The 144,179-nt window shown below is 44.4% G+C and overlaps 1 protein-coding gene across 1 annotated transcript; it reads right to left on the reverse strand.

Annotated features, from left to right (window-relative positions):
• Positions 1 to 764: 764 nt before the first annotated feature.
• C1QTNF7 (C1q and TNF related 7) lies at positions 765 to 105,631 on the reverse strand. The gene is made up of 3 exons (XM_075545024.1): positions 105,422 to 105,631; positions 9,478 to 9,723; positions 765 to 1,942 (listed from the first exon to the last, which is right to left on the reverse strand). The coding sequence occupies exons 1-3, from the start codon at positions 105,492 to 105,494 to the stop codon at positions 1,311 to 1,313; spliced, it is 951 nt and encodes a 316-aa protein (XP_075401139.1). The 5' UTR covers positions 105,495 to 105,631; the 3' UTR covers positions 765 to 1,310.
• Positions 105,632 to 144,179: the final 38,548 nt, after the last annotated feature.

Below are 144,179 nucleotides of genomic sequence, written 5' to 3' on the forward strand. Positions count from 1 at the left end.
CTCTACTGGTTTGCTTCAGTAACTTTTCCCTCTTAATTTCCATCTTTACTTAGGAATAAAGACACCTGGATTCACTTAAAAACTTAGTATCTTAAATGCCCCAAAGAGATTTCTACTGCTACTGCTCCCAACCCTTGTACCTTTAGACTTTTTACTCATTCCCAACTGGAAAAGGTAAAAAGTGCACTGAGGGTGGGGTCAGGTGAGAGTGAAGCTGCTGAATTACCTTGCTGCCTGTCCATCACCTCCAGCTACACACACACACACACACACACACACACACACACACACAGTCTCTCTCAAACTCACTCACTCCTTATTTGGTCTCGTCTTTCCTCATATGGTGAGCCAACTCTGCCCTTCCCCATACAGATAGGAAGAGCAGGTGCCCTGGGCCCTCTGATCACATTGGATGGTGTGACATCAGACCCTCGGCAGGAAGCTCTTAAAGGTAGGGGTTTCCACTGATTACTAAATCTGCCCCAATGTGCACTGCCTCAGACACCCTAGCTCATTAACATGTGGTTGAATGAAGCAGGTAGGGCTAAATAGTAGGATGTCATCACCTCACTTTAGATCGCTTAAAAACACTCATTGCTCTTACCCTTCATGGCTGAGATTTATCAGACATCATCTGAGATTTTATAAGTCTCTTAAAGAACAGGCCAAATGCAATGTTATGAAGGTTTAATGAGACAAGACCACTGCCAGCTGGTTTTATTACTCACGGTATTTAATGGAACATTTATTTACATTGTCCTTAGTTTGCTTAAATATTTATGAGCATCACTTTAAAAAGAATGCATATCTGGGATTATTGTTGTATACATTTCATTTTGGTGTACAGTAAATCACCAGCATTACAAACATCCAAATGACAGATAATTCATACTGTCTTTTAAAGTTGGATAAAATTTGCCCTCACTTTGAAATGATTGAGCCAATTCTTACTTGAAACAAATTCTTTATTGCATTCACCTTCCCTTGCTGTATTTATAGCTTTTAAATCCTGCTTCAAGCCCGTTCATGCACTAAGAGAAGCTAAATAAGAATTGTATGCACCTGCACCAATTTACCTACAGATTTGACTTAGCCAACTACTCAGGAAATGACTTTGTTCATAACCATGTCCCCCCTGTTTGGCTGTGCATCTTGTTTTCATTGCTTGTGCTATAAATCTCTGATGATGTTCAAGAAGCCCACTGGGACTGTCTTTGAGCCTCACTGCTACTGGTTCCTCCATGTAGGGCCTCGGATTGAATCAAGTGTTTGCCACCAGGAACTTGGAATGTTTAGACCAGTCGCCCTGGTCACAGTTCATCATCTTCTGATATGGAATCTAGATAATCCGTGTCCACATATAAGAGAAATCCAGAGAACAAGCTGTCTGCCCAACCTGGGTCTGAGAAGAGGCCATTCTGGTCTCTGAAGAAGATCTCCAGCCAGACCTCATCCTCTGGTTGAAGGTAGATGACTGTAGACCCGGAAGCCACATCATGATTCCCCGTGTTGGCGTCGAAGGTCCTTATCCTGTATTGCCCGTTGTGCACCAGCCCAATCGCCAGGTGCTTGTTCGCCAACGTGATATCATAAGAAAAGTAATAGATCCCTGGGAAGGCACAGATGAACTTGCCAGTGGCAGGGTTGTAGTGCTCACCCTCATTGAAGAGAACCTTGTTAAATATAATTGGTAGCCTTTCTTCCGGGTAACTGGTCGTGATGCCAACAGAAAAGGCCGATTTGAGCACGATGCTTCCGCACCTGCAGACTCCACGTGGGCCTGGGTCCCCTTGGTCACCTCTGTCTCCCTTTGGTCCAGGAGACCCAACGGGACCTATTTCTCCTTTCTCTCCCTCCGGCCCCAGGGGTCCTTTCTTCCCAGTCTCTCCTTGGTCCCCTTTCTCTCCAGCAAGGCCTAGGGGTCCAGTCTTCCCTTTCAAACCTTTAAAAAGAGTTCAGAGTTAATTGAGAGTTCCTCTAAGTATGGAGTCATCCGCGGGGGACCCACGCAATCCCAGCCAGCCCTCAGCGTGCCTTGTCCGTATACTTTCAACAGTATGCCCTCCCATGAAAGAGCTTTCAAAAATCAATCTATTTATTAAAAATGGAAATGTAATTTGTAATGATGGCGCAGATCTCCAAGTACATTTCCCTGAGTTGGTGCTACATCATTTAAATCCTGGTTAATCTAAAGCGAGTGGCTATCATTCTGATGATGAACCATCTAGTACTACATCCATCGCCAACAAGTGCTCAGTGATGAAGGTGGAACTCAGTGAGCGTAGGGACATCATTCCCCAGTGCTCTGGTCATGAGGACAGACAGAACCAGGTGAATCCTCAGCCATCTATGTCTTCTATCCCATTCTGCTTTTATTAGTATTGATAATTGAATAATTAATAAAAAATAGATGAGCTGTGTTTATTGTGGAGTCTTGGCAGCATAGGCTTGAGCTGCTACCTGGGAGAAACGTGAAGCTCCCTGACTGATGGTCTCGGCAATCTATGGGGCAGTTCTACTCTGTCCTATGTGGTTGGTATGAGTTGGAATTAACTCTATGGCAGTGAGTGAGGAGTGTACTTATTAAGCCTGTATGTACCAGGGAGTGCATAATTTATTTGCATTATCTGATTTAAGCCCCACAACAAAATTTTGTATTAGGAATTACAACAGCCATCTTTTGGTGTCATAGGCGGATTGGTTGAAAATGATAGGCAAACACTACTTAAAAATTTACACCAATATATCACAACAATACATTAGTACTGTTATAGCATTCAATGCATCCAATGTTATTGCCAACACACTCCCTAAACAGTGCTGGTGAGAACAACGTTCTTTGGATTATTAATAATCTATACTGCACGTTTGTCATTAGGGAAAATGCATTGCCTATGTATTCTGTATTTTCAGCCTAAATATCTATCTGTCCCTAAAGTTGGACATGTGCAGCAACACTCCATTGTTAAATGGGAGTGGTATATATGAGATCGGGCCAAAGCAGGACTTGAAGGTACAAGGAAGCTGCATGAAGAAGTGGCCCAAATGCCCACAGTCCCCACTCCTGTCACAGTGCCGTCTTTCTCCCAGTCTGCACCTATGGCCTTCTGGAGTTCCTAATGATAGGTTAACTGAAGAATGAAAAAGTCATGCTTGGTTTACGGATGGCTCTGCATGATATGCAGGTACCACTCATAAGTGGACAGCAGCAGCATCACAGCCCCTTTCTGGGATTTCCCTAAAGGGCAGTGGTGAAGGGAAATCCTCCTAATGGGCAGAACTTCGAGCAGTGTATCTGGCCATTCAGTTTGCCTGCAAGGGAAAATGGACAGATGTGAGACTAGTGGCAGCAACTTGCGGGGCTGGGGCAATGCTCTCCAGGACGCTGTGTGCGCTCTAAACCAGTGGCCAATATATGGTGTTGTGTCTCCAATAGCCAGAATTCATGGGTCCAGGAACCAAGGGGTGGAAACTGGTGTCGCACCACTCACTATTACTCCTATTGATCCACTTGCAGTATTTTTGCTTCCTGTCCCAGCAACCCTGTGTGCTTCAGACGTGGAGGTTCTGGTCCCGAAGGAAGGAACTCTCCCACCTGGAAACACAGCACGGATTCCACTGAACTGGTAGCTGAGAATGACCCCTGTCCATTTTGGGATTCACATGCCTTTGGATCAACAGGTCAGGAAGGGTGTCACAGTACTGAGTGGTGGATTGATCCTGATTACCAAGGAGAAATTTGCCTGGTGCTACACAATGGAGGTAAAGAAGAATATGTTTAGAATCCAGGAGATCCCATAGGCCGACTCTTAGTGCTACCATGTCCTGTGGTTAAAGTAAATGGTAAGTTACAGCAAGCCAATCCTGACAGGATGTCTAATAACCCAGATCCCTCAGGAATGAAGGCCTGGGTCACCCCACAAGGAAAAAGAACACTGTCAGCTAAGGGTGCTTGCTGAGGACAAAGGTAATACAGAATGTAGAAGAAGGTAGTTCTATCAGTTACGACCACATGATCAATTGCAGAAGTGAGGTTTGTGATTGTCAGTTTGTTTTCTTTATATGTGCTTATTGAATCTTTCCTTTGTTCATGTAGGATGTATCAGATACAATTGGACTCAGTGTGTTTTCATTTATATGTATGATAGATGTTTGATGTTAAGTATATGTGTGATTTCATTAATGTCTGGAAATTACATATGGCTTAAGAATTGTGTACAGGTGCCAAGTTGGCAAGGGATTGATTGTGATAGGTAGGGTTTTTGTGCCAGCCTGGCTAATGAACACATGTGGGATTAATTGAAGGGTGGAGAGATAAATGGCTCTGCGAGCTTCGCCTTTCTTGTCTCTTACTCTTTGATGAGTGGACCTTAGCTTGTTCTCTGCCTCAGTTTGCATTACCTGTGGGACACCTAACCCATCAACTGTGTTGCTGTAGTTTGAGGCTCCTTCAAGACCTGCTTTGCCAGGCTACTAGAGTGTACATCGCTTGAGCTGGGGACTGTCAGATCCTGTCATCTGGCTGACTGTTGCTGACCCACCTTGCTGTTTGCTGCCTGTGGCTGCATAGCTTGAATTGCTCTACAGAGGACTACCTGGCAGCCCTCAAGGATTGAAGGACTGCCAGTGTATTAGCTGTCTCATGAAAGTGAGTTGCACTGAGCCATTTGTACTGCTCTATAGATTGTTTATTTTCTTATGTTATATCTACCTAGCTATCAAATATATATAAAACCATAAGTGTCCTGGTTTTGTTTCTCTAGAGAACCCTGTCTAACATACGTTTATTGAGCTGAGGTTTTTAAAAGTGCAGAACACGCTATGATGTTATTTATTGGAGCATCACACATGTATATGCTGGATGATTTCATCATTCCTCAACTGTTTGGTGAAGTTAGTCATGGAGAGTTCTGGGCAATGTAACTTTGAAGAGAATGGAGGCTTTTCTCTTAATGTATCAAGATGTTTGTTTTAATACTTTGGGGAAAGGCTGCTCAAAAATTATGCTGCTGAGAAGAGGCTGATGGTGCCTGTGGCCTTTTCTGGTGACTGTCCATGCTTTTGAGGGCTGTGCTGGCCTCTCACTGTCCATGGGGTACATGGTGATTAGCCCCAGCCAGAAAAGATTCTGTTCTTGAGCTCTTGAAGTAAGGCCATCAGAGTCTGATTTTTTCTATTTTCACCTTTTGGGGCATTAGAAACCGAGTACAGAGACAATCTTGCTGCTGAATTTGCTTTTTAGTTAATGACTTGAGTCTCCAGACTTCTTTTGATTTTTCTTTGCAATCTTCAGCAGAAGCCGAATGTTTACTGGCTTAACAAAGCAACAGTGTCAATCATTCTGCTTCACTGTGTACTCACATTATCCTACCTCTAACTCTAGTACTCTGGGCAAGTCAGCTCACCTCTCTGGGTTCCCATTGGCCCATTTGTAACAGGGGAAACAAATTAGATTTAAATGGGATAAGGGAAACTACCCATGCCCATTGGGACTTTACATTGTGTTGATAGGAAAAGTCATAAACCATGACTCAGCAGATGTGGGATCAAGCTCCCAGCTCAGCTCTTGTGAGCTGGGTGAAGAAGGGCCTTGATCTCATTGGTGTTAGTTCTCAGGCCTATCAAAGAAAGGGGTGGGCTAGATTGCTTGAGATCTCAGCCACTTGAAACTTCTCAGAGACCAAACCATAAATAATTGTTATTGTAAGCTGTTGAGTTGGTCCCAGCTCTTCGTGACCCTACAGGTCAGGGGAGAACTGCCCCATGTGGGTCCCTAGTCTGTCCTCTCACGTGTCTGAAGCTGGAGGATAAACGGAAGCCAAGTGGTCCCATCTCTGAAGTCATGCGAGAAGTATTCGAAGACATGGCCATGGCCACACATTCGGAGAGGTGCAAGTCGTCAGTGTTTGGCTCTGTTGTGCATAAGGAAACTGAGTCAGAGCGCAACCCCTGGCCTTACGCAGCAGCAACAATCTGCTACCATGCTACTGTGCTTCAGAGTCAGAAGGTCAGTGAGGGAGACAGACATCTTTACTGAAGATTCAGAATTCTGAATAATAAGACCTATATTTTCAACCTAGGCTAGGGAATTGGAAAAAGAGATGTGTTTGTGCCTGAACTTGTTGCATGCACTAGGGTGTTTGTAGTGAGGATTTGTAACAGGGCACATGGCTGACAAAATGCTGGGGTTTCCTGCCCAGTGACACATCCCCCAAACCCCAGGGCCTTGGTTCTCTCATTTGTAAGTGAGGGCTGTTTCTTTTCATTGATCTTACAAGGACGCTGACCTCTCCTTTCTTACCTTTGAATATCCCTAGGTGTACTGGATTTAAATGATCTCAGGCTGGAAGTGTAATTTTCTTTGGTCAAATTTCATTTCTTTTTTCATGTGTAAGTCTCTTTCTATTGCTGACTCTGATTATTGACCAGAGAATTGTGGAGGGCATTCAACACTGACTGCAAAGTGCCTGACATGTAAGATCACCTTCATCCCACTGCCATTGAGGTGACATGCACTCATAGCAACCCTATAGGGCAAGGTAGAACTGCCCCTGTGAGTTTCCAAGGCTGTAACCCATTACCGGAGCAGAAAGCCCCATCTTTCTCCCACAGGTGGTTTTGAAGTGCTGACCTTTCGGTTAGCACCCCACTGTATAACAGCTACTCCAGAACGGCTCTCAGTCTTCATAAGTGGTCCTTATTAGTATATTCGGAGGCGACGTAATTATGCGTGTACAGATTGGCCTCTCCCACTCAAAGGTCTTCCTATTCAGCACTCACCACTAGAGTTGCCCACCTACACCACTCACTAGGGATGCCAAAGCTTGTGTGGGGGCACTACTGGCCTCTAGTGGGATGGTGTTAAATATCCCTTACTGTTCAGGACCGTCCTCCACAGCAAAGAATGGCCAACCTAAGACATCATGAACACCACGATGGGAAACCCTGGTCTTGACGAGCACAGCTTGCTGGTAGGTGCTCAAAGGGGCTGAGGGATGAATAACATATGGGCAACGTCATGAACTAGACTGAGGAATGTGGGAGTTTAGTTACTATTGTATAGAGGGACGGGGCCAGAGGAGGGACTATCCAAAGTTCATGGAAACATTCTACCATCTTTTCATGTCATTTTTTCCCTTAAGCTTTTTGATGTCCCCTTGTAGGGTAAAAATGGCAGCAATTAGGAACATTTAATTTCATCTGAATGCATATACATACAAACACCGTCAGAGAACACCAGAATGACCTCATGAGACAGATCATTCATCTCCACTTCACTCAATGATGTGTGGATCCTCCTCAAATGAGTGATGAGCCACATTTGTAAATCCCAATGTAATAAGTATTAATTAACATCATTGTTGTAAAGCATAGTGTAATAAACAGTAACAGCTCATATTTATGAGTGCTTATTCTTTTGAGGGCTTAGGCTATATTACTGGCCTTCATCCGTACAATCACCTTTACTTAAAACAAAAACAAAACCCAAAGATAACTATCAAGGCAATTCTGGCTCATAGCAACCCTTTGGGCAGAGGAAAGCTTTCCCTTGGGGTTTCCAAGGCTGAAAGCCTTTACAGGAGCAGAAAGCCTCATCTTTCTTCCTGAGATTATCTGGTGGGGTTCGAACTGCCAACCTTGCAGTTGCAGCCCAGTGTGTAATGCACTGTACCACCAGGGAACCACAGGAAACTTAGGCTCAAATGGGCTATTTTCCCAAGGAAATTGTTGTTAAGTGCCACCATGTACAACTGAGAGAACTGCCAACTCACAGCACAGGGTAGAACTGCCCCCCGTGAGTTTCTGAGATCACAACTCTTTACAGAAGTAGAAAGCTCCATCTTTCTCCTAAGGAGTGATTGGTGGCATTCAACTGCTGACCTTGCAGATTGCTGCCCAAATTATAGCCACTACGCCACCAGAGCTCAAGAATACAAAGTTTTTAATTGAAAATGTCAGGGTTGGGACCTAACACCTCTCTGATTCAAAAGCAGGTGTGCATCACTACTACATCATTGCCTCTAGACAAAGTAAGCGAAAAGGGCCACTGGTACAAATTCTGACCCTGGTGTTACTACTGAAGTTCAAAAATATCCATGGCCAAGGCAAAGCAATCACATGTGTCCACAGGTGTGAGGGTGCAACCACCTTTGAAAAATATGGTCCTCGCTCCAAATGCAAGGTTCTTTATTTGATGAGATACCTGTATCTGAAGGGTCTTTGTCTTATGTCGAGCAATTCACCAGGAGGTGATAGCTACTGATGTGATAGACAAAGTGTCTTTGCATCCAGAAGAATAATGAGCTAACACTTTGAGTGCCTCTTAAGTAGCACGAGAGAACACTATGCATCAGATGCAACCACCAGAGAAAGACACAGTGCCCAGATCTAGGGATTCACCCCCCACCCCCGCCCCTGCCCTCCTCCTTATCTTTGGTCCCAGCTTTCACACTCAGGCATTGCTTTCCAAGATTGATTCCAAACCATTTCCTCTTTGAGCACTTCCACAACCTCTGTAGAATTTAACATTCTGTTTACTTGGAATCGGCCAAGGTTCCTGGGCCAATTGATTTGTGGCCAAAAACAAAGGTGGAAATGACCGAAGAACTCAGGGACAGTGTGATGCCGAGAAGGGCTGGGGTATTATATCAGCAGCCACAGGAGGGATGGGATGGCGAGGAGCTAGCAGAGGGAGCCTACTGAGGAATCTCGTCACGGCATGTGCCAAGAATCAGACCCCGGAGGCCTTTCTCTTCTTGATTTGGGAGATTTGTACAAGGGCAGGGATGGCACCTGTACTTCCAGATCCCTGCCTCTGAGCATTGTGTACACCTCCAATCGCATCCGTCTGTCTGTCCACCCATGCACACCTCCCCACACCTGGCCAAGGCCTGCTCTTGTGACCAGGATCACACTCTGGTAATGGGTTAAAAGGAGGCCCACTGGTTCCAGGCATCAGATGTTTGGATCCAGCTCTGCCATTACTAGCAACACTATCTCATCTCTAGTGATTCAATTAACCTCCCCCACCCCATGGACCAGCACTTGTTTGGTGTGATTCGTCTTGTTTGTGTGTAATTGTTTGTTTACCTATCAAATGTGATAACCTTCACCTGGAAGGTGCAATGAAATGAGGACATGCATTTGGGGCTGTTCCTGAAACCTAGTTCTAGCTGTTCGTTGCTGCCAAGGTGAGTCAGCTGGATGGCAACCCCTTGTGTGCCCAGGTAGGGTTCAGGGACTGATTTTTCACATTGTCAAGCCTTTCTTCCGCAGTTCTGCTGGGCAACCTGGAGCTTCCATCCTAACTCTCTCGTACTACCCAGGGACTCTGAAGCATCTTAGATGTCAATAAATTATTATTATCATCAGCGAAGATGAAATAGAGAAGGAGCTGAAGGGACTGCTCTCGTGAGAAAATGCCGCACAGGAAGGGGAAGGGGAAGGAGAGGATTTGCACAACTTCAGTATCATTACCTGGAGCTCCCTTTTCGCCCTTCTCTCCTTTCCTGCCATCTCGCCCATCCCTTCCGGGAAGGCCGATCCGACCGTGGTGCCCAGGGGAACCATTTGCTCCTGTGGGACCTGGCGGTCCAGGTAAGCCGGGGATGCTGCAGATATATCTCGGGGAGTAGTTCTCTCCTTTGAACTGGTTACCCCGAGGCTGGCCGCTTGCACAGATGGCAAAACTTGTGACATAGAGCAAGACAAACATCTTCGGTTCTGGAAGAGAAACACAGGGGCGTAAGTGTCCCTTTCAGATGGGCCTTCTGGCAAGATTGAGTCTGCGTGGAGGTGAGAAGGGCGTTGGCAGCAACTGACTTTGCTGCTTGTCTCTGAGCACATTCATCCCAAACCATGTCAATCCTCAGGATCTCCTGGTAGCAGCGAACAAGGTCAACACAGGGGTTGGGAGGATGAGGATTGATTTTTAAAATTTCTAAATCCATTACTGTTGCACCTACTCTACAGGAAACAAAGATAAAAATGGACATGTATACACACACACACACACATATATATACACTTATTTGGAAAAACAAAATGCAAAACTCAGTGCCATTGAGGCAATGCTGACTCATAGCGACTATAGGACAGGGTAGAACTGCCCCTGTGGGTTTCTGAGACTGTAAATGTTTACGGGAACACAGAGGCCTGTCTTTATCCCAAGGAGTGGCTGGTGGTTTCCAACTGCTGACCTTGGAGTTCGAAGCCTACAAGTAACCACTACACCACCAGGACTTCTCTGCAAAAAGTATGTATGAAAAAGAACAGGCAATTAGGAGGCAAATGAATACGGATCTCTGGTAGCTCTCTTGTTCTTCCCATTTTGGTTGGCATCCTAGCTACTCTATGCTCTAGAGAAAAGTGATATCAGGTCATTATTATAATTCTTTAACGCCTTTCCCTTCACCTGTCCTGAACATCTCTCCACAGCAAAAAAACAATCGCATCAAATAATTTCACTCTTGACCTCACAGCTCTTTACCTACGTGCTCGCTCATTACAGACATCTACACTGCTACCAGGTGAATGCTTTGTACACACCATGCTATCGCTGTTGCTGTTCTTAGGTGCTGTCCAGTTGACCCCATCTCACAATGACCTTGACCTCGAGGCCAGCAGAATGAAACTCTACCCAGCTCTGTGCCATTGTCACCATGGTTGTAATGGTCGAGCCCCTTGTTGGAATTACCATGACAGCTCACCTTCTTCAAGATCTTGCTCTTTTTCACTGCCCCTCTGCTTTATCAAACAAGACGTCCTTCTCCAGGAACTGGTCTCTCATGACAACATGTCCAAAGTCTTGCCACCCTCCCTTCTAAGGAGTAATCGGACTGTACTTTTTCCAACCACATTGGTGGTTCCCTTCGCCTTTATGGGAATTCAAAACCTGGAGCAAGGCAGTGCCACTTTTGGGACAATCCTGCTTTTCATGGGAAAACCACGTGCAGGACCAGTTCATTAGAGTGCTCTGCTCATCCTGATGGGAGGGGGGCTCAAACATTAATTTAAAATCTGCAGAAAACAAGACAGTGGTGCCCCAAGACGCCATTAGCCCGAGGGTCTCAATGAAAGAGCTGAGTGAATTTAAGCCAGGCCTTACACCATGTGATCCAGAAGCGTGTCTCTTCTGCGCAGATCTAATAGCACTCGGGTTTCCCTCCCAGAGCTGGTGGCTGAGAATCATGGCTCCCGATGAGTAAGACATCCTGGTGTGTATGCATAAGCACATGTACATGTTTGTGTATGCATATGTGCATGTACATACCTATGTACAAGAAGGAATGAATTGAAACAACTGACACGATCAAATTCATCCACTGAACAAATTAATTGTCTTTTACTCATAAATGCACGACATACTGTCCATATAGGAGTCTAACTGCTGTGATTGGTGCCACTGAGCCGGTTGTGACCCCTTAACAAGTCTTTGCATTGGAATGAACTTGGTTATTTTTAATGGAACAGAGCCACGTAGGTCATGGATTTAAAAACATGACAATATCTCTCATTAGTCTTATGGAGATATAGTTTACATACCATAGGATTACTCCATTTATGAGCTAATCTGTTTAAAGTACACAATTCAATGCATGCCACCATCTAACTTCAGAACATTTTCATTACCCCAGTAAGAAACCTGGTGCCCATTCCTAGCCGCTCCTCAGACAATAGGCTTCAAAGGATTGGATGGAAATATGCAAATCTATGTAGACTATGTGCTAACATGTGTTTTTCCCACTGGACGCTTCTTTGGAAGGAGCCCTTGTGGGATAAGTACTAGGCTCTCAATCACAAGTCGGTGTTTCAGACCGACCAGCTGCCCCAGGGGAGAAGATGAAACTGTTTGTTCCAGCCTGCAGTGCCCCAGAAGAATGCACTTCAGAGGACAGCACTGAAGCTACAGCTCAGGGAGAGGGATATGTCTGATCAGAGCACACAGGAGAGAATGAAGGGAGAGGGGAGAGAGTGGAACAACACATCCTGGCCCATTAAACCTTGAGAATGATATTCCTGCTCTGAGCAGCCAATGCACAGAGGACCATATAGCCAACCCCACCACGAGACACAACATCCTTCACTGATCCATAGCAATACCATGGACAACACTGGAGACACAGTACAGGTATTGTGCCCAATCTGACCCCACCACACCAAGGCGAAACACTAAGGGTGTGTAACAGAACAGCAAGGGAAGCAGAGCAATGAAGTCCCTGGGGAATACCAAAAATAGACTTTGGGGCCAGGGCATGGCACCCCATCAGACTTGACCAGAAAACACTTCTAAAGGTCAACAAACAGACCTGGAACTATTTATAAGCTGTTCTTTCTTTCTTGTTATTGTTTTGTTTTCTTTTGTTGCTTTGTTTTACTCTGTCTTGTTTAGTGTGGATTATTGTCTCTGCATGTTTATCTAGATAAGATAGGTGGGATAAACTATCAGAGGAGAAAACATTGGGACCATCTGTTCCAGGGGGACATAGGAGAGGGGGAGGCGGGGGAAAGGAAGTGGGTGTTAACAAACCCAGAGACAAGGTAACAATAAATGATCTAAAATTGATGGTTAGGAGGGTGTAGGATGCCTGGTAGGGCATGCTCAAGAGCAATGTAACCAGGTAACTGAATTACTGAAACCCAAATGAAGGCTGAACATGATAGTGGGACAAGAGGAAAGTAAAAATAAGTAGAGGAAAGAACTAGCAAGCAAAAAGGCACTTAGAGTTCTAAATACAGGCATGTGCATATGTAAATATATTTATATATGATGATGGGGAATAGATCTATGTGCATATATGTGTAGGTTTAGTATTAAGGTAGCAGATGGATATTGGGCCTCCACTCAAGTACTCCCTCAATGCAAGAACACTTTGTTCTATTAACCTGGCATTCCATGATGCTCACCTTCCCGACACAATTGCTGATGACAAAGTGGGTGCATAAGCCAATGTGGTGAAGAAAGCTGATAGTACCCGGCTATCAAAAGACATAGTATCTGGGGCCTTAAAGGTTTGAGGGTAAACAAGCGGCCATCTAGCCAAGAAGCAATAAAGCCCACATGGAATAAGCACACCAGCTGTGTGATCATGAGTTGTCAATAGGATCAGGTATCAGGCATCAAAGACCCAGAACAAAAAAAAATCATATTATGAATGAGGGAGATTGTGGAGTGAAGACCCAAAGCCCATCTGTAGGCAACTGGACATCCCCTTACAGAATGGTCACAGGGAGGAAATGGTCACAGGGAGGAGACGAGCCAGTCAGGGTGCAGTGCAGTAATGATGAAACATACAACTTTCCTCTAGTTCTTTAATGCTTCCCCCGCACTATCATGATCTCAATTTTACCTTACAAATCTGGCTAGACCAGAGCATGTACATGGGTACATATAAGAGCTGGAAACATAGGAAATCTAGGACAGATAAACCCCTTAGGACCAATATTGAGAATAACCATACCAGGAGGGGAAGGGGAAAGTGGGCCGAGAAAAGGGGAACTGATCACAATGATCTACATATAACCCCCACCCAGGGGGATGGACAACAGAAAATGGGTGAAGAGAGACATCAGTCAGTGTAAGACATGGAAAAATAGTAATAATTTATAAATTATCAAGGGTTCATGAGGGAGGGAAGTTGGGGGTGGGAGGGGAAAAATGAGGAGCTGATACCAAGGACTCAAGTAGAAAGAAAATGTTTTGAGAGTGATGATAGCAACAAATGTACAAATGTGCTTGACACAATGGATTGATGTATGGATTGTGATAAGAATTGTATGAGCCCCTAATGAAATGATTTATAAAATAATAATAGACATAATAATAAATACATTATAGGCATTTAACATGAATAAAATTTGATATATATTATTTATCAAAGGTGTACCACCAACAAAGAACTAGGTTAAACAATTAAAAAAAAAGAAAATGATGATGGCAACAAATGGAGAAGTGCGCTGGGCACATGGATGTAAGTATGGATGTGATAAGAGTTATACAAACCCCCAATAAAATGACTTAAAAATACAAAAAGAGACTGTTCACATCAAGATTTTCAGTGTCTGAGACCCTAAGGAGCCAGTTACTGTGCTTCATGTAGGTCACAGTGTGGGGAATTGTGGGTTGGGGTTGCTCCTTTGGAGTGGGAAAATGAAAGCTCTGGAAATAGTACTGTTCTTGAACAAATCCATTCTGAGCATTGTAAATGATCTACTGTATGCACTTTTTAAAATGTCTGCAGCCACTACAAAGCAGCAGGTTCTTTAAACACTTAAACGTTGATTTATACGACTGTATATGGCAGAGCCTTCAGGTTATTGTGTATCTTGGATTTGTATAGTGTCTTGTAACTCTTTAAATTCACATCACCCATTGTTCTTGCTAAACTAGCAATGGAAACTGCTTGGAGAAATTCTGATGACATCAGTTTACAGACTCAATTTCTAGAAATTTGGTTCAGAGTTTTATACACACACGCGCGCGTGCGTATGTAAGGAATATCTAATTGAGAAGGGCTAACATACTATAGTCTTTGCCTCTGTGCCAGGTGTATCAGAGACATCATCTATTTCATTCCCACCACACTTTCGTGACGTCATTATCTTCACAAATAATAAGACTGGACTGTGATGACTCAAGTCTACACAGCCATAAGATGACACAGCCAAGACTTTATCCAGGTTCCAGTCGTGTCAAAATGCTCATGTTTTCACCTACATCATGCGAAGGAAACTGTGACATAATTACTTCACGACAGAGGGCTGGACTTGATTATTCATGCAAGTTGGCAACTGCGCTCTGCCTGGAAGTCATTAGGAAGAAGGTAGGTAAACAGGGACGGCCAAAAGAAGACATATCCTTGGCCTACAAAGTACAGATTTCACAATAGCCGCATTTATCCTGTCCTAGCTGCCTTAGGAGTGGCACCGTGCATGAGCAAATGTGAGAACTTCTGTGTTGTGGTTTCTCAGCTCTTTGCCTTTGGCGTTCCAATCCCCCCTCTTAATTTCCTGATTACTTGTGCTTTGAATTGCTTCCACCTCCCCCGCCACTACTCACCCTGCAGGACAGCACAGTCACAGTGTCTCATTGCGACGAGACAAGTCCCTTTCCTCAGCACAGTGCGATCACCGAGTCACTGAACTCTTGGGCAAAGGCTCGTCTAGACTCAACTCAGGTTGCAGCAAGAGAAGCGTAGTCGTGTATACAGACTTCTTATTATCAAGAGTTTATGAATTAGAGAGCCTTGGCTGCTTGACATGAACTGCTAGCTGGCACAGAAGTCCCATGCTGACATCTGCAAAGCATTTTCTAGCCTACAAGGGGATGTCGGGCTCATATCGTCCTCCCACAGACCCTCTGATGGTAGACCAGACAGATGGCTGAGGGCCAGAGAAGCCTGCTCATGGGTCCATCGTTAGAAGTCCAGCATCAGAACCGAGACTGGGACTCAGGTTTTCTTTTCCCTGAACCCTCTCTAGAGGGCCAGTTGTCTAATCAACTCGCAAACTCTAGTCATGAACACAAGCTCTCACATCTCCGTTTGCTAAAATTCTAAAGAAAAAAGAAAGATAGTGAAGAGGAAGCAAAATAAAAATAAACACTTTACCTTCCGCTGGGAATGGGTCGCCGTAGGATACTGGTGTCTGGGTGTCTTTTATGAGAACACCGAGGGAAAACTTTCTTTGGTACCAGGCGGAATAACAGATCTGAGTTCTCAAAGATTTCCAAATAGCTGTGCTAAAAATACTTTTCTCCATGTGTCCCAAAGAGCCAGAGGCCCTGGAAGCCATTCATCGGGTGACGCTCAACCCTGGGGCCAGTTAAAATTACTGTTGTGTTTGGGATAAAACGGAAGAGCCTGCTTTTCTTGTTGCGAAGCTCCTGCATCTCTGCGTGTCGTGGACTGCCTGGCAAAAGCACTGACATGTGTCCATTTTCCTTTGTGTTCCACTGAGGGGAGGTCGCGGGGGGGGGGCCTGGGGGTGGGGAAGGACTCACCAAGTAGAATGCGTGGCTACCTTAGGGGAGTCATTTCTCATGTGAGGATTTTCAGCGCAGAACTTGTAGGTTCTGGACATGAGCTGGTGTTTCATGAGCTCACGGGGCAAGGCAGCCCTGATTCTTAGTAAATCGGCGTTTGGCAAGAAAAGGGCCCTCCTTCTGCGTGCTGCTGAGAGGATGAGTCCCTTCGTGTGCGGGTGTTTACTTCGCCCTCCGCTGAATGCGTGAATGATGGGGCAGCTTTAGAAGACCGACATGCCTGTGTTCCTGTCGATACCTAAACATTACAGCTCAAAAGGCTGACTTGGCCTCTAAGACCTATGACTTGTTATCTTCGAGGCAATCAGATATTTTTGTTTCCTTCTGATCAGTAGTTCTTACAGCTCCTTAGCAACAGCAGGGTATAATTCATGCCATTTTCTATGGAATTGAAGTCACTGGAAAGCTTGCTTTCTGTCTCATTCATCTCAAGCCATGAGAACTCTAAAGGAAAGTACTGTGTGCAGAGTTGGAGAGGTGGCCATGGCCAGCTCTTCATCCCAGTCAGTTGCATTTTACTTTCGGGATCCACACCCCTTTGCACCAGTCTGTCAGGATGGCATGCCATGATGCCACGTGCATTACTGTGACTCTGAAAGCTAGGCTGTGGGGATGTCAAATACCACCAGGGTCCCCCGTGGTGGACAGGCTTGAGCAGAATTTCCAGATTAGGATGGATGAGGAAGAAAAGCTTGACAATAAACTTTCAGTAATTAGCCCATGAAAAACCTGCGGATGGAAAACCCTCCACGAGGTCTGATATAGTCGTGGGAGATGAGCCCCGAGCTTGGAAGGCACGTGCTAGGCCAGGTTGACTAGAGAAACAAATACAGAGACATTCCTCTGTTGCAGCGAGAACTTTATACCAGGAAGTTATCAAGCATCACTAAAACCTCCCAGCCCAGTCCAGATCAAGTCCAGAAGTCTGATAATAGCCCACGAATTCCTCTTCAGACTCACGCAGTACATGCAATGATGCTGAACGCAGGAAGATCACAGGCCGGTGGGTGGCAAGTCCTGCTGGTCCAATGGCAGTGGATGCCTCTCCAGGGCTCTGGCTACCATCAGCATGGCTCCTTGTGGCTTGTCAACAGGAATGTGTAGCAGAGAGAGTGTGTCCAGCCTCCAGGGAGGAAGAGAGACATTCCCCAGAATCCACAGAGAAGGCCACACCTACCAGAAGGCACAACCATGCTGTGACCTGATTGACAGGCTAAACTCCACCCCTTCACTCCATCAAGTTGACGTGAAATTATGTAACTACCACAGACACTGAAGGCCCACAGAAACAGTAGTCATGGAGATGATCATGAGGGTGGTGAAGGCCTGGGGCATGTTGTCCTCTGCTCTCCATGGGATTCCCACATGTAGGACTTAACTTGTTGACAGCTAACAACAACGTCTACCATTCCAATGAGAGGAAACAGTCTTTCAATCTCCAGAACCTGATCGGCATCAAGAAGTCCTGGAACAGTGTCTTGAGTGTAGAAGTAAGTGCACTTTTCGCCCCACCCACCCGCCTTCTTAACCTGGAGTATAACTTTAATCTAATATAGTTCCAGGGTTTGTCTTTTCTTTCTGTTTCTTTTTTTTTGAAAATAAAATTTTATTGTGCTTTCAGTGAAAGTTTATACAGCAGATTAGGTTTTCATTGAACAATGTCCATACAACTTGTTCAATGACATGGGTTACATTTTTTTTTCAATCCAAAAGGAAGCAAAAAACAAAAACAGAACAAATTAAGAATAGTTTAAAGGGAAAACAAATATTAAGTTGTTAAATTTTACCCTAGCTATATGTGCAATAATTCTCTTCCTTCCTTCCTTCCTTCCTTCCTTCCTTCCTTCCTTCCTTCCTTCCTTCCTTCCTTCCTTCCTTCAACCCCATGCTCCAAGATGTGAATGCAACATACCGGCATTAAGCAGGGAACCAGTGGAGAGATCTGAGGGGCTGGCCCCAATCCTAACTATGTGGACAGCCATCCCCCAGAAGAATTTACTTCAGAGGACAGCACTGAAGTTGCAGCTCAGGGAGAGAGACAGATCTGATCAGAGCACACAGGAGCAAATGAATAGAGAGTAGAGCACATCCTGGCCCACCAAGCCTTGAGGACGATATCCCTGCTCATAGCAGCCAATGCAAAGAGAGGCTCATATGGCTGGTCCCACTATGAGACATGACATCTCTCACTGACTCATAGCCCTACTTGGGACAACACTGGAAATAGCCTGATCTGACCCCACCACACCGAGGCAAAACACTAAGGTGTGCAAAAGAACAGTAAGGGGAACAGAGCAAAGAATTCCCAAGAGAATACAAAAAATAGACTTTGGGGCCAGGGCATGGCACCCGATCAGACTCCACCATAAAACACTCCTAAAGGTCAAGAAACAGACTTGGAACTATTTACAGCCTTTTCTATTTTTTTGTCATTGGTTTTTTTTTATTGTTTTGTTTTCTTTTGTTGCTTTGCTCTGTCTTGTTTTTGTGCATATTATTATCTCTGCAGTTCTATCTAAATAAAATAGGCAGGATAAACAATTGGAGGAGAAAACAATGGGACTGATGGTTCCAAGGGGACATGGGAGGGGGAGGTGGGGAAAAGGAAGTGGGTGTTAATAAACCCAGGTTCAAGGGAACAAATCTTTCAAAATTGGTGGTGAGGAGTGTTTAGGAGACCTGGTAGGGCTTGATCAAGGGGGTGCACATGATAGTAGGACAAGAGAAAAGTAAAAGGAAATAAAGGCAAGAACTAGGAGGCAAAGGGCATTTATAGATGTCTGAATACAGCCATGTACATATTTAAATATGTTTATAGACGATGATGGGGAAATAGATCTATGTGAATATATGTATAGGGTTACTATTAAAGTAGCTGGTGGACATTAGACCTCCACTCAAGTACTTCCTCAAGGCAAGAACACTTTGTTCTAATAACTTGGCATTTTGTGATGCTCACCTTCCCGACACAATCTCTGAATTCAAAGCGGGCGCATAAAAAAATGTGGTGAAGAAAGCTGATGGTGCCCAGCTATCAAAAGATATAGCATCTGGGGTCTTAAGACTTGAAGATAAACATGCGGCCATCTAGGTGAGAAGCAACAAAGCCCACGTGGATAAAGCACACCAACCTGTGTGATAATGGGTGTCAATGGGATCAAGTGTCAGGCATCAAAGAACAAAAAATCATATCATTGTGAATGAGGGGTAGCCCAGAGTGGAGGCCCAAAGCCCATCCCCTTACAGAAGGGTCATGAGTTGTACGAGACCCAATAAAATGATTTTTTTTAAAGTGCTAGTTCCTGGTAAAGTAAAAGTAAACAAAACAAAACAACTTTTCCACTCCATTTATCTATGTAGAGGTCCCTGTGATCTAGCAGCTGCTATTCATTCTAATGGCGAGAAGTAGTTCCCTTAGAGCTAAATGTATAGGGAGCATTAAGTGTTGGCTGAGCCGAAATCCACCCTTCTGGGACCTTTGGCTGGAAGTGGGTTGAGATTTTTTGTAAAAAGCACCCAGAACCTTCTGGAAAGGACAGAAGCAAGAGTCCAACATCTTGCCATGTTGAAAAGTTAGGAAAACCAGTCTGGTGTTGAAGGAACCCTAGTGGCATAGTGGTTATGTGTTAGACTGCTAACCCCAAGGCCAGCAGTTTGAAACCACCTGCTGCTCCTCTGGAGAAACACTGTGCTTTCTCCTCCCAACAGGAGTCTCAGAAATTCACAGGGGCATTTCTAGCCTGTTCTGTAGGGTTGCTACGAGTTCTCGATGGCAGTGAGGTTTCCATTTTGTGAGTCTTGTGCTATAGAGCTAGCCCGATCCAAAGCCTACTGTTAAGAACAGACACTTGACCACATACTGGGAGGTTGTAAGTGGGCGTGGAGGGCAGTGGTGGCATTCTCACCTCCTGTGTGGGAGACCTGGGTTTGATGCCCAGCCAATGCTCGTTGGGTACAGCCACCACCTGTCAGGCAATGGAGGCTGCTGTGTTCCCGTAGAGCAGACCAGAGCTTTCAGACTAGGAAGAAAGTCTGGGCAATCTAGTTCTGAAAATCAGCCAATGCAAAATGGACGGATCCCAGAAGACAATCATGGGCATGGCACAGCACCAGGCATCATTGCATTCAACTATGCTGGGGCTTTCCATGAGCCAGGGACTGATTTAATGACATCTGGCTATGATTTGGGCTGTGATCTGAATGTTCGGCAGTTCAAAATAGCCAACAGCTTTTCGGGAGAAAGACTGGCCTTCCTACTCTTGTAAACAGTTACAGTCTTGGAAACCCATAGGGGTCGGTGTGAGTCAGCACTGACTCGGTGGCAGTGAATTTGGTTGGAGAACGACAACATGACAAATGGGGATATGGATGAAAAGCCCTGAAGATTGTTGGAATGTTTTTTTCCTAGAATAGTTCTTCAGGGGAATGTGGTGAAATGAAATTACTTGATATGGCTCTTCTACCCAAAGTCTTTGTAACTCCCACCAAATGACATGTCATTAAGGGGTAGAGGACTCCAAACTAGGGGATTGATTAGTCTTTCCATTCTACTGGGTACAAAGTGAGCCATGTCAGAGCAGGAACAGAGACTCTCATGGCCTGGAAGAAATAAGAGTCAGAATGAAAGAATGCATATTGCATTCAACATACCTACCATGTATCCCACGATGCTCACCTTCCCAACACAATTGCTGAAGACCAAGTGGGTGCATAAGCAAATGTGGTGAAGAAAGCTGATGGTGGCCAGCTATCAAAAGATGTAGCATCAGGCATCTGGGGTCTTAAAGGCTTGAAGATAAACATGCAGCCATCTAGCCGAGAAACAACAAAGCCCACATGGAAGAAGCACACTAGCCTGTGTGATTACAAGGTGTGGATGGGATCAAGTATCAGGAATCAAAGAACAAAAAATAATATCATTGTGAATAAGAGGGGTGTGCATTGGAAATCACAAAGTCCATCTGTAGGCAACTGGAAATCTCCTTACAGAAGGGTCGCGGCAAGGAAATGAGCCAGTCAGGGTGCAATGTAGCAATGATGAAACATACAACTTTCCTCTGGTTCTTTAATGCTTCCTCCCCCTGCACACTATCATGACCCCAATTCTACCTTACAAATCTGGCTAGACTAGAGAATGTGCCCTGGTACAGATAAGAAGTGGAAACACAGGGAATACAGGACAGATAAACCCCTCAAGACCAATAATGAGAGTGGTGATACCGGGAGGGTGCAGGGAAGCTGGGGTAGTAAGGGGCAACCGATTACAAGGACCTATATATAACCCCCTCCCAGGGGAATGGACAACAGACAAGTGGATTAAGGGAGACGTTAGACAGTGTAAGACATGACAAAATAATAACAATTGATAAATTATCAAGGGTTTGTGAGGGCAGAGGCGGGGAGGGAGGGGGAAAATGAGGAGCTGATACCAAGAGCTCAAGTAGAAAGCAAATGTTTTGATAATGATGATGGCAACAAATGTACAAATGTGCTTGACACAATGGATATATGTATGGATTGTGATAAGAGTTGTACAAGCCCCCAATAAAATGATTAAAAATAAAAGAAAATATACTTGACATGATAGACTAGGAAACAGAACTCTAGGTTTCCTGGCTCATGGAACGAGTGGGGTTTGGGGCAGGAGGCAGGTGTGTGGAGTGGGATGCCCTTTGAGCATTTATCAGTACTAAAGAACTTTGTCAGTTTGTCATACTGCCGTGGCTTGTGTGTGTTGCTGTGATTCTGGAAGCTATGTTACCGGTATTTTAAACACTAACTGGGTTACTGAAAATGAACAGTTTAAGCAAAGCTTCCAACTAAAAGCAAACTATGAAGAAGCAATAGGCTGTACATTTCAGAGAAATTAGCGGTTGAAAGTCTTATGGAAAAAAATTTCAGATACTAAAGACATAATGAAGAGAAGCAGAGCATTGTCAGACGTAGCTCCACAAGATGAGCCCCTCAGGTCTGAAGGCACTCACAGTATGACTGAGGAAGTACTGCCTTCTCAAATTGGACTGGGCCATAGTGACATGGATGGAGTAAAGCCTGTGCTAACACAGCCTTCAGGACCTTCATTTGCTGATGATGGAGCACACCTCAAAATGAGCAGAAATGACTGCAAAAATCCACCAATAATTGAAATTTGGAACAAGCGAGGTAAAAATCTAGGAATATTGGAAGTCATCAAAAATAAAATGGAACACAAAAAGATTGATATCCAGGCATTAGTGAGCTGAAATGGAATGGTGTTCACCATTTTGAATTCTGGGAATGGCACACTCAAGAGTAATGGTGTCATACTCATTGTAGAGCAGTGCGACTTCGGGACTGGAGGAAGGTGTCTTAACAACCTGCAGTGTGCAGATGCCGCACTCTTGCTTGCTAAAAGTGAAAAGGAATTGAAGCACTTGCTGATGGCGGTCATGGATGGAAGCCTTTTGTACGGATTACAACTCAAAGTAAGGAAGACCAAAATGCGCACAACTGGACCAATTCCTAGATAACATCATGGTAACAGAGAGAAGATTTACATCATCAAGGATTTAATCTTGTTTGGATCCACAATCAATGCTCCTGGAAACAGCACTCAAGAGATCAAAGGATGCATTGCATTGAGTGAATGTGCTGCACAAGACCTCTTTAGAGTTTTGGAAAGCAAGGTTGTTACTTTGAGGACTAAGGTGCCCTTCAGCCAAACCACGATAGTTTCTTTTGCCTCATATGCAGGCAAAAGTTGGGCATTGAGTAGGGCTAACTGAAAATGAATCAAAGTGTTTGAATTATGGTTCTGGCAAAGAATCTTGAAAGGACAGTGCACTGACAAAAGAACCAAGAAATCTCTCTTGAAGAAGTACAGCCAGAATGCTCGGTAGAGGCAAGGATAGAGAGACTTTGTCTCATACACTCTGGACATGTTGTCAGAAGAGACTAGTCTCTGGTGAAGGACATTATGTTTGGTAAAGTGGCGGGGAATTGAAAGAGAGGCGGGCCCTCAAGGAAATAGATTGACACAGTAGCTGCAACAATGTGGTCAGCCTTATGAACAGTTGTGTGGGTGATGCAGGATGAGGCAGTGTTTCATTTTGTTGTACATAAGGCCACCATGAGTCTAAACTGACTCCATGGTACCTAAAAACAACAACAACAACAAAAGGAGCTTTGTAATACTTAATTGCGTAAGGCAGAGACCAATGGACCAATCTGTGGGTAATTGAAGTTAGGTTCTCCTGTCACTTTGTTTAGGTGGAATAGGTCTGACACGGCTCCCACACCATTGCCTTGGACCTACAGTGATGAATCAAAAGCATTGTTTTATTGCAACACAGTAAGAAAGCAACTCAGGAGTCAACAAGCACATCCCTAGAAGTGGACAATCATGGACTAAAATGTGGACAAGTTTTATTCATCAGGTGAACCATGTGGTGGCAGCTAAAGCAACTGGGTGAGTGGACCAACCAAACAAACCCACTGCCATCAAGTCAATTCCAACTTAGAGCAACCCTATAGATAAGTGGTTCTCAACTGGCGACATCCCTTTGGGGGTTGAACGACACTTTTACAGGGGTCTCCTAAGGTCATTGGAAAATACACATTTCCAATGGTCTTAGGAACTGAGACACCGCTCCTCTGTCTCCAGGCAGGTACACCCACATGCAGATATGCTCACATACAAGTACCCAGTGTGAGGACATCATCGTGCCAATCCAATCACATTCACCCCATACAAATACAGGTGTATGTGACAGGGTTGGCGCCATAATGTACTTATGCAGACCAGTCACACATGTGTAGAGAGCAGCTACTGTGTAGCGAGCAGCTACTCTGTTAAAAGCAGCTACTGTGTTGAAAGTATCAGTATTGGAGGTAAAATGACACTTCATGAATTATAATTACTGGGTAAATGTAAAGTCATATACTGTGACATCATCAACTATTGCAAAAAAGAACCTGTACCATGGGAACTTAATCTGGATGCTGATCGGTCTTTTTATATTCAGTTGAGGTTGATGTGAATACTGCCCCATTGTGATAATAACAGGTATGTAAAAAAACACAGAATGTAAATCATAGGAAACTTTAATGAACTATATTGACTGAACTATGCCATGTATCATCTTTTGTATTATTAAAGCTATTGTTATATGTTATTTTCATTAGCAAACAATCCCTGACAACTGATTGTGTAGAGAAGAATGTAAGAAAAGAAAATTTAGTGAGGATTTCTTACAATGTGGTTTTACCTCAATAATGACAGCAGGAATTGAGAAAATGCAGCGTGTTATTCGTTGTGAAGTTCTATCAGCCGAATCCATGAAGCTGAACAAACTAAGCACTATTTTGATAGCAAGCATCCAAACTTTGCTGGCAAGGATACCAACTATTTTAGAAGCAAAACTGACAGACTCAAGAAAGCCAGACTTGACACTGGTAGAAATACTACAAACAAAAGAGCAGCCATTGAAGCTTCCTTCATATTTGGTGGCACTCAGAATCGCCAGAGCTATGAAACCTCACCCCATTGCTGGGGATTTACTGCTGCCAGTGGCCAAAGACATTGTTTGAGCTATGATCAGAGATGAATTTGTTACGAATTGAGTGCAATTTCCTTATCTAACAACACTGTCTACAGAAGAATAGATGACATGCCTGTCAATATTCTTTTTTTTTCTTTTAAAAATGATTTTATTGAGGGTTTATACAACTCCATCCATCCATCCATCCATCCATTGTGTCAAGTACATTTGTACATTTGTTGCCATCACCATTCTCAAAACATTTTCTTTCTACTTGAGCCTTTAGCATCAGCTCCTCATTTTCCCCCTCCCTCCCTGCCCCCCTCCCTCACAAACCATTGATCATTTATAAATTATTATTATTTTGTCATGTCTTACACTCTCCGATGTCTCCCTTCAACCACTATTCTGTTGTCTGTCCATTATATGCAGATTCTTGTGCTCAGTCCCCCCCCCCAATTCTACCCCACCTTTCCCTTACCCTCCTGGTATTGCTACTCTCATAATTGGTCCTGAGGGTTTTTTCTGTCCTGTATTCCCTGTGTTTCCAGTTCTTATCTGTGCAAGTGTACACCCTCTAGTTTAGCCAGATTTGTAAGGGAGAATTGGGATCATGATAGTGGGGGCGGGAGGGGGTAGGAAGCAGTAAAGGATTATAGGAAAGTTGTATGTTTCATTGGTGCTATACTGCACCCTGACTGGCTCATCATCTCCCTGTGACCCTTCTATAAGGGGTTGTCCAGTTTCCTACAGATGTGCATTGGGTCTCCACTCGGCACTCCCCCGCATTCACAATGATGTGATTTTTTTGCTCTGCTGAATATTCTTGATGAGGTAATCCAGGAAATTAAATCTGCTCCACTTCCCATATTTAGCATCCAGCTTGATGACTCTACATACGTGGCAAACTGTTCATAGTTACTGGTTTATGTGAAGTATATTAATGATGGTGACTTTAAAGTTGTTTCTTTTTTGAAAACCTCTTGAAACAACAGCCTACTGCACGTGATTTTTTGACACAGTTGGTTCATTTCTGAAAGAGCATAAGATCTCTTGGGAAAAGGTTTGTGGTGTTTGCACAGAGGGTGCTCTAGCTATGTTAGGATTTTTATCTGGATTTCAATGTTTGGTACTGAATGAGTCACCAAAAGTCATCGGAACTGACTGTATGATTCATCAGCAAGTAGTAGCAATGAAAACACTGCCACAAGAGTTTAAGAAGTAATGAAATGTGTCATAAGTTCCATCAATTTTGTAAACGCGTGCACTTTAAACAGCCGACTGTTTTTGCAACTGTGCAACGAGTTGGATGCTCCGAATAATGCTCTGCTATTTCACACAAGTGAAATTGTTGTCGAGAGGAAAAGTTTTAAAACATGTTTTTGAGCTTCATGATGAACTCAAAATATTTTAAAATAAGAAAGCAAGACCGCAGTTTGAAGCACTTTTCAGCGATAAAAGCTAACTGCAGAAAATAGCTTACTTGGTTGACATCTTGGGCATCTTGAATAAGTTAAATTTATCATGGCAAGGACCAAATACAACATTCCTCGATTCATCTGAAAAGATCTAATCACTCCAAATGAAACCTCAGCTTTGGCAAAAAAAAAAAAAGGATGAAAATAAAATTTACATGTTGCCTATCTTATCTTCTTTCTTTGAGGAACATGACATTGAACTAGACAAAAGGATTATGATGACACTTGACCATGCTTGCAGATAAAATTTCATCGTACTTTCCAAATCTACCTGAAACCCCATTTACACTTCCCAGAAGCCCATTCACAGTCAAAGTTGAAGATGTTCCTGAGACAGCACAAGATTTCATTGAACTTATTGACAAGGATGCAGCAAGAACTGATTTCACTACAATGCCAGTTATAAAATTCTGGATCAAGTGTTTGCAGTCATGTCCTTTTCTGTCTGAGACTGTATTGCGCCGTCTTCTTCCATTTCTAACAATATGTCTTTGTGAAACAGGGTTTTCCTGCTTGTTTGGTTATCAAGTCTAAATACAGAAGTAGACTTGTGGAAGATGATCTTTGTTGTGCTCTTGCGAAGACTGCCCTGAGAATTCTGATCTGGTGAGAAAGAAACGATCGCAACCTTCACACTGACGTTGGCTTTTTATGCACACCATTGTAAAATGTAGCAATGTAGTTTACTGTTGTTTATTAAGACTGTTACCCATGCTGCACCAGACTTCAAGACAAAATTTAATTTACTTGTAATTATAAGTAAATATTTCACAATAAACAATTATAGATTGTTTTTGTGATTGATCATGATGCTTTAATTATGTTCAATTTGTAACAATGAAAATACATCCTGCACATCAGATATTTATATTAAAATTCATGCCAGTAGCAAAATTACAGTTGTGAAGTAGCAATGAAAATAATTTTATGGTTGGGGGTCACCACAACATGAGGAACTGTGTTAAAGGGTCGTGGCATTAGGAAGGTTGAGAACCACTGCTCTAGACCACAGATGGAGTAGAGAGACTACAGAGTAGCATTTCCTCATAAGGTTTCCACAGCTATAAGCTATAGGGATGCAGACAGCCACTTCTTTCTCTCACAGAGAGGTTGGTGGGTTGCAGCAGCTTGATGTTAAGTTAGCAACGAAGAGATTAAACTTTGCACTACCAGGGATTCAAAGGACAAGCAAAAGTTTTGCTTTCACTTCCTGCTTTGTTTACTTGAGTGTGTGGATCATGACAAACTATGGGTAGTCTTGAGAAGAATGGGAATTCCAGAACATTTCACTGTGCTCACACTGAATTCTTACACGAACCTAGAAGTAGTCATTTAATCAGAACAAGGAAATAATTTTGAGTGATTTTGGACGATGAAAGGTATGCATCTGGATGGCATTATTTCGCTCTATATATTCGGTCTATGTGCTGAGCAGATAATCTGAGAAGCTAGACTGAAGAAGAATGCGGCGTCAGGGTTGTAGGAAGACTTATCAACAACCTTCAGTATGCGGATGCCAGCAAGGACGACGAGCATTTGCTGATGAAAATCAAGGGCAGCCTTCAGTGTGGATTACAGTTCAATGTCAAGAAAACGGAAATCCTCACAATGGACCAGCAAATCATGTCAAGATAAATGGATAAAAAATAGAAGTTATCAAGGATCTCATCTTGCTTGGATCCACCATCAATGCTCATGGAAAGAGCAGTCAAGAAATCAAAGGACCTATTGGATTGGGCGAATCTGTGGCACAAAATCACTTGCAAGTCTTTAGGAGCAAGGCTGTTTCTTAGAAGATAAAGAGCTTCTGACCCAAGCCAAGGTACTTTCAATCTCCTCATACGCATATGAAAGCTGGACAGTGAAAAAGGAAGGGTGAAGAAGAATTGCTGCATTTGAAATATGATGCTGGTGAGAAACTTGAAAGTACTATGGACTGCCTGGAGAACAACCAGATCTTTCCTGGAAGAAGTATAACCAGCAAGCTCCCTGGAAGGGAGGATGGTGATCCTTAATCTCACCTACTTTGGACATGTTAATAGGAGAGACCAGTTCCTTAAAAGGATGAGATGTATTGACACAGTGGCTGTAACAGTGGGCTCAGTCTGGACTGGGTGGTGTTTTATTCTGCTGTACAGAGGGATGTTATGTGTCAGAAAGGACTGGATGGCACCTCACAACAGCACCTGTGTATAAACCAGGAAGCTTCTTTGAGATCTTAGATCACTCATGAAAGGAAAACTCAGATCTTGATTAATCTTGCAGATGAAAGAATTTAAAGGAAGAATAAAAATGGTGTGACAGTATTGGTGAAGACTGCCAGAGGAGCTACATTAGTTTGCTGCATCCATATTATCATGGAGAAATCTGTTCCCATTTTTAAGGAAAACCAAACCATTGTTTGATTGCGCTCAGTTGATTGTGACTCAGGGTGAGCCCACGCATGTCAGAGTGAAAGTGCCTTCCATGGGGTTCTCGATAGCTGCATTATTTCAGAAATAGATGAACACGGTTTTCTTTTGATATCAACCTTCAATCTTTCCGTTAGTAGCTTTAACTCCGTGTACTATCCAGAGATATCCTAACCAGTTGCCATTCAGTAGATTCTGACTCATGGGAATCTTAAGGGTGTTGAAGTAGAACTGTGCTCCATGGGAATTTCAATGACTGTGATCTTTTGGAAGTGGAAGATCTCCAGGTCTTTCTTCTAGGGTGCATCTAGGTGAATTCAAATCTCTAACATTTTGGTAGTTGAGTGCTTAACCATTGTGCCATCCGGCAGCTCCATGGATAATTGTCTTGACTCTAAGAGACGTCTCCATGGGCTTCACCAAAGTCTTCCCAAAGGTTGGAATAAAAAACTAGTCCTAGAACTTGTCCAGGGTGCAGTATAGCACATTTCTCTAGTTCTTTAATGCTTCCTCCCCCCACTACCATGGCCCCAGTTCAACCCCAAAAATCCTGCTGGACTGGCATATGTACATTAGTACAGATAAGAGCTTTTGACATGCAGAAACCAGGATAGATAAACCCCTCAGAAACAATAATGGGAGTAAGGATTCCATGAAGATATGGGAAGGATAGGAGGAAAGGGGGACCAGATAACATTGATGGATGCACCCACCCCCCCCAAGGGTATTAATAACAGAACTGCGGGTGAATGGTGTGGTAGTTACATAATCTGGTGTCAATTTGGGACTTAAGGGGATTAAGAGTGCAAGGGTGGAGTCTAGTCTGTCAAGTGGGTAATTGCTAATGAGGGTCTCTATGTGGGCATGGCCTCCTCCTGAGAATCCTGGGAACTTCTATATTTTCCTCCTTGGAGGTGGGAGACACTCTCTCAGCTCACTTTCTTGGAGACACTCTACTAACAAGGTTGACTCCCTGTGAGATATGCCTGAGGAAAAGCCACATGGACCTAGCCTGATGCAACCAGACCCCCTGGATCAGGAGACGCCATATGGAGACCCCGGCCAGCGCTGAGATGCTTACAATACCACTCTATCTCCACGACTTCCCACCCACTGGTCTGTGATCTTCCTGCATTAGGCATCATTGCATGTGTTTCATAAGTCTGAAGAGGCCTTTATAGATTGGTTTCGGATATAAGGGCTAATATTGGACGTGACTGGGTTGGGATGCTTTCTTCATGTACAATTACCCTTTATATAAAACTCTTTTCTACACATATGTGTCTATGAGTTTGTTTCTCTAATCTATCTGGACTAACACAAAAGGATATGTCAGATGGTGTAAAATTTGAAAAAATATAATTTATTAAGGGTTCACATAGAAAGAAAATATTTTGAAAATGATGATGACACCATCTGTACAAGTTAACTTGATATAATTGATTTATGGATTGTTATAATGTCTGTAAGAGCCCTCAATAAAATGATCATTGAAACAAACAATCAAAAAGAACACTTACCATGTTAAAAAAAAAGTAAAGAAAAGTAGTCCCAAAGAGATTCACTTTAGTTCCTCCAGCCTTCAATGTGTTCACTCATCTGTTTACAAGTGATGACCTTTCTTAATGGGATTTTCTCATTCACTCTTCTTGGAAATAGCACAATCGCTGCCAAAGAGCTTAGAAATGGATCAATTGGCTAACCTCTAAAAGATGTAGATGTGTTAGTTCACTGCCTTCCCTGGTCCAAGTGTTGATGCAATTTATGAGAATTCCTACTTGCTTATCTGTGTCATTTATAGCTTCCCTAATTCCCCTTTACTGTTTATTGACCACACTTGGGATGATGAGGCATAGTGTATTGTTCAAAGTATCACATTGTTGTCTTTGTCCACCCCACCCCCCATTCTTCAGTATTGGATTGTTTTCGTGTTTCATTATTTTTTTAAAAAAAACTCTTGGATAATTAACTATAATCTATATTTCTCTGAATTTATTCCTCCATGAGAGGATACGCTTTAAAATGAATTTTGGAATTCTCTCAAAGCACTCAGAACTCAGTGTGGCTAAAGCAATTGAGTTTCCTGTTATTTCGCTTGGTTTATTTGAACATGTGTTTTAGAGAGAGAGCTCCAGAGTGATGGGAAAGAAAAAAGGCTGAGTGAGGACGGGCTTAGAGGGAAAAATCAGATTCTATCTGTACCTCTGCTCACCCCAAAGCCAGCCCCTTACTCTGTTTTAAGACAGGAATTTTCTTTCTCTGTTTGTGCTTTTGTTTTCCTATAGCCCTTCTTCACTTTTTGCTTGGATCTAGTCCGATATAATGTTCACAGTGAATCGGAGAGTGTCTCTACCTCTGTCTTTGTTTCCCTCTTTCACTTTCTCTCTCTCTCTCTCTCTCTCTCTCTCTCTCTCTCTCTCTCTCTCTCTCTCACACACACACACACACACACACACACACACAGCTCTGAGTCTGTAGGGTTTGTTAGTCTCCTTGTCGTGAACATTCCCATTATGGCCATCCTGACCCTCGGTGAATGAAACATTGGGACTATGTGCACATAGTTGCTTCTCATTACTTAGACTGAAGGTGTTCGGCACACACTGATTATATATGTGATTATATTTATGCACACTTCTCTCTATATATTTTTATACATTTGTGTATTGTTGTTAGAAGGATCCCTGGGGGCTTACAACTCAATGTATAGAAGACCTAAATCCTCACAATTGGACCAAAAGGTAACATCATGATAAATGAAGAAAAGAATAATGGTGTCAAGGATTTCGTCTTGCTTGGATCCACAGTAAATGCTCATGGAAGCAGCAGCAAGAGATCAAATGAAGCATTATATTGGAAAAATCTTCTGCACAAGCCATCTTTCAAATGTTGAAAAGCAAGGAGGTTACTTTGGAGAATAAGGTGTGCTTGACCCAAGCAGGGGCATTTTCACCACTTCATATACATCTGAAACTTGGACATTGAATAAAGAAGACGGAAGAATTGATGCATTTGAATTCCAGTACTGGTGAAGAATCTTAAAAAGTAACAGTCTGCTGAGAGAACCAACTTATCCTCCTTGGAGGAAGCACAGCCAGAATATTTCTTAGAGGCAAGGTTGGTGAGACTTTGTTGCACTTACTTCGGACCTGTGGTCAAGAGAGACCAGCCTTTGGAGAAGGACACCATGCTCAGTAAAGCAGAGGGGCAGCAAACAGAAGAAAGCTCTCAACAAGGTAGGTTGACATGGTGGCTGCAACCTTGGGCTCAAACATAGGAACAATTGTGCGGATGGAACAGGACCGGGTAGTGTTTTACTCTGATGTCCACTGGGTCACTATGAGTAAGGACCAACGTGATGGCACCTGACAGCCCCAACATACTGTTACTGTTGCCATCCAGTTGGCTCTGACTTCCCAGGTATGACAGAAGGAACTGCTGCCTCGTGCTTCAAAATCATCATGATATTTGATGTACTTGAGTCCTTGGTTACAGTTAGTGAGTGAATGTATTTCACTGAGGGCTTCCTTCATTTTAGAGGGCCCTTTAAGATGACCCAGATATGTTGTGCTTTTCTAGGTAATGGCTTTACCTGATGACATCTCCAAATCCAGACAAGGTCTCTACCACTTTGTTTCTCAGGCATATTTTAGTTTTGAGACTGCTTTGCTCATTCTTCCGGTATATTCAATATTCTCTCCCAACATCACAGTTTAATTAAATGCATCAATTCTTTTGCTTCCTTTTTCAGTATCCAAATCTCACATGCACAAGGCAACTGAAAATACTCTGGCCTGAGTCAGGTGCATTGTAATCCTCAAAAGTGACATCTTTGCTCCTTATCACTTCCGAGAGTGTTGTGCACCAGATTTCCCTAGTGCAGGATGCTGGTAGATTTTCTGCCTGCTGTGTCCTTAGACACTGATTGTTGATCTAAGTTGAATAAAACCAGTGTCTAGGTCAGTTTCTTCCATCTGCATTATGCTGTTGTTTATCAGCCCAGTTATGAAGATTTTTGTGTTATTTCCTGTGGCAGTTAGATGATTTTATGTCAACTTAAATATGTAAGAAAGTATAAAGATAGAATTAAATCTGTCAATCAGGTCACAGCCTGATGATGTCTTCTTAGGGGTGTGGCCTGATAAGAGGCCTTATGGCCCAAACATCACTTTTTAAAATCTTAAAACACAAAGAGTTGGAAATATGAAATAAAAATTAAATGTAGGGAAACATAGACATCAAGTAGATATTTACCTACTACACAGCTTCAACAAATACCATAACCCTATTGGGGTAAATAGCGAAGGCATTCCATTGCTAACCAAAAGACTGGCAGTTCAAGTTCACCCCGAGAATCCTTGGAACCCAGACTTGGTAATCAACTTCTGGAAAACATCTGCCCCTGAGAATCCCATGAAGCGCAGCTCTACCCTGACACACACGGACAGAATTACTGTGAGTCAGCAACAACGCTTTTATTCCTCACCCTCCCGCTCCCTCCTGCCCGCAGCTCTGCTTGTTTTATGGGTTGAAGACAACTCCAACACCATATCCTTTAGCCCATAACTCTTTCTGTAAAACCCAGGAATTTTTATTCTCTTGGACAGTAACAGAATGATTGACACCATGTAACTTCATAGGTCCTTGGGGCCTGGTAATGAAAAACTGGCATATTTTAAGTCAAAACAAAACCAACAGTCTTAAAATCACATTACTCACAAGCTGCTAGTTTGTGTACTGAAAATTCTAAACTGTAATTTTACATAGCTGTCAAAATGTTTGTTGTTTTATTTTTTAGCAGCTGTGGTGGTGCATCGATTTAAGTGCTCGCCTATTAACTGAAAGGTTGACAACTGGAATCTATGAGTCATTTCTCAAGAGAAAGAGCCAATCATCTGCTTTCATAAAGCTAACTGCCCTGGAAGCCCTTTGGGGAAATTTTATTTTGTCTTCGATGGCTGTGATGCAGGAGAAAGACGAGGCTTTCTACTCCCTTAACATTCTGAAGTTTAATTGTATTCATTTAGAGTCGGCTGACTGTAAATGTTATTCAGATCTACAAGGTACCTTCCTGTCAACATCTGTACTTGTGTTTGTTCAAACAACTGGTCAATGTTCCCTAGCCAAGCTAGCCAGAAAGTGAACTGTTACAACTATATAAATGGAACCAGAAAATGGAATTATATAATATGTAGCCTCTTGAGTCTTGCTTCTTTCACTTGGTATAGAGCTTTTGAAAGTCAGTTATGTTGCATATTTCTTTTCGTTGCTGAATATGAAGTGGTTAGGTGCCGTTGAGTCAATTTCAAGCCATAGTATTCCCAAGTGATAGAACAGATTGCTAGGTCTGCTGGGTGAGTCGAACTGTCAACTTTTCAGTGATCACTTACATACTTAACTTGCACAATCAGGGTTCCTCGTTTTACTGTGTGGGTGCACCATAATTTGGTTATCTGTTTATCAATGGAAGGACATTGGGCTTGTTTCCAGTTGAGGCTGTTATGGATTAACGCTGCTTGAGTAGTCCTGTGCAGGTTTTTGAGTGAACATATATTTCCATTTTTCTTGAGTAAATACTTAGAAGTAGTGTTGCTGAATGGAGTGTTAAGTATATATTTTAACTTTATAGAAAACTACTAAACTGTTTTTTATAGCTTTGACTTAAGATTCACAAATCATAGAGTTCAATAGTCTAACAACAGTAAAAAGAGCTGTTCAATCATTGCTATAATTATTGCTAGAACACATTTTTCTTCCTTGTACTCATTATTATTATTTCCCTCCTATGATCAGCAGAGTTTATGTAAGATAGACACTCCTAGGGGAAGGTAAGGGTGGAGAGCCAAATTTATCACTCAGCCTGACAACATCTCATTGGGGTGTGGCCTGTTGTATAAGAGATCCTAAGCAGAGCCTAGGTCTCTCATGGTCTTTCACCTTTTGCTGGAGCTGGATCCTGCAACTGGTTTGTTGACTTCCTGTTGTGTACCGTGCTGGTCCCAGGAATCTGTAGTAGACTGCCGTCCTTGGATTCATTGGGCTGAACTCTGGATTCATTTAGTTCTGCGTCTACCAGTCTGTGGCCCTCCTGCTTTGTCATCCTACTTCCTGTCAGCTCCACATGTCAGAGAGGCCTTCAGCTCATACCTGGCCAACAGACTTGAACCAGACTGAGCTTATCTACTTCTACAACTGTGCAAGTCATTTCTTGATATGATTCTCTTTCTATATATCTATACATATGAGCCTCAATGGTTTTTCTTCTCTAGAGAACCCAACAAACTTCCCAACTCCCTGCCATATCCCCAAGAAGCTATTAATTAAGTTACTGTTTCTGTAGATTTACCTATCCCATATTTTATATAGCGAGACATATACAAAAACAAAGAACAAAACAACAACAGCAATAACAAAAATCCCAATAACAAAATAAAACAGAGAACCCTCAATTGAAGAAAAACAAACAAAAAACAAAAAAGCCAGCAACATCTGGAATGCAGTTTTTATGGGCAACTTAACTGGGTAACATCTGGAACACAGATGTAGTTAGGTTAAATTTTAACACCTTATCATTCCTTCTCCCCTTTGACCAATATTAAATTTATTCTACATTTTATAATTTTCTGTTTGCATTTATATTGAGATTTTCCTGCATTTTGTTTTGTTATTGTTTTTGCTACATCCAGAGTGTTCCTTAGAGACAAGGATGGCAAGACTTCAGCTCACATATTTTGGACATGTTAGGAGGGATGAATACCTGGAGGAAGGCATCATCTTTGATGTGTTAGTCCAGGTAGACCAGAGAAACAAAATTCATAGACTCTCATATGTGAGTAAGAGAGAACTTTATATCAAAGAGCAATTGTACATTAAGAAAATATCCCAGTCTAATCCAGATGATGTCCATAAGTCCAATATTAGCTATATGTCTGATACCAGTCTATAAACTCCTCTTCAGACTAACACAACACATGCAATGATCCTGAATGCAGGAAGATGATTGGCCAGTGGGTGGAGTCTTGTGGATCCAGTAGTGGTGGAAACATTTAAGCACTGATGGAGGTCTTCACGTGACTCCTTCAGCTCCAGGGCTCTGGAGCCATCAGTATAGCTCCTTGTGGCTTGTCAGCAAGAAGACCAAGGAGAAAGAGAATCTGGCCTGCTGTGAGGTATTTTCTCTGAAGTACCTCCAAATGAGGTCATCAAGCTGTGACCTAATTGACAGGCTAAACTCTACCCCTTAATTCTTTTAAAAAATTATTTTAATGGGAGCTGGTACAATTGTTATCAAAATCCATACATCCATCCATTGTGTCCATCACATATGTACGTATCAAGCATAAAGGAACAAAAAATCATATCATTGTAAATGTGGGTGAGTGCAGAGTGGAGACTCAAAGCCCATCGGTAGCCAACCAGACACCCCCTTACTGGGGAGGAGATGAACCAGGCAGGGTGCAGGGTAGCAACAATGAAACATATAACTTTCCTCTAGTTCTTTAATACTTTCTTCCCCCCTCAACTATCATGATCCCAATTCTATCTTACAAATCTGGCTAGACTAGAGGATGTACATAGGCACAGATAGCAACTGGAAACACTGGGAATCCAGGACAGATGACTCCTCTAGGACCAGTGGTGAGAGTGGCAGTGCCTGGAGGGTGGAGAGAATGTAGGGTAGAAAGGGGGAACTGATTACAAGAATCTATGTATAACCTCCTCCCTGGGGGAGGGACAGCAGAGAAGAAGGTGGGGGAGATGTCAGACAGTGTAATAGATGACAAAATAATAATAATTTATGAATGATGAAGGGTTCATGAGGTAGGGGTGAGTAGGGAGGAAGGGGGAAAATGAGCAGCAGATATTAAGGTCGTCTCAAGTAGAAGGCAACTGTTTTGAGAATGATGATGGCAACAAATGTACATATGTTCTTGACACAATGGATGCATGTGTGGATTGTGATAAGAATTGTACAAGCCCCCCAATAAAATGATTAAAAAACGATTTACTTTAGATTATGGCTTACAATTAAGTGTGAACTCAAAATCCGTTTAGGTATCTATGGCTTATATCTGTCTTGGTTCACTTTAGAGACCTCATTATCCTTTTATTGGAGGAACATCATAAATCATCCCCATGGAGCATTTGATACTTCTATTGATACTGTTGCTGTTTTGTGCTGTCTAATTGGTTCAGACTCAAAGCAACATTATGTCCAATAGAACAAAACATTGCCTGGTCCTGTACACAATTGTTCTTATGTTTGAGCCCATCTATGCAGTCCTTGTGCCAATCCATCTTGTCACAGGTCTTTCTTCTGCTGCCCCTCTACTTTACCAAACATGATGTCCTTCTCTCCAGAGACGAGTCTCTCCCTAAAACATGTCCAAGACACATAAGATGAAGTCTCACCATCCTTGCCTCTAAGGAGGCATCAGGTTGTCCCTCTTCCAAGAGAGATTCGTTTGCTCTTTTGACAGTCCAGTGTATTTTCAATATTCTTCACCAGTGCCAAAATTCAAATGCACTGATTCTATTGTCTCCCTTATTCTATGTCCAACTTTGAGATGCATACGATAATGTGATGGAGAATACGATGGCTTGGATCAGGCACACCATAGTCCTCAAAGTAACACCCTAGATTTTCCATATTTTAGGGAGGGCATGTGCAGCTAATTTACTCATACAATGTATCATGTGATCTCTTGACGGGAGCATTTTAAATCATCCCCATATGGCACATGGTAAATCTACTGATGGTAGCCTTAATTTAGCTAATGGTATACAATTTCAAATACTGTGGCAGTCACCTAATCTGATATCAATTTAAGGATTAAGAGTGTAGGGGTGGGCTCTAGGCTGTCAGTCTGGAGGTAGCCACACTTCTGTGTGGGCCTGGCCTTCTGAGAATTCTGGGAAATCTGGTACTTTCTCCTTGGAGGAGTAAGACCTCTCTCTCTCTCTCTCTCTCTCTCTCTCTCTCTCTCTCTCTCTCTCTCTCTCTCTCTGCTACTCTCTGGGAGACATTGCAGAAGACAAGACACAAAGATACAACCAGACCTCGGAAGCCGGAGAAGCCACAGAGAGACTCCTGCCAGCACTGAGATACTTACAACACCACTGGATCCAAAGACTTTCTACCCACTGGCCTGTGATCATCTTGCATTCGGCAACGTTGCAGGTGTTTCATTAGTCTGAAGAGGACTTTATAGATTGGTATTGGAAATATGGGCTAATATTAGACTTATGACCTTGGACTGGACTGGGTTGGGATGTTTTCTCAATGTTCAATTGCTCTTATATATAAATATCCTTCTTATACACATATGTGTGTCCATGGATTTATTTTTCTAGTCTACCCAGACTGACACAAATACTGTTTAGAAATGGAAAGTGAATGTATATAGGACAGCTTATTAGACCAAAATACAATTGTATGGAAGATAAAGCCTTCATCTTAAGATGTTTGCACTGTATCAGAGAAAGCTAGACTTCAGTACATGAGTTACTCTCAAAATGATACCAGATATAAGTCTGTGCACCCTACAATAGGCTGGTTTGAGGATTAAAAACTCTGACTTACTCATTTTTTGCATCAAGAAATCTCAAACAGGTAATCAAGATATGCCCTATACACTGGTATTTTCACACAAAGACCATGTGCCTTATAGGTTTATTTGTCAACTGCTGCTTCCCCTTGGGAGGCATTTTTCTAAACATACTATGCTATTTTTTCCTTCTTCTACAATGACATGAAATATTGTCATAACAGTACCTTACTGAAATACTTTCTGGAGGAGGGAGCAGTTGGCAAACAAATGTAAATGGCATGTGTTATTTGCATAAACATCCAGTAGGATGAATAATTTTATGATTCATTCTAATTAAATGTCAAAATATGAGCAGGAAAAGTCATCTTCAATGCTGCCTAGAGTCTGGAGGTCACCAACAACCTTTCCCTACATCACCTGTGTCAGTGTATTATCGTTATTGCTCTTGTTAGATGGTGTTGAGTTGATTCTGACTCACAGAGACCCTGTGCACAATAGAATGAAACACTGCCCGGTCCTGGGCCATCCTCACAATTGGTCTTATGTTTGACCCAAGCAATGTAGCCACTGTGCCAATCCATCTTGTTGAGGGGTTCCTCTTTTTCACTACACCCTTCCTTTACCAAGCGTGGTGTCCTTGTAGGCCTCCTCTTAATGACTCTCTTGCTTTCCCCCATCATCTAATCTGCTGCCAAAGTGAGCCCAAGTGGTCAGCATTTGGGAACCGAATGATCAGAAATTGTTAAATGAACAAATAACATCACCCCTCTCTTTAGTGTCATTCCAATAGTTTTACCCACTCTGTAGTTTTATTAAGAGCCCTTGTGGCATAATGGTTATACAGTGGGCTGCTAACCTCAAGGTCAGCAGTTGGAAACCACTGGGTGCTCTGCAGGAGAAAGAAAGAAGGAACTTTCTACTCTCATAACTCGTTACAGTCTCAGAAACTCACAGGAGCAGCCTTAAATGGTCAGAGTCAGAACTGAATCTATGGAAGTGAGTGAGAGTTGAGTAGTTTTATTTGATTGAAAGAAAAAATATATAAAAACCAATAATAAAGAATGGGTTAAGCCAACCTGCTAAGAATCTGCTACTTGCTATAGACATTATTTATTTTTATCGGTGTATAATACTTGGACCTTATTCCTAGGTGGTGTTTATGTTAAAGGAAGGGGTCCTGAAGCTTAAGCATTCAGTAGCCCCTCATTAAGAGATTGGTGGTCCTGACCTACCAGCTGCCCTAAGGGAGGAAGAGATGGCAGTCTGCTCCCACACGGACTACAGCCTAGGAAACCCTATAGGCTCAGGTGCCCGCAATGGCAATGAGTTTATGTTAAAGAGCTGACTGAAGCAAGATGCCTGATTTGGAAACATGTTGACTGTTTGAATTTTGAACTGGATTGCAAAACCGATAAAGGCCCTCACAGAAATGACCACCATCGTAATCGTGTTGATAACAGCTGAGTTGTAGTGGATGCTTATGACATACCAGGTATGAAGCCCTGGGGGGTGTGATGGGTTATGCACTGGGCTGTTAACCGCAAGGTCTGTAGGTAAAATCAACCAGTCGTTCTGTGGGAGAAAGATTGCTAGGAGTCGGAATTGACTCGATAGCAGAGCGTTTGAGCATTTGACCTTGCCAGGCACTACACCAGCACCTGGAATATTGATTTTATGTTCTTCACACTGTATGAGGTCAGGATGCAGTGTCCTAGGCGCCGAGCAGACAAGCACCGGGTGTGGATCACAGGGGAATCTCAACAAAGACTGTTGAAGAAGTACCATTACTCAGTGTCATTTGACTTTTGGTTAAGTACAATTTATCACTGCTTTTCTTTCTTCTTTCTGCTTCTGCGTCCTGTCTAGGCAACGTCTGCATCACTGAAGATCACACATGCATTTGTCTATGCTTTCTTCTAAAAATTTTGTGCTTAAAACCTTTTTAATTTAGTTCCCGAAAACATTTCAACCCAGTTTTGGCAAAGGGGATAAGCGTAGAGATTTGTTCTCCACATGCAGATGTCAACATGACTTTATTTCAGTTGTCCACTTGCATAACTCCATGGCAAGAAGGGAGGTTGCATCTATGAAAACTCTGACTTCAGAAGGGTAAGGGACTTGTCCAAGTCATGTATTTGGCAGCTGTTGGCACAGGAGGTGGAGTGTTTGGCTTCCAGCCGACTCTTCTAAACTCCCAAGTTTGCACAGCAATTTTCCTGCAATGGTTGGCGAGGCTGTGAGTGGTGCAGGAGGCACCACGAGACCCTGCTGGGAGTGTCACTCTGGCTGGCCCACTGTGAGTTGGTCTGAGGCGAAGCGGAGGAAGAGGAGGAGCCTGAGACTTGCAGGCCACTCTGGTTTTCCCAGGGCCACATTTTGGTGATATGCCTATTCCGGAGGGAGGTTCTCCCAGGCCTCTCCCAGAGACGCTCCAAGGGCAGAAGACTTGAGGGTCCTTCTTGATGTTGAGAGAAGCAGCAGCAGCTCCTGGCAACGGGCTAAAAATAATCTCCAGCTTGTAAAGAATAATGAAAAATTAGCTCAAAGGTGGCTCCTCACTCAGAAGTTGGCCAGGCGGCAAATACTAGGGTAAGTTAGAGCAGGTACAAATGAGAAATATTCTTTGCCAACTCATGGGTGGCATTAATTGGAATGTTGACACTCACCTTGATCTTGGATTCCCAGAGCACCTTGGTAGCTACGACTCTCTGCTCTCCCTTCCAGCTGGCTACTGCCCCACTGTTGCAGAGGCGCAAGCACTGAGATGCACACACCAGTCTGTCAGGATGTCCACCAGGGAGCGAGCACAGGGACCCAGAAGAGTTTGAGCACAGGGACCCAAAAGCCCCAAGGAAGTTTTTCAGCGGATTGATAGTCAACATCTGTTACTGGGATTCCTAGTTCAAAGACATTGAATGACAGCATCCAGTTAAGTGCTTAGGGTGCTAACTCTGAGCCAGAATTGACTTAATGACAGCGGATTTGGGTTTTGTTTGTTTGTTTGTTTTTGGTGCTGGTATGTGCTGGCCACAGTGGACCCTGGTCACACAGTGAATAGGTAGATCATAGAGGACATGTATCTTTGGCTTTGCTTTCCTGTTGAATCTTATAAGGCTTTCTGGGGAACTAGCCTGTGGATAAGAGCCAAGATCAAGGCCAAGAGCTATGATGAAACAAAAGGGAAGAATTTGCCATCAGGTGGTACCTCTTTCATACACATCCTCTTCCAGACATAACATCACATTGGAGACAGGGCTCGGAGGTCATCAGTGACTCAGAGGGTTGGAGAGAAAAGCTGAACACCGTGGCTTTGCCCCAAAGAATAAAAGCAAGAGAATGCTACTATAAAAGAGGACTCTCTGTATCTCCTCTCCTACCTGTCTCTGTGCTGGCCAGTGCAGTAAGACCCCTGGCTGTATGTGTATATGTGTGTGCATGTGTGTGCATGCAAGTGTGTATAATACCTCTTGATTCTCTTTTAATTCAAAGATTTGGTACAACTTAAAAAAATACACACAATGTTATTGACATAAAATTCACACACTATATAATTCAATGGCTTAAAACAGGGGCCCTCAAGCTTTTTAAACAGGGGACCAGTCCACTGTTCCTCAGATCATTGGAGGGCCGGACTATAGTTAAAAAAAACCCAACTATAAACAAATTCCTATGCACTCTGGATGAGTCAGTTGCCGGATAAAAGTCCTTGGCAGGTTGCATGTGGCCCGCGGGCCATAGTTTGAGAACCTCTGATTTAAAATGTTAAGAAGAATTATACAATCATCACCACAATCAACACTAGTACATTTTCTTCATTTATTACACACATTATGATTAGTTCCCCATTACTCTCCAACCTTCCCTGCCATGACCCTAAGGAACTATTAATTTAGTTACTGTCTCTATGGAGCTCCTATCCTGGGTTTCATAAAAAGAAATCATACAAAAAGAAATCATACAACAATGTATCAGGCATCAAAGAACAAAAAAATCACATCATTGTGAATGAAAGGGAGTGTGGAGTGGGGACCCAAAGCCCATCTGCAGGCAACTGAATATCCCCTTACCAAACGGTGCGGGGAGGAGATGAGCCAGTCAGGGGGCAGTGTAGCAACGATCAACATACAACTTTCCTCTAGTTTTTTAATGCTTCCTCCCACTCGACTCTCATGATCCCAATTCTGCCTTACAAATCCGGCTAGACCAGATGACGTACACTGGTACAGATAGGAACTGGAAACACAGGGAATCCAGGACAGATGACTCCTCCAGGACCAGTGATAAGAGTGGCGATACCAGGAGGGTAAGAGGAAAGTGGGGTAGAAAGGGGGAACTGATTACAAGAATATACATATAACCCTCTCCCTGGGGGACAGGCAACAGAAAAGTGTATGAAGGGAGACATTGGACTGTGTAAGACATGACAAAATAATTTATAATTATCAAGGGTTCGTAAGGGAGAAGAGGTGGGGAGGGAGGGGGGAAATGAGGAGCCGATACCAAGGGCTCAAGTAGAAAGAAAATGTTTTGAGAATGATGATGGCAACAAATGTACAAATGTGCTTGACACAATGGATATATGTATGGATTGTGATAAGAGTTGTATGAGCCCCCAATAAAAGGATTTTTAAAAACCCCAAACAATGACAACAAAATAAAACACAAAAAACTCAATACAAGTGAAACAGAAAATAATGGAAACTAGAACAAATTAAAAATAGGTCAAAAGAGATAACAAATAACAATACGTTAAATTTACTCTACTGATGTCTGAGTGTTCATTTTCCAGTGCACTCTGTCTGAGGGCAAGACTTCTCACATCCCTCATCAATGGTCTTAGGAAATTCAATGGATCTTGGATTTCATTGTTTACAGTCCTTGGATCACACAGTCCAGTGTGTTCCTTCGCTATGAAGTTAGAGACATTTAACTTCTATTCCTGCTTATTTTCATACCAGTCTTTACGACCCCAGGTGCTTTTCTTTCTGATATCCAGGCATCTTCTGGTTTCTTCAGCACAGTTTGCTACAGCACCCATATCTTCAGTGATCACTTCAAGAGGGCAAGCATTGAGTAAGGTCACATTTTTAGAACGAGTTATTCTTAGAATATAGCTTATGATGAAATGTGAGTTCAAAATCAATCAATACATCTAAAGTTTATAGATATATCTCTGACCCATTTTAGAAGCAACTTTACCAGCTTGCTGAGAAATAATTTAAATAACCCCTGTGAACATTTAGTAATCCTAATAATAATATCACGAAAAAAGGCAATGATACAAGTTTTTAAGTACCATGGAGAAAAAGAAATTATACATTTATAGGATAATTTTTTAACCTAACATCCATGGGATGGTCATTTATAACAGGTAGACCACTGACTCTAAAGGCAACAGCATTCTTACCCAGGCAAGTGACCACAGTTTGTATCATTGCTCTGACCTTAATTTTATTTTCTATAAATTGAAGAGTTAAAATGCGCAGGTCAGATAAAATTGCTATGAGGTTTAATGAAGCCTTGCATCTTCTGGGTAGATGGAAATGCTGGGCTATAAGTTAAAGCCCCTTTGCTTATTTTTTTTTCAACCTACTCTATTTCTCACTGCCATTGAGTAGCTTCTGATTCATAAGGACCCTATAGAACAGAACGAACAGCCCCTGTGGGCTTCTGAGACTGCAACTCTGTATGGAAGTAGGAAGCCTCATCTCTTTTTCCTCATAGTATTTATAATTTACCTTCTTTCCAGGGTTGGAAATAGGATGGTTTTAGAAGCAATCCCTCTGGGCTCTAGGCCTGTGATTTTATAGACATACATGGTCAGGGACGTGAAAAGGATTTTTCAGCAGTTTAAATAGTTGAAACAGTTGGGAGATTGACCAGGAAAACTGGTGTCAAGGTGTGGGTAAAAGACATTGAGAGAGCAGGTCATTCTGGAGAAAGGCAGGGTAAGGGATGGGGCTAGGCTACACAAGTGTGAAGACGAAATGTCAAGAGATGAGGATGGAGACCAAGGGCTAGACCTAGCCCTGATGGCTCTGACTTATGGAGGCCACACATAGAATAGGAGCCTGTTGAGTTCTGCACTCTCTTCCTGACCATTGTTGTTGTTAGGTTCTGTCAAGCCCGTTTCAGTCACAGTGATCCAATGCACAACAGAACGAGACACTATCCAGTGCTGTAACAGCCTTGCATTTTTTGTTTCATTTGAACCCATTGTCATAGCCACTTTATCCATTAATCTCCTTGATGGTTGTGTTAGGCAGGGTTCTTTAGAGAAACAAAACCAGGAGATAGGTAGATAGATAGATAGAGAGATGTTTATACAGTGAGAAATAATATAACAGTTAATTAGTCCACACAGCAGTACAGAGTTCAACTCACTTCCATGGAACAGTTAATACACTAGAAGTCCTTCAATTCAAGTTGGCTGCTGAGTTCAAGGCCAAGGAAATTGACAGTGGAGCCCTCTCTTGGGCAAGGCAAGCAGGGTCTGCCCACAGGCAGCAAACAGCAGGGTGGGTCACCAACAGTTAGTAGCTTGGGAACTTAGTGAAGCAAGCCCAGATAGGATGTCGAACTCAAGCAATGCAAGGCAACAGGACCCACCAGCCTCAAAATCAAGTGATGTATGCACCAGCAGCATGGTGAAGCAGCCTTGAAGGAGCCTCAAGCTCTAGCAACATGATCCATGGGTTGGCTTGACCCACAGGCAGTGTAGTTCACAGGTTGAAGCAGAGAACTAGCTAAAGAAGCAGCACAGTGGTATGATCACCAGACAGTAAAAGAGAGGGAGTGGGTATTTCAAAGTCATTTATATCTTTGCCCTCCAATCAAATTGCAAACTGGTTAATCTTTGCCCTCCAATCAATAGCAATCAAATTGCAAACTGTACATGCTCCTATTGGCCAGATTGGCACAATAAACCTACTCATCACACTTATCTTCCCCCTTTTCTTCCTTTTTACCAAGTATGGTGTGCTTTTCCTGATTGATAACTTTTCTGAAGTACATGAGACAGAGCATTGCCATCCCCACTTCTAAGGAACATTCTGGCTGTACTTCTTCAACACAGGTTTTTATGTTCTTCTAGCAGGCCAAGATCCTTTCAACATTCTTTACTAACATCATAATTTGAATACATAGATCCCTCTTTTGTCTTCCTTATTCAGTGTCCACCTTCCATATGCAGATGAAGTCATTGAAAACACCATAGTTTGGGCCAGACATGCCTTAGTCTTTAAGGTGCCATCCTTCCTCTTCAGCACTGAAATAGGTTTTGTGCAGTGGACTTACCCCATGCAGGATGCTGTCTAATTTCTTGACTGAGACTTCCATGAGCAATGACTGTGGATTCAAGCAAAATGAAATCTTTGACAACTTTGATTTTTCTTTTTATCATGATATTGTTTATTGTTCTAGTTCTGAGAATTTTTGGTTTCTTAATATTGAGCCATAATCCACAGTGGATTCTGCAGTCTTTGATATTCATCAGCAGACACTTTGAGCCCTGCTGGCTTTCAGCCAGCAAGGTTGTGACTTATCCATATCATGGGCTACTAATAAGTCTTCCTTCAATCCTGATGCCAAGCTCTTTTTTATATAATTCAACTTCTTGGATTATTTGTTCAGCGCACAGATTGCATAAGTATGTGGAAATGTTACAAGTTTGACACATACCTTTCCTTATTTTAAACCTTATTTTTGTCCCGTGCGAACTATCCCGGCCTAGGATTTGCACGAGTACACTGAAATGTTCTGGAATTCTCATTCTTCTCAATGTTATCTATGATTTGTTATGATCCACATAGTTGAAGAATGTCTTTGCATTGTCAATCAGACACAAGTGAACATCTTCATGGTATTCTCAGCTTTCAGCCAAGATGCGTCTGACATCAGCAATAATATCTCTTTTTCCACATCCTCTTCTGAATCCAAGTCTTTTATCATCAGCATTCAAGGTATTAAATACATTCTTGAGATGATCTCAAATTTTAAGTGGGGTATACTCAAGGCCGTATTTTGGCTCTTGTGGACTTGTATTTAATTTTTTGTTTTACTTCAATCTTTGTGAACTAGGTTATGTCAATTGACTTTGAGTTGACCTGTAAAATATATCTCTCTCAATCTATATATCTGTATTTCTGGCTAGCTTTCCCACTCATCATAACTTTAAAAATTCAGGTTTGTTTTGATGATGATTTCTCGGCTTCAACTGAATTGGGCAAAACTGGTTAGAAGCCCTGACAAATTCTTTTTCTTTTCTCCCTCTTCCCACACCCTGACAAATTCTTAAATACACAGGAACAGATCTTATTCATAAACTAAGGATCATCTGTACATTTGATATCAGAAACTAAGCCATGGAAATCATGCATTTGCTATGAGGCTGTTTGCGGTTGGACGTGAGATCAGTGGAATTCCTTGTAGCTGATCTGTGCCCAGGAACATGTTGGCACAGAGGCCTCTGGGTCAGACTGCCAAAGACTGAGCACAGACTGGTCCAGTATCTGACAGAGGCTGTTGCTTGAGTGGCCCTGGGCTCTGTGGTGCTGGACTTGTGTGAAGCTGGGTAGAAGATAAAGCATGAATGGGTAAGCACTTTAAATCAGTCTCTGTGGTGGCCCATGGACAGAAGATTTAAGTGACCTGAGCTTGGTGACAAGCCAGCTGGGTGGTGGGGCAAATGCACATCATGCCAGCCTTGCCCATATGAGTGACCTCTCTGGCCTGGAGTGTACTGGTGTGCAGAATTCTTGGGCTGGGGTAGGTTACCTTGATGAAAGTTGTGTTCAGGCTGGAAAAAACATGATTTCTGCTTGTGCTGGAGAAAGAAAGAGGTGTGCAGAGCAGGGAAGGAATCCTGTTAGGAGAGGGACTCTTTATGAAAAAGGACATTCAGATGGCTGGCTGCCCAACTCAAGAATAGATTCTTCCCCATCAGGAGGCACCATGACAAAGACTTTATATTAAGTCTGCTGGATGGAAGAAATTAAAATTGAAGTCAGAAATATGTAAAAAAATATTGATATCGTGCTCTTAGAAAAATCACACATGGGGCTGCACAGCATGCAAAACCAGTAAATATGGCAAGTCATTTGTATGTTTTTTCTATTACAAATGAGATTACATTCAAAGCTTGTGTGCATAAGCCTTGATCCCTATTTGGGATTATTTCTTTAGGATAGATTCCCAGAAATGAAATGACTAGGTCAAGAGGTTAGGATGTTTTATGCCTTTCTTGTTACACATTGCCAAACTGCTTTCCAAAAAGACTTGTATGAATTTATGCCGCCCCATCTCTGCATGAAAACAAAGCCCAGTGGAATGTTAGTTCCTCAACAACCAGGCACCCTTTGTCCCTGGAACACGGACAGAGCCTGGGAATCTCAGTTTTGGAAGTAACTTTAAAGATCAGCCAAATTTAGCTCCCACCGATATGTGCAAACAGAGGCGGATTTTGTTGAGAAGGCTTCAAAGTGTATTCTGCATGGTATTTCATTTGTACCACTTCTTAGTTGAATGCACCTCTGAAGTGGTTTGCACAAACAACCCCCAATTTTCTGTACAACCCATGCCAGGGTCTAAGTGCTGTTCATTTGTAAGCTCAAAGAGCTAGAGTCATGTCTGGCACATAGTAGATGGTCACCCTACATTGGTGGAATTGGATACAGATACTGAGGTGCACTACATGGGTGGAAGTCATTCACTCACTATTGTCCCGGGGCAGACAACCTGGCAGGATGCACTTTGGTGTTGCAACACAACAGCGATCCCTAGTATGACCAGTGCCCAGGGGAACCAGAGGCCCATCCTAGAGGGTCTTGAAGTATGGGCCATTCTTAAAAATGTTTCCCCCTTGAACAGACATTTCACCAAACTGGAAATCCAAATGGCTACCAAACACATGGAAAGACACTCAATGTATTAACCATTCAGCGAAATGCACACCTAAAAAAAGTGTGGTATCCTTTCATTCCCACTCAACAACTACAAAACCAAATTCACAGATTTGATCCTGACTCATATTGAACCCAAAAGACATGGTAGAACTGCCCTTATGGGCTTCCAAGACTATAACTCATTTCAGGCATAGAAAGCCTCATCTTTCTTCCTTGTAGTAGCTAGTGTTTTCAAACTGCTGACCTTGTGGTTAGTAGCCTAATATGTAACTCGCTATGTTGGCAGAGTTCCTTCTAGGAAGGCTAAAGGAAGCCCTGGTGGCTCAGTGGCTAAAGTGCTTGGCTGTGAACCAAAATGTTGGTGGTTGGAAGCCACGGACTGTGACCTGGGCGAAAGATGTGGCAGTCAGCTTCCAGAAAGATGAGTCTCAGAAACCCTATGGGAAACGTCGACTCTGCTTCATGGGGTCACTGTGAGTCAGAACAAACTCGACAGCAGGGCACTAATTTCTTTATCGGATGATGTGGATAAAAACAAACAAAACAGGACTAAACCTTGACAAGGATGTGGGAAAACTGGGATCCTCATCCATTGTGGAAAGAAGGCTGAAGAGGAACCTAACAATCTGAACTGTGGGGATGGAGAAGGACATTGGAAGTACTGTGAACCGATGAAAGGACAAGCCAAGCTGTCTTGGAAGAGGTGCGTGTTAGTCCAGGATAACTAGAGAAACAAATTCACAGACCCTCATATGTGCTTAAGAAAGAGCTTTATATAAAAGAGCAATTGTGTATTGAGACAACATCCCAGCCCGGTCCAGATCAAGTGCCATAAGTCCGATATTAGCCCATATGTCTGATACCAATTTATAAATTCCATTTCAGACTCACATAAAACATGCAGTGACACCAAATGCCGGAAGACCACAGGCCAGTGGATGGAAAGCTTGTGGATCCAGTGGCGGTGTAAGTATCTCAGTGCTGACAGTGTTTTCTATGTGGCTCCTCCAGCTCCAGGCACTAGTGGCTCCAAGTGTCTTGTCAGCAGAAATGTCTCCCAGGGAGTGAGCATGTGTCCTCTCTCCATCGAGCTATTTATCTCCTTAGCACCTCCAAATGAGGTCATCAAGCTATGACCTGATTGACAGGCTAAACCCCACCCCTTTACTCTTAATAGTCTCAAAAGGACAACAGATTAAGTCTCAAAAGGACAACAGATTATGTCACTACCACAAAGTATGACCAAAGTATATCTTAGAGGCACGGTTGATCTTACCAACGTTGGACATATTGTCAGGAGAGGCTGGTACCTGGAGAAGGACAGCATGTTATATAGTAGGGAGGGGCAACTAAGGAGATGAAGGTCCTCAAGGAGATGGACTGATACCGTGGTTGCAGCAACAGGCTCAAGCATAGGAGCAAGTGTGAGGATGGTGCAGGACAATACACTGTTTTCTTCTGTGGTGCATAAGGTCACAGTGGGACATAACTGACTCAACGGCATCTGACAACAACAACAACAACAACAATGACAGCAACAACATCCATTGCTGGTGTAAATACAAAATGGTATAACCATTGGGGGAAAACAGTGAGATGGTTCCTTGAAAAACTAGAAACTACAATGTAAAAATTAGAACGAATCTACAACCCAGTGATCCCACTCCTATGTATATACCCAAAACACTTGCTTAAACATACATAGCAATGTTCACCGTAGCATTCTTCACAGTACCCCAAGGATGGAAACAACCTAAATACTCCTGTGGGGGAATAGATAACGAAAATACAGTACATGCATACAATGGGAAAGTACTCACCCTGTAACAGAAATGAAGTCTTGATGCATGCTACAATGTGGATGGAGTTTGAAGACAGCATACTGAGTGAAATAAATCAATCACAAAGGGACACGTATTGTATGACATCCCTTGTATGTAAAGACAAGAACAGGTAATGTATAGAGACCAAAGTATGCAAGTGGTTTTGAGAGATAGGCAGGAGTGGGGAGAGGATTACAGGTTATGGAGCGCCGAGTTTCAGTTTACAGGGATGGAAAAACTGCTTCGATAAGGAATAGGGCTGCTGACATAGGAATCTAGTGCTGTTGGCACAGAAATACCACAAGTGTGTGGCTTTTACAAACTGAAGCTTAGTTTTTCACTGTTTAGGAGGCTAGATGTGCAAATTCAGGTTACCAGCTCTAAGGGAAAGCTTTGCCTCTCTGTAGACTCCAGGGATGGTACCTACTGAATGCTTCTATCAAAGATTCTATAGTAGAATCCTGATTTGAAAAGGGAGGTGTAGAACAAAATTTCAAATTCTCACGAGTTCTAGACTTTCTCCCCTTGAGACATTCCTGTTAACAAGACACATGGAGCTATGCTGAAGGGCCCTGGAGCTGGAGGAGCCACATGGAGACCCACACTAGCATGGAGATGCTTCCACCGCCACTGGATCCACAAGACTTTCCACCCACAGGCCTGTGATCTTCCCATGTATGGCATGATTTCATGGCTGCATGAGTCTGAAGAGGAGTTAATGGACTGGTATCAGATACATGGGCTAGTATCAGACTTATGGACTTGATCTGGACTGGACTGGGATGTTTTCTCAATATGCAATTACTCAATGACATAAAGTTTTTTCCTATGCATATATGAGTCTCCCTGGATTTGTTTCTCTAATCTACTTGGACTAACACACAGACATTACCAATTCTTTCTCGAGTGCCTCTAGCTGGACTTAAATTTCTGAGCTTTTGGTTAGCAGCCAAGCGCATCAGCCATTTACATCCCTTAAGGACTGCTTGCATTCTAATATAATTGGCTTTTTTTTTTCCATTTTCATTTCACAGATGTGGGAACTGAGGCAACCGGAGGTCAATGGTCTTTATCATAGTGGCTCACATAATTATGAAGTACTGAGGCCATTGGTTGAATCTAGGGTCTCCTTGGGTCCACGATCAATGTTCATGGAATCAGCAGTCAAGAGAGCAAAAGACACGCTACATTGGATAAATCTGCTGCATAAGATCTCTTTAGAGTATTAAAAATCAAGGCTGTTACTTTGAAGAATCAGGTGTGCCCGACATAAGCCACGGTCTTTTCCATGGCCTCATATGCCTGTGAAAGTTGAACATTGACTAAGACAGACCAAGATGAATCAATGCTTTTGAGTTGTGGGGCTGGAGAAGAATATCAGAAGTACTGTGCACTGCTAAACGGACACACTAATTGGTTTGGGAGCAAGGCAGGCCAGAGCGCTCCTTAGAGGCAAGGGATGGAAGCCTTCACCCTACATCCTTAGGACGCATTGTCAGGAGAGACCAGTCCCTGGAGAAAGACATCATGTGTGGTAAAGTAGAGAGGCAGCAAAAAAAAAAAAAAAAAAAGGAAGGCCCTCTAGGAGACGGATTAACACCGTGGCTGCAACCATGGGTTCAAGTACAGGAACAATTATGAGATGGCAGCAGAACTGGGCAGTGTTTCCTTCTGTTGTGCATAGGGTTGCTATGGGTCCAAACTGATTTCATGACACCAAAACCAACGATAACAACAGTACAAAAACCATGATCCTGAGCATCCAGCTACCCTTTGAGCCCACCCTTCCTACTCGACTTGGGCTTTAGGGGAGCAAGATCCTGGTTACAAATCCACACTGAATTACAAATCCTGGCACCATACAGAAGGCAGCAAATGATGCCGATGAAACTAAAACAGACACAAAACATAACAGGTGTTTGTTGTTGTGTGGGGCGCCTAGGAATACACCACTTCTTGGGAGGGTTGTGTTGTTGGGAGATGCTATGAAGTTGGTTCCCACTCAGAGCAACTCTACGTGAAACAGAATGAAACACTGTGCTGCCTTGAGCCATCTTCACGATTGTTTAATTTGAACCCCTTGTTCCAGCCATCATGTCAACCCATGCCGCTGAGGTTCTTCTGGGACTGGGCTCTCCTGACAACCTGTCCAAATATATGAGATGAAGTCTCTCCATTTTTGCTGCTAAGGAGCACGCTGCCTTCCCGGACTTCTTCCAACACAGCTCTATTTGCTCTTCTGGAGTTCCTTAGGATTAGGACTGGACACTTTTTCTCTTATAAGAATGGAGCTAAGATAAATAGGTGCAAAAGTTGAGCTTGAAGGCAGAGCTGGCCAAGTTTCAGTTGAATTATCTTTGCTTTTGCTTTTTCTTAAATGGGGGGTTAATACATATATTGTACCATTCCATAGTTCAGTCACATCAAGCAGTATTATACAGTTGCTACTACAGTGTCTAAACAGACTTTTTCTTCCTGGGATCCTTGGCACAGACTCCCTCTTACCCCCCTCCCCTCCACTACTGTACACCCTTCCCAAGAAGCCCTTATTCGACTTGCGGTCCCTATCAAACGACCTTTTCATTAAAAGTCTTCAGATTCTAATGCAAGAGGAGGGACATCAGAGTCATGAGATCCAGACTTGGTGATTCGGGGCCACTGTTTTTAATAGAAGTGAATGTGACACCAATAGGATGTCAAACAAGACATGGGTTTCCCATGACTAATCTTTCTTCCCTCGGTCATGAGAGAAATAATTAGAGACACAGTGTGTTCTCAGGGTGGGAGGCTGTGTGCCTGCAACCAAAGCAGAATCAAATGTCATGATTCTTCTGAATCATCTAGCGCAGCGGTTCTCAACCTGTGGGTCGTGACCCCTTTGGGGGTCAAATGACCCTTTCACAGGGGTCACCTAATATATCCTGCACATCCTCTAATATATCCTGCATTGCAATTCATAACAGTAGCAAAATTACAGTTACAAAGTAGCAATGAAAATAATCTTATGGTTGGGGGGTCACCACAACCTGAGGAACTGTATTAAAGGGTCGCAGCATTAGGAAGGTTGAGAACCACTGATCTAGTGAATCTCAGCCCCGAGTTGTGGGAAAGTGCATCCTGGCATACAGATATTACCAAGTGGTTGCACAGTCTCCGAGCTGGCCAGGTCCTGTGTACATGTCGAGGCCATTAACCACCAGAATCACTTCCTGGGTGCGCTTTGTCTGCCTCTCTTTTGCAGCAGAGCACGTGGAGGGTGGAGGTTCAAGTGAGGAAGTCGTTCACAAAGAGGCATCCAGAGATGGAGCTTAGATTCCTGTCTGTTCTGTCTCATGCCAAAGCCTGCAAACACTGGAATATCCAAGCCTTTGAATGGAGCCTAGCACAGAAGAGGTGTTTGATAAATACATACTGAATGAATAAATGAATGATAGCAAAATGACACAATGTTTTTAAATGCTTGAAGAATTTGGAACTGCACGTGGACCAGGAGACCTTCATTCAAACAGAACAAGGGCAGACTGCGTGGCTTGAAATCAGGAAAGGTGCGTGTCAGGGTTGCAGCCTTTCACCACACATATTTGCTGAGCAAATAGCCCAGGAAGCTAGACTCTGTGAGGAAGAACATGCTTTGAACTTTGAAGGGAGAACACAAAACGAACACCTGCAATACGCGGTGACACAACCTTGCTTGCTGAAAGCGAAGAGTAGAAGCACTTGCTGATGAAAATCAAAGACTACATCTTCCCATAAGAATGACGCCTAAGCAAAAAGAAAACCAAACTGCTCACAGCTGGGCAAATGAGAAGCAAGAAAAGACTGAACTTGTCAGGAAGTTGATTTTACTTGAAGCCCTAATCAATGTTCATGGAAGCAGCGGTGAGAAAATTAAAAGAAGTACTTGTTGCAGAAGACAAATCTACTGGGAAGTTTCCTTAAAGTGTTCACGAGCAGGGTGCCCTTTTGAAGACCAGGGAGCGGCTGATTCACGCCACAGTGTTTCCCACCACCTCGTGTGCAAGGGAAAGCTGGGGAATGAAGAAAGAAGATGGTCGAGCGACTGATACCTTTGAGTTATGATGTTGGTGAAGAGGACAGAATGCACCATGAACTTCTAGAAGAATAAACGATCTGTTGGAAGAAGTCCAGCCAGACTGTTCCTCAGAAGGGAGGATGACAAGACTTCCCCTCATGTTCTTGATGCTCTTGGAGAAGTACGTCATGCTTGGTAAAAGGTCAGTGGGAAAAGGAAGACCCTCAGGGACATGGATGGACCCAGTGGATGCAATAGTGGGTTCCAACAGGAATGATTGTGAGGGCGACCGAGGGGTACTTTGTTCTGTTGTACATAGGACCGCTATGAGTCAGAACAACCTCAAGGCCTCTAGCAATAACGACTACTACAGAAACTTAATAAAGATGCATAGAATAAAATGCATCGGGAGACAGGCATGGTCATAGGGTGTTGGCAAGAAGATGGATAGATTGATGTGAGGTGTCAGTGAGTCTGTTCTGACCTCTAGCATTCTTATGCACAGCAGACAGAAACATTGCCCAGTCCTGTGGCATCTTCACAATTGTTCCTACACTTAAGGCCACAGTTACAGCCACTGTGTCAATTGATCTCACTGAGGCCTTCCTATTTTTTGATCCCTCTCTTCTTTACCAGGCATGATGTCTTTCTCTAGGACTGGTCTCTCCTGACAACATGTCCAAAGTACGGCAGGTAAAGAAAAAAACCCCAAACTCAAACTCAATGCCATTGAGTCAATTCCAATTCATAGTGACCCTATAGACAGAACAGAATTGTCCCTAAAGGTTTTTGAGGTTATAAGTATTTGCTGGAGCAGAAAGCCTTATCTTTCTCCCTTAAACCCACTAGTGGGTTTGAACCTCCAACCTTGTGGTTAGCAGTCCAGTATGTCTGTGGCCCAATGTACCACCAGGGCCACTGTAATCTTTTAGGAGTGCAAAGCTTATATTGATGGATAAATATTAGCAATCTGGAATTGTGAAAACCTGGCATCTGAATATTTTCACTGTGAGGATTTTTTTAAATAAAAAAATATTTTATTAAATACTTTCATTGGGGCTCTTACATCTCTTATCACAATCCACACATTCATCCATTGTGTCAAGCACATTTGCACGTATGCTGCCATCATCATTTTCAAAGCATTTTCTCACTACTTGAGCCCTTGATATCAGCTCCTCATATCCCTCCCTCCCCCCTACCCTCCCTCATGAACCCTTGATAAGTTATAGATTGTTATTTTCATATCTTATATCATCCTCTGTCACCCTTCACCTACTTCTCCGTTGTTCATCCCCCTCAGAGGGGGTTATATGTTTATCCTTGTGATCAATTCTCCCTTTCTTCCCCTACCCTCCCCTTTTCCTCCTGGTATCTCTATTCTCATTGTTGGCCGTGAGGGGTTTATCTATCCTGGATTCCCTGTGTTTTGAGCTCTTATCTGTAGCAGTGTGCACGTTCTGGTCTAATCTGATTTGTAAGGTAGAATTGAGGTCATGATAATGGGGGGAAGGAAGCACCAAAGAACTAGAGGAAAGTTGTGTGTTTCATCGGTGCTACACTGCACCCTGACTGGTTCATATCTTCCCTGTTACCTCTCTGTGAGGGGATGTTCAATTGTCTAGTGATGAGCACTGGGTCTTCACTCCATGCCTCCCCCGGCCAAATTCACACTGGGTAGGATTTTGTTCTGGGTCTTAGATACCTGATACCATTGATACATCATGATCACACAGACTGGTGTGCTTCTTCCATGTAGCCTCTGATGCTTCTTAGCTATATGGCCACTTGTTTATCTTCAATCCTTTAAGACCCCAAACACTCTATCTTTTGATAGCCGGCCACCATCAGCTTTCTTCACATTTGTTTATGCATTCGCTTTGTGTTCAGTGATCCTGTTGGGAAGGTGAGCATCACAGAATGCCAGATTATTAGAACAAAATGTTCTTGCATTGAGGGAGTACTTGAGTGGAGGCCCAATGTCCATTGACAACCTTAATTCTTAATATATACATATAAGTACGTGGATCTATTCTCCTCTTGTTGTATATAAATATATTTACATACATTTACCTATGTACATGCCTGTATTTAGATCTCTATAAATTTCCTTTGCCTCCTGATTCTTTCCTCTATTTCCTTTTACTTTGCTCTTGTCCCACTGTCATGTTTGACCTTCATTCAGGTTTAATAATTCCTCGCTGCTACATGGCCCTTGATTTAGCTCTCCATTGATTTTAGTTCACTTGCTATTCCCTTGTCCCTGGATTAGCTACTGTGTGGATTTAATTTAAAGAATATAATAAAAAGAAATGTGAGCAGAGAGTTTGGCAGGAGGGTTCTGAACACATATTTTGTATGAGTGTGTGATACATTCATCACACAGTTGTATGAAGTAAAAGGCATATCAACTAAAGAACTATTACTTAGCCCTTCAAATCTATGTTTCTGGAAGGACATTTAATAGAAAAGACAAAATTTTATAATGCACAACTTAGGGGGGAAAATAGAATACCAAAAAGCATCTTTAGTTTCAAATATGCATTTTTATCTAAAAATTATATGTCTACATAATTATAAAGATTAGTTACATATGAATCAATAAAAATGAATAATTTAGATATATATTTATGATTAATATTATTTTTCAAACACCAATGAATTTTATAATGTATATGCACATTATAATTATAATTTATAACATAATGTAGCAATATAAAATTTCAAACCCAAGTGAATGATATATATAATTGTTTAAAACAAATGAATGTTCCAAGCTAATGATGGCTCAGTAGCTTACTTCATTGGCCACCACTGCTCTATACATAAGTGCCTGACTACTAGATGAAAGGAGTGCCTTGGAGAAGAAGGCTGATGGTGCCCGGCTATCAAAAAATATAGCATCTGGGGTCTTAAAGGGTTGAAGGTTACAAGCAGCCTTCTAGCTCAGAAGCAGCGGAGCCCACATGGACTAAGCACACCAGCCTGTGTGATCACAAGGTGTTGAAGGAATCAGGTATCAGGTACCATCAGAACAAAAAATCTTATCATAGTGAATGAGGGGGGAGAGTGTGGAGGGGAGACCCAAAGCCCATTTGTGGGCCACTGGAGATCCCTTTGCAGAAGGGTCTTGGGGAGGAGATGAACCAGTCAGGGTGCGATGTGGCAACGATGGAAGACACAGCTTTCCACTGGTTCCTAAATGTGGCCCCTCCCCGCCCCCACTATCATGATCCCAATTCTACCTTGCAGGTCTGGCTGGACCAGAGGATGCACACTGGTACAGATGGGAACTGGAAGCACAGGGAATCCAGGGCGAATGATCCCTTCAGGACCAGTGGTGTGAGTGGCGGTGTTGGAAGAGTGGGTTAGAAAGGGGGAACTGATTACAAGGATCTACATGTAACCTCCTCCCTGGGGGACGGACAAGGGAAAAGTGGGTGAAGAGAGACATGGACAGGGCAGGATATGACAAAATAATAATTTATAGATTATCAAGGGTTCATGAGGGAGGGGGAAGCAGGGAGGAAGGGGGAAATGAGGAGCTGATGCCAGGGGCTTAAGTGGAGAGCAAATGTTTTGAGAATGATGAGGGCAATGAATGTACAAATGTGCTTGACACAATTGATGTATGTATGGATTGTGATAAGAGTTGTGTGAGCTCCTAATAATACGATTAAAAAAAAAAGGAACACAAGGCAAACTCATCGTCTCACACACACACACACACACACACACACACACAAAAGAAAAAGAAAGGAGTGTCTTGGAAGACAGGCCTGGGGATACAATTCCAAAACTATCAAATGCGTTAGAAGCCGTGACGCCAGTTTAATTTGTAATGCATAGTGTTTCTGTGATTTGGAATGGACTCAGAGGCCACTAAAAAAGTACTTTAAATCAAAAGCATAGATATGTCAAATAGTTTATATCTCAAATAAAAAGATGACAAGGCCCAACACCACAAGATTAATGTGTAGCTGTGTCCCTGTGCTGCCTTGAAAGCTAAGGCGCAGCTGATTCAAGCCATGTAATTTTCAACCATCTCCCATGCATGTGAAAGTTGGACATTGAATATGGAAGACTAAAGAAAACTCAATGCATCTGAATGGAGGAGCTGGAGAAGAATGCCAAAAATACCATGGACTGCCGACAAGAAACCACCAGGATGTTCCCTAGAGGCAAATGTGGTGAGACTTCATCACATGCACTGTGGACATGGTGTCAGGAGAGACCATTCCCTGGAGAAGGACACCCTGCTTGGTGGAGTAGAGAGGCGGTGAAAGCTGACGGGGGCCCTTGTCAAGATGGACTGGTACCGTGGCTGTTAGCAATGGACCCATACATAAGAACAACTGTGAGGATGGGGCAGGACCAGGCAGTGTTCAGTTCTGTTGACACGGGGTCCTTATGACTTGGAAAAGACTCAATGTCACTTAACAACAAATGTGTTCCTGGATAGACAGTGTTGTGAATAATTCGTCCTCGCTGCTTTCATTTTTTTAATTGTACTTTTCAAGTTTTCTACAAGGGGCAATCATATTTCATGTGGTCTTTTTATTTTTTTAAGTGAATACATGCTAAATCAAAGCTAAACAAATTCAAGCTAGCTACTTGGTGGACAATATAGTATGTAGAGCAATTCCTTTTTTTAACTCTACGACATAAAATACTGTTATTAGAAAAGACTAATTTGGGATATTTTTATCATTAGATTCTCCTCTTTCTTCTAGTCTTAAAAACATTCTTCTATATAAATTCTAGCTCCCTTTGTTCCCAACACCGATTGGAACACTTGGTAAAAGCCCCAAATTCTTTTCCCCTGCACTTCCTCATTGAGGAATTTGAAGGTGGAGAGTCCTGGGTTTTTGACATCTGGGAATAGCCAAAGTTTTGGCCTGTTTTGTGAAGAGATATTTTTGTGCAGTTGAGCAAGTGTGAAGCAAATGCTTTCAGCATGTCTATTAATCTTCGCGGCCTGAGTGATGTAAGGGCATATATACTCACTCATGTTTGCTTTCATAACATGATGTTTGCTTTCAAGGCACTGGGCCCTGCTCGCTTTTGACTAGGAATGGACGTGGTGTCTCAAAGGCCTCTTGGATTTGATCCCAAATCTCATTTGTTTTTTAATCATCAACTGGAACTCTCTGATGGCTATGAGTAACACATTTTTTGAGTTCATGAAAACAGCTTTCTTTTTTAATAGTAGAAAAAGAAACCATACAGAATCAGCATGCCCAGCCTCACACTTTGCTAATGGACACTTGGAAGAGCATCTGGGGCTAGAGTTCGAGGCCTGTTATTGCTCATAATGAGAGGAAGGAAGACACCTCCTTAGGCCACAGATTAAAAAAAGAAATAAATAAACCTAAAGCCAAGAGGCAAACGATATGATGTCCTGGTAGAACTGGGAAACCGATGATGGGCTTATAACGCTGGGATGCAGACAGAATTCTTTTTTTTTTTTTGATTAAGCTAATGTGGAGATTGATAACACACCCTGGGGGGAATTATTAAAAAGTTTGTACCCATCCCCCAAAGTCATGTGAGCTCATTCTTTAGCTTCACTGGAGCTTCAAAGATATGAGAGACAGCAGAGGCATTTTTATTTTATAATGGTTAGTGAAAAAATGCTGATACAAAAATATGTGCGAATGATTTTGTAAGGGGCAGGGCGGGGGTTGCGGGTTAGGGGAGGGAAAGAAACAAGAAAGAAAAACACACCCTGCAATTATAAACAAAACAAAACTCTGCCTGAAAAATGTCCCGGACATTCAAAAGAAAGATCAGCACAATAAACCACAACCCCCTGCCATCCAGTTGATTGTGACTTGTAGCCCCTTTCAGCTTCTGAGACGTGAGACCTTCATGGGAGCTGACAACCCCGTCTGTCTCTCGCAGAAGTGCTGCTGGAGTTCAGTGCTGTTCTTGCAGTTAGCAGCCAAACTCGTACCCCACTGCGCCATGATGGCTCTTCAAGGAATATCATACCATCTGTGAAAGTTGGATCCCTTGTGTAAGGCTGTGACTTGTCAAAAAAAGACTCACCTCTTTCACACGCAATCTTAGTGTGCTCTGCCAAAGACGGACACTTGCGAGACCCGGAAAAGCAAGGACTCTCAAATGAGTTCTGGCTCTCACACGTTGTACTGTGCAGCAGGATGTCACCGGCTGTGTTTTTGTTGTGGTGGTTCGGTGTCCTGGAGTCGGTCCTGACTCGTAGCAGACTTAAGTGCCTCAGAACGAAGCATCACCCGGTCTTTTCCATCCCTGCCATTGTTCCTATGTTTGAGTCCATCAAGGCAGTCATTATGTCCATTCACCTTGTCGAGGATCTTCCACTCTTTCACTGCCCCTCCACTTTACCAAGCAGGATGTCCTCCAGGAACTGATCTCTCCTGACAACACGTCCAAAGCATGTGACACCAAACCTCACCACCTTGCTTCTACGGACCATTTGGCCTGTACTTCTTCCAAGACAGACTTGTTTGTTCTTTTTGCAGCCCATGATGCTTTTGATATTCTTCTCCGAGGATAAGTGCCACAGGAATAAGTGCCACAAGTATCCGTGAAGACGCAGAGCTCAGAAACCCCAGGGAGTGGTTCTCATCTGTTCCGTTGGGTAGCTATGCAATGGAATAGACTTGAGGGCGGTGGATTCGGGCTTTGGCTTGAGCTGCTGCTTTCCCAAAATCTGTTCCCTCTGATCGGTTTGAAAGCCAAGGAGAAGCATGTTCACACGAAATATTAAAGGCTTTGCTAAGTTCATCTCAGTAGGAAAATCCCATCCTCTAATATCATTTTCTGTATGACAAACAGGACACTCACTTACCCCTTGTGTGAAACTAGCCTCAGGAAATAATTCTCAACATGATAAAGATAGCTACATACCAAGATGTCCGTGGCAGCTTTATTAAAAACAGCCACCCACCCCCAAGAAAACCTGGAATGAATTTTAATGTTAGATGATAGGGAAATGGTCAGGTCTCTTCTGGTATCATTACTCAGTGGGCCATTATGCAGCTAGAAGAAATTGTGGTTGAAATGACTTTGCCATAAGATAGAGCATGTTTTCCCTCTGCTATTGTGAGAAAAATAGTGAGAAAGAATGTGTTCAGGGTGAGTTTAAGGCTGTGAGAACACAGGCACTCACACACATACATATTAACAGTTCACCAGAATATATACGCAGAGCCTGACATTCATTTGCGGGAAGGTGGTAAAATTCTGAATTTCCTTCATTCTCTCTAGTTTCCAAATACTCCATGTTATTATTTATCAGTTTAAAAAAATCAAAGAAGGAAATGCTCCAACTTTTTTTGGAAAATATAAAGCAATAAGTCAAAGTGTTCAAACAATGGGGAGCTTGTTCAAGAGAACGACACGTTCACATATTTTTCAGTCTGAGTAAAAATGGTTCCCTGTCTGACTCCCCTGAATCAGCGCTCCTGGGAAGAAGGCCTCTGCGGGAATCCTGGCCGTGAATAAGCACTGCGTTGTGGGTGTTAGGTACCGTTTTGTTGGTTCTGACTCTACGTATAACGGAATGAACCCTACCAGTGCCGGTACTAACAGGTGAGCTCCTGAGAAGAGCAGAGCAGAATTTTGGGGGAAGGAAAACTTCACTGTTTCATGAAACCAAATCCCAGTGAAGTCTGTGAACGCCAGAACTCGATGGGACTGGTTTGCTTTGACCGGCCTTTGCCAGGATGCGGTCTGAAGGCTTTTCTAGAAATGTTTTTTTTTTTCTAGAATTGGTAAATATTTGCATTGTCCTGTTCTGAGAGGCTCCTGCCTTACATGGGTTCTGGCTTTTGCAGGTTTTATTGTAATGCCTTATTTAACCTCACAGCCCTGCGGACTCCTTTGCTGGTGGGATTCAGACTCATGAGGAACCCATGGTGGCGTAGTAAGTTGTCTTTTGGGCCACAAACTGTGAGATCAGGAGTTTGAAACCACTTGCCACTCTGTGGGAGAAAGATGAGGCTTTTTATCTCCTCAAGAGTTACTCTCTTGGAAACCCACAAGGGAAGTTCTACCCTGCCCTTTAGAGTCGCCATGAATCAGAATTGACTTGATGGCATTGAGTTTGGATGTCTGGAATTTGAATGGAAGCAGATTTTTAGCCCCTTTCTCCATAGTGCTGATGGGTAGATTTGAACCTCCAACCTTTCTTGTAGTAGTCAAGCACAAACAGCTTGTGCCACAACTCTGCTAGACCTGGTTTTATAGATGTGATGCTCAGAAAATTCAACAACCAGCTGTGGCATCCTCTTCATTGAGGTAGAAAATCCCTACCTCATATACTCCACCCTATAAGACGGAGTAGAGCTGCTTCTTACAGTTTCTGAGACTGTAAATCTCTATGGAAGCAGATAGCCTTGTCTTTCTCCCACAGGTAGGTTTGAACTGCTGACCTTGTGAATGGCAGCTCAACACCTAACTCACAGTGCCACCAGGCCTTCTTGAGACAGCGGTAGGTTCAAATCAGGAGTTGTGTGACTCCACAGCCTGGTATCCTGACCAGGGACTCTCCACTACTTAAGGTGCGGGGGATTTTGAAATTCTGCTATTATTAATTGCCTTCCTGGATTCATCCTGGAATGCAGGAGAGCCCTGGCACAAAGAAATTGTAGGCTGCTTGCCCCCTCTGCACCATTGCTATGGCTGGTTGCAGATCAGAATATCGTTCCAGAGGGCTCTCGATGCCTGAGTTTGAGAAGAAGAATTCCAGAACTTTATTCCTAGTCTGTCTTAGTTTGGAAGTTCCTGTGAAGCCTGGTCTGCCACCTTAGCAACATGCAAGTCTGCCTGGGAAGAGGGTGGTGACTGTGCGTGAGGTGAATTGGCCTGGAATTGAACCCAGGTTTACTGCATGGAGAAGGGGTTCTGGTGTCATAGTAGTTACGCTTTGGGCTGCGATCTGAAACGTCTGTGGTTTACAACTGCCAGCTGCTCCACGGGAGAAAGGCCGGGTTTTCTATTTCCGTAAAGAGTTACAGTCTCTGAAACTCACAAAGGCAATTCTACTCTGCCCAATAGGGTTGCCATGGGTCAGAATTGACTTGATGGCAGCAAGTCTGGTTTTGGTGACTGCATGGAAGATTCAAATTGCACCACTGTTGCCTCCGGGATTCTGTTGTCAGGCACAGTCAAGTGGTTCTGACCCATAGCAACCCCATGTACAACAGGATAAAACTCTACCTGGTCCTGTGCCATCCTCACAATTGTGATGTTCGAGCCCATTGTTGCAGCGACTGTGTAGATTCATCTACTTGGCCATCTTCATATTTTTCCCTGTCTTTCTACCTTACCAAGCATCTGCCCCTTTCCAGGGATTCTGAGATTCTGTAGGACATGCTAACTTGAAAAACAAAAACAGAAATATAGTCTCTCACTGGCTCCATGGCTGTACACGGGAGCTCTTATGTGTAGTGTAATTTTCAAGATGTGTTGCATTAGGTAAATCTGCTGCACAAGACCTCTTTAGAGTGTTGAAAGGCCAGGCTGTTACTTTGAGGACTAAAGTGTGCCTGACCCAAGCCATGGTATTTTCCATTGCCTCACATGCATATGAATTTGGACAATGAATTAGGACGACTGACGACAAATCGATGCATTTGGATTGTGCTGCTGGCACAGAATATAGACAGTACCATGGACTGCTAAAAGGACAAAGCAATCTGTCTTGGAAGAAGTATGTCTGGAGTGCTTCTTAGAGGCAAGGAGGGTGAGACTTTGGCTTACGTACTTAAGACATGTATCTGAAGAGACCAGTCCCTGGAGGAGGACATCATACTTGGTAAAGTGGAGGGGCAGCGAAGGACAGGAAAGCCCTCAACGACATGAATCGACACAGTGGCTGTAACAATGGGCTCAGGCCTGGGAACAGCTGCGAGGCTGGCACAGGATCATGGGGCACTTCATTCTGTTGTGATAGGCTGGTCATGAGTCAGAACTGACTCAGTGGCACCTAACAGCAATGGCGGTTTCAAAGAGACAGCTCAAAACGAGGCTAAAAACTTTCATACAATAAAAACATGCATAACACCGTGAAAATATGCCTTCCTTCCATATCTGTGACACATCCCCCAGTTTCTCTCCCTCAGGAGCCAAACTAAATGGAGAGTGTGAAATGAGTACCGATATCTGGAAACCATTCCAAGTTCTTTTGGATGGGAATCTGCTAGACCTGCCCAGAAACCTGGAGTTTTAACAATCAGCTAATTGGGGAACAAAAACCCAGTGCTCCAGTGATGTAATGTGACATACATGAACGAAAAAGGAGACGAACTCACTCTATTTAATGAACAATATTTTAGCTCCTTGTAACCTCTCAGTGAGATAAAACGCTTTGTGAAACCAGTTCGTTTTTTTTCTTGGATTTGCAAAGCGCAATCATTTAAGAGTGGTGCAGTGATGTAGTGAGTGACTTGATAGGGATTTCTTAGTCAGTCTTTGTAACCCCCATCAAAAGGGCTTTTCCCCAATGGGTCCAGGTAAGAGAAATTGGGGGAAGACACTGATTCAGTTGTAAATGCTTGTTACATTCCACATTACGACTGTGAAGACTTGGAACTCTAATGTAGGGACTTGTCCATTTTGCCACCATGCTGGGTACCAAATGAGCCATCTCCCAAGGGGGAATCTCCCTTCCAGAAAGAGAGAAGAGGGAAGAGGGAAGGGTGTCATGAGATCCCTGCTCTTTGAACCTCCTTGATCTGAAAGCTGTGGTATCAGAGAAGCAACAGAAGACTGGCAGCAGCAGAACCAAGAACCAGAGCAGGAGACAGAGGAGTAGGGGTCCTGGCATATGGAGGGAGGAGAACTGAGTACCTGTGGGCAGAAGGCTGGTTTGTGAAGGAAGATGTCTTCAGACACTTAATTGGGAAGCTAGGCTTGCTGGCCCATGGAGCTAGAGTTGAGTGCCTTTGGCTGGCGGAGTGACACACCCTTTGTGCTGTTATTGGCAACACCACGGGGCTTTGTAATATTGCCTGAGCAGGGCAGAGGATTAAGAGTAAAGTGGCTGAGAGGATGAAGAACAGAAGGAGAGGTCTCCTTCTAGGCATGACTACGGAGAGGTGGTCCTGACTGAAGAAGTATATCCTGAGCATTTCTGATTCTGAATTGCAATGTTGTTCATTACCCTGGTGGGATAGTAAGCTAAGCACTGCACTGCTAACCACAAGATCTGAAGTTTGAGCCCACCAGCTGCTTCCTAGGATAAAGAAGAAGCTGTCTACTTCTGTAAAGATTTAAAGTCTCGGAAATCCAAAGGGGACAATTCTGCTCTGGCCAATAGGGTTGCTACGAGTCACAATTGATTGCATGGCAGTGAGTTTGATGTTTGATTTAAACTTCACTAATTAAACCCATCATTTAAAGAATGGTCTGGGAACTCAGTGTGGGCATTGCATGGAGCCCAACACAGTTGTAGAGTTCCACAGAAGGATGGTTGGTGGGAGACTCACTAGGAAGTGCGGAGAGTGGAGGCATGTCTGACCTCAGCCTCATAGGCATTCACCTTGGGCTGATGTGGCTTTCGATCCTCCTTCCTCCTTGTGCAGTTAGAAGAGGTCAACTCTGGTCTCCATGTCTTTTTTAAAATTTCAGGGGCGTTTTCAGAGGAAGTGTTTCTGAGCAGAAACAGAGTGGAATGTTGATTTGAAATTTTCATATGTCCTAGATCCCCAGCTGGTGCACTGGTGAAATGTCAGAAATTGCTAGGAAAGGACATCATGTTTGGGGAAGGGTCAGAAGAAGGAACCCTCCACGAGACGGACTGGCCCAATAGCTGCAGCAATGGACTGAAGCATGCCAGCACTAGCAAGCAGCAGCAAGATCAGGTCTCACTGGCTTTTGTTATTCTGCAGTGCAGGTGGCCCAGAGTCACTATCTTCTCCAACAGCCAACCACATAACCTGAGGATAGGGTGGAGCTAGAGTTGAGTACCTTTGGCTGGCGGAGTAACACACCCCTTGTGCTGTTATTGGCAACACTGCAGGGCTTTGTAACATTGCCTGAGGAGGGCAGAGGATTAAGAGTCAAATGGCTGAGAGGATGAAGAAACTCTTCTCACGGGACATGACTCTAATTGAAAGGGCATCTGTGCATCTATTTTCAAAGCCATACAGTGCTGTCATCTGTCCGGTCAAGGGGCCATGTAGGTCTTCACGGCTGTGTCCTGAGTGGTGTCCTCAGGGCACACTTGTCCCCATGACCAGCTGATGTCTTGGGCATGTGCTCGTGCCTGCAGTCATATTTGAGGGCATCAACTATGCTCCGGAGCTCCAACGAAAGAGTGGATACTGAGCAGTCCCAGTGGCATACACACTAAGCTGCCTACTAAAAGGCCAGCAGTTCTTAACCAGCGGGCGCTCCAGGGGAGAAATACGGGATTACCTACTTTTTCTTTTAAACTGTTTTATTGACATGTAATTCAAACCTCCCACAATCCAACAGTTCAATCATAGTTAAAAGGGTTGAATACTCATCACCACAATCAATTTTAGACCTGAATCTTCTTTCTTTTACCCCTTGTCATAACCTCCCCCTGCCCCCCAACCTCTCCTGCCTTACCCCCAAGAAATCATGAATCCAATTCCTGTCTCTATAGATTTACTGTCCTGGATTTCATATACAGGAAAACAAAATAACTTAACTTAACAATAATGTAAAACAGAAAAAGGCCTCAATAGAAAAGAACGTACAAAATATTAAAAATGAGAACAAATTTAAAATGAGTCCAAAGGGAGATCAAATGATGAGGTGTTCAAATTTATTCTAACCGTGTCTGCAATAATCCACTTTCCAATGTACTCCGCATGATAGCCAGGCTATTCCACTTCACTTTAAAAAACAAACAAACAAAACAATACAAAGTAACCTTACAGGAGCAATTTTACTCTGTCCTATAGGATCACTATGAGTAAAAATCGACTCAGTGGCAGTGAGTTTGTTTTTTTTTTCGGAGTTGAGGTAAGATTTAAATCATGAACTTTAATTCATTAATTTCAGCTTGGCAATTATACAACTGATGCATGCTAGCCACGGGAAAGCGCCAGTATATGGATAAACAACAGGAAGAAAATGGAAATCAGCTGTAAATGAGACCACCCAGAAACAACCTTGCTGACACATTGAGATCCACTTCTGGAAAGATGCAGGCCCTCCTTTTTAGTCTCTGTCTTCGTTCCTCTTCCCGTCTGCTGTAAACACGGCACTGTTCCATACATTGCTTTCTGTGTAAACACGGCACTGTTCCATACATTGCTCTCTGTGTTTCCTACGTTGTTCTCAGGTGCTGGCTGCTGAGTTGGTGCTGACTCAGAGTGGCCCCGTGTCCCACAGGAGGAAACACTGAGTGCTCCTGCGCCATCCTCACAATTGTTCCTATGTCTGAGCCCATCGACGCAGCCACCCTGTCAACCATCTCATCACTGAGGCCCTTTCTTTCTTTTGATGCCCCTTCAGTTTCCAAGCATGAAGTCCTTCTCCAGGGAACGGCATCAGGATTAAAGGAAAAGTCCATAGAAACATGAGACATACAATAGACCACAACCTGGCTTGCTGAAAGTGAAGAGACCTCAACATGAAGAAAAGCAAAATCCTCACAACTGCATTGATAAGCAACACCACGATAAGCAGAGGTGGTACTGAAATTGTCAAGGATTTCTTTTTATTTGGCTCTGCCATCAATCCTCATGCAACAATAGTCAAAAAATCAAACCCAAAACACCCTTCACGAGCCTCAAGAACAGAGTAAAACTGCCCCTGTGGGTTTCAGAACCTGTAAATCTTTACTGGGGTAGAATGTCTCATCTTTCTCCCTCAGGGCAGCTGGTAGGTTTGAACCACTGACCTTGTGGTTAGCAGCCCAACCCCAAACTCACTACACATCATGGCTCTTATCTTTAACACAATGCCTTTCTACCCTCCACTCAAAGCTCTCTAGAAGAAAACATTCTCAGTTTTAATTTTGTTTAAAAAAGAAAGAAGAAAGAAATCAAATGCCAGATTGTATTGGGTGAATCTACTGTACAAGGACTCTTAAAATGTTAGAGAGCAAAGTCATCACTTTGGGGACTAAGACGCACCTCACGCAAGACATGGTATTTTCTCCAAAAGGTGGACCGTGGAAAAAGAAGACCACAAAAGAATGAATAATTCTGACCAATCAGGTAGGAGGAAACATTGAATCTATCATGGACTGTCAGAAGAATGAGCAACTCAGTCTTGGAAAACACAGACAGAGCGACGGCTCTTCAGAACTGAAGACAGTAGGACTTCATCCTGCGTGCTCTGGACACCAGGAGAAAGGGAAGGCTCTCGGCCCCTGTCAGAGATCCACTCTCGGAAAACCACAGGGGCGGTTTACTCAGTCCTACAGGGTTACGCTGGGTAGGTGTCGGCTTGATGGCAATGAGTTTTTGTTTTGTTTTGACTCTGGACATGTTATCAGAAGGGCCCAATCCCCATAGAAAGACATATGCTAAGTCCAAACCCCCAACCCCCCAAAACAACAAAACAAAAACAAAAGCAGCTCCACAATGCGATGGATTGACACAATGACTGTAACCACGGGTTTAACAGAGCCACGACTGGAAGCTCAGTGCAGTGCTTGGCAGGGTTTTGTTCTGTTTTACCGGGAGTTCACTATGAATTGGAACTGATTTGGGAACGCTTAACATATATGTGAGCATCTTTCCGTGTAATAAAATATAATTCTGCCATGCACCAAAATTTATTTACTAATCCCTCTCAAGTGCTTCATTTTATGCATGTATTTAAGTTGCCTTAATGAATTCCATCTTGTTGGATGGTTTGTTTGTAATCTTTGTTTTTGCCAACAACATTGCAATAAGTATTATTATAGTGAAATCTGTGTGTACCAATTTTCCAATTTGGAAGTTTGAAGTTGGCAAGCTTCACACTCAGCCCACACCCAGTGTTGCCTCTTACTCCCTGTGGTTGGAATATAGTTGGATGATATTATGTCAACTTGAAATTGTATGGCAGTGATTTGGTGGAGTGCAACCTGTCAATCAGGCCACTGCCTGAAGATGCCTTTTGGGGTGTGGCCTTCTTATAAGGCAGAAACTGGGAACTTCCCTGCCACTTTGCAGCCTGCTTGCTAGGACTCTGCTTGCCTCTAGGTGTGGCCCCATGCGGGTCGTCTGACCTTGAGAGCTGTCAATGCTCTGCCATGTCTTCACCCAACTCTGCATCTACTAGCCTATGATCGTCCTTCATATGACTTCACCTTTCTGGGTCATCTCTTTGTTATCGGCCTGCAGCTCCTTGAGTCTGAAGAGAGCCCCAGCTTGCATCATACTTGGTTACTTGAGTTGGACTGGACTAGGCTGCCTTCTTGGTATAAAATTACTTCTTGAAATAAAGTTCTTTCTAATTCATATATGAGCATCATTGATTTTGTTTCTTTAGACAAGCCAGTCTAACACACTGACCTTTATAGATGCCTGTATTGTGTGTGTGTGTGTGTGTATCTTCCTTGGTGTGTTGTTTGCCCATTTGGAGGCTGCGCACACATGCTGCTATCCTCTGTAACACTTAGGACAGTGGAAAGCCTCAGTGTGCTTTAACCATGTCCTATAACTCTGACCTTGAGTCCACATTGCTGTTTGGTTTTGATATTTGACTTCAGGTCTTTGTCTCTAGACCACCCTGCCATTCAACAGGGAGCTCTGGAGCATCTGTTACATACCATGCAGGGCTCTAAGGCACAAGAAAAACATCAGTAAGACAGAAACCTGACCTCAGGAAGTGACATTGTAAATGATCATTATTCTTGGTAGCTGCCCGAGAGTCTTAACACATGGTCACCCCATACACAATGGAAGGGCGCGACGCCCAGCCCTGGGCCAGGTCATTCATTTCCATAGACATTTCATTGGCTGACTTTTGGAAGCAATTCATCAAGCCTTTCTTCCTAGTCTGCCTTCATCTAAGCTGAGTTCTGTGCATGCTGTCATGGCTGTTCGTTGCCCTTGAGTTGATTGCAACTCATAGCAGACCAATGTACAACAGAAAACACAGCATATCCCGGTCTTGCCCCATCCTCACAAATGTTGTTCTGTCTGAGCTCACTGTTGCAGCCATGGTTCCAATCCATTTCATTGAGGGGGTTTCTCCTTTCTACTGACTCTGCTCTTTTAGGCATTCTGTCCTTTTCCAGGGACGTGTCTCTTCTGACAATGTGTTCGAAGTACATGAGACAAAAAAAGTCTCACCACCTTCACTTCTTTAAAAAAAAAAACATTTTATTAGGGGCTCATATAACTCTTATCACAATCCATACATATACATACATCAATTGTATAAAGCACATCTGTACATTCTTTGCCCTAATCATTTTCAAAGCATTTGCTCTCCACTTAAGCCCTTTGCATCAGGTCCTCTTTACCCCCTCCCTCCCCGCTCCCCGCTCCCTCATGAGCCCTTGATAACTTATAGATTATTATTTTGTCATATCTTGCCCTATCCGGCGTCTCCCTTCTCACCTTTCTCTGTTGTCTGTCCCCCAGGGAGAAGGTCACATGTAGACCCTTGTAATTAGTTCCCCCTTTCCAAACCACTCACCCTCTTCTCTCCCAGTATCGCCCCTCACCCCCTGGTTCTGAAGGTATCATCCACCCTGGGTTCCCTGTGCCTCCAGCTCCTATCTGCACCAGTGTACAGCCTCTGCTCTATCCAGACTTGCAAGGTAGAATTCCCCTTCACTTCTAATGAGCTTTCAGGCTACATTTCCTCCAAGACAGATTTGTTTGCTCTTCCGTGGGACTTCCAATATTCTTTGCCAACACAATAACCCAAATGCATCAGCTCCTCTTGAGTCGTCCTTAGTCATCATCCAATTTTCACAGGAAGGGGAGGTGTTTGAAAAGGTCTTGGTTTGAGTCAGGTGCACCTTGGTCCTCACAGTGATATCTTTGTGCTGTAACACTTTAAAGAGGCCTTCTGGATGGCGGGCAAGAGTTCTACCACAGAACCTCCAATGTCCTAATAAACAAGCATGCAAAGACAGGGATCACTTCCCATGCAAATAAGTCTTACTAAGAGCCAGAAAGACAAGTGATTTAGAGGCTCTTAAAATTTGGGGACTAGAGGACTGGTGGTGAGCTCAGAGGGAGCTGAGAGGAGGTTTCTCTGAGGAAAAGAAGTCTAGAGACTGACAAGTCTATCGCATGAGCAGAAGTGTTGTGGAGGACAAAAGTTCCCTGACAAGGGGTAGCATGTGAGGCTGTGTTGTGGGGTCAAGCCAGACTGTTCCCAAGACAGCAGATAGGGGAGAGACGAGAGATCAGGGACTAATGCTAGATGAAGCCTGAGAGGCTGGACAGTGCCTACCTAATGAAAAGTCTTGAATATCAAAGAAAATACCTTAGAATAATAATTTATAAATTATCAAGGGTTCGGGGAGGAGGGGGGAGCAGGAAGGGAGGGGGAAATGAGGAGCTGAAAGCAAGGGCTCAAGTAGAAAGCAGGTGTTTTGAGAATGATGATGTCAACATATGTACAAATGTACTCGACCCAATCGATGCATGTATGGATTGTGATAAGAGTTATATGCGCCCCTAATAAAATGGTAAAAAAAAAAATACCCTAAAGGAGGCAGGGGAGTGACCCGATCTGCTTTTGATTTCGACAAGCTCACTCTGATAAGCATGTCCTCTCAATTCCAACTCTCCTGGTTATTACATTCCGCCCTCCCCTCCCCACCCAAGGACGGGTGACAACCCTTTGTTAGACGTTGACTAAGCAAAAGCACTCTTGTTTTGGGAAAATGTTAGTTGTCTCAGCTCTCTGGGCCTTGAGTTGCTCCAGATCCTGTTATCTAGTGTCTAGCCACTCTCCTTTCCTACTGTGCCCCAAACACCACCACCAACACAGGGAGGAGGAGTTGTGTGGGACAGACAGGCACAGACTCCCCAAGCAGAACAGACTGCTGGTCGTGTACAACGTCTCTGAAAATCCTGAAGTGCAGGGACCAGCCAACTGTCACTATGGTCTACGTAGGTGGTCCACCGCCCTTTGGCAGCGTTCCAATTGTGGTGGTCTTGGTGTTGCTGGAAACTATCCCACCGGTATTTCAGATACTAGAAGGCTCACCCACGGTGCTCCAGTTTCAGTGGGGCTTCCAGACTAACACAGACTAGGAAGAAAGGCCTGATGATCTACTTTTGAAAATCGTTCAATGAAAACCCCGAGGCTCACAGCCGAATGAAGGATGCTGGAATATGAGCCTCCCGAGGTCGGAAGCCACTCAAGATAGAAAGTGGGTGATGGACGTGAATCTGCCCATGATTCTGGAAACTTTGTAGACACAGGGAACTCAAGCACCTTTGGCTGCAGTTCTAGGAAGACATCAGAGGGGAGGAGTGTCTGGGAAGGAAGCTGGTGAGCAGCAGCTCTGCCAAGGGGGGCATTGCAAGGGGTTGGAGAATGCGGGGAGACATTTGTCTCTCAAAAGAAAGTGCAGAAATCCTGCAAACATACAGCACTGAGGCACCGGCACACTGACCCCGTGCTCGCTTGCTCTCACGCTAGCTCGCTGCCCGCATCCCTCAAAAGAGGCAAGCCTGTGATCACCTGGCTCTCTAGATCCATCTTTTCTCAGCGAAGGACATCCACCCTCTTTTCTGGTCTCCTCGTTCCCTTCCACAGAGTGTGGGGTCCTGCTCTGAACCCGAATGCGCTTGCTCATGCTCCCCCCTTCGTCTGTTTGCTAGTTCACAGACACAGATTAGGAAGACACCCCACATGGTTATGATTTTCTTCTTTTTACTCTTATTGTGACATCATCTAGTTCCCACAACAGTACGCTCTCTACAAAATAACAATGTGCTAGTATTTTCTGGCGGGAGAGACAGGGCTTTCTACTCTGGTAAACAGTTACAGTCCCGGAAACCCACAGGGCCAGTTCTTGGTTCAATGGCAGTGAGTGAGTGAGTGAGTGAGTGAGTGAGTGAGTGAGTGAGTGAGTGAGTGAGTGAGTACAGGCACTCTGTAGTATAAGGTGTCACTTTGAGTCTGAGCTGACTCAATGCCACCTATCCAAAAAAAACCAAGGAGGTGATCTTATCCTCAGAGCCTGCTTACTTGGGTGATGCTTCAGCCATGGACAGAATGCCTTGTAGATGTGGAAATGGTAACCGATGATTACAAAAATGTTTAGAATTCAGGAAAGAGAACAGAAAGAAGCAAAAAGCAAAGCCAAGCCTGCACCTCTCAGAAATCGCTTTGCCAACATTTGATGTGCATCATGCCAGCGTTCTCCCTTAGCTCATGTTCTCCAGAAGCCTTTGTAGATATAAATATGTCTTTACAAAAACAGTCATGCCATGCATGCTATTTTTAAATGAAAATGATTAAATATAAGTCGCTGGAATTTTCCAGGAAACAAAACAAAAAAACCAAATCTGGACTCAAACAGGGCAACTAACCACAATGTTGATTCCTTTCCTGGCTAGACTGGATTTCAGCCCCAGAGATTGATCCAGATGACTTCTCACTGTAATCTTTGCGTTCTGGAATGTTGAAGAATGGTTTCTTTTATAGGCACATCGCAACGGGGCTCAGTGGATAACCCTCAGGGGACCCTCCATGCCCTCACCCTTCTCAGAACTCGGTAGACGTCGTCGCTCTGCTGACTTTTTGAGCTGAGGGTTATAAAGGGCTGGAGGTGAGACAGCCAGGTCTCCGCGTAATTCTTTTCTCTGCTCAATGCAAACAGAATGTTTCCCTTGCATTTTTAGTATCTTGCCAATTCAGATCTAGAGGCTTTTCCTCCACAGATTCCTCTTGGGACACCACGGGCTGTCTTTGAAGTCTAGCGATTTCTAGTTTCCTTTACTTCAAAAACCCTTTTTTTGGAATATTCTTTACATACTACCACATGCCCCACCTCGGTTCCCATTTTCTTGTTGAGGATACCAATTTAAGTGTGCCAGCCTACTTTATCCTTCTTCTGGTATGCCCTTATCTGTACATTATAGTGGATTGCTTCTTTCTATTTAATTTTGCATGATTTTTTTTAAAAAAGGAGCGCAGCTTGTGCCTAGAAGAGTCTTTATTGCCCATTGCTTCTAAATAAATCTTCTTCTCTATAATTATTTTATTTTTATCTTCCATTTGTTTCCTGAGCTCTTCCCTTAACTGCGCAAGTTGTCTTCTTATTGTGCTTTCGATCATTTCTATTTATTCTCTGAACTCTCCTTGCCATGAAGCGACATTATCAGTTTGGCACAGAGGTTCTCTGAGATACATGACTTTTTGCTGTGTAATTTTTTTTATCTTTCTTTCCTTTCTTTTTCACCTTATTTTTCTTTTCTCGCAGTGTTCATGACTAGATCTTCACCGAGTTTCTTGCACGATTTTACTTCAATATGATCATCTGATTGACTAAAAGGGGCTTGAAAGGTATGGGGAAGTGGCCTCCGAGTTAGGTTTCCTCCATTGCCTGGCAGTTTGTTCACCCGAGACTTTCTTATGGCCCTTGACAAGATGGATTGAAACAATGGCTGCAAGGATGACCTCCAACATAGGAACAATTGTGAATGTGATGCAGGACCGGGCGGTGTTTCAGTCTGTGGCACATAGGCCCGCTGTGCTGTAAGCTCTGTCACCGACATTTCAAATTCCAGCCACCGTCCATGATGGATAGATCTCAGTGGAGCTGCCAGACTAAGACAGACTTGGAAAAAAGACCCAGTGGGTGATCTATTTCTGAAAATTAGCCAATGAAATCCTTATTGATCCCGACAGAATACTGTCTCGTATAATGCTGGTCCCCTAGGTTGATGGGCATCACACAGGAGCTGCAACAATGGACTTAAATATACCAAGAGTTATAAAGATGACCCAGGACTGGGACTTGTTTCACTTTGCTATATACAAGGTGCCCAAGGGTCAAGCTGACTCAATTGCAACTAACTACAAGGTAAGTTTGTACGCGTTGCTCTCCTAGTCGATTCACCCAGATGAAATATTTTGAGACATTCAGGAGGCCAGAACTACTCATAACAAGCACTGGAAGATATGCATGGTGTAGGAATTCAAGGGTTCCTCCTCTCCATATCACTCAGCCTTCTTCATTTACTTGCTTCAAGTATGATTTGTATAGGACTTTTGGGAGTCTGTTAAGACTTACCCAGACACATCGGATACCGTCGCATCCAAAGACCGATGGTTGGGTGGGACCTTCACAGTGAAGACTCTCGGTGAGACCTCTTCAGTTGTGAAGGGTCTGAGGAGGTTTTCAGGATTCTCCCAAAGTTTGGCTTAAATTCTACATATAGACATCGTGCTTGCTTATTCGAAAATAGAATATTTCATATATACTTCAGTGTTTTTTTAGGGGCTTTAGGTAGGATAGTGGAGTCAATTTATCCTTAATCCCATTTCACATGCCATAAATCCTTCTGTCACTGTTGTCACTCTGCTCGATGGAGCACCAATCATGACTGAGTTATACCTACCAGGAGGAGCCACGTTGGCACTAACTGGAAGGCCGGTGGTTGAAACCTACTTGCCACGTACTCTGAGGGAGAAAGGTACAAGTCAGCCTTGGAAACCTTAGGGAGCAGTTCAGCTCAGACACGCACTTGTAATGACTGTGAGTCAGAGTCCGCTTCACAACAGGGAGTTTAGGGAGTGATTTGTGATTTCACTAAGGTCAGTGGGGGTTGAGATGGTTTGCACACAATTATTAGCCTAAAGACCCCCAACAAAAGGGATTGACCCAATGGTAGCACCATGGGTTCAAGCATAGGAAGAATTGTGAGAATGGTACAGAACCGGGTAGCAGCATTTCTCACTGTTGTTATAGGGTCGCTATGAGCCAGAAGTGACTTAATGGCACCTAACAACAACAATATTAATCTGAAAGTTGGCAGATCAAACCCACTCAACAAGGCCAGAGAAAAAAAAGCCTGGCAGTCTGCTTCTATGAAAATTACAGGTAAGAAAACTGTGTGGAGCACAAGTCTATTTAGATACATCATGAGCTATAATCAGCTCGATGGCAACAAGCTTGTTTTGTCTTTTCTTGCGCTTAGTTCAATGACATTTTCCCATTGATTATTTAATCAATTTCTGACTTGCTTCTGGCAAGTCTCGGATACTAGGGGCCCAGGCTGCTGCTGTTGTTTGTCAGTGCCAGGGAGTCAGCTCCAACACAAAGCAACAACAGCGCAAAACACCACCCAGTCCTGTGGGATCTGCACGATTGCTCTTCATGGCCCAGCCCATGGATGCAATCACTGTGTCAGTCCATCTTGTTGAAGGTCTTCCTCTTTTTCATCGCCCTGCTGCTTCACCAAGCAGAATGCCCTTCTCCAGGGGCGAGTTTCTCCTGACAACATGTCCAAACTATGTAAGATGGAATCTCATCCTCCTTGCCTCCAAGAAGCACGTTCACCTGTACTTCTCCCAAGACACACCAGTTTGCCCTTTTAGAGATGCCCTTTTAGAGATTAATGGCACTTTCAATATTCTTCTCCAGCACCATAGTTCAAATACATCCACTCTTCATCATTCAATATCCAATTTCACATGCACATGAGGCGACTGAAAATACCATGACTTGTGTCGGGTGCACCTTAATCCTCAAGGAAACATTCTTGCTTTTCCTTACTTGATTGAGGTCTTGTGCAGCAAATTTACCCAATGCAATACATTATTTTTAAAAATAGTTTAATTGATTTAAAAGTCACACCATATACTTCCATAATTTAGTTGATTTTAAAAAGAGTTGTATATGTATCATTACAATCGGCTCTAATACACACACCCCCTCCCACACTCACAATTTTCTCTCCAATTGCCTTCAATTTATCCTCCCCACCCCCCAACTATTCCATCAGTAATTGGCTCTATGCATCCACTCTTTCTATGCTTCATAAACTGGGAAACAGAAACAATAAAAAACAAAATCTAACAGAATAAAAGGAAGAAAGACAAGACTACCAGCAATATTAAAATAAGCCAGAGGAAAATTTTCTGTCTCGGAACAAACAACAAATATTTAAACTTAGAGCAAATTCAGATGGGTCAAGAGGGAAGTCAACTGACTAGGTATCATATTATACTGTAGTTCCATCCACCATAATTGAGTATATAATAATCTGTCTCATATTAAGGCTGTTCGAGTACCTTAACTGTGGCTAGAGGGGATCTGCCAAAGGCTTGATCCTAATAGGCACGCTAATGACTTTGGGGCTGCCACTGTCCTCCATAGCCTCCCACGTATTGTGTGTTCACAATTTATCTCTGGTACCTTTCCCTTCACCACATTTGGATTTTGTTAGTTGTCTTCTTTGGATCACACAGGCGGATGTGCTTCTTCCATGCGGACTTGGCAGACACGACCCTTAGATGACTGCTTGTTTGAATATAAAACTACAAGGCCCCAGACACCCAGGCACTATCTGCCTTCTTCACCACACTTTGCTGTAGCACCCTGATCTTCAGGGAGCACTTCATGACAGCGAGTATTGAGGCACTTACATTACTTGATCTCTTGATGGCTGCTTCCGTGAAATTGATGGTGGATCCAGCAGGAGGAAATCCTTGACCACTTCAATCCTTTCCTTGTTTACCACGATGTTCTTACTGGTCCGGTTGTGAGGATTTTGGTTTTCATTACAGAGTGGCCCACAAAAGACTATGTTTCAGGCCCACTCGTCCCTAACAAGCCCACCACTGGTCTTTTCTATCTCCAGGTTTTATTCTTTCCCCTTCCCCTTCCAACCATTACTAGAGTGAATTCCTTTGGGCACAGACCCCTTGTGTCTTCCTCATGAGTTCATCTATGCATTATCCCCTCAGCCCCACCAACAATGCAAAGATATGTCCGTTTTCCAGATATGAAAGTGGAAGTTCTGAGAGAAGAGATGGCTCTAAATGAGGTTCAAAAAGCCCCAGAATGGCAGAGCAGGATTCTAGATGTGTCCACATGATGGTAGTCTTCCGCTCGTGCACCTTGCGGAGGTGAAGGACCGTAAGGGGGAAGTACTACGGAGAGGGTATGGTAGGCTGTTCTGCTCACCCACCCTTGCATCCCGGCCCAGCAATTCTCATTCTAGTGTCTTCCTCCACACCTGGCAGGATGATCTGTCCCCCAAGTCTTTCCCTAAAGCCAATCCAGATGAATTTCTTGGGCCGGGGAAGAATAGAGAGGGTAACACGAGCCTCCCACCTGCTCTCTTCCATGGTGAACTCAGAAGCCAGGAGCTCTGACATGGGCTTTGGAAGATCAACAAGTCAGCTAATCTCTGTGTGTCCACGCTGAACAGAACCGCCTTCTGGCTTGTAGAATAAACAAGAAACCTGTGCTAGTTTCAGCCACTTCCATTGAGGATTTGTTTGTGACCGACGCTTCATGCTTATATCGGCAAGGTTGGTAGTTTGAAGCTACCGACCACTCTGAGAGTGAGATGGGGCTTTTGACTCCCATAAAGTGTTACAGTCTCAGAAACACCCAGGCGCAGTTCTACCCTGTCTTATACAATCATTGTGAATTCGCATTGGCTCGATGACAGTGAGAAGGTGCTCAGGATCTCTGGTAATGCCTTGTATTAAGGTTGGGATAACTCCAAGGTCATTGGCTCAAGACCACCAGCCTTCTCTTGGAAGAAAGATGAGACTGTCTGTATTCATAAAGGTTTACAATCTCAGAAGCCCTAAGGAACAGTTCTACTCTGTCCAATCAGGTGAGTTGGAGCGGACTAGATGGCAGTGGACACTAGGTTGGTTGTTCCTGACTAAGCTGCCCTTATTTGACAAACATAGGACAAGTCGCTGATGGCCATACCAAACATTAGCAAGCCTGGGTGCCCAGGGCCCTGGGAGACCTGTGTGGACGGTGTGCATCAGAGCAGAGTTCATCCACCCAGGGCACCAACTAGCTCGAGGGGTGCAGGAGCGAATCAGGAGGATGCTGCAGGGAGATTTTGTGGAACCTCCAAAGTCAAGGCCTTTTGCTGCTGTGGGTTTCAGATTTCTTGTGTTCATTCCAAAACCAAAATGACGGAGGCAAATCCTTTTCTGTTTCTGTCGGCTTCCTTCCACAGGAACCCATCTTTCCGTGCAGCACACTTAGCACTGCTGCCAGCCTTATTCACTCCCTCTGATTTATGAGAGGCGAATCCAATCCTGTATTCCGCAAAGTGCCAGCCGAGCTGCTGCCTCCGGGGCTTGTTGCAACTCACTGCCTGCAAACGTTTTCTCCTCCCTCCCCCTCCGTTATTTCTTTTCTAGATATTTAAAAAACAAAGTGTGAGTATAACCCAAGACATTCCACCCCCACTCCCCTGAAGATCATATCCCCACATCTCTGCATTGCTGCTGGGCTTCAGTAGGTCTAGAGAGAATTAAAGTATCTTAGCTCCTGCCCCATTTCCCTCAAATGCATCTTAGATCCACAGTGATGTTTCTTCCCTAAAGCAGACAACCCAAGCTACATTGCTGCCTTGCCAATTACTGATGGCATGGCCCCAGGAAGAAGCACATACATTTTCTGAGCTCATTTTCTCCTCTGTGTCAGCTATCAGTGCAGTCAGTGGCAATGGAGGTGGACGTATCCGACCCCCTCTGACTTCCCTGTTGTCACGAGCCTCTGGCTCATCAGATAGAGACCTTGAACAAGCTCCTCCAGAGTCCTTGGGGTTCCTCTCTTTGCTACCACTTTAAAACTCACTCATCCTTTCAGTGGTGGAGAAGCGGGTTTGGAGGAGGGGGTGTGTGAACAGATGCAGATCACCAGGACTTGAAATCTAAAACACCTCTAGGTTGTCTTAAACTTCCAAAAAATAGGTTGTGTAGTGGTTATGGGCTGCTAACAACAAGATCCAGAGTTCTAAACCACCAGACCACCAGCCACTATTGAGAAAGATGGGGTTTTCTACTCCCCTAAACAGGGACAGTCTCAAAAACTTGCTGGGACAAGTTCTACCTTGTCCTACAGAGTTGCTGTGAGTTGGCATCAACTCCCTGAGAGGGAGTTTGTTTTTTTAAGACAAACGTAAGTAGGTGATAAGCAAATTAACTATTAAATAGGATTGTGCATGTTGTGAGATGATAATAGGTAACATTTGAGTGCCAACTCTGTGCTCACAGAGGTTATGCCATACAGTCTGTCTAAGGACTTATGTTTCTGTTCTCATTTCCACTCAGGAGGGAAGACATTGAGGCTCAGAGATATGAAAGGACTGGTCCAAGGCCATAAGGCAGCAGATTGGAATGGTCACTACCGACAGTAGGATTCGAACTGCCTGGGCTCAACTGCTGTGGACAGTGCCTCTTTAAAGACTGATGGGATCGTTATTTGGGAAGTCCACCCAAACCAAACCCACCATCATTGAGTGCTCCTGACTGAGAGTGACCTGGACATGGTTTCCAAGGCTTGTAACTTGACGGGAGCGGATAGCCTCCTTTTCTGTCATGGAGCAGCTGCTGGGCTTGATCCGCTGATCTCGGGGTTAGCAGTCGTTATTCAACATTGTCCCCAGGGCTTCTTGGCAGTGCAGAGTATATTCAATATTGGCCTCCCACACCACAGTTGGGACACTTCAAATATCAGAACGCATTAGTCTTACTAGAAATAAAACCATAATGCTCCTTAGGAGAGACGGCATTGAGATTTGGGCACGCTCACTTTGGCCATAACAGCAGGAAAGACTAACATCAAGTTTGGTAAAGTGAAGGGGCAGCAAAAACAGAAGCGCTCCATGGGCTGGTTCACACAATAATCACAACAAATGACTCAAACATATGAGGGGGTACCCCCCCCCCAAACAGATTTCTTTTCAAAGCTATATATTTAAGGGTTGTTTTTTTTGGTTTTTTTTTTTTTTTTTTACAAAAAACCTTATCACCTTAAAAGTACTCTCCATTACACTTAATACACTTGTCAAATCTGTGATTCCATTCTTGGAAGCATTTTTCAAACTCATCTGTTTGGAAGGCTAACAGAACCTTCCTCATTTTTTTATTCTTCACCTCTTCTAGGCAATCAAATCACTGTCCTTTCATGTCCCTCTTCATTCTTGGAAACAAAATGAAGTCCCATGGAGTCAGGACAGTGAGTAAGGTGTGGGGGTCAAGAGAGGCATGTGTTTTCCCAAAAACTGGCACACTGAGATGACTGTGTGAACAGGTGCATTGTAATGGCAAAACCAGTCCTCCATTTCCCACAAATCAGGCCTTTTTTGTCACACACTGTTGAACAATCTTTTCAGAACTTTTAAATAAAAAACTTGATTAATTATCTGATCTGGTGCAATGAACTCCAAATGCACTATCCCTCTCATATAAAAAAAAAAACCCAAAACAAACAACAATAAAACATCTTCTTGACCTTTGATTTCACTTGATGAGTTTTTTTTTTCTTTTTGATGAGGTGAGGATGGTGTCCTCCACTGGCTTGATTGATGTTTGCTTTGGGAGCTGTAATAACAACACTATGTCCCCTTACCAGTAATGACCTTGAGAAAAAAAGGCTGGGTCACTTTGGAGCTGTTCTTTCAAAGCACAGCATGTTTCCACTTGACGTTCTCTTTTCCTGGTCAGTCAGAACCCGAGGCACAAATTTCACAAGGCCTCATCTGATTCCAAAATCTTCCATTAAAATTCACCGAGCCAAGTCCCAAGATAGTCCAGATAATGTTCCCATCTCTTCAATGGTCTATCACTGTTCTTCTAGCACAAATGCATGAATTTTGTCGACATTTTCATCTGTTGATCAACGTCCAGAATGAGGTTTGTCATCCATCTACATTTCCCCCATACCGCTATCCTTGCAAGCTATGTTAAACATCACAACAGTTTCTGCAGCATTTTTCCCAAGCAGGAAACAAAATTTCACAGCTGCTCCATGTTCTCTTAAATGGGCCATCATAAAAAACGAGGTTTGAGTGAAACTGCTTTTATGAACAAATTCACTGTGACCAGAGAGAACATTCCCAGGGGATGCCGCTCTATGCACTAGCTCAGAGCAAGTTGCTGATGATGCAGGATGCTTCAGAAGATAAAAGGAATGAACCCAGTCACTGTACCAAAAAAAACTGGTTGACGTTCAACCATTAGAAGAGGTAGATATGACCAAAAACTGATGGCACTGAGGAAAAGAGTCCAAGTTTCACTGAAGGCATTAGCCATAAATAAGCAATTAAAGGCACCAGGAATTGACAGAACACCAACGGAAATTTTCCAACAAGCTGAGGACGCACTAGAAACACCCATTAGTCTATGTCAGGAAATTTTGGGAGACAGATATCTCACCAACCTCCTGGAAAAGAACTATATTTTACCCATTCCAAATTAAGATGACCCAACAGAATGTGAGAATCATAGAACAATATCAATGATATCATATACAGGTAAAATTTCAAGATCCAACTTGAAGCAGTACACTGACAGAGAACTGCTGAAATCTTAAGCAGGATTCAGAAGAGGACATAGAACAAGGGATATCATTGCTGATATCACACGGATCACGATTGATGGCAGAGACTGCCACAAAGATGTTTGTGCTTTATTGACTATTCAAAATAACTCAGCTGTGTGAATCATCAATGGATAACTTTGAGGAGAATGGGAATTCCAGACTCTGTACATGGCCAAGAGGCAGTCATCCCATCAGAAGAAAGAAATAGTTCGTGGTTTAAAATCAGGAAATGTATGCATTAGGGGTGTATCCCCTCAGTAAATGTATTCTATCTGTGTGCTGAGAAAGTATTCCAGGAAGTTTGACTACATGAAGAGGAACAGCACCAGGATTGAAAGAAGACTTATAAACAACCTGCAGCTGATCTGCCTTGCTTGCTGAAAGCGAAGAGAACTTGAAGAATTTGCTGATGAAGATTAAAGGTTAGAGCTCTCAGTCTGGATTGCAACTCAATCCAAACAAAATCAAAATCCTCCCCATTCGGTCAATAGATAACACAATAAAGGGGGAAATAATTGGCATTGCCTGGGACTTTCTTACTTGGATCCACAGTCAATGCGTAAAGAAGCAGCAATCAAGAAAGCAAATGACAAAATGCCTGGGGTCAATCTGCTGCACAAAACCACCTAAAGTCACTTTGAGGACTAAGGTATACCTGATCCAAGTCATGATATTTTCCATGGTCTCCTATGCATGTGTAAAGCAGATGGAAGGACGGATGGTTTTGAACCACGCTGCTGAGGAAGAGTATCGACAAGTCCATGGACTACCAGACGAACAAGCAAACGTGTCTTGGAAGAAGTACAACCAGTATACTCCTTAGAAGCAAGGAAGGCGAGGCTTCATCTCAGGGACTTTGGACACGTTATCAGGAGAGACCAGTCCATGAAAAAGGACATCATGCTGGGTGAGGTAGCAGGGCCACAAAAAAGAGGAAGACCGTCGCAAGACAGACTGTCATGGTGACTGCAACAACTGGCTCCAACATAGCGATGGTGAGGCTGGCTCAGGATTGAGCCACATCTTGCACGGTGTGGCGAGAGTCAGCACTGACTCGGCAGCACCTAACTGCACCAACCGCCTACATTCTACTTATTTTTATTTCCGCTACTAGAATGAGGGCAGGTGCTTGTGTGTGTGTACTCTGCTGCTGAATGCTGAGCATCTGGGACAGTTCCTGGCACCTAGCAGGCACGTGTATTATGGGGTGAAGTAAATTCATAAAAGCTAGATTGCTGGGCGGATACTGGCTGAGACTCGTGCTTTCTCATATCCAAGTCTTCAATGATCTAGTTTCTTTCTACACGGTCCCCAGAGCGCTGGTGTGTTGGGCTGGATCCCACATGTGCTCCTTGCCCTCTAGAGGATAGCCTTCCAATTGCCAGGAGAGACCGGCAAACACATAGCTGTCTCCTATGCCTTCCAGGTCTGGGTTTCACCACAACAGTCTGACATTTCAGCTTAGATGGATGGTCCAGCCAAAACAATGAGCTCAAACTTAGCAACAATCATGGAGATGGCGAAAGACGGGGCAATATTTTGTTCTGTTGTCCACGGGGCCACGATAAGTCAGCGCTAACTTGATGGCGCCTACTAACAACATGCACTTTCTGCCTGTGAAAATGAAATGGCACACATAGAACGGGCTGTCGTGGAACGAATGGCATCTTATTTCCGTGCCGCATGGTGACTTCTCTGTCTTTAAGCAGAGCCACCTAATGCAAGCTATGAACTGGAAGGTAGTTGGCATCCAACTTGATGTTTGTTTGTTTTTTAAGACTTCCAGTTCTGTATCAAGTGTTCCACGTGGTAAACCTACCAAAGACTGGGGAATGATCAATCCACCCCACATGGCAGCCAGTTTTCCAAATAACTCTCCATATTAGCACATTCTGGGTCTACGTCAGAACCTGTCAATCACTCTCAGCGTTAAAAGCCTGCCATGGCTTCCTATCTCCCTCAGAATAAAGCTCAAAGCTATGGCAAACCTTAGACGACCTGGTTGCCCAATACTTCTGGCCTCTTGTCTCCTTTTTGCTCTGTCCTTTCCAGTGATGTCCTTGCGCTCCCCTACTTGTAACTTCTTCAGCCAAGAAGGCTCTACCCCCACACCCAGGTGTGCTTCATACCTCTTTACCTGCAATTCTCTGCTCACATGTCAGCATTCTGTAATCCCCAGCCTTCTGTGAACCCTGACCCACGTGTCCACATTGTTTCCCCTAATCTGCTCCCTTCTTCTTCAATGACCCTCCTCACCTCATTATATTCACATCTTTGTATCTTGGTTGTTTATCTCTCTACTCTGCTACAGGGGTGTCAAGCCAGGGGCACAAGGCATTGGTCTATTTTGGTCCCAGCTGTGTCCTCAGTTTCTCAAATAGTGACAAACACTTCATCACTATCGCACCCTCTCATCCTGACTCCCATTATGACTCTTGATTTCTCCCAGTGGCACATATGGTTGATAGGTTCGGTGGCTGACCCAAAGGCTGGGAAATCTGGCTGAGGCCACCCAGAAACACCTGGAAAGAAAATTCTGGTGATTGACTTCTGAAAAAGTAGCCATTGGCAAGTTTTACTTTGACGCCCGTGGTGCTGCCGTGAGTTGGCATCATTTTGGTGGTAGCTGGGTGGGCTTTATCACTGCGATGGTCTTGTGGATGACCAGAATTTCTGCAAGAACAGCCGACGGGATCAGAACCTACTTACAATGGATTGAGGAAGAAAGGAGGCGAGACCTCCAGGAATTCCCAAGATCCTAACTCTTATTCTTGTAAAAGAACTCTACTCTTGTCCGTCCCCCAGGGAGGAGGTCACAAACAATAATTTATAACTTATCAAGGGTTCAGGAGGGAGGAGGGAGAGGCAAGGGAAGGGAAAAATGAGGAGCTGCTGCCAGGAGCTTAGATGGAGAGCAAATGTTTTGAGCATGATGAGGGCAATGAATGTACAAATATGCTTTACACAATGGATGCATGCGTGGATTGTGATAAGAGTTGTATGAGCCCCTAATAAAACAATTAAAATAAAGAAAAGAAAAAAAAGAAAGAAATCTTCTCTTACCAGCCCTGAAATTCTAATGTTGCTACATTTGGGCTCACTTAATTCCCAATGTGCTGCTCCGAAGCCATCCTGGTGGCACAGGGGTAGGGCTCACCGAAAGGCCAGTGGTTCAGATGCACCTGCGGCTCTTAGAGCAACAAGGTGGGGCAGTCTTCTGTGAAGATTTGCAGACTTGGCAGCCCTGTGGGGCAATTCTGTCTGCTCTATCCTGTAAGGTCCCTATGAGACCGGAGGTCAATGGGTTTAAATGTTTAGCATTTGGCAGGAAGGTAGGGTGAGGGGTCTCCCAACAAGGGACCACTCCCTTCCTGCTGTGGTCTGTCTGGAAAGTCCTTCAGTCTAAGCACCAACCCTCTACAGGGCAGCCCGCCTGCTTTCACAGAATCAAGGAAGACAGTTTAATTGAACATTTGGAAGCCAGGAACCTGATTTGGTTCCAGAAAGCTGATGCTTATGAAATCTTCAAAGGTCACATATGCACGTGGTCTGTGTTTTAGATGATCCTCCTCTTCCTCATTTGTCTGTCTGGAAGCATTTTCCCCACACTGGATATGAAAGCTCCGGAGTTGAGCTTTCTTCCTGCACACATACCTCTTAGCTGGTGAGGTTCCAGAGCATGCACTAGACTTCTGCGTCCCCGAAAGAGGAGATGTGAGGTCAGAGGGCTTCTGGGCCGGCGTGCTCTTGAGTCAAGTCATTTCCCATACCGCGATGAGTTTTCAGAGGTCAATACAGTTCAAGGTGGAATGTAAACATTTCAGGGAGGCTCAGCTGTTTCACTTCCAGCACAAAATACACAGATGTTGTCATGGGGGCTATTTTTCGATGAGATCTTTGGAGCCACATACTTGTTATAAACTGCAGTCCAGGGGAAGAAGCGAGTATAATTGTTTCTAGTGCTTTCTCATGGCAAGCACCTGCTGGGCGCTCTCAGCACAAGTGTGACCAGCTCGCCATCATCTCGCTGTCAGAAGTGCCATTATGAGCCTTCCACTCCCTTGTCAGTGGCCACTGTGTTGTCTCGGATTCTTGGTGACCTTATCACACAACAGAATGAAACATTTCCCAGTCCTGTGCCATCTGCACAAGACTTGGTAGGTTTGTGCCCATTGTTGAAGCTACTGTGTCCATCCTGGTCTCCTAGAGAGCCTCCCCTCTTTGTTGGACATCCATTAGCCAATCTAGTGACTGATCTTTCCTAACGATGTGCCTAAGGTAAGCAAGGAGAAGTCTTGCCAACCTCAGTTCTGAAGGGCATTCTGGCTGCCTTTTGCTTAAAACGGATTTGTTTTTTCTGGCAGTCCCAATAAATTCAATATTCTCCCCCAGCACCGCCTTTCAAGGGCGCCCATTCTTCTTCTGTATCCCTTTTTCATGATCAAGTTTTTGCACGGCTCTGAGGGGATTAAAGGGATTAGGGCTTGGATCAGGAGCACCTGAGTCATGAAAGTGACATCTTTGCTTTAAAAAAGAAAACAAAAAACTTTCAAGAGATCCTTTGAACCAGATTTTCCCAGTGCAATACATCATTTGATTTCTTGACTCCTGCTTCCATCTCAAGTCCCTGCTACTATTGTATCCGCATGCTTATGCACCCTCCTTTGCTACTGTGCTACCTTAGGCTAAGGGCCCAAGCTTGTACAAGACCAACCGCTCTCGCTGGGTGACTGCTTTGATCTCACCCTTTTGGCCTTTCCTAGATTACCTGGCCCAGTCCCCTTCTGTCATTCTTTGCTGTCTTAAAATTTTCCTATTGGTCACTTACCCTCAACTCATACATTCTAAACCACCTTGTCTCAACGCGACTCCTTTGATCCTACTCCTACCACCAGGCATCTCTGAACCCAGAAGAATGGATGCATTTTGATTATGGTGAAGGACATTGAAAGTACTACGGACTTCCAGAAGAACAACTGCATCTGTATTAAAAGAAGTACAACCAAAAGGCTCCTTGAAGTGAGGATGGTGAGACTTGGTCTCACAAGCTTTGGATATATAATTTGGAGAACTGGAGAACCAGTCCCTGGAAAAGGATGCCATGATTGGTAAAGTGGAAGGTCTATGAAAAAGACAGTGACTCTGGAGGTGCTGGATTGATCCAGTGGCTGCAACAGCAACCATGAGCTCAACCATGATAACAATCGTGAGGATGGAGGAGGACTGAGCAGTGTTTTGTTCTGCTGTACATAGGATTGTTAGGAGTCAAGGCCAACTTGATTACACCTGACATCAACAACAAAACATACCAACGGAGCCTTTGCTGGTGCTCATAGTAAACATGCTCATTTACGGACTGAAGGGCTAGTAAACCCCAAATTGCATAGAAGGAAAGACCTGGCAATCTGCTTCCACAAAGTCAGTCATCGAATACCTTGTGGAACATAGTTCATCCCTGGGCCAAATGGGGTAGTCTTGAGTTGGAGTCAACCCCATACCAACGGGGTTTCATAAATGTAGCTTCATAAATAGGAGGTGAATCTGGATGCAATTGGGCTGAGAAAAGGTGGTCAGTCTATAGAGAGCTAGAGATTTAGTCCACTGTTGTTTGTTGTCAGGCACCATTGTCACTCCCATCTCTGAGTGACCCTTTGTACAACAGCAGAAACCATGATATGGTCCCAAATCAATCTCACAACAGAGGCCACCTTTGAGCTCATTGTGGTGATTGCTATGAAAGTCCATCCACCGAGTCTTCCTCCTCTTGCTGACCCTCCGCTTAACCAGGCAAGATATCCTTTTCCGGGACCGGGCTCTCCTGATAACATGACATAAACACAAAAGACATCGACTTGCCAACCTTGCTTCTCAGGAGGACTTGTTGTGCTTCTTTCAAGAAAGATTTATTTAGTTCTTCTGGAAGTCCACAGTACTTTCAATAATTTCACCCACACAATAATTCAAATGCATCAATTCTTCTTCAGTTTTTCTTTTTCATTGTCTAGCGTTCACATGCATATGAGGTGACTGAAGATACCATGGCTTGCGCCAAACACACCGTAGTTCTCAAAGTTCTACTTGAGTCCAGTGTAAGCTGAGCAGCTAAAATCCATTAGAACCCAGGTAGAATTGTCCAAATCCAGAGGAAAAAGCAAGAAAGAGGATACTGAAGAAAGCACAAAGAAGAAAGCTTGGTTATAGCAAGACGTCATGAAATCAGATGTGAGTACAGAATGTTGTTGTACACTAGATCATGCCAGCACAGGCTTGATGACCCCATGCATTGCCTTTCAACAGTACTTCCAGAACATTCTCTCAATAATCTCAATGTCAGCCCTCTGAGAATGCATGGGACCAGTAGGTTCATTTTGCTTTTCTAGGTAAAAAGGACAGAAGATAAGGTTATATGGCTTGCTGAAGGTTACAGACTTCATACCTGAGCAAGAACTCAAGGCGTGGTATTGTATCTAGTTGCCACCCATGCCCTTTGCTGTACCATGGGGTAGAGATGAGATGTTGAGTAATCGAGCTAATCTATGTGGATCCATGTTTTATATATATATATATATATATACACAGAAATAGAGCAAATTATATATATATAATTTGCTCTATTTCTGCATTTAAATGTGAGGATGACTGTGAGGTGATAAGCTTCAAGCATCCATCTTTGTTTTTATTTTTAAAAAATCATTTTATTGAGGGTTCATACAACTCTTATCACAATCCAGCCATCCATCCATTGTGTGAAGTACATTTGTACATTTGTTCCAATCATCATTCTCAAAACATTTTATTTCAACTTGAGTCCTTGTTGTATATTTCAACTTGAGTCCTTGTTGTATCAGCTCTTCTTTTTTATCGTTTTATTAGGGGCTCATACAGCTCTTATCACAATCCATACATACATTCATACATCAATTGTGTAAGGCACATTTGTACATTTACTGCCCTCATCATTCTCAAAATGTTTGCTCTCCACCTAAGCCCCTGGCATCAGCTCCTCAGTTTTACCTCAAGCATCCATCTTTGACTGGAAAGTCTGGTGTGAGACGAGGAGATAATTAACATGGGAAGAAACCCAATTTAAAACCTGGCATCATGGGTTAAGATGAAGAAAATGTCTTCAAGCAGCTGAGAGCCTTTATGAAAGCTTCATTTCACATCCCAACAACACAGAACATATTGCACAAATTCTAGCAATTATATCCCTCAGTGATAAACACTGAAGTCACTTTTTAAAATGTCACCAACAGGCTCTGTTGACTCTGTTTTGTCACCAGTCACAAACAGATGGCACTTTGAAGTGCGTGAGGCAACTTGGAAAGCAAACTCACTTAGGCAGTTTTGTCTGGTTTGCTAAGATAATGTGATGAAGCCCCAAAGGAAAGAAACTTGGCATGCCCTGATGGAGAAAGGCAATTCCATTCCGTGGATTTATTTGAGGATCTTGCCATTGTGGTTGAATCTTCAACTGTCAGCATGGACTGAATTCGGTTTCACGGAGGTTTATACACTGGCTGAATCATAAAAGGTGTGACTCCAAAGAGAGAAAAACTCTCATCGGCTGAAGGTCTGTTGTGAGCCTGTTTATTTCTGAAGCAACTCTAACGGGTAACTATTTTACACATCAAGAAAATGAAGCCCGGAGAAATAGCTGGCACCCAATTAGGCATAGAGCTTGGATGGAAACTTTGATGTGATACCCAAATCAAGTTTGTCCAATGCTCTGCCATAATACAAGTAGAACACTGCCCCTATCTCTGCTGCTAACCAAAAGATCGTTTCTCAAACCCACTAACTTCTATAAGTAAATAAGCCTGGACATCTGCTCTCAGACTTCAGCCCAGGAGGCTCTATGGGGGCAGTTCTACCTTGTCCCCCAGAGTTGCTAGGAGTTGGAATTCAATTGACTGCCCACAACAACAACATCAATGTATATGCCCCTTTTTTTTGTGAACAGAACCATGGGCTAATATAGAACTACGAACTGACACTCATAAAAGCCAGAATTTTAAAAGACGTTTTCTCACACAGTTCCACTTTTATGCCACTTTTGTCTCACTTCCTTTTCTGAAGCATTGTACGTATAACCATCAAATGAGACATTACATTCTATTAGGGCTCAATGATGCTCCCTCCACCTCCCCCACATGCGCTGAGTCCTAAATCTATCCTTGTACATAGGACACTGTTTGGAAATAAGCGTTTTCTTTTGTCATGCTAGGGAGAGCATACCAGAGTAGGGTGAGTCCTACACCTAATCACATCTAAGGCACATCCTTGAAAGAGCAGAACACACAGAGACACATCTTCCAGAGAGGGAGGAGAAAGACAGATGCCATCAGAGGTTCAGCTACAGGAAAAGGAATGGCAAGGGTGGCCAGCGGTCACCAGGACCTGGGAGAGAGCACTCTGGAAAGAGGTGACATTGATGAGACCCCCACTTTGGCTTCTACTCTCCAGAACTGTGAGGGTGTACCTCTCTATTCTTTTAAGCGCCCCACTTGTGGCTTTGGCAGCACTAGGAAACCAGGCCAGGTCAATGGAGTGGAGTTCGTTTCGTGGGACACAAACTGATAGGGAGTGGGGTCCTCTCCTTTGCTGGGGGGAACAGCCAGCAGAGACTGTGATCCAGTACCTGTGGCCAGTGCAGACACCAAGGACATCATTTCAACCACAGAAAACGGCATGGGGTGAGGAGTTAAACAGGATGGCAGGATTCAACACATCACCACCATTTTGTCTCATGTGGTAGTCACCTAATCTGGTGTCAATTAAGGATTAAGAGTGTAGGGGTGGAGTCTAGGGTGTCAATCTGGAGACAGCCAATGAGACTTCTGTGGGTGTGACCGTCTCCTGAGAATTCTGCAAAATCTGATACTTCCTCTTAGGAGGCGGAAGACACCTCTCTCTCTCTGCTACTCCCTGGGAGACATTGCGGAAGACAAGCCACATGGACACAACCAGACCTTGGAAGCTGGAAATGCCACAGAGAGACCCCTGCCAGTGCTGAGATGTTTCCAATGACACTGGATCCAAAGACTTTCTACCCACTGGCCTGCGATCTTCTGCATTCAGTGTCATTGCATGTGTTTTGAGAGCCTCAAGAGGACTTTGTATTTTGATATCAGATATGGGCTAATATCAGACTATGGCCTTGGACTGGACTGGATTGGGATGTTTTCTCAATGTTTAATTCCTCTTGTATATAAACTTCTCCCTTATATACATATGCGTGTTTATGAATGTGTTTCTCTAGTCTACCCAGACTAACACACCTCATATGAAATAGATATGGTCTTCATAAGAAAGCCAAGAAAAGCACTTGGGGAATCAGCGTCTATCTTTTAACCTTGGGGGAGTACCATACTGAAGTCATATACCAGACATGGATAATGACATAGCTCTGGTTTTAATAGACCTCCAAAGAAGATACTCTCTCCGCTTCTTCCCCCAAGAGGCCATTTCAACATTTAAAAACTTTCAATAAATACTTCTTTTGCTTACATTGAATCTTTATTGCATGTGAGGAATAAAGTAAAAAAAAAAGAGCAACCTATTATTTTTTTTAAAGCAGAACAATAAAATAACAAAGGTGCAGGGCTATGGAGCTACACAGTCACAGGGCAACGTTGTAGCTTTTCCCTTAGCTAGTTGGTGAGGTCTGTGCTATTTCACCAGACCCCTGGTTCCATCTGTACACCGAGAACTAGCTATACGACAACACTCATCAACTAACGGAAAGGGTGACCGTTTGTATCCTCCCAGAGGCTCCACCAGGCTCTGTCCTGTCACATGGTATTGTTACGAGTTGCAGTAAACTTGATGGAACTTAGCATAAGCATTCTGGTGAGATATGACAAAATAGTAATAATTCGTAGATTGTCAAGGGTTCATGAGGGCGGAGGCAGCGGGGAGGAAATGGAAAAAATGAGGAGCTGATACCAAGGGCTCAAGTAGAAAGCAAATGTTTTGAGAACCATGATGGCAACAAAGGTACAAATGTGCTTGTCACAATGGATGGATGGATGGATTGTGATAAGAGTTACATGGCCCCAAATAAAATGATTAAAAAGCAAACAAACAGTTGCCTTAGATTCTGTTCTGACTCAAAGTTTCTCCCTCATCCCCTGTGTATGAAAATGGGACCGTACTCTGTAGGGTTTTCAATGGCTGGGTGATTTTATTTCTTTTTTTTAGAAATAGATCTCCAGGCTTTCTTTTCTGGACACCACGCTTTCAATTAGCAGATGAATGTGTTAGCTGCTTGTGTCACTGTGGATGTTGGGGAAATTACTTGCAATAAAAATGGGTACTCAGCTGTAGTTCCCTGACATCCTACTCTCTGACCGTTTTTGTCTGGGTGCAACCACTGCAGAGCCCAGAAGAGTATCACTGGATTAGCTCTCCCCACCCCCCAAACTATTTTCTGCGATGGATTCGTTAGCTCCATTTTCCTAACCTCATCCTTGTGTCTTAACTTTGGACACTGTGATTGTTAACAGTGTGGTGTCAACTTGGCGAGGTCATGGTTCTCAGCTGTGTCCGTTGTGAGGTGCCATTGATTCCAGCTAACTGTGACCCTATGTGCAAGAATGAAGTACTACTCCGTGATCCTGTAACATCCTCACAATTGTTATGTTTGAGCCCACGGTTGCAGCCACTGTGTCAGTCCATCTTGTCAAAGGCCATCTATTTGTTTTGCTACCCCTCTACTTTACCAAGCATGATATCCTTCTCCAGGAACTGGGCACTTGGTTCTCAGTAGGTTGGCTGTAATCCCCCAGGATGTAATCGAAGACAATGCAATCCACCCCATGATGGGATCTAATAGGACTTTATCAACTGTGAAAGCAGCCAGCATCTGTGCTGGAATGTAGGCCCCTTGATTACATTCCAGCCTTGATGAAATTGGAAAAAAGACTCTTCAGCAATGTGGCCTGATCCTTTCTAAGCTGACTCCATGGCCAAGATTTACTTCTGCTGGATCTGAACCCTCCATGTGTTTCATTGACTTCAGGTTCATATTGCCTGCTGAATCCAGGAGTCATCAGCATTCGGACAGCCTTGGGTTTGGCTTTGCATCCACCAGTCTGTGGCTTCCTGCTTCCTGGTTTGTCATCTGCTGCAGTTATGAATCAGAAGAAGCTTCCAGCTTACCAGCTGACCCACAGAAGGGAATGAGACTGCACTTACTGTCTTCTACAACTGTTGGAACCATTTCTTTTTATCATTTTATTGGGGGCTCATATGACTCTTATCACAATCCATACACCCATCCATTGTGTCAAGCATATTTGTACATTTGTTGCCATCCTCATTCTCAAAACATTTTATTTCTACTTGAGCCCTTGGTATCAGCTTATCATTTCCCCCCTCCTTCCCTCATGAACCCTTGATAATATATAAATTATTAATATTTTTTCATGTCTTACACTGGCCAATGTCTCCCTTCACTTACTTTTCTGTTGTCTATCCTCTTGGAGGGGGTTATAGGTAGATCGTTGTGATCAGTTCTCCTTAACTCTCCCCATCTTCCTCTTATGCGTCTGGTATGGATACTCTCATTATTGGTCCTGAGGGGTTTATCTGTCCTAGATTCCCTGTGTTTCCAGCTCATATCTGTATACTTGCACATGCTCTGATCTAGCCAGATTTGTAAGGTAGAATTGGGGTGATGATGGTATAGGGGAGGAGAAAGCATTAAAGAACTAGAGGAAAGTTGTATGTTTCATTGGTGGTATACTGCACCCTGGCTGGCTCATCTCTTCCTTGTGACCCTTCTGTAAGGGGATGTCCAATTATGAACAGATGGGCTTTGGGTTTCCACTCTGCCCTCCCCCTCATTCACATTGATATGATTTTTGGTTCTGGGTCTTTGATGCCTGAGACCTGATCCCATCGACCTCTTGTGATCACATAGACTGGTATGCTTCTTCCAAGTGGGCTTTGTTGCTTCTCCTAAATGGCTGCTTGCTTATCTTAAAGTCTTTAAGACCTCAGATGCTATATCTTTTGATAGCTGGACACCATCAGCTTTCTTCACCACATTTGCTTATGCACCCATTTTTTCATTAGCGATCATGTCAGGAGGGTAAGCATAATGGAATGACAGATTATTAGAACAAAGTATTCTTGCCTTGAGGGAGTATTTGAATAGAGGCCCAGTGTCTGCCTGCTATCTTACAACTTAACATATAAATATATGTACATAGATCTATTTCCCTATTGTTTTTTTCCCCTATTGTTATACATAAATATATTTACATGTGTGCCTGCCTGTATTTAGACCTCTATAAATGACCTTTGCCTCCTACTTCTGTCTTTTATTTCCTTTTACTTTCTTCTTGTCTCACTCTCATATCCAGCCTTCATTCAGGTTTCAGTAATTCCTGTCGGCTACATTGCCCTGAATCAAGTCCCGCCAGACATCCTATACCTCCTCCCCATCAAGTTTGGATCACTTGTTGTTTCCTTGTCCCTGGGTTTGTTGATACCACCCTTCCTTTCCTCCATCTCCCCATTCCTGTGTTTCCCTGGAACTGTAGGTCCTGTTGTTTTCTCCTCTGGATTGTTTATCCCACCTATTTTATCTAGATAGACATGCAGAGATAGTAATATGCACAAAAAACAAGACAGAGCAAAACAAATCAACAAAAGAAAATAAAACAAAAACAACAAAAAGAAAAGCCTACAAATAGTTTAAGGTCTGTTTGTTGGCCTTATGGAGTGCTTTCCTGTAGAATCTGATGGGGTGGCACACCTTGGCCCCAAAGTCTATTTTTGGTATTCCTTGGGGTCTTCGTTGCTCTGCTCCCCTTGCTGTTCTTTTGCCCCCCCTTAGTGTTTCATCTCGGTGTGATCGGGTAAGATTGGGCACAATTCCCTCACTGTGAATCCAGTATTGTCCCTGGTAGTGCTATGGTCAGTGAGGGACATTGTTTCTCATAGTGGGGCCAGCCCATGGTTCTTTCTGTGCATTGGCTGCTCTGTGTAGGAACATCATCCTCAGGGCTTGGTGGGCCAGGAAGCTGGAGCCATTTCTTGATATAAACTTCTTTCTATATACATACATACATATATAAGCTTCACTAGGTTTGCTTCTTTATAGAATCCACCTTAATACAGACACTATGTTCAATATAAAAATTTAAAATATGAAAAAAAATTTAAAATATGATTGCTCTTAGTGATGTCACGTTTCATAAATTAAGCAAACAGATCAGTGCTGGAAAATTGAAAACACTGATATGAACATATACTACTAAGTCTGAACAATGTGTGGTCTCCCTATTTACATGTTGCCATGTGAAACAAATCCTCATTGTAGGCTCTGGTACTGGAATTTAGGTTAACCCCATGGTGGCAAAATTGATGACACAGCCGACTTATAGTTACAGCCAAGAATATTCTCACTGCAGCTAATTGGATCATTTCTGAGTGGCGCAAACGGCTAAGTGCTCAACTACTGACTGAAAGGTTCATGGTGTGAACTTATCCGGAGGCACTTCAGAAGGCTGGTCTGGTGACTGCTAAGGCTAGGTCCTAACCTCGAAAATCCCAAGGAGTCATTCTGTGCACACGTTGGCTCAGCCTGAAATTGGAATTAACTCAATGGCTAATAGCAGTAGCAACAACAGTTATTTGCACGGGTGCCTGGCAAACACTACGAGCTGCATTCTGTCCAGACATCTGACACTCATCTTTTTACATACCGGTAACTTTTCCATAATATTAATGTTGGGCTGTCTGGTAGTTAGATGATTTTATGTCAACTTGAAGATGTATCAAAGAGTAAGGGTAGAATACAATCTGTCAGGTTACAGCCTGATGGTGCTTCCTTAGGTTGGTGTCTCATCATAAGGAGGGCCCTAGGAATCTCCTCTCTTCCCCTTTGCCTTCCTGCTCACTGGGTCTCTCTGCCAATGCCCCTGAGAGCTGCTGTAGCCCTGCATATTTCCACCTACCTTGAATCCACATGGCTCTCCACCCGCTGGCCTGTGATCTCCCTGCATTCGGCATCATTGCACGTGGCTACATGAGTCTGGAGAGGAACTTATGGACTGGTAATGGTCTTACAGACTTGAGTTGGACTGGGCTGGGACACTTTCTTGATATATAGCTCTTTCTTAGACACATATGAGTGTCACTGGATTTGTTTCTCTAGTCAACCTGACCTAATACTGCTAACCACAGATGGCTAACACAAGGTCAGCAGTTTGAAACCATGCTCCACTCTGTGGGAGAAAAATGAGGCTTTCTGCTCCCATAAAGATCTACAGTCCCAGAAGACTACAGGGGAAGTTCTCTAGGGTCACTATGAGTTGGAACTCATTCAATGGAGGAGAGAGAGCAACTTTTCTAAATTCAACACAGTATGGCACAACATGAAACGACAACTGTGACTTCTTTGCTTTCACTGTACTCAAAATATATTCTTTCTTCTCTCCATTTCTTTTCTCTCCCCAAGTCAGAGTGAGATCACACACTCTGTCTTGACCAGTGGTTCTCAATCTGTGGGTCTTGCCCTCTTTGGGGGTCAAACTCAAATGACCCTTTCACAGGGGTCTCCCAATTCATAACAGTAGCAAAATTACAGTTATGAAGTAGCAATGAAAATAATTTTATGGTTGGTGTCACCACAACAAGAGGAATTGTATTGTGTGTGTGTATATATATATATATATATATATATATATATATATATATATATATATATATATATATATATACCACATTGAATGAAGGGGGAAGTGCAGAGTGGAGACCCAAGGCCCAAGTGTCGGCCAAATGGAGATCCCCTCATAGAGGGGTATAGGAGAGGAGATGGGTCAGTCAGGGTGCAAGGTAGTACCGACGAAGAGCACAGCTTTCCCCCAGATCCTGGATGCTTCCTCCCCACAACTACCATGATCCGAATTCTACCTTGCAGGGCTGGATAGGGCAGAGGTTGTACACTGGTACATATGAGGGCTGGAGGCACAGGGAATCCAGGGTGGATGATACCTTCAGGACCAAGGGTGTGAGGGGTGATGCTGGGAGAGTGGAGGGTGAGTGGGTTGGAAAGGGGGAACTGATTACAAGGATCCCCATGTGACCTCTTCCCTGGGAGAGGGACGGTAGAGAAGGGGGCGAAGGGAGACTCCGGATAGAGCAAGATATGACAAAATAACGATGTATAAATTACAAAGGGCACATGAGGGAGGGGGGAGCGGGGAGGGAGAGGGAAAAAAAAGAGGACCTGATGCAAAGGGCTTAAGTGGAGAGCAAATGCTTTGAGAATGATTGGGGCGGGGAATGTATGGATGTGCTTTATACAATTGATGTATATATATGTATGGATTGTGATAAGAGTTTTATGAGTCCCTAATAAAATGTAAAAAAAGAAAAGGGAAAAAAAAGAAAGAAAAGAAAATGATTAGGACAAAGAATGTACAGATGTGCTTTATACAATTGATGTATGTATATGTATGGACTGTGATAAGAGTTGTATGAGCCCCTAATAAAATGTTTAAAACCAAAAAAAAAAAAAAAGAGGAATTGTATTAAAGGGCCGTGGCATTAGGAGGGTTGACAATCACTGGTCTTGGCACATGGAGGCTCTTAAATATGAAAGTATTTGTTGTCTCACTTGCTGAATGAGCTCTCCCAGCTGGTGATGGAAACAGCAGGAGTTAATAGAAACTGCTCATTGGTGCCCCCTTCGAGTGGTGCCATACCATCTACGGTTGCATGGCTTTTTGGCTCATTGAAAGACAAAGACAACTTTGGTACGCGCTATCTCTCTCATGTCACTTAGGACAGACTCCGCCTCAGACTCCAGCAAGCCCTGCTGAACCTTTTTAAGAAAGGAAATATTTCAGACTCTGAATTGCTTTTTTAAAGGCTGTCCACATGACTCTTGGGTAATAGAAGTTGGATCGGCTGACTCCTGGCAGTTCCTCATGCTGGCTCCACTCACATATGTACAATTTCAGACTTGAAGCCACACAGGAAGCAATTGTCAAACTGCGCGGCTCATCTCCCAAATCTGCTGTGCAGTGCTTCTGGTCTCTTCCAACAGGGTAATTCCTAGGAATTGTGATGATTTGGGCTATACAACAAATATTAATTATCCTTCACTGTCTGAGGGCCTACTTCTATATCTTTGAGGAGGAGGCACATTTCTTTCTTTCTTTTTTTTTAACTTAGGCAATGGGATGGAAGAATGAAAACAACAACCGTGGTACAATTTAGTACAGAGATGTTCATTTTTATCCCTGTTTCTTTTGGTATATGGTGCTAAGAAGAGAAACGACAGAGTAGAAGTTCAGGGCTAAAAGAAGTCCTGTGTATTTATAGACAATAAAATTGAGACCAAGAGAGGTTTTATGGCTTTTTCAGTGTCACGTGGTTAGTTTAACGACTCAACGATGGCTTTATGTCGTTGCATTTGCTTTCATCATTCCACTCCGTCCCGCAGATGCTATTTTACATGGTCTTGGGGGCAAAGGCGAGATTTTCTAGTCCTGTAAATAGTTACAGTATCAGAAACCCACAGGGGCAGTTACCCTGTCCTGTAGGGTTGCTATGAGTCAAAATCAACTCAACTGTTGTAGTTTAAGAGGTAAGTAGCATGCGGATTGGTCTGCAATTAGAAAGTAATGGCACCAAAATTTGGAACTAAAATTGCTTCAAATCCTGATATTTGGTTCCACAGAAAATTATTTCCAGGGTTCACACCATCTGAGATTTCATTTAGAGACATCTAAGTTCCTACTAAGAAATACTATTTATTGGCACAATGGTTAAAGTGGTTGACTGCTAATGGGAAGGCTGGAGAGTCGAACCTATCAACAACTCTGCTGGGAGGAAAATGTGGCCATCTGTTTCCACGGAGAGTATCACCATGGAAATGCAATGGGTGGAATTCTGTGTTCTACAGTGTTGCTATGGGTTAGAATTGATTCTGTGGCAATAGATTCAGTTGGACATTTCTTCAGTTCCCATGACCCCCAGTGTCCATTTGACATTCTTCTGTTGGTTTCTAAGATTGCTGCATGGCGTGGTTTACATTCTACAGCAAACTTCAAGGTTGCTGATTCAAACCCAAGAAAAGGTCTAGTGATGTGCTTCTGTAGAGATTACAGATCCCACAGATCAGTTCTATTTTATACATGAGCTCATTTTGTTAGGCAGGGTTCTCTAGAGAGATGAAACCAGGACACTTATAGGTATATATATAGAACAGGATAGGTTTATACGGCGAGAAGGAATACAACAGCTAGTCAGTCTACACAGCAGTACAGAGGGTTCAGTTCAACTCACTGTGGAACAGCAAATGTACTAGAAGTCCTTCAACTCATGAGGGCTGCCGGGTCCAAGGTCAAGGAAGCAGACAGTGGAGTCCTCTCTCAGGCAAGGAAGGCAGAGTCTGCCCACCGGCAGCAAACAGCAGGGTGGGACACCAACAGTTAGTAGCTCAGAAACTTAGCAATGCAAGGAGACAGGATCCACCAGCCTCAAGTTCAAGTGATGTACACATTAGGAGCATGCAAGCCAGGTCTTGAAGGAGTCTCAAGCTCTAGCAACACAATTCACAGTTTGGCGTGGCCCACAGGTAGGGTAGCTAACAGGTTGAGGCAGAGAACTAGCTAAAGCAGCAAACTAACTAAAGTAGCAGCACATTGGTTTGATCACCAAAGAGTAAGAGAGAGGAGGGAAGATCTTGTAGAGTCATTTATGCCTTTGCCTTCCAATGAAACTGAGACCTGATTAATCCCACCTGTTCCTCTTGGCCAGGTTGGCACAATAAACCTGCCTATCACAGTCAGCATGCATTGGAATCAACTCAACATCAACCATTTTGAGGGTTGTGCTTGCCAAACTTTGAAGCACACTGGAATCATTTGGGGGAACTTCTTAACCAGGTACCCAGGTATCTGCCTTAATTAACCATGCACTGTGCCAAACCAGAGTAAGGGTCTGATGGATGATCATCTGGTAGGGGAACGGGTTATGATTTGAGATGCTAATTGTAAGGACCTCTGGAGAATGCTGAGGCTTTCTACTCCCACTGCTTTATAGCCTTGTAAACCCTATGTAGGGTCACTACGAGCCAGAGTCAACTCAATGACAGTGGGTTTACTACCATTGCAAAGGTGCCATGTGTTACAGTAGTTAAGCATGCAACTGTTAATGACAAGTTGGTGGTAGTCTGTTTCTGCAATGATTGACAGCCTTGGAATCTAACAGGGCAATTCTAGTCTCTCTGAGCTGGAATCAATTTGCCAACAAAGGGGCAGCAATGACCATGGTTGTCCTTGGATGGTGCAAAGGCTGATCATTCAAGATCATGTAGAAGCACATTGCAATACAGACTTGCTGATCTCTCTACTTCAGAAAAAGTCAGCCACGGAAAGCCTTGTGGAGCACGGTCCTACTGTGACTTAATGGCAACTGGCTACTTATGTCAAAACCAAATCCAAAGCAAATGCACTGCCAGTGAGTCTCTTCCAACTGTTTATTTGACTATATGCTCTTCCCTGTGGGACTCAGGTCGGGGAGCCCTGGTGGTGTGGTAGGTTATGCTTTAGGTTGCTAGTCACAAGGTCATCAGTTTGAAATGACCAGCCACACTTTGGGAGAAAGAGGAAGCTGGCTGCTCCCATAAAGATGCCTGAGCTGCTGTGGGCAAGTTATTGATCTTCTCAGAGCTCAGTTTTCTTAGATATTAAAAAGTGTCTAAAATAACAAAGAACCCTTTATTTATATTAACTCATTACCTTCACAGGTTCCTGGCTCTAATCACCTGTATTTGATGGGTACGAAACCGAGGAACTGAATGGTAAGTAACCACACCACGATTAGAGAGAGGCTACAGATGTGAATTAGGTGGCCAGCTGCAGAGCCTCTGCTCCTAACCATGGCTCTGCCTCGATTCCCAAAGCCTGGAGACCTGTTGAGCAGAAGGCCCAGCATGTGGCTCACTGCATGCTGCCCATATTTGGATAATTTCTTTTCATTTCTGCACACTCACCTCCCTCTCGTATAAGACCGATGACACCGCATGTCTCAGACACCGGAGCTCAACTGTGTTTCATGAAAACGCAAGGACACTTGGGTTACAGCTCGGCAAGCATGTGTGGTTTTTGTGTTTGGCTTTGGGGTTTTGTTCCTAGAGGGAAGGGTTGCCTCACATTTGGTTTCCATTGCCTTCCGCCTGCAGGCATTTAAGATGTATTTATTAAGTAAAGGAGAAAGTTTAGAGAGTATCTCAGACTCAACGTAGAGATTAATTGTTTAATGTTTTTTTGGTGGGGGTAGGGGTGGGAGGGACATTTATTTAGGATATGGAGGCCTGAGTTGATCCAAACTGTGAAGTGCTCTATTATTAGCTGAAAAGTTGTCGGTTTGAACCCACCCAGAATCATCCCAGGAGCCAGGTCTGGTGATCTGGTTCCCAAACATCTCGACCTTGACGACCCCAGGGAACACAGATCCATCTGCCCACATTGAATTGCCGTGAGTCCTGATTGACCTGATGGCAGCCAAACCAACAGCAATTTAGGAAATAAGAAGCAAACTCCCTGCTATACAGTCCATTCTAACTCATAGCAACTCTATCCACCCAAACAACCAAACTCACTGCCAGCATGTCATGGTTACCCAGAGCGGTCCTAGAGAACAAGGTAGACCTATCCCTGCAAGCTTTTGAGATTGTAATTCTTTAGGGGAGTAGAGAGTCCTGTCTTTCTCCCATGGAAGGTTGGTGACTTTGAACTGCTTACCTAGCAGTTAGCAGCCCAACTTGCAACCACTATGCCATGGGGATATAGGCACTTGTAAATTCCCAGTAACCGAAATCCAGCCCCCTGGGTGCAATAGGAGAGCAAGGGAACAGAGCAGTGAGGTCCCCAAGGAATGCCAAAGGTGGACTTTGGGGCCAGGGCGTGGTGCCCTAACAGACTGGACTGGAAAACACACCTAAAGGCCAATAAACAGTCCTTGAACTAACTACAAGCTTTTCTTTCTTGTTGTTGTTTTTTGTCATTAGTTTGTTGTTGTTTTATTGTATATTGTTGCTTGGTTTTGCTCTGTCTTGTGTTTGTGCATGTTATTATCTCCACAGGTCTGTCTAAATAAGATAGGCTGGATGAACAATCTGGAGGAGAAAACAACAGAGCCGACAGTTCCAGAGGCATGTAGGAGGGGGGAGAGGGGGGGGGAAGGTATTGGTGTTAACAAACCCAGGGACAAGGGAACAACTAGTGATACAAATTGGTGGTGAGGAGGGTATAGGAGGCCTGGTAGGGTGTGATCAAGGGTAATGTAACCAAGAGGAATTACTGAAACCCAAATGAAGACTGAGCATGATAGTGGGACAAAAGGAAAGCCGAAGGAAATAGTGGAAAAAGCTAGGAGGCAAAGGGCATTTATAGAGGTCTAAATAAAGGCATGTACATATGTGAATATATTTATATATGAGAATGGGGAAATAGATCTATGTGTATTTATTTATAGGTTTAGTATTATGGTAGCAGATGGACATTGGACCTCCACCCAAGTACTCCCTCAATGCAAGAATACTTTGTTCTATTAACTAGTATTCTATGATGCTCACCTTCCTGACACAATCGCTTAAGACAAAGCGGGTGAATAAGAAAATATGGCAAAGAAAGCTGATGGTGCCCGGCTATCAAAAGATAAAGTGTGTGGGGTCTTAAAAGCTTGTAGATAAGCAAGCAGCCATCTAGCTCAGAAGCAACAAAGCCCACATCAAAAAAGCACACCAGCTGGTGTGATCATGAGGTGTCAAAGGGATTAGGTATCAGGCATCATCAAAACAAAAAAATCATATCACTGTGAATGAGGGGGGCAGTGTGCAGGTAGAGACCCAAAGCCCATTTGTAGGCCACTGGACATCCCCTTATGGAAGGGTTTCGGGGAGAAGACAGTCAGTCAGGCTGCAATGTAGCAAAGATGAAACATATAACTTTCCTCTAGTTCCAAAAAGCTTCCTCTACACCCCGTCCCACCCACCACACACACACACACACACACACACACACACACACACACACGCTATCATGATCCCAATTCTACCTTACAAATCTGGGTAAAGCAGACGATATACACTGGTGCAGATAAGACCTGGAAACACAGAGAATCCAGGACAGATGATCCCTTCAGGACCAGTGGTGTGAGTGGCGATACCAGAAGGCTGGAAGGAGGGTGGGTTGGAAAGGGGGATCCAATTACAAGGATCTCCATATAACCTCCTCCCTGTGGGACAGACAACAGAAAAGTGGGTAAAGGTAGACATCGGACAGGGCAAGAGATGACAAAATAATAAATGATAAATTATCAAGGGTTCATGAGGGAGAGGGGAGCTGGGAGGGGGGGGGGATGAGGAGCTGATGCCAGGGGCTTAGATGAAGAGCAAATGTTTTGAGAATGATGAGGGCAATGGATGTACAAATGTGCTTTACACAATTGATGTATGTATGGATTGTGATAAGAGTTGTATGGGCCCTAATAAAACGATTTTTAAAAATCCAGCTCCCTGGATCCCTTCCTGTGCTCCTAGGTAAGTGTCTTGCGGATGTGCTGACAACTGGCTGTGTTTGAGGAAGGAGCACAGCCTCGCCACAGGATGCAGAAAAGGGAGCCACAGTGGCTCCAAGGGAAGAGAGGAAGTCAAGCACTGATAAAAGGGAGGAGCAGTTGGTCTTGTCATTCTGGGGTGCTTCCCAGGGAACTGGGAGATTGGCAATGTCCAGGATTTATTTTGGCGATTATTAATGCAGAGACATTGGGAGGTGCTTGGCCTGAGGACAGGAGAGGGTGTGAGAACTGGGGATACATGTTCTCTCTAGCTACTGTGCCCTGGATGAAGGACACAGGAAAAGGGCACCTGCATTCCTGTAGAAGCTCGTGAAATAGGATCTCATGAAATAGAGCCTTGCAAAGGTGAGTCAAAATAAAAACATTTCATTCCTATTAACTTTGAGTCTCTCCATTACTTCCCAATCAACAAGCACAAAATATACCTCTAACAGAGATGCATGTACCCAAATACAATGAATCACTTGTGTAATGATGCCACCCATTCCTATAAGCATCTCCGACACAGTCCACATGGCTGCAACAATAGGCTCCAGCACAGGAGCAATCATGGAGGTGGCTCCCAACCATGTAGTGTTGCATTCTGTTGTGTGTAGAGTTGCTATGGCTCAGGACTGACTCAATTGCACCTAACGACAGCAACAGCCCAGCTCCCCGCCCTCAGTCTTCTCTCATAAGATGACAGTCCAGGCAACCCTATGGGGGCCGTCCTATCTGTTCTTGAGGTTCCTATGAGTCAGAATCAACAGGACAGCAACTGACAACCATGCAAGTCTTCCGCCTCTGAGCTCAGATGTTCATATGCATGTATAGAGATAACCGCCTTCTCGCTGAGAGGCATGTGGAGCGAGGAGCACATTGCTGTAGTAAAATCAACAGTCAATAAAGCATCGCCTTTAACCAGCATAAGCTGAGCACAGGACCGATGCTATTGCAGGGCATCTCCACAATATCCATCCTATCCAATTCAATGTCCAGTTTCCCTCCCATTAAACCCTACAGTCATTCACGATGAAGGAAGCGCCTTAAATTTGAATTAGGCCAGCACAGACTCAATGGGAACATACTTTGGTCCCAAGGGAGGGTATGAACCACTGCTGTCTGCTCCCTCAAGTCTCTGTGTCGGCCTTGAGCTCCCCTTGCAAGAGATCCATAGCTACACACCTACATTCAGACTACATACACTCTCCCATAACTACATGCCTACATCCAGACTACATACACACTCCCATAGCTACACGCCTACATCCAGACTACATACACACTCCCATAGCTACACGCCTACACCCAGACTACATACACACTCCCATAGCTACACGCTGACTGCAGGACACAGCTGGCAAGCGAGACACTCTTTTCCAAACAAGCCTTCCTTGAGCAAAGCCAATTCTGAAGACTCTCACTTTCCCTTTTCTGTTCAGCAGAAGCAGAACCCCACAGGAGATATTTTATTGATGAAGCCCCAGGCCGTAATCACCCTTCAAACCTGTTAGAAGGACCGAGGAGCAAGCCCATGTGAGCCAAAGCGCTCCTGGGGAGAATGAAGAAGCTTGCTTCATTTGGAGAAACAGGGCTTACTCACGGTGCTCCCAGGCTCTCCTCACAGCTGGAATCTTTGACTCCAGCGAGCACAGATGTGCGGCTTCGCTCGACATCCACTGCTCTCTGCCAGTGGCGAAGAATCATAACTCGTGGAGGCTTCAGATTGATAAGTGATTTCCTGCTTCACCTGCCAAGGCGTTGTCCCGGACCTCGAGGGGCGGCAGAGAGAGAGGGAGAGTTCCACTCAGCGACTACGCTGTGCTCTACACCAAGCTCGGCGTGTCTGACGGAGCCCCAAAGCAGCACTTGTCCACGTGACAAACAAAAATAAATATCCAGCTTTATCTGCTGGCTCACTCCCTGGATTATGTTTGGGAGATGGAACCAAGAGGCTAGACAAAAATCTGTTCTTAGATTCTTTGAGCTGAATGCCTTCCAATCTCTCCTTCCGGGGGACCTCAGAAAGTGCCTGGTGTTTGCATTCTTGTGAGTTATTTTAGAGATAAGACGGACAGACCCTGGCAGACATGGTAGCTTATAGTGGAAGAAAAATGAAACCAAGGGTGTAGACGAGCACCCACTTAAAATAAGTAAACTCTAAACTCACTGCCATTGAGTTTATACTGACTCACAGGGACCTTATAGGACAGAGCAGAACTGGTCCCCTGGAATTCTGAGACTAAATCTTTACAGGAGTAGAAAGCCTCATTTCCCCCCCGCAAGGAGTGTCCAGTGGTTTAGAACTGCCGACTTTGTGGTTAACATCTCACCAGGTAATCCACTACACCACCAGGGCTTCTCTCAAATTTTACAGCAGTTAGTGAAAAAATAGGCCTCAAAGTCATCCCAGTGCTCTAGAAGGCCCGTAATGAGACAGCTCATCCGTTTCATTAGCTTTAGGATACATGCCATTTGATGTGGTCCTCAGTGTTTCTGAGTCTTGATTCTCATGGCTGTAAAATGGGAGTCAGGATGGTACATACCTTTGCTCGTTCATGCAATACGGTGACTGCCGTGAGGTGGTTTGCTCGGGATAAAGGCAGTTATAGGATAACACGTGGACAACATGGCCCTGTGTTCCATTGGTTGTTCCATTGTAACATTTCCAACATTTCTTCTTTTTTTAAAAAACATTTTATTAGGGGCTCATACAATCCAACGTTTCTAATGTTAGTTTTCTGTGCCGGATAAAGCCAACAATTGATTTTGGGTGGAGATCATTGGGGAGGGAGTGGGATGGGACATGAAGATAACAGTTGACTTTGTTCTGCTGGATCAAGACATGGTGAAAGCACACCGTGTGACTCTGCTTTTGTTACAGAAAGGACACTGGATCTAGAATCATTAACTATGTTTCAGCCTCTGCCTTTGATATGTACTAGCCAAGAAAACCCACAATCCGCACAGTGGGAAAAGACTCCCCATTGAACTCCCCTCCAAGAACCCAGGTGGCACAGTCGTTCAGTGTTTGGCTGCTAATGGCAAGGTCGGCAGGGGAACCCCGTAGCCATGCCGCGGGAGAAGGATGTGGTGGTAGGTGTCCATAAAGAATGCAGCCTTGGAAATTCGGCAGAGGCGGCTCTATTGTCTTTTAGAGGATCACTGGGGGTCAGAATTGACTCGGTGGCTGTGGCGTGCGGGTACAGGCCTCATCTTGCTGTAGTGAGGATTACAGGAGATCCTTCTTGGCAATGGACTTGGCAGCATTTCTAGGCTCTGAAATGGCCATGCCCAGTACCAATCACAGCAACTCCCACAGAAAACCTCGCTGGTGGGATAGTGCCAGGCCATTTGCCACTTCCTGCTGGGACGTGAATCTTAGTGCTCTTGGTGCCAGGCCTCCCTGTTGGTGCCTTCATCTTCCTGCCTGCTCCCCTTAAAGAGAAGATGTCACCTTCATTCCCCGCTAGTACACTGCTTCCCCCCTTCCCACCCTCCTCACCCCAAGTTTGCCACTGCTGAGTTTCCTTTGTAGAGTTCAGCATGTTCTTCCATTTCCTAAAAAGCCAATGCCAGGTTGCTGTCAGCTCAGAGTGACTCATGTGCCCGAAACGAACTGCAGCACGGGGTTTCCAGGCAGTGATGGCCACGGAGCAGTATGACAGGCCACCAAGCCATAGCTGCAGCGGAATCACTAACTTGAGTGAACTTTTGTACCACCAGGGCATCAAACAAGGTTTTCTCACAGTAGAAAAACATCCCTGGAGTCCTGGCAAATGGGGTGTGGTGTGGGAGGCTGTCTTTAATCCACACGGGGCACGAAAGACCAAACGCCAAATGAACCAAGATCAACCTCATCTTCTGAAATGTTCAAGCACCCCATTCCAGCTCCTATTTCATTATTCCCTTCACTTCCTTCACGTTTTCACAGATTCATTCTTTAAATGTCACTGCAGCTCAAATTTGCTCCCTGTCATCTGTAAAGCAAATTTCTTATTGAACTGCTTCAGAAAAGTGAGAGAAGAAAGCGTGCTTAACCTGGACAAGCCATTGGGGAAAAGCTAGGGCTAGAAAAGACATCATGGTTGAGAAGTTGGAAAGCCAGTGAAGGAGAGAGAAGGCCGCAGTAAGAAGGCCTGACACAGCCGCCGCCGAAACAATGACATCAATATGGTAATGACCATGAAGACAGCTTGGCACCTGGTCAGATTTTGTTGTTACACAAAAGATTTTGTTCTCCTGTCCATACGGCCACCTCACCGCAGCAATCTCTGCGTATGATGCTCTAGTTGTTTCTTCAGTTAATCGAATCCTCTTAACTTTGTAAAGCTGGCACTTACTTCTTTCCTCAAAGTCTCAAAGATAAAAATGGCAATGGGCAAATAGAAACGGAAGGCCAGGATCCGGCTCTTTCCATCGCATATTTGCCTTGACATCCTCTCCTCTTATAGACACTGAGCACAAGCCTCTCTTCTTGCTCTCAGAGGATTCCCGGCTCGTTGACTTGAGTCAGGATATACTTATCCAGTGCACCGTGAAACCAGGAAGCTGTGGGGGCTCCCTTGGGTCTCCACTGATGGGCGCCAACGCCACACTCTTAGCCTCCTCTGTGTTGATAAATCCTTTCACGGCAGCCCACATTCCCCTCAATGTGCTTCCTGGAGGGAACGTAAGCTGGTCCACTCCTCACCCGTCTGGCTCTCTCTTGCATTTCCTACCATATTCCACACTTGCGGTTTTCTCCTCTCATACAGTTCCACTGGCGGCGCAATTATATAGCTCGTGCTATATAGTTCTTTAAAAAGCCCGAGTTAAATAAAAGAATATATAAATCAAATACAAAACAAAACACCGAGAGTGAAGACTCACGGCCTTAAAACTCTCCTAGGATCGAAAATATTGGTCTGAGTGGCTGGAAAAGGCGGAAAAGTAAAATTGAAAAAGTGCAATTAGAAATTTTAGTGACATACAAGTTCACCTGAAACATAGGTGGAAAAATAACTTTCATAAAAGTTGCTTCATGATTGTTTTGATGTTCTTGGTTCCAATCAATTCCAATCATAGCAATTCCAATCAAGTCAATTCCAATCACAGCAACCTTCTATACAACAGAGGGACACACTGTCTGGTCATGTGCCATCCTCACAGTTGATGCTGTGTTTGCGTCCACTGTTATAACCACTACACTGAGGGCCTTCCTGTTTTTCATGGACCCTTCGCTTTACCAAGCATAAGATTCTTCTCTGGAGACTGGTCCCTCCTGATGGCAGATCCAAAGTAAGGGAGGTAAAGTCTTCCGGCCTTACTGGTAAGGACCAAGCACTCTGGCCCTACTTCTTCCGACACAGATGATTCTCCTGGCAGTACATGGTACTTCGAATATTCTTTGCCCACACCATAATCCAAAGGCATCAATTCTTCTCCAGTCATCCATGTTCCTTGGCTTTCTCATGATTGAAAACACCATGGCATGAAGCATGTGCACCGTGGTCATCTTTGCTTTATCATTTTAAAGAGACCTTTTGTACCATGAAATACATGGTTTGATTTTTTGACGGTTTTCATAAAATGTCCAAAAGTTTGCTTCATAGCTATAGTAGTTACAGCAATAGTTAAATATTTTATGATGTAATCCTTAGTTTTGGAAGAACCATATGATTCCATCAATGCCAACAACTAATAAGCTGCACGGACACTTCAATTATTATGATTTACACTTACACATGTCTTTGGAGAGGATGACCAGATGTTCTGGCTTTCCTGGGAGTCAGGGGTTTTTCCCAGGGCCTGGGACTTTTAATACTTAAACCAGGAAAGGTAGAACACAAGTTGGTCACCCTATCTTTGGATGCACTAGTAAACTGCGCTTCTTATGTCTTGGAATACTATGCAAGAAACTCATTAGCTCATTGTGGAGCATCTGCCATGGCCCAGGATTATGTGTGACGTTGTCCACTCTATGGCGGGGATCTTTTCTGGTTTTGGTTTAAGTGTCTCCCCAGATTGTCCTTGGGCAACTCCATTTCTTTAGGTAGCTCTAGTTGGTTATCAGTGGGCGACAATGTGGTCAAACTAAGAACAGTTGTGAGGATGGCGCAGGACTGGGGCTGGTGTTTGTCTCTGTTGGACACAGGTCACTATGACTGGGAACATGGCTGTCACCTGTAGTTCCTTCTAGGCTTACCCACTGCCTCCGAAGTGGACAGGTAAAACAGGGACATGTCTTTCCTGACAGCATGTCCAAAGTATGTGAGACAAAGTCTTGCCATCCTTGCTTCTCAGGAACTTTCTGACTGTACTTCTTCCAAGACAGCATTGCTTGTTCTTCTAGAAGTCCATGGTGCTTTCAATATTCTTGGCCAACATCATAATTCAAATGAAATGGCTTATTTAAGCCCCACACATTCAGCCCACTTTGCAGCAGTGACTGATAACAACAAGCATTTCTCAACTCTTCTTCTCCCCATTGGAAGTTAAGAAACTTGCCAAAGACTAAAAACCAAATCAAACCAAGACAAATATGTACGGCATACTTACACCGCCCTATGTATGGTTTCTGAGACAGTAATTCTTTACAGGATCAGACAGCACCCCCCCCCCTCCTGCCCCCTGTTCTGCAGAACCAAAGCTCACACAGCTGGTAATTGGTGAAACTAGGAGTCATTCATACAGCAGATGTCATGGAGCTCCTAACTAAGTGCCAACCTTCCTGGTAAGCTTCCAAAGTAAAGACTATTTATGCCTTGGCTGAAGAAATTAAAAGTGATAACAATATCATTACATAGTCAAAAAGCCAACCAAAGAGAGTGAGCATACCTAACAGGAAAGGCAGGGGGGGCTAAGTTTGACATTAATGGGGGCGCGGTGGGGGTTGGCGGGGTGGGATTTGGGGTAGCAGTTAGATCTTACCCAGATTAAATTAAAACCCAATGCTGTAGAGTTGATTCCAACTCATCATGATCCTAGACAGGATTTTCCAAGGTTAAAAACTTTGTAGGAGTAGACAGCCTTATTTTTCACCCTCAGAGTGGCAGGTGGGTTTGAACCTGCCGACCTTGCAACCAGCAGCCCAGCACCTCATCCACAGCACCAAGTACGGAGACAGTCCAAACCAAAGAGGGTGTTGCATAGCTATTTTCATTTTAATCATTTTATTGCGGGCTCTCGCAGCTCTTACAATAATCCATACATCAATTGCATCAGTTACATTTGGGCATGCGTTGCCATCAGTTTTAAAGAATTTTCTTTCTACTTGAGCCCTTGGTATCAGCTCCTCTTTTCCCCCTCCCTCCCCCACCCTCTCACCTTCATGAACTCTTGATAAGTTATCAAATATTATTACTTTCATATCTTACCCTGTCCACTGTCTCCCTTCATCCATGTTTCTGTTGTTTGTCCCCCTGCAGGCGTTGGTCACTGGGACCGGTTCCAGTTTTCTCCCCCCATCCTCCTGGTATTGCTACTCTCATTATTGTTCCTGGGAATTTTATCTGTCCTGGATTCTGTGTGTCCAGAGCTCTTATCTGTACCAATGTACAAGCTCCAGTCTAGCCTTATTTGTAAGGTAGAACTGGGGTCATGATAGTGGGGTGGGGTGGGGGGAAGCATTAAGGAACTAGAGGAATGTTGTGTGTTTCGTCGGTGCTACACTGCACCCTAGGAAACCCACTTCTAAGCCCTTTGCTTTCCTTTTGTGTTCTTTTTGTGCTGTGATTTAGGTGAAAGCTTACCAAGCAAACTTGTGTTCCATTGAACAACTCAATACACGTATTGTCCATAACATTGATTGCAGTTCCTACGATGGAACAGGACTCTTCCAGCTTCCTTCCTGTAGCTGATTTTGAGGGCCTGCTCTGTGCCAAATGTTGTCTCACGAGAAATTGAGAATGGGCAGAGAGGGGAAACAATCCTCATGATAATCTTCTTAAAACATGTGCATCTGATTTCCTATCGAGCTTCTTTCTGGCTATCGTTTTCTTTATGTTTAATTCAAGAAGAGTGTGACTTCTTTCTTAGCATTGTCTTAGTGTGAGCCTGGCCCATTGTATTGAATGCCCCTTCTTTTAACTGACTCTGTTATTTGCTCTGCAATGTTCATTTTGTCCTTTCTCGTTAGCAGACAGAAGGCCCATTCGTCTGCAGAGACAATGTGACCAGCTAAAAATACCCACATTCCCAGACTCTCTGCTGGCCGAAGAACATCATATGGCCAACCCATCGGAGACAATGTTGTGTTCGCAGGAAGGGGTTGTTGGACAAGTCTCCCATAGAGGATAGCAGCACCTCTTCCGCTTTTCATTTTCTGCTCGCGCCCTTCTTCCTTGAGTCTCTGAGTGGTGTAAGAGGTTAACCAGCCTGGCTGCTGACTAAAAGATTCAAGGTTCAAGCCCACCCAGAAGTAGCTTGGGAAAAAAAGACGTGGCATATTTTTGAAAAATCAGACCTTGAACATCTTGTGGAGCACGGCCCTATTCTGATGGCACCTGAGGGGCCCACATGGCAAGTCCACACCACAACTACTGGTTCTCCTTTACTCGTGACCTGGAAGTAGCTATCGTGCAATTTTGATAAAGAGCCCCTACTAAGGTGGAGGGGCAGAAATTGAAAAGAAACCCAAGACTTTGATGGGGTCGCAAAGCCAACACACCAGCCATTGCCTGCACACCTTACGATGGATAACTTTATGTCAACTTGAATTTGTATGGACGTGTGGTGGTGCAGACCCACCTGAAAATCAAGTCAGCCTGATGATGCCTCGTTGGGGGTGTGGTCTTCTTATAAGAAGGCACTGGGAACCTTCCTCTCTCTTTGACCTTCTGCCTTCCTGCTTCTGGGACTCTGCTTGCCTCTATGGGTGTCTCCATGAGGGATGCGTGACCCTGAATGCTGTCAGCATCCCTCTGTGTTCCCACCGACCTTGATCCACGCAGCCCTGCATCACCAGCCTGGGCTTTTCCCACGTCCTGGTTCACCTTTCTGTGTCGCTGGCCTGAACCACGGGAGTCTGATGAGGGACTTAGTATCCAGCATTGGCCTTATAGACTTCAGTTGGACTTGGCAGGGCTGCCTTATGGATATAGAATCACGTCTTGATATAAAGCTCACTCTTATACCTAGAGCAGTGTCACTGGATTAGCTCCACTAGACAACCTGCCCCAACGCATACTTCCAGAGACTTACAAATAAAGCAAAACCAAACTCATTACTGCCAAATCATTTCTGATTCCTAGTTTCCCACACCATAGAACAAAGTAGAACAGTAGCTGAAAAGTGGAACCCCCTCCCCACCTCCCCCCAACGCACCAAGTTGGGTTGACACAGAGGCTGCAACAAAGTGCTGCAATGTGACAGCAATGTTGAGGACGGCTCGGCACGGGGCAGGGTTTCGTTGTGCTGTTCACAGGATCACTATGAGTCAGAACTGACGGGACGCTAGCTCCTAAAAACAACAACAGAACTCCCCCACAGAGTTTGCTACGGTTGTAAATCTTCATGGACGCAGATTTCCACAGCTTTCTGCCACCACGGTGTGATGGTTGAAATCCCCACCTCTAGTTAGCAGCCAAGCACTTTAACCACGGCCCCAGCATGCCTAATTAAACTTCCTTTCACATGAGAAAAAAAGTCCCCCTTTTAGGCTGGGTCATGGAAGTTGGGTCTCGGTTGCATAAAATCAAGCCTATCCTCTAGTGTGTGCATCTCTTCTATATATTTCCTTCCTATTCTCAATATGTAATATTTCCACAATTGTCCAGAATGCCTTTGCTGATGCCAAAGGTTTGCCTTCTTTTTGTATAAAAATTTCTTTTTGTAAAAAAAGTTTGTATAAAACTCCTTTCGTTTTCTTTTTAGATGGAGCAGCATTTGGCTGCAGCAGAACGTACAATTGCACTTGAAAGAAAACATCAATTATCCTTGTCTTACCCCCCCCCTTCCAAACAAACCATCCGACACACACTAATTATAGCCTACAGAATCAGCTTCAACTTGGATCAATGACTCTGCTAGCCTTAATCCTGCCACCCAGGGTAAGAGAAGATGAAGCAGAAAATCGAACATTAAACATAAAAGAAATAATATGCAGTGGAAGAGATGCCACCCGAGAAGTTGAGAGGCTTCCCCAATGTTCATACTCCGGAGTCCTATAGTTTTAGCAATGTAGTTAGGGAGGAAGGAAACAAAGACAGAATTTCAGTCAAAGAATCCCAGTTCAAATCCCTATGGAGCCAATTTAGTAGCTATGGAATCTCGGGTAAGTCTTCCACACTGCAAAATCATCAGCATCCTAACAGTATCAGCTGCTTAGCGCATTGGTGTGAAGGGTGAATAAGGTGGAGCGGGTGGGAAGTCTGGTCCCCAATGGGCTATTGTCTGAGTTTTCGTTCCCATGTGGTGTGTATGTATATGTGACATGTGAATACCTCCTTCTGACACTAGTCCACGGTCTGGAGGTGTGAGGCCGAGTTGCTGAAGGATCTATGGACTGTAAATTCTCCCGTAAGGGTTAGCAGTAAAGGCTAAATGAAGTGCTTCTTGCAAACAGAAGTGCCAGTCAGTAATGGAGGGGAGGGGAGGGGAGGGGAGGGGAGGGGAGGGGAGGGGAGGGGAGGGGAGGGGAGGGGAGGGGAGGGGAGAAAGAGAACAGTCCTCCCCCCCCTAGGTGTTAGGTGCCTTTCACTTTGTTCTGACTGATAGTGACTCTGTGTACAAGAATGAAACACTGCCCCACGTGTCAAGCCGTCTCCCCGAGGGCCTACCTTTTCTTCACTGCCCTTCTGTTTATCAAGCAGGATGTCCTGAAGCAGTCTGGGTGGCCCAGTGGTTATGCATGGGGCTGCAATCTGCACGGTGGCTGTTTGAAGCCACCAGTCAGCTCTGAGGGGAGACATGAGGCTTTCTACTCCTGTAAATAGTTACTGTCTTGGACACTCAGAGAGGCAGTTCTCCCATGCTCTATAAGGTCACTGGGTTGGCATCTATTTGATGGCTGTGAGTTTGGAGAGTTTGGGGTAGGTCTCTCCTGACATCCTATCCAAATTAGGGGAGATCAAGTCTCACCATCTTCGCTTCTAAGGAGCCTTCTGGCTGCCTCTCTTCCAAGATGGATTTGTTTGTTCTCTTGATAGTCCATGGTGCCTTCAATATTTTCTTTTCTTTTAATGCTTTCATTATTTTATTTAATTAATTTATTTTTAATCATGTTATTGGGGGCTCATACAACTCGTATCACAATCCATACATGCATCAACTGTGTAAAGGAGATTTGTACATTTGTTACCCTCTGCATTCTCAAAACTTTTTCAGTACTTTGGAAACATGTGGGTGTCTCCCACATCTCCCCTCCTTTATTTAATTAATAAGGGAAGCGATGCTCTGTCCCAAATTCTCTGAGGAACAAATGTGATGTCTTTCTAGGTGAAGACACCCCAGAAGACGCAAAGTTGGTAGAGGAACCATGACTTAGGCACAAGGGTTAGGGGCGCCCACTTAGGCAGCGGAGGTTGGAGCCTGAGCCCCCGCTCAGAGCAGTGGGTCTGTGAATTTTGCTGACTAGTCACAGGGGCCCACGAGAGTCTCCTTAATGCAAGTTTAAAGAGCTGTGCACGAGCTTGAATTCTAAACAGATGGCTTTTCGAAGGCTGTATTTTACAGCGGAAGCCCTCTCCATTTTATATCTCTACATAAATAAGCCTCCATCAAGTTCTTTCTGATCATTAACTGGCAGTGTAAAAAGCCTGGCCCTCAGGAAAGTATGTCTGAACATGGATTACTAGGTGTCTCCTAGCTAGCCCAGGGAGGATCAGAAGCCCTCTCTGAGACTAGCCTAACTATGTCCTTCATGGATTCTGGGGTGCCCGGGTCACGTGGTTATGAGTCAGTTCCTGACCAAGGTGTCTAGAAGGCACAAGAGTGCCTAATCCACAATGGCGTGTGTCTAACAAACACTGCCCCATTTCCCACTTCTGTCTGTATTCCCTGCCTGTCACTGTGCTCAGCTGATTGACCACTAATCATCATTTTGTGCCAAACTTCTCTTATTTTCTACATTCTATCATTAGCAACCTGGCCGTGAATCCCACACACAGTATATGGCCTCAGGCTGACAGTCTTTCTCATCTGCTTGATTGTCTCCTCTGTCCCGTTTAAGACTTGATAAACGGGTCTTTTTTATTGCACTAGAACAGAGCCCTGTTGGTGAGGTGGGGGAGGGAGGTGAGGTGTGGGGAGGGAGGAGAGGTGGGGGAGGGAGGAGAGGTAGGGGAGGGAGGAGAGGTGGGGGAGGGAGGTGAGGTGTGGGGAGGGAATTTCTCAGTGTTTTGGCCCTTCTATGGCACCGTCCTCACAGCAATGGCTGCTGAGCACTCCCTAACTCATGTTGACTTCACTTGCATTCAAGGGGAATTGAGCTCCACAGTGGCTGGCTTTTAAGAAGCATCACACCAGGTCTTGTTTTCCCAAGATGCCCCTGGGTGCCCTTGAGCACCTATGCCTGTTAACTCTTGACACCATTTAGGATCTCCCTTTACACACACCCCTTAAGTAGTCGTTTTGCTTTGTGGCTCGCACTGGACTGAAAGCTCTAATTCACCTCATCAATCTCTATAACAATGCTTTGAGGTCGGCACTATCCCCATTTTACAGGTGAACAAATTGAGGAGTAGAAAGATTAACTTGTTTGATGTCTTCCAGGTGAATTGAGACCCAGACAGCTTAGTCCCCTGGGCCCTACACTTCACCTTGATGCTACATAATCCCTCCTGGAGAAAAAGAAAGCTGAAAAACATATGTCAGGTGAGCTGTGGATCCTTAGGCTTTAGAATTTTCTTAAGAAACTCAAAAGAGTTAATATACTTTCTTGATGGAAGAAGAGTGAGGCTCTGTCTAAAGATCTCTTTGGCTTTTCAGTAAATGAAATTGTAACCATCTACTCATATCTAGCAAAGTCTTTCCTTATTCTAGTGTGGGATTTAGGGATTCAGAAAGACATCTGCAATCGATTTATGTCACTTGAGTTTTGAAACTCAATATTAAATTTCTATAATGAAAGAAACTAAGAAGTCATAGCAGACCATATGAGTGAAATCTGACTATCCAGGGCATATGTTTGCAAACTGGGCATTAAGGTTTAGCTAAAACATTATCCTAAATGCGTTAGTCCCTTCCTCTCCAAAGAGCAATGCACATTTTATGAATCATTTTGATCGTTTATATTGATAGAGCAATGAAAGGTCCTCCTACTCCCAGATAATATGGTCAATATTGTAAACGATTAATTTGCCTATGCTGAGACTAAATTGCCTTTCTGCACAAAGATCATTAAGAACAATATTATTTAGATCCTCCTGGACTTTCATGGTCATGTTGGAAAATAACATGGGTGCTGGATACACTATCAGTTCAATCTGCAACTGACCACGGAAATGGTACAGAACCAGACAGCGTTTGCTCCATTATGCATGGATGAGGTCACTGTCAAGCCAGGGCTGACTCTTTAACTGCTAGTCTCTAAGGACTAACTCAGGAGGTGTCTCTGAAGACTTTAAGAACCTAACAGGGAAGAGGTAATATCGTAAATGCCTTATCTTCCAGGTCATCATGTTGGACTTTATCCTGAAAACAGGGAACTACCAAAGGATTGTTTCAACTGTAGTCTTGATAAAAAATGAAACAGAATTATCTGTCCTTCTTACAAATGCCATTGTGGCAGTTACATAATCTCCTGGCAACATGAGCAAAGGGGTGCAGGCTAGCCTGTCAATCAGGTCATAGTTAGTCATGCCTCAGTGTGGGGGCTTGGCCTTCTCCTGAGGATTCTGGGAACTCCTGTCTTCCTCCCTGGAGGTGGGACATATACTCTCTCTGCTTTGTCTTCCTGTTGAACAGCCACTTGGAGCTATGCTGATGGCAGCCAGAGCCCTGGAGCTGGAGGAGCTATGTGGAGACCCCTGCCAGTGCTGAGATGCTTCCACTGCCACTGGATCCAGAAGACTGTCCACTCACTGGCCTGTGATCTTTCTGTATTCAGCATCATTGCATGTGTTGCCTGAGTCTGAAGAGGAATATCTAGACTGGTATTGGGCATATGGGCAAATATTGGACTTATAGACTTGGACTTATAGACTTGGTCTGGAGTGGGCTGGTATATTTTCTTAATATATTTCTTTGATATAAAGTTCTCCCTGACCCATATGTAAGTGTCAATTAATTTGTTTCTTTAGTCTACCAGTACTAACTTACCCATGTAGAAAACAAAACGAACAAAATAAAAGAGAAGACCTATAAATCACATAAACCTTAAAGACCGGCTGTTAGCCTAGGGAGACACAAGACTCCGGATTTGATGGGACACCAACTGAAATGTTTCAGTCAAGTCAAGCAGCTATCAAAGCACTCACTCAGCTGTGCTAAGAAAGTTGGGAGACAGGACCTGGTCCACCAACTGGAAGAGATCCATAGTTGTGCCCATACCACAGAAAGGTGGCCCAACAGAACGCGGAGATTTTTGAACAATATTGTTAATATCACATACAAGTATATGCTTGTGGAAGGTCATTCGAAATCAGTTACAGCATTGCATTGATCGACAGGGAACTGCCTGGATTTCAAGCTGGATTTAGAAGAGGATGTGACACGAGGACTATCAGGGCAGACACTGGATGGCCCTTAACTGAAAACAGAGAACATCAGAAAGGTGTTTACCTGTTTTATTGACTATGCAAAGGCATTCCACTATGTGGAAATGAAGAAACTGTGTTAGACTGGGTTGACTAGAGAAATAAATCCAAGGACACTCAGATATGTATAAGAAAGAACTTTATACCAAGGAGTAATTGATATCAAGGAAGCAGCCCAGCCCAGAACAAATCCAGTCCATAAGTCCAATACTAGTCAATAATATCTCTTCAGACTCAAGCAGCTGTATGCAATGATGGTGAATGCAGGAAGATCACAGGCCGGTGGGTGCAGGGACTTGTGGATCCAATGGTGGTGGAAGCATCACAAAGCTCTGGTAGACCTCAGTCGCACGGCTCACCAACAGAAAGGTGAAGGAGAGAGGGTCCCTCACAGGTCTCCTTGTGGCTTGTCAACAGGAAAACAAAGGCAGAGAGACGAAGTTCCCAGAATCCTCATGAAAAGGCTACACTCAAAAGGGGGGATCATCAAGCTGGGACCTGATTGACAGGCTAGACTCCGCCCCTTCATTCTTAATACCCTCAAGTTGACACAAGAGTATGTAACTACCACAGAAGCTATGGATCCTACTGAGAAGATGGGAAATTCCAGAACACTTCATAGCACTCAGGCATACAATTAACCTGTACGTAGAACAACAGGTACTTATAGCAACAGAGCTAGGAAATACCGGTGGTTTTTGTTATTTGTTGCTGCTGCCTCGGGCATGGGCTGCTTGTTAGTGAGGGCAAGCAGGTTGCAATGAGGCTATGTGGCGCATGAGTACCTGAACTTTTTTTGTGACTGTGCCCAGGTCTTCTCCAGGAATCGAAGGAGTTAGTGGTCACACACAGGTAAAAGAGAGCTATGACTGGGAACTCGTCTCAGGAGGCAAGGGGCAGCAGGAGCCGCTGTAAAGCCTGAGTCAAAGCCCAAAGTCTCTAGCACCTGCTTCATTGTCCCACTACCCTTCACTTGGTAAAACATAAGTTCAAAGGCAAAACTATTAAAAATTTCAGGACAGGGAACAAAGAGTATTAAATTCTAAACAGAAGGCTTCTGATGAGCCTGAGGCTTGTGTGGCTACACTGGTCACAGGTCCATGAAGTTGACCCTGCCCACTCCTCGCCGAACCTGCCTTAAATGTGCTGGTGCCCCTTTCCCTCCACACTTCTTGGCCATATTAATTCTCCACTGTACCCCTGTCGTCCTGAAGTGGGTCATTTAAATGTCATATATTCCCTCAGCAGTTGAGATTTAGTAACAACACCCTCCCCCCACACTCCCCAAGAACACTATGAAACACAATGTAACCACTTCCATGATAGAATCTGCTGTAAGAAGATTAGGGTGGAGCCTAACCTCTTTACTGGGGTCATAGCCTTATACAATTGAAAGGACGTTTCCTGGGTGATAGGCCTACTTCCTATATAAGGGCGATGCAGAAAAGCTTGTTTGCTTTGTACTGGGCATGGACTGGAATTTGCGTTCGTTGCATCTGAATCAATAGCCTGCCATATCGCCGATTGATCTCCAGAGCCATCGGACCAGACATATGAACTGCCGACCTTAGATTCATTCATCTCTCCAGTCACAAGCTTGACCTGTGGTCTTGGATTTTTCGGCTTCTGTAGCCACCAGCCTGTGGAGATTCAGAAGGGACTTTTCCACTTCTACAACCACGTGTGTCATTTTCTTGATGTAAATATATCTTTCTATGTCTCTCTCTATATAGAAAATATACATACTACATAAACATCATATATACTATGTATACACATTATAAACACGCCCGTTTCTGGCTTTCCTGGTGGCAGTCAATGGGTGTGGCCATGGGTCCCCTCTGTGGATGGGGACTCTAGTTTCCCAGGTTTGCATTCATTTGTATGTCCTGACTATTCCCATAGGTACAACTTTATAATGTAACACATTAGCCTTTTACTTTGTGTAAGATGCTGGTATATATATGGTCTCATTCGATCATTTTTTATTACTATTCTGCAACAGCGTGAACTTGTGTTAGCTCCCTGTCAACAGTCATTTCTGACACGTAGTGACCCTATAGGATGAAATAGAACTGGCCCTGTGGGCTTAAAAGGCAGTCATTCTTTATGGGAGAAGAAAGCCCCATCTTTGTCCCAAGGAGCATCTGGTGGTTTTGAACGACCTTACGTTTAGCAGTTCAATGCATCATACCACACCACCAGGGCTTATGCAAGGTTATGGCCATGAGATCCAAACTTCATTCCCCTGCCTTTTCCAACGTGTTTCCCCAAAAGCAAAGGTTCAGCTAGAATATTCACAACATACTGGCCTCTGGAGAGCGCTCTGACAAAAGCAAGAATGCAGCATTGCTAGGTGGGAGGAAGGGAGCGAGGCAGCATTTCAATGGAAAGCAAACCTTGCACCTCCTGATGTTTCTCCCTGGGCCGCATCATTAGAAGGTGTGCCCTGCTGCTGCTGCTGCTGCTGCTGCTGCTGTTGCTGTTGTGTTGTTAGGTACCATTGAGTCAGTCCCAACTCAAAGCCACTGTGTGCACAACAGAATGAAACACCGTCTGGCCCTGCACCATCCTCACAGCTGTTCTGAAGCACTGGGGGGAAACATTCTTTCCCTGGGGGGGCCTGTTCCTCAGCAGCGTCTCTGCCTCCTTGGTCAGCATGTGTGTAGCATGGGTCCCCTCTCTGGGGTGCCCTCTCAGGAAGAGTTCCTGGAATTCCCTCTGTCTGGGTGACTTTCTACATCAAAGGCCATGGGGATTTTAGAGCATTCAGTGGGAAGCCACATTAAGCGGAACAGACAGAGCCTGAAAGGGGCTGCTCATCTCAACCACTTCCCGGCGCCCAAGGCATTGCGCAGCCGGACTCCGATGACACGCAAGGCCTTGGAGAGAGAGGTCTTGAGAATGTTGTGGGGTTCTTCAGAGGAAAGGGCCCCATCTGGTCTCCCAGTTTCCAATTGCTACACACACACACGCACACACACACACACACACACACACACACACACACACACACACACACACACAGCCAGCGGATCTGTATAAAACTCTGCTGCCCATATGCCTCAGCCTCACTCAAAGCCTTTGCTGCGTTCCCCCGTTCTTCATCACTCAGTCAAGTCACCTCTCCTAGATTTCCAAGTGCCTCAGTCAAGTCACCTCTCCTAGATTTCCAAGTGCCTCTCAGCTTCAACCTCAGTCAACTTTTAGTTTACTGTATCCCACCCCCCACCTCACTCCCCAACATTCTTTTCTTCAAATGAATCTACTTGGCTTCTACTGGTACTCCATGTTTGGCACTTTCCATTTTCCTGGTCCTCACTGAATATGTGGGTTCTCTCCTTCCTACAAGACTCTACTCAAATTGCCACCCTACTCACACCTTGGTTTGATATCCCCAAGCCTCTCATTTTCCCCACCTGGAAAGAGGGTTCTTCTGAAGATTAATTTCACATAGAAAGCTTCCTATCAAAGCAGCTGCCTCTAACCACCCTCACCACGGTGGCTAGTAGCCTTCCTGTTTTCTCTCCATTCATTCCATGTTCAGAGTAGTGCATTGACGAGGTTACCAGCAAATGCCTAGTGGGGATGGGAAGGGGATGACTGTCGTTCTTTGTGGAGATGAATAATTATGGGGATATGCCTTGACTGAAGTTTTATGCTAACACAAATAAAATCAGATGGTGTCTGGCTATCAGAAAGAATAGCATCTGGGGTCTTAAAGGCTTATCTTAAACCAACCCCACTATCTGAATGAGGTGACAGCTGAGTCCATCTGGATGAAGTACACCACCCTGTGTGATCCAAGGATTGTAAACAATAAAATCCAGGACAGGAGGAGGAGGCAAAATGATGAGGACCCAGTTTGCAGAATACAGTGAAAGCCTAAAATCTATTGGCAGGGTCTCCACTTGGAATAAGCCACAAATGAATCCCCTTTGACCACAGTAGAGGAACATGAATAAGATTCCTATCAGACAGGGTGCATTGGAAAGTAGATGTTATTAGGTTAATATTTCCTATCTTATCATTTGTTCTCCCTTTGACTCATTTTGAATTTGTTCTAGTTTTTATTTTCTGTTATCTTCTCAACCAAGTTTTTCATTGCTGTATTTTGTTATTGTCATTGGATTTCTGGTTTTGTACGTTTTACTTTATGTGAAATCCAGAGTAGGTCAATCTATTGAGACGGTAACTGGATTAATAATTTCTTGGGGTGACATCAGGGATGGCTGAAAAGAAATGAGGGGCTATTAATAATGAGTACAAAAGAGAAGAAAATGTTATAAACTTGATTGTGGCAATAACAGCACAATTCTTGTTAGTATGTTTAAAGTATTGAACTGTATGATGCACAAGTTATATGCCAATACACTATTAAAATTGAAGGAAAAAATGAAAGAACGAGGAAGACCTTGGCAACACACAGGACAGTCAGGAGGATGGGGTTTATGGGGTTAAAGACATTGGTGAGTGTGGCTTCCTACCCTTGATGTCACTCAGGGCTCCTGGTGGATATGTACCTAGAGATGTCACTTAAGAAAGTTCCTCAGACCGATTAAAAGACATATTGTTATATATTCTATAATATATTTTTATATATTACATATTTAGTAAATCTTTATCTATTATATTAGGCAGGTTAACTAAAGAAGCAAATCCAATGACACTGCACATTCTATGTATATTAAAGATCTTTATACCAAGAACTAATTATATATCTAGAAAGCATCCAAGCTCAGTTCAACTCAAGTCCGTAAGTCCAATACTAGTCTATAAGTGCATCTTTAGACTCATGTAGCCGCAAGAAATGATGCAGAATGCTGGAAGATCACAGGCTGGTAGGTGAAGAGTCGTGTGGCTCTGAGGTCAGTGGAAATATGGAAGGGCTCTGGCCATTCTCATGGTGGCCAACAAGCAGAAAAGCAAAGGGGGACAGGGTGAAGGGGGCCCTTTTCTCTCCTAGGATCCTCCTTATGAAAAGGGCACATCCCCAAAGAAGCACCATCAGGTTGTGAGCTGATTGATAGGTCTGACTCCACTCCCTGCCAGAAGTGTCTAGTTGACATAAAATCTATAACTACTACAGATATTTGCAATAATATTTTAATATAACATGTACATTTATATAGTGTGGTAGCTACCTAATTTCATATCAACTTGATAAAAGGTATAGGGCTAGAGTCTAGCTTGTCAGTTGGGCCAGTCTGATGAGCTGCCTTGTGGTCTTCTTGTAAGGATACCTGTCAGGTAGCATATACTCTCTCTCTGCCTTGGTCTTCCTGTTGACAAGCCATGCAGCAGAGACCAGCGGACACAGCCTGGTGACGCTTCCACTGCCATTGGATCCACAAGACTTTTCCCTCACCTGCCTTTGATCTCCCTGCATTCAGCACCATTGTGAGTGAGTCTGAAGAGGAATTTATGGACTTGTATAGGACATATGGGCTAATTGGATTTATGGATTAATCTATATCTATATCTCTTATTCTCATTTCCAAGAGTGAGACTAGGTAAAGGATGTATAAATCCATAATCTATTAACATATTCTTTTATTATTACCTTCTACATTCATTCATTAACTCAAACACTTTACGGACAAATGATGGTTTCTGTTTCCTTCTTTGACTAGTTTCTCCTGTATATACTTGACATGTTGCCCAATTATCCATCCTTCTCAGTTTCAGGTTCTTTTTGGCTGTTGCTGTTGTGAGCGGCCAATGAGTCCTCTCATGAAACCCAATGCACATGATAACCGCTGCCCCATACCTGGTTGTAGGTCAGTCAGTTTTAACCAGAAAAGTACTCATTGAGCGATTTTTGGAGGTAAAACTCCCGGCCTTCCTTTCCAGTCCATCTTAGTCTGGAAGCTCTGATGAACCAGCACAGCATCCTCGCAATGCGCCCTGGCTGGGAATCAAACCTGGGTCTCCAGCATGGAGACCTGAACCACGCTTCCTCCACTTCTTAGTCTATTGGGAATCTTATCACCCTTACAGGGTCATGGGAGGATGAAGTGAGAGGAAGTTTGTGTAGCATCTCGTTAGAACCTAGGACAAGCTACCTTGTGGGAACTCGGCCAATGCACTTCCCTTCCTTTCCACCAAGGACTCTTCTAACAACCCAGGAGAATCATAGCAAGCAAGCTTGTGCATATCACTCCAGACGCCCCAGACTCATGGGAGGAGTGTGCATTTTATGAGAGTGCCATGTGGCTTCTCTCAAATTTTTGTCAGGCTATCTTTTGAAGAAAAGCTGAACAACTTAGTTGAAAGAAAAATACTCAAGCCAGTCCACCCTTTTATGGGCTGGCAATGTCTGTCCAAACTAAACAGTTCTGTTATAGCTTTACCCAACTTTCTTCTCATAGAATCTAAATCTTGTCCCAGAATAACCTTCCTGGCCAGTGTCATTTCAGGATGAAAAAAAATATAAGGTTGTTTTTGGTTTTTTTAAAAACACTAAGATGTCACTGGCTCTTTCATGTGGTCACGGCATCAGCAGTTCCCAGGAGCTAGGGACTTTTCCTTGGAAGGGAAAGCACCATTTTTCTTGGGGTCCTGTCTCACTGCTAGTGGTCACTGCGACCAGCACCCGAGCCCAGACCAAATGAAAATCATCTCCCAGACCCAGACGATGCAGTTATTTGGAATGAATATTCTTTATTCAATCCTATTCTCCTTTAAGCTGACATTCCAGAAACTAAATCAGCCCTCTGGGCGCTAAGGACCTCCTTGATTGCATACACGATCAACCACTGGACCCACTAGTAGAAACGTTGCTGGTTGGGACCCACCCAGAAGCACCCAAAGGTCATAACCTTGAAACATCTATGACGTGCTGCTCCTCTGCATACATGGGGTCATATGGGATCTCCATGAATCAGAAATGATTCGATAGCAACTAACAATAACTGTACCACATACACCTGGAAACCCAAGGAGAAAAGTACCACAATCGAATGGCTCCTAAACAGTGTTCCAGAGTCATCAAGGGATGTGCAGGCTTGGTTTCAGCAGGCGAGGGCACCAAAGGAGCTGGTCTGCATGGAATGGATGATTTACCAAGTGGAGGTCAGCAAGGACTGTGTCCAGGGAAGGAGAAAGGGTGGTCTGGTTGAAGAGGAATAAGGATTGAGAGTGACAAGTCCTAGCCCCATCCCAACTGCACACCAATGAAGATAGGACATTTTCAAATTAGTGTAACTTATGGAGGAATCCGTGCCTGTCACAGACTCTGACGCTATCAACTACTGGCAAAAGGTTGGCAATTCAGGCCCTCCCAGAGGGGGCCCAGGAGAGGCTTGGCCCTCTTCTTCCCAAAGTTCACAGCCTGGAGAACTCTATGGAGCACAGAGTGACCCTGCACGCATGGCGTCACAATAAGCCAGAATGGACTGGGAGCAACTGACCCTGAAAACAGCCAGGTTCAGGCCACCCAGACTGCAGAGTTTTCTCCACCACCTTCCTATCATCTATGCGGATCACGGGAAAGGACGCATTGGCACTTTGCTCAAAGCCTCTGAAGTCGTAGCTGTCGTTGCTGATCCATTGTCACTTTTCATGTGCTGCCCATCACCAAAAGCCACAGTGGCGGGGCATTACCTTTCAAGGGCAATACTTTGGTTACTTTGTAGCCTTTAATGGAACCATGCAGCTGTCCAGGGACAGACTGTGTTTTGATATATAAAATATCCCATCTGCAGCTTAAGAGGCAGCCACTTGACAAGGTTTGCTGTGGATGAAGGTACATTTGCAGGTGCCCTGTTGGCATGATGCTGAAACACTTGGCACTTAGCCAATAGCTCAGCAGTTCAAAGCTATCGGCCCTTTGGAGGAGGAGAGCTGTGGCAGTCTGCTTCTGAAAAAATCCCAGCCTTATAAGCCATCTGGGGCAATTCTACTCTGCCCTACAAGGGTGCAGTGTGTCGGTTCAGTTCAAGGGCAGTAGCTTGGTTTGGTTTGATAAGGCATCATTGAAGGTGCCCCAGTGGCTCAATGGCTCAGTGCTTGACTGTTAACAGAAAGGTTGGAGGTTCAAACTCAGCAGCAGTTCTGTAGGAGAAATATCCAAGACTAATTAATGACCTTAGAATCAGCGAAAGTAGGTCCCAGGTGTAAACGCATTAATATTACACCCTAAGAACCCCCATGGGGCCATTCTACTGAGTCAGAGTCGAGTCATTGGCATGCAACAACCACAGCTATGACTATCTGATACCCGAGCAGGAAATTTAATAAATAACCATCAGAATGAAACAAGTCGGGGAGCCTCGAGCAGAGGGGCTGTTTGCAGAAGACATGCTGGTAAAATTAAAATCTTCACAAGGAAATCTATTGCAGCTGTGTAAAACAAACAAAAACATTTTTTCAATCATGACTTTCCAGACATTAAATAGCAAACATCAAAGATCATGTAGACTCATCGTTGGTTCACGTACGTTTGTTGTGAGTGGCTGCTGAGTTCACTCTGAGTCGTGGAGACGGACTCTGTGTGTTCCTCAGTGAAGCTGGGCTCTGTAGGCTGTTCAAAGCTGTGACCATTCAGAAACAGATCACCACTCCTTTCTTCTGAGGCACCCCTGTGTGAGGTCAAGCCGCCACCCTTTCAGCTAGGAGTCAAATGCTTAACTGTGCATGCGGTCCATCTCAAATATACTGTCTATCATAGTCTAAGCAGAGATTCTCTTCTAAACATAGACTATATTGCTGTTGAAGACCCTTCAAGCTCCCCACCCCCACCCCTATCCTTCCTTCCGGATATGATGAATCCTCCATTGAGCTTTTCCTTCTACAGCCTGACGTCCATTTCCACAGCGCTCCTGGGACATCGCCCTGGGGTCTAGATAGTGACTGATATCCTCACAACCCCCACACTGAACACCAGACCTGGCAACTCTGCAGGCTTGCACGCCAGTGCCCAGCCTTTGCCCACACACCAAGCTTCTCAGTCTAGGCTGCACGTCACCATCTCCCAGAAAGCTTTCAATGCCATTTATACTTGCCACCTACTGTCACCAGTCCTACGTCATTGGTCTTGGGTCCGGCCTTGGCTTTGGGATTTTTAAAGCTCCCTCACTGATTGGCGAGCTCTGCCAACATTGAGAACCATGGCCAGCCCCGAACTCTCCTTCACTAACATGATGGTAAAGTTATAAACTTCTAGATCTCTTTCAGAAGCTCTGACAAATCGGTGTAGAATGCTGATTTGCATCGCAAACTTATTAAAAACAATTATAGCTGAAGTGAATACAAGCGTGTTCCTAGAGACACCATTTGGTGTCCGAGGCTCACCAAATGCAGGTTAGTGCTACGGATACGTGGCAATGGGGAAGGGAAATGGCAGGAAGAAAGGGAGGGAGGGAAGGAAGAGAGGGAGGAAGTGAGGAGGAAAGGAAAGAAGCAAAATGGGAGGGAAGGGACAGAACATTACATCATATGCTTCATGAGTCAAACGGCCCAATAATCCCGCACACCTAGGCTTGTACTTTCTCTTGGGTTGCGTCCCCGTAGACAAACAAGAGCAGACATATTAGCTACAGTCTACTGACTACTACATTAGCTCACGCGTCCCCACAAGAACCGTAATCAGATGAACACCATGGTAGTTAAATGTTATGTCAACCTGATGGTCCTTGTAACCGGGAAGGATGTGACAAGCAGACGTTCCTGTCTAGGGGCAGAGTTCCGTGGGTCAAGGAGGTAGCCTGAAGACACCTCCTTGGAGTATAAGAGCGAGGGGCCGTGGGAACTTCTCTCTCTGCCCCGTCACCTTCCTGCTTGCTGGGATTCAACCTGGGCTGCCCAATCCTGATTGCAGTTGGCACGACCCACCTGGGATCCCCACCTGCCTGTGATCTCCCAGCTTCCAGCTTGATCATCGGCCTGCAGCTACGTGTGTCTGAGGAGGGCCGGGTTAGCATCAGCTATCTCTGGGCTTGATTGGACTGGGCTGGGGACATCTCCGTGATGTAGAGTTGCTTCTTGACGCAAGGCTCTTTCTTGTCCATAGATGAGTGTCACGGTTTCTTTGTCTAGACAACCCAGCCAAACACAGATAGGATTCGACAGCCTTTTAAGTCTTTTAATGGTTACACCCCAGGATCAGAGGCATTGAGAGGTTAAGAGGACATGAACATCAATAAGAACAGAGTTGGATTTGAACTCAGTCAATTCTGGTTAAAGGGCCAGCCCACAAGTTTCTGCCTTGCTTGATTAGACTCTTAAACTGTTGTCAATTGGACATCCCCACACAGAAGGGTCACAAGGAAGGGAGGAGCCAGCCAGGGTGCAGTACAGCACTGATGAAACACACAGCATCCTTCTAGTTCTTTAATACTAACCACCTCACCTCCACCCCACCGCCATCCTGACCCCAGTTCTACCTTACAAATCTGGCTAGACCAGAGCATGTACACTGTACAGATACGAGCTCTCGACACCTGAAATCCAGGACAGATAACCCTCTCAGGAACAATAATGAGAGTAGAAATACCAGGAGGGTAGGGGAAAGGTGATGGAAGAAAGGGGGAACCGATCACAATCCTCGATGGAACGCATACACCCTGCCCCCGAGGGGGATGAACAACAGAAACGTGGGTGAAGGGAGACAGCAGACAGATGGTGTAAGATATGAAAATAATAATACTTTATAATTTATCGAGGGCTAACAAGGGTGGGAGGGAGGGAAAAAAAACTGATAACAAGGGCTCAAGTAGACAGAAAATGTTTTGAAAATGATTATGGGTAGGGATGTTTTCTTGATGTGCACTTAACCTTTATATAAAACTCTCTCTTACACTTGAGTTTCTATGAATTTGTTTCTCTAAAGTACCCAGACTCACACAGAGCTGTAAGAGCCCCCAGTAACATGATTTAAAAAAAACCCAAACCGCTGTCAGCTGCTGTGAAGTCTGCCCTCAGCTCATGGCACCGCCTTGTACTACAGAAGCATACACCCCATGCCTGGTCCTGTCCCGCACACAGACGGCTGTGATCCGTAGCGGCCGCATACCCTACTGTTCTCAAGTAAATGTTCACGTTGGTCCGGAAGCAGCCCCTGGAACTGGCTCAGCTTCATCGCACCATCTACGCCTGCAAGGACAAACAGCTGGGGCTACTTATGAGGTGCCCGGAATGGCATTCAAACTCCTCTTTCCCCGAGAGAAAGGTGGGAATTCCCTGACGGAACCACTACTGCCTGAGAATCGGAACTAATGGACACCAAATGTTGGGGAATGGCTTTGGAAATCTTACAAGAGGGAGAAATCAAATGAAGTGAAGCAGAGGTGGGGGGGCGTTTGATCCCAGGGCTATGGAAGGCCCGCAAAATCATCCAAACCAGTCAACATCTCCCGCTGCACCAAAGAGAAGCATTCCCAGCCAGCCCTCCATGAAGGACGAGCTAATTAAATGCGTGACCAACTACAACCGGGTAATTTTAAAGCGGATGATTTCATATGGCTCATGCGTGATGTGATACCTCTCTAACTGCCCTGACAGGAAGGAGAATCCACGCCCCTAATCTAAGTCTCCCATTAACTTTTCCTTCTGCTGTGTAGAGCCACACCCAAGACCCTCACTTATATTGGTGTGCTTTGAGTTTCCTACGTCTCAACCCTCATCTTCACAATAGCCTTCCGACTTGGGGTATCCAGAGCCTGGTGACTCAGAGAGCCATAGGCAGCAATCAGGGCTCACTGGTGGTTTGGGAGGATGGTGGGGTGGAAAGCAATCTTTTGCAAATGGTGGCAATAGTTAAATATCCCTGTCGAGCAGAGTGCTGACAATAATGGACTATCAGATTTCTATTGAAAGGGAGGAACCATGTAGAACCTGGGGTTGATCGGCAGAGCTTAGAGCAGTGTTTCCCAAAGTGGGCAATACTGCCCCCTGAGGGCAGGATCAGGGTGGGGTGTCTACAAACCGAGATACCTACACTTTACCCTGGATCATAGCTATCGTACAAAAGCTTTGAATTGCTAGTGGTGGAAGGCTGAGTAATTTTTTCCTCTGAAAATGGAGAAGCAGGCCACATAAATCTGGGAAGCTCCAGCTTAGAGGGAAGCCAATGGCATCGTGGGAAAGGACACAGGGCAGGGAGAGATGGGGGTGCAAGTCCCTGGGTGGTGCAGTTAAAGCACTCAGCTGAGAGGTGCCTCAGAAGGAAGACCTGGTGATCAGCTTCTGAATGAGCAGTCCCTGCAGAGCACAGCTACACCCTGATGGCCTCTGAGTCCGAGGCAACTCAATGGACCAAGAAAGACCAAAGAAATTCAGAAAAGTTTCTCTTTTTCTTTCTTCACTCCACTCTTTCCTTCCTTCCTTCCTTCCTTCCTTCCTTCCTTCCTTCCTTCCTTCCTTCCTTCCTTCCTTCCTTCCTTCCTTCTTTCCCTCTTTCCTTTCTTCCTTCCTTCCTTCCTTCCTTCCTCCTCCCCCCCCCTCTCTCTCTTCATGTCTCCCAGGAGCCCAGTTTGCATAGTAGTTATACACTGGACTGCTCACCCCAAGGTCAGCAGTTTGAAACCACTAAGCGGCTCCACAGGACAAAGATGACCACAAAAGGTGGGCAGTCTCAGAAACCCACAGTGGCACTTCTACTCCGTCCTATGTATGGGGTCATTTCGAGTCAGAAGAGACTTGATGGCAGTGAGGTTGGGTTAATCTTTCCTGTCCCCCTCCCTCCCATCCTCTAATGTGCACATCACACACATCGTCCGGCTGCATTCAATAAGCTCTCTGTTTAACTACCGTTTCCCTTAGCAAAACCCAAGCAACAAAGCAACGTTCTAAGTAGGGGATTGGAGGTCCTGTGAGTGACCTATAGGTTGCTAAGAAAGAAACTGGGGGTGGAGGGAAAAGCTTTAGCCCATAGCAGGCCCCAGGTCAGGGCGAAAGGAGACCCATGTCCTTCCCCCAGCCCTCCCCGAGCCCACAGGAGAGTGCTCGGTCACTTGAAGTCTGAAAGGACTGGATTTGGCCTCCAGGAAGTGAAATTTCATGCTCCACCACAGTCACCAGACTGGCCTTTGTAATTCAAGTGTTGTTTTCTTCCCTTCCTCCTTCTCGGGACTTGAATTTTCTGTTTCCACTGAAGTGGCTTTGTTTTGTTGGTGTCTTTTAGTTTCCCCAGAATCCTGAGTGGGAAGGGGAGGCTGACATCACAGTGTTTCTCGTGTGTACTGGGATTCTGACATCGCGTCAGTGATTGGCTTTGTCAGGGAGGTCGAGTGTTCAAATATCCAGAGACAGTGGGGGGAAAGAAGCCGATTGATCTTCCAAAAATGTCATTTAAACTCCAATGGCATAAGGGTCTGTGCTGAGATACATGGCGGCGGCACCATGAGTCAGAGCCGACTTGAAAGCTATTGATTCATTCTTATTTTTTAAGTTAAACAAAACCCAGTTGTCATTGAGTTGATGATGCTGACTCATAGTGACACGACAGGACAGAAGGGACCTGGGTCATAGGGATGTCAAGGCTAAAATCATGATGGAAGCAAACAGCTGGTGGATTCGAACCACCTACCTTCACCACTGCATCACCACATTCCCTGTAGTCACAGTTCTTGTTGTTAGTAGGTGCTGTTTAGTCAGTTCCTGCTCATGACGGCCTATGCACAGCAAAGCAAAACCCTACTGGGTCCTGCCCCATCCTCACAACTGTTCTGATGCTTGTGCCCATTGTCACAGCCATGGTTTCAATCCATCTCTGACATCTTTCCTCTTTGTGGTTGCCTCTCCGCTTTACCAAGCATGATGTCCTTCTCCTGGGACTACAGTCTCCTGACGACATGTCCAAAGTGCTCGGGACGAAGTCTTGCCATCCCTCCTTCCAAGGAGCATTCCTCCAGTGCTGCTTCTGGCCACCGTGGCACTCTCAGTATTCCTCCCCAGCACCATAATTCAAACGCATGGTTGTTTAGTGTCCAGCTACCACATGTTAGTGAGTGGACCACTAACAGTATCTGATTATCTCTTAGATATCACGATTTAGTCTCAAAATTCTCTGCAACAAACTCACTCACTGCGTCCCGATTCTTTCTCAACACAAGACTCAGGCCAGTAGCCTCGATCCCTCCCTCCCAGCACAGTGGACACTAAATGTGCAAGTCCCCTGGGATCTGTGCCCAGGCTTGCGTGTCTGTGTTAAGAGGTGCAGAGACAGCCTAGATCAGGGGATGGCAGACTGTGGCTACCAGCCATATTCGGCTCTTTCAGTACGTACACGGAGCTCTGAAGTCAAATTGGAAACAATTGTAGGCTATTGTTCAGATAAGGGTGATTTCATTTGTTTGCAAATATATACTTTTGGCGCTTGAATCAAGTTTAACTTGTTGCAAGAGACAGGGTTGGCTGCTCCATCTCAAAAGTTTGCCAGCTCCTGCCCTAGATGAAGCACAGGGTGTTCACAGGAAATCCCCCTCCACCCACCCCATCCCCCGACTGCGAGCCACCAGGAGGGGGTTCCAAGGAGCATCTGGAGTCTTCAGGTGTTTACCATGTCGGAAGGTAGAGGTTGCCCCTGCTTTGTCACTTCAAAAAGAAGCACAAGGGTCAGTTGAAGGCTATTAGAAGGAACACTGACAGCATAGTTAAAAAGAACTTTCTAGTGACCGGATAGATCACTAGACTGCAACCAGGGGCTCCAACGCAAGGAGGATTGTGAGGGTGGTGTGGTGTGGTGTTGTTGGTGAAGTCGCTGGGAGTTGGACCTGACTCGATGGCACCTCACAACAGCATCAACAGTGATCAGTGAACCAGAATGGACTGGGAGACCGTGGCAGTGAGCAGTCACATTGCCTTCCCGGTATGAGCTGTCTGTTTACTGCCGGCTTGGAAGCTGAGAGTCAGACCGGGCCCCCAATAAATTCTAAAAGTCTGTTTAGATACCACCGATCTCTCAGACTCTGGGGCAAATGGCAAGATAATCTACGTGTTTTGTTGGAATTTAAGAGCCTTGGACCAAACTTGTTTTGGGGAGCTTCCTTTAAATGTCAAAATTATATTGGGAAGGGACCATGCAAAGCACTTTTTTTTTGAAAGGTGAAGAAATGGTGGACTGTGAGGGATTTCATAAATAAAGATTCTTTAGCCCCATGTCACTTAGATGAACTGAACATTTCACCATGGGTAGCATAAGTTCCCAAACTTCTTTGGCCCACCAGTTCCTTTGCAGAAAAAAAAAAATTGCTCAGCATCCCTCTGGAAATGACAACCTTCACTACAACCCATAACCCAGGGTAACGTGTAGCTATCTGCTTGTGCAGGCTCCCTGGATTGTTCTAAACCACCTCGCTCCGGTGGCAGCATCACCAGACTCACTGCCATCGAGCCTATGCTGACTCATATAGGACAGGGCAGAACTGCCGCTGTGAGTTTCTTAGATTGTAATGCTTTATGGGAGTAGAAAGCCCTGTCTTTCTCCCCAGATGTGGTGGCTGGTTTCCAACTCTTGCCCTTGCAGTTAGCATCCCAACGTGTAACTGTCAGGCCACCAGGGTTCCTGGTTTATAGGCATAAATTATACGATGGAGAATGTTGCTTAGATGCTGTTTAGTCAGTTTGGGCTCATAGCAACTCGAAGAACCCCTGACCAAAGCCCCGCCAGTTCTTCGGCATCCTTACAATCACTGTTGGGGTTGAGCCCATTGTCAATCCATTTTCTTGAGGGTCTTCTTCTTTTGGGGTGACCCTCTATTTTACCAAGCATGAAGGTAGGGCAATAATAGATGAAGAAGATGGTCAATATATTTTGAAAGATGCCCTAACGCCATGCCAAGGAACATGGTTTTGTGTGTGTGAAAGAAGAGAAAAGATGCTAATGACCTTAGAAATCAATAGGGCCTGCCAGGGTAGAATGCATTGGTAATTTTGATGTATTCAAAGAATCTTTCCACACAAATTGCTTGGCTGGTGAATTACACTTTAATGAGGAATGAGATTAAAAATTTACTATGCATAGTATCATCTCAGAGCAGTGGTTCTCAACCTTCTTAATGCCGCGACTCTTTAATATAGTCCCTCATGTTGTGGTGAACCCCCCAATCACAAAATTATTTTTGTTGCTACTTCTTTAATTTTGTTATTGTTATGAATCAGACAACCCCTGTGAAAGGGTCGTCAAACCCTAAGGGGTCGCGACTCACAGGTTAAGAACTGCTGTCCTAGAGAAATTGGTGATGCAAGGGAGAAGCAAAGAAGCTTAAATTCCCATTCAGTTTAAGTCAAAGAGGAGTTTGGGGCCAGCCTGCCAATTCATATGGCATTGCTCAGTGATTGAAAGCACGTCTGGAAGGGGGTGTTTTTGTTGTTGTTTAATCATTTTATTGGGGGCTCGTACAACTCTTATCACAATCCATACATCCATCCATTGTGTTAAGCACATTTGTACATTTGTTGCCATCATCATCCTCAAAACATTTGCCTTCTACTTGAGCCCTTGGTGTCAGCTCCTCATTTTTCCCCTCCCTCCCCACTTCCTAATGAACCCTTTATAATTTATAAATTATTATTATTTTATCATATCTTATACTGTCTGACATCCCCCTTCACCCACTTTTCTGTTGTCCGTCCTTCAGGGAGGAGGTTATGTGTAGCTCCTTGTGATCGGTTCCCCCTTTCCATCCCACCCTCCCTCCACCCTCTTGGTATTGTCACTCTCAGCAGTGGTCCTGAAGGGATCATCAGTCCTGGATTCCCTGTGTTTCCAGTTCCTCTCTGTATCAGTGTACATCCTCTGGTTGAGCCAGATTTGTAAGGTAGAATTGGAATCATGATAGTAGGTGTGGGGAGTGGCGGGGGAAGGGGGGTGGAGGAAGCATTTAGGAACTAGAGGAAAGTTGTATGTTTCCTCGTTGCTACACTGCACTCTGACTGGCTGGTCTCCTCCCCACGACCCTTCTTTAAGGGGATGTCCAGTTGTCTACAATGGGTCTTGGGTTCCCAATCTGCACCCCCCCCATTCACAATGATTTGATTTTTTGTTCTTTGATGCCTGATACCTGATCCCTTTGACATCTCGTGATCGCACAGGCTGGTGTGCCTCTTCCGTGTGGACTTGTTGCTTCTGAGCTAGATGGACGCTTGTTTACCTTCAAGCCTTTAAGACACTATATCTTTTGACAGCGAGGCACCATCAGCTTTCTTCAACACTTTTGCCCATGCATCCATTTGTCTTCAGCCATCGTACTGGGAAGATGAGCACACAATGGTGTGATTTTTTTTTGTTCTTTGATGTCTAATACCTGATCCTGGAAGGGGGTGTTTTACAGAAACTGAATCGACTGTTTTTTTTTCTATTGGCTGCCCATCAGGGGTTTCAATTTGCTAATATTTAATACTTTCTATAGTCAGGCTTGGGGTTGCCTCTTGATTTACAGGTATAAGATAGACAGATGTGTTTGAGCTTTCTTCTAGCAAAGTAGTCTCAGACAAGTCCAGACTTTGTTCTCCGCTCTCATTAAAGATCAACTCTCCCTCTTTGGTTCCCTCACCCATAAGTGAAGGTTTGGAAAGGACTCAGGTGGGCGCCTCTGGAAGAAGCAGAAACACTCATCCTGCATTGAAAGCCCTCAGAGAGGAGGGCCATCCAGTGTGGACACCAGATTTCTGACAAGACAAGTCCCAGTCTCCAAGCAGAATTTGAAAGTGGAACCCTGATACATCAAAGGCATTGGACATAATCCATGTGATGGGGCAGGGAAAGCGAGGAAGGCCCAAGATATGATGGACTGACACAGTGGCTGCAGCAATGGGCACACACATAAGAACCCTGTGAGGATGGCATGGGACTGGGCAGTCTTGTTCTGTGGTTGGTTCTACATCTGAACCAACTCAACGGCACCTAACAACACCAACAATGGCAAGGGAGGTCTCTCAGCACCTTTGTGTGATCAGGGGGTTGGAAGTGGCCAAATAGGAGCTGCCAAGAATTTGTGAAATGGAAGGTCTTGAATTGAAATGGATCCTTGCGGACATCAGGTGGATTCGACTTGGAATCCCTTTTCTGTCACTCATTTCATGTAAGACTGACGGTAGGCATGGACAGCACTTTGGTGTTATGTTAAAATTAGGAAGTGTGACATTTCTAGCAAACCCCTGTTTACAGAGTAAGGATTCAAATCTGCTACAATGGCAAGGCATGGGAAAAATCTAAACAGGAACTAGTCCCTGCTCTCTGGAAACTTATCTGTTTGAGGACTGAAGGCGAAGAAGAAGCCCACTACACCACAACTGCTTTGAGTACTCATTCAAGGCATGAACTGAAGCAAGAGCTCCACTCACCAGAGAAAGAAAACCCACTAGTTGCAAAAGGCAGGTGGTCAGAATGATGGAGACCATTTTTCCTGAAGGAATATATTAAAAGAACTCCTCCCTCCCAGTCAGTGCATGCCAACATCTCTAGGATGGAATTGCTTTATCTGTAAGCCCATAAAACCTGAGTAGATCTTAAAGTTCTTTTGGAAATATTCCTGCTTGCTATGAAGAAGCAGTCTGGAGCTTAGCGATCACATAGGAACTGGACAGTAAACGATTTCCATAAAAGTACTTACAATTTGTGCAACTTGAAAGCTGGAAAGGTCCTCAAGATTCAACTGACCCCTCCCACCCCTCCCATCCCGTGCTTGCTCCTCCCATGGTACGGGGTTGGATGTGGACTGGGTGAAGGCCCTGGGCTGGGATTGGGAGAGACCGTGATGATGGTCCAGGTCTTAGGAGAGGAGGCCTAGTAGCCAGGGCCAGATGTGCAGGCCTCCCGTTGTGTGAACATTCTGTTATCGTTTGCCTGGACAAGCGATTTCAGCTCTGTTCCTCCTGTGCATTGAGTAGGCATCCTCAGTCACTGTTTCTATCACGCTACGTCCTGTTTATACACTTTTAATGATCACTCCACTTAAAAATTCAAACTTGTGGCTTGAATTGGTTTTGGCATTCAAGGCTTTCTATAATCTGATTCCAACCAAGCGGTTTGAGCTCATTTCCTTCTGCCCTCTGTGCACGCGCGTTCTCCTTCACGTCTTTGTTAATATCATTCTCATGACCATGACCTGCCAAGAGGACAAACAAACTTGCCTTGGACCAAGTACAGCCAGAATGCTCCTTAGAGGCCAGCGTGGGGAGCCTGCCTCTAACTTACTTTAGGCACATTGTCAGGAGAGACTAGTCCCTGGAAAAGGACATGGTGCTTGGTAAAGTGGAGGGGCACCAAGATGAAGGAAGCCTGTCAAGGAAATGGGCTGACATGTGGCTGCAGCAATGGGCTCAAGCCTAGGAACAATTGTGAGGATGGTGCGGGATCAGGCATTGTTTCATTCTGTTGTACAGAGGGTCGCTATGAGTCAGAACCACGTATTGACACCAAATAACAACAACACAAGCATCATTTGTTAAATTTTATCATATGAATTATCTTATCTAAGCCCCAGAGAAATTAACGATGTAATCATTAGATACTGAGGCCTGAAGTTCACACAGCAGCTGGAGAGCAGAGGTGGGCTTTGACGTCAGACATTCACAACCCAAGATCCCAAGCTCTGATCCAAGACAGTTCACAACTTGTTACATCCCCAAATCTGTCCGTCTCTCTTTAATAATTGGTGCAGCTGGTGTTCTCTGGAACCCACTTTGAGAAGTAGAGCGCAGTAGCCATCTTGAAGCTCCTCCTTGGCTATGTGAGTCACTCTGATCTTGAAACACCTGTGCCTTTGCACGCCAATCTTTGCCAGGCTCCCTGGCCCATTTTGTGGGCCTCTATCAAGACACCTCACGCCTCCTCCTCGTTCTAGCTTAACTCTTACAATTCCAATCAGTTTCCGTTCTAGTTCCCATCGAGTGGGTTCTGATTCCGTGTGCGTCAGAATAGCACTGTGCTCCACTGGGTTTTGGAGAACTACTTTTTCAAGAGTGGATCTCCAGGTCTTTCTTCTGAGGTGTCTCTGGATACACTTGAACCTCCAACGGTTGGCTTAGCAGCTGAATGTATTAACCATTTGCACCAGCCAAGACTGCCCCTCCCCTGGGAAAACCCCGAAGCCCATGGGTGTCGAGTAGATTCCCACTCAAAGCAAGCCTATAGAACAGAGGAGAACTGCTCCCGGGTTTTCTGAGATGGTGACTTGTCCCGGAGGCAGGCAGCCTCAGCTTTCTCCTGCTGTGATTCAGCAGCCCAATTTGCAAAGCTCCTCTGTGTTTTCTCACCATATTTTCTGTACTGTAGCTTTTGTTTTAGGGAGGGGGGTAGGGGGCCTGGGTGGTGCCAACAGTTAAGGGCTATCCTATTAACCTAAAGGTTGGTTGTTCAAACCCACCCAAGACATCCCAGAAGACAGGTCTGGCATCTGAAAGGTTGCAGCCTTGAAAACTCTATAGAGTAGGCCTACTCATTCTACTCTGGCCCCATGGGGAGCCCTGCGAGTCAGACTCAGCTCCCTGGCAACAGCTGCTCATGCTGGGTTTGTAGTTGATACTTCTGCTTGGTGTATGGTTGTCGGCGGCCATGTTCAAAGAGCAGACCTGTTCAAACAGGTCCCACGATTAGGGTTTGGGCATCCATGGGTGGTGAAGACAGTTAATATGCAGGGCTCTTAACCAAAAGGTTGGGGTTGGAACCCACCCAGAGGCACCTTGGAAGCAGGGCATTGGAATTTACTTCTCATAATGCAGCCACTGGAAACCCTGTGGAGCCCAGTGCTACTCGGGCAGGCATGGACTGTGCCAGGAGTGAGAACTGGCTGATGGCAACTGGTTATTGAATGGCGTCTCTTTCCCAGGCCCTTGGGGACTTGAAAGAGCTGTCGTGGCATAGTGTAGGTTGCTAGTTGGAATGCTAAGCCCAAGTTCAGCAGTTTGAAATCACTAGCCGCTCTGCAGGAGAAAGATAAGGCTTTCTATTGCCCTAAAGAGTTCCTGTCTCAGAAAGCCAGGCAGTTCTACATGTCCATAGGATCTCATAGGGTCACTATGAGTCTCAACCAACCGTATGGCAGTGAGTGACTGTGTCCAGTTATGGTTCACAGGCTCAGTATCAAATCTTTAGCTTATCTGGTCTGGGCCTCGGTGACACCTGAATCCATTCGGAGTCACCCTGCCTACGCTCCCCACCTCTCTCCTGACCTCTCTGAGGTGAGGAAGCACATGAGGTCACCCTGACCTGTCCTTTCCAGGGCTCTGTCCAGGTCTCACGATGCAGCGCCCTGGTGACCGGGCCTCGATGAGTCAGCTGGCCTGGGACTCCATCAACAACCCTGATTGCCTGCTTTGTTTGTGTCCTTCGGGGTCCCAGAGGAGGGGCCTGGCCGGCTGGCCTCTATGGAAACCATGATGGCGCTCGCCACGTCTCGCCCAGCGGTGCTTTTCCCAGCCACACCCATCCCCTGGGTGCGCTCCGGCGCCACGCAAGCGGCTTTCCCAGCCCCCTGCTTGCCTGCGATGAGGTCATGGGGTGGGGCCTTGAGGAGCCCCTTCCTCCTCCAAATAGGGTGGGAGTTTTCCCAACTGGCCGGGACCAGGAAGGAGAGACGGGGAGAAGCCTGTCCCACCAACTCACCATTCCTTCTTTCTCTGTGGTGTCCCACAGTCCGACAGGGACCAAGGCAGAGGATGGAAGTTCTGGGTCCCTTTCCCGCTTCACCAATAAAGGGTGCGCTCTGTCACCCAGGCGTGAACTGACCAGGCCAGCTACCTCCTCCCTTCTCACCCTAATGCCCTTCCTCTGAACTTAGTCCCTTGCCCTCCCTTTGGGAAGCCCACCAAAGGCACAGGAAGCTGTGATCCTTCACCTTCCGTAACCAGAATGTGATGCAGAAACGAAAAAGAAAGTTCCCGAAACAGCCACAGCCGGTTCGGCAAGGGAGGCAGCAGGACTCCGGGCTCTTCCCTGGCCTAGTGAGCGTGTTTGCTAGCGTTTCTGTCCAAGGAGGTTTGGTAGACTGAGGTCAGCTAGGATGTCCCCAACCGAGCCACCTCCACCAAATAGCAGCTGCAAGGGGTACGAAGTCACAGGTCCCTGTGAATGTCTAGGTTATTTGGGTTTTTTCTTTAAAAGTACCTGGAATTCAGCTCTGAAAGATAGGAATGCTGATATCAGCCTTTCACAGGACATGAGGAATACACCATGCACCCTCACATCTGCTCAGGAAGACGGAGGTCTCGGCGTCTTCAGGAGACCACAGAGACTTGCCATTGCCTCCACCTTCAGTGGACCCAAAGGCACTGCGCTCAGAAAGCCCTGTCCCCAGGCTGGGACCCTAGTGAACCCATGCTGAGTTGCGCTGCAGTTAGACCCCCAGCCCCCCCCCCCCCAGGCCCTAGATATGAAATATCTGCAGCTTCTTCCAGCTTGCTTACAAAGGAAAAGGCAAAGCACTGATTTTACTTTTAAAATCCAGTCTCTGCAAAACATGTTTAGGAGACATCCGAGTAACCATGCTTTGGAGGACGTTTGAAAAGATCCTAAACTCTTCCCAGGCAAGGATTTCTAAGCTGACAGAAAGGATCGGAAGTCCGGAGGTTGAGCGGCATATAACGGGTAGGAAAATCGAGACACGCTGAGCCGGGCAAAACATTAGCCAGGATATCAAGGTGAACCTTAAACTCCTCATGCTCAACATTCAGAAGAACCTCCCAACTTATTTTTGTAAAGAGAGGTGGAAATAAAAAACAAACCAAAAAAACCCGTCAAAGCTCTTTTCCCGAGGTTCATGCGTCAAGCGCTGTTGCTGAAATTCTCTGACCTCGGATTTCCCATTTGCTGACACACTTTCTGCAAGTCTCCCCGTGTCCTCCCAAGTGGCTGGCTGAAGTCCTCGCAGTCACCGGTTTTGACAAACACCACAGCAAAGCGGGGCGCACCCAAGAGGGCCAAGCGCAGGAAAAAGGGAAGCTTACCTTTTGGGGGCCTTGCTCCTCAGCACACTCTCCCCGCCAACAGCCAGCGTCCCTCGCCTGGCCGTGCCATGAAGTTCGAGCCCATGAAAACAGTTCCAGCCGAAATCGGCGCTTGTGGCTGGGGCGGCTGCGAAGCCAGGTCAACAAGCAGTCATAACAGCAACCTGATGAAAAACACAGCGCTCTTCTGGCCGTGAGAATGCGTCTCAAGCGGGGAGCTCATTGCCGCGGGACCACGTTTCGCAGCCGTCTCTCTCCGTTTCAACAACCTCCCACTCCTGCTTCCAGGCACTTGCCAACTTCTATAATTTAAAGCAACTGCGATCCTCCCCATCATACTCACATTTCAAAGAGCTTAATATATACACTAGTTAGGAACGAGCCAGGGGGGGCTAATGCTCTTCTGCGAGCCACGGAGGAGACGAATGAAAAGCCGGGGTCTCAGGTATCTTTTTGTTTATTTTTTTTCAATCCACAGCTCTGCTCATCAAAAGGTTTCACGCTGCTTATTGTCCTTTAGAGTGATGTCTTGCAACCAACTTGACCTCTCTCCACCGGAGGCAAGCACATCCTCCAACCGCTAGACCTTGTACAATTTTCCTGGTGGTGTAGTGACTTCTGTGTTGGGCTGCTAACCGTGAGGTCAGCAATTCGAAACCACCAGCCACCCCATTGGAAAAAGACAGGGCTTTCTACTTCAGTGAGTGTGCTGCTTTTGTTTGCTGGTCAAATTACATTTCAGTATTGTGTGTGCGAAAAGAATGTTTCCTGGCATTGGAATTTACCTGTTTGATAAATCATGTATTTCCCTAAAGGGGGGAGGGTGGAGTGGGGATACTTAAAATCATCTCACTTACCCTGGTCTTGCTCTCATTTTCATTCTGCACGTGAATCATGAACTCACAGAAAGATAGCTTATTCTGAAGAATCCCCGTAACCATGTAAGTGCTTTCACCTGGAGTTTGTAACTGATATGACACAGTTTATTCTTTCCTTCACCCTTCCCCCGACTGCAAACACACACACACACACACACACACACACACACACACACAGGTCCTTACAAAGTCAAACCAGAGTCACTGAACAGTGTTTCTGGACAACTGAATGAATGAGATGATGTTCTTTTCAGATCAATTGAGTTTGGGCAGGTTGGATTACGATCGTTAAGGACGGTTGCATGTCAAAGCTGTTATGGTGAGCACAGGAAAACGCATGCCTCCTCAGACTTCATCGAGAGGATGTGACGAAATCCCCAGAATGAATAGCGAAATAAAGTATAGTAAAATAAGTACCTACAAAATGCATATGTACAATAAGATATAAAAATAAATGCATAAATAAAATATTTATAAATACAAAGATTTATATAAATAAAATAAAGTCTAATACAATAGCAGTAAAATAAACCGTTTGTTGGAGAATAGAAATGCTGACACAGCATCGTCTGTTCAGTATGTGCATCATGAAAACTTATTAACACATGTCACTATCAAAGCCTTGTTTGTTTTCTCACAAACCAGAGATGTGTTCCCTCCCCTGGGTTCTGTGTCCCAGTCTCAGAAATGGCCTGGCACAGCCCTGCCTTGCCTTTCGGGGTCACCATGAATCAGAATCGACTCAACAGCTGTGTGTTTGGCTTGTTTTGTTTGAAAGTAACAATCAGGGTGGGAGAGGGGGAGGGTTTGGTAGGGCTGACTGGTAACATGTCTGCCTTCTATGTGGCAAACCAGGTTCCATTCTCAGCCAAAGCCACCACCTGTAATGGAGACTTAAGTGTTCATATGATACAGAACAAGTTTCAATGGAACTTCCAGCCTGAGCATAGGAAGAAAGGCCGGCAGATCTAAAAACCAGCCAATGAAAAGCCCCTGGCTCGCCATGCTGTAACGAGTGGTCCTAAGAGTGGTGCAAGGCCAGGCAGCGTTTCATTCCACGGTCCACTGAAAACACCTAACACCAACAACACAAGTGGCTGCTGAGCAATGAACAAAAGACAATAATTGGAATAGTGCAAAGCTGGGGAAGGGACTGAACCAGAGGGAGGTGGCCAGGTGTGGGGGCTCTGGGTACAGATTAAAAAGTGGTCCGCGGTTTTGCACTGCTTTCTATGGCAAAGGATCTGCAGACACACATGCATGTATGATCCTGGGCCCCAACCGGCCATATCCCTTCCAGTTGTGTGACTGTGAAGGTGTTACTTAATTCCTTTAAACTTTGCTTTCTAAAGCTGTGAATGATTCCACACAATGATGTCAAAACAAGTATTGTTAGAAATACACGTAAAAATATATCCATTTCATAAAAGAGATTATCGGAACACCTCCTTATGTATTCTGGTATGAAGAACCATTCACGAGTCTCTGAGGTTTAGAGACGCTTTGAGAGTGGAGAGCATGCCTTTTCCTGACGCACAGAAGACTGGCCACGGACATGGGATATTGCTCCAACAAGAATCCAAGTTCCATGGAGTTGGCCTCATTGCCAGGTCTGAAAGAATACTGTTTCATGCTGTTCAGTGGCGGCAACAACAAAATGGTGACACTAACAATGGTGACAACTGAGAAGACAATCTATGTGCTAACAAGTAGCCTTATCTTAATCCACTGCCTTAGAGTTGATTCCATTTCTTAGCGACCTTATAGGACAAGGTAGAACTAACCCCCCTGTGAATTTCTGAGATGGTAACTCTTTATGGGATTGGAAAGCAACTTCTTTCCCCTCTATAGGGTGGCTGGTGGGTTTGAACAGTTGACCTTGCGGTAAGAAGCTCAATATGTAGCCACTTCTACTCCA

The sequence above is a fragment of the Tenrec ecaudatus genome, chromosome 3 (assembly GCF_050624435.1).
Source record: "Tenrec ecaudatus isolate mTenEca1 chromosome 3, mTenEca1.hap1, whole genome shotgun sequence".
Taxonomy (NCBI): domain Eukaryota; kingdom Metazoa; phylum Chordata; class Mammalia; order Afrosoricida; family Tenrecidae; genus Tenrec; species Tenrec ecaudatus.

What these genes read in the sequence shown, in the direction of transcription:
- C1QTNF7 (XM_075545024.1), bottom strand. Translation starts at nt 105,494, where the DNA reads ATGTCGAGCGAAGCCGCACATCTGTGCTCGCTGGAGTCAAAGATTCCA. An exon ending in GAGGAGAGCCTGGGAGCACC is followed by an intron (nt 9,724 to 105,421) that starts GTGAGTAAGCCC and finishes TTTCTCTTCCAG; the next exon opens with AACCGAAGATGTTTGTCTTG. An exon ending in GGGCGAAAAGGGAGCTCCAG is followed by an intron (nt 1,943 to 9,477) that starts GTAATGATACTG and finishes CTCTTTTTAAAG; the next exon opens with GTTTGAAAGGGAAGACTGGA.